This window comes from Rutilus rutilus (assembly GCF_951802725.1).
Source record: "Rutilus rutilus genome assembly, chromosome: 16".
Taxonomy (NCBI): Eukaryota; Metazoa; Chordata; class Actinopteri; order Cypriniformes; family Leuciscidae; genus Rutilus; species Rutilus rutilus.
Window position 1 is genome coordinate 29,768,871 of NC_140224.1, and position 125,349 is coordinate 29,894,219.

At 38.1% G+C, this 125,349-nt stretch overlaps 2 protein-coding genes across 15 annotated transcripts; one reads left to right on the forward strand and one right to left on the reverse strand.

Annotated features, from left to right (window-relative positions):
- Positions 1–4,269: 4,269 nt before the first annotated feature.
- Positions 4,270–56,577, forward strand: baiap2b (BAR/IMD domain containing adaptor protein 2b). 13 transcript variants are annotated; one of them, XR_014630079.1, is made up of 16 exons: positions 4,437–4,727; positions 17,660–17,735; positions 22,035–22,121; positions 33,910–33,971; positions 34,504–34,575; positions 36,604–36,741; positions 43,086–43,238; positions 46,510–46,740; positions 47,127–47,322; positions 48,235–48,436; positions 48,588–48,656; positions 49,193–49,355; positions 50,200–50,237; positions 50,446–50,497; positions 55,452–55,479; positions 56,045–56,576. XR_014630079.1 is itself a non-coding variant. In XM_084433718.1 (15 exons), exons 1-14 carry the CDS (start codon positions 4,656–4,658, stop codon positions 50,462–50,464), a joined length of 1,578 nt encoding a protein of 525 aa, XP_084289844.1. In that variant the 5' UTR covers positions 4,437–4,655; the 3' UTR covers positions 50,465–50,497; positions 56,045–56,577. The 13 variants fall into 13 exon arrangements, 10 of the variants coding, with proteins under 10 accessions (XP_084289845.1, XP_084289847.1, XP_084289844.1 ...); XM_084433718.1 differs by lacking the exon at positions 55,452–55,479 and having other exon boundaries at positions 56,045–56,577; XM_084433716.1 differs by lacking the exon at positions 50,446–50,497 and having other exon boundaries at positions 56,045–56,577.
- A 2,649-nt stretch (positions 56,578–59,226) lies between these two features.
- On the reverse strand, positions 59,227–110,705 carry aatkb (apoptosis-associated tyrosine kinase b). Of its 2 annotated transcripts, XM_084435054.1 has the most exons (14): positions 110,202–110,705; positions 85,454–85,587; positions 80,172–80,313; positions 75,578–75,657; positions 74,728–74,846; positions 72,498–72,585; positions 71,554–71,687; positions 70,864–70,948; positions 70,585–70,706; positions 70,170–70,319; positions 65,822–69,338; positions 65,574–65,718; positions 65,280–65,486; positions 59,227–61,506 (listed from the first exon to the last, which is right to left on the reverse strand). In XM_084435054.1, the coding sequence occupies exons 1-13, from the start codon at positions 110,281–110,283 to the stop codon at positions 65,281–65,283; spliced, it is 5,004 nt and encodes a 1,667-aa protein (XP_084291180.1). In that variant the 5' UTR covers positions 110,284–110,705; the 3' UTR covers positions 59,227–61,506; position 65,280. The 2 variants fall into 2 exon arrangements, with proteins under 2 accessions (XP_084291180.1, XP_084291181.1); XM_084435055.1 differs by lacking the exons at positions 85,454–85,587; positions 110,202–110,705 and adding an exon at positions 82,496–82,629.
- Positions 110,706–125,349: the final 14,644 nt, after the last annotated feature.

Consider the following 125,349-nt stretch of genomic DNA (forward strand, 5'->3'; position numbering starts at 1 on the left):
TCTAACAAGGAGGCTAAAGACTGCAGCCTCTAGCGTCTGTCGCTAGAGCGCCTATATTGAGATCAGAGGAGTGAGGTTTACTCGCACAGCAACTACCAGCTGGCCTCCGTTACAGATGCATGCAGTTAGTTTATCCGAGGCAGCAGTTGTGCAAGTTTGTTTGTTCTCGGCATTTCGATGACAAATGTTTTATAAACAAGGCCCAGTTCAACGTTGGATTTGCAGATCGTTTAAAACTGAAAAATGGAGCGTTCCAGGCTAAAATATCCCGGTTATGAGTCGGAATTGCAGGCGGTAAGTAACATCAAATGTCTGTGTTTTGTTGACAATCTGCGCGTAAGTGCATATAATGTAAACAACACGATCGTTTAGTGAATCAGAAGTTATCCAGGGAAATTACGATGATGTATGTGCGTGACTCTTTAGCTCCGCCCACGTCACGCCTCCAGGAGTTCGGCTGTATTCGGAAAGAATCGGTACAGTATCTGTCTTTTATAAATCTGATGAAACTGTAAACTCTTCGGAGATATGAAGGATGCATTACTAGGTACTCAAGAAGATTAACATGAGATTGGCAGAAACTGTGTGTGTTATGTCCCCTTTAATAAAGTAAGATTAAATACATAAAGTAGATTTGTGTTAACATATTTAAATATTGCAGGTTTGCATAATCTGTGTTTTCATTCAATACTGAATCTGGGAGATGAGTAACTGCATGCTGCTCATATTTAGTCTAGAACTACAATAAGCATCATGTTTACACAGCGCACACAACACCTCTGCACTTCTGATTTCTCTCAAGGAAAGGTTCCAGTCAGGAAAACAAAGTAACTTGCATTACTAATAATATATTTTGTTGTAAATTTAAAAGTAATGCATTACTGTTTTCTGAATTTGTAACTTGCGTTACTTGTAATGCGTTCCCCCCCAACACTGGCAGCAATACATGCTATACAAAGTTCAGAAAGGAGCTTGCACACGTAATAGTAGAACATTTCACACACACACACACACACACACAAAAAAAACTTTATTTACAGGCCAAAACATTTTTTTTATAATATAATACATTTTCTACTATGTGTGCAAGCTCCTTTCCTTGTTGAACGTTGATATGTTTTTGAGCTTATGCATCAAAGTATTTTTTAATTATGCTTACGTTTTACAACTTTTTGGCTGTTATTCTGGTTATTTTTGACAGCAAAATAACAACCAATTAATTATTATTCATGTCTTTATTGATAACATAATGCAATCAATTGCAAAATCTACACTATGATACTTGTTTAAAAGTTTAGAAAGAAAGAAAAATGTAAAGAAAAGTAAAGAAAAATACCACCTTTCGCTTGCTCTACAAAATGTATTTTTTTAATTGCCTGACTTTTTTAAACATTATTTTTTTAAAATTTATGAATAAATGTTAATTTACAGTGGATATTTCGAACATGTTTACATGACCCAACATTAAAAATTATTATAGCCACATAACAGTTGTTTTATTTGGATTAACATAACCCAAAATATTGGCTTAATCTACCAATCATCTTAATGTCTATTGCCAGGCTTATACACAATTAATATTCAGAAAATATTATCGGATGAGAAAACTTGAACTGAATTGAGCTGAATAATGACCCAATTGTCTTCTGTATAAAGCTGCTTAAAGGAGAACTCCGGTCAATTTTAACATTGAGCTCATTTTTTTGTACATTTGGAGTGCTGTCAGTACAGAGAACAACGACAAAAATCGGTGTTGCCTACACCGTGTTATCCTCTTTTTAAAATGTGCACCCTGTTGACTTCAATGGGGCAAGTTTTAAACCTGCTTTTAGCCTCTTAACATCCTTGATGTGTCATTACAAGTGCACAGGTCATGTGAGTGACAGTCTGTCCTGTTTTCGGTCGAAGTCCACAGTAATCGATTGTCGAGTTCACGCGCATAGGTTTAGTACATATGATCACGCGCGTGAACTCGACAATCGACTACTGTGGACTTCAACCGAAAACAGGATGTAAATACAGGTATGTGCGCTGGCTGAATAAACATCATTTTTATTCATATCTTATCTTTCACATCTACTGCAGTCAGATTCACCCGTGTTCACTCCAAAGGAATCACTCACATGACCTGTGCACTTGTAATGACACATCAAGGATGTTAAGAGGCTAAAAGCAGGTTTAAAACTTGCCCCATTGAAGTCAACAGGGTGCAAATTTTAAAACGAGGATAACACGTTGTAGGCAACACCGATTTTTGTCGTTGTTCTCTGTACTGACAGCACTCCAAATGTACAAAAAAATGAGCTCAATGTTAAAGTTGACCGGAGTTCTCCTTTAATAGTTGAAAGTCAAGTTGATACATAATTGATAACCTTTTCAACTTTTTTTGTTCTATTACTGTGAAGTTGCTTTGAAAACAAAAAATAAAGCACTAAATAAATAAAATGTGTTTTGACTTAAAAAAAAAAAAAGCCAAATTTTGATTTAAATAGAAATATTCTTTATTCTTTTAAGAGTCTTAAATTATCTCATCAGGTGCCCTAAATCCTGAATATGAGGTTTTATTCTTGGTTTGTGTAGTTGTAGTTTTCTATTATAAGATAGCAGAGAGAGAGAGAGAGAGTACACAGGGAAAAGCTGTGTGTTGGTGGTGTGGGTAGAAGCTGCTGAGATGCAAAAGGAATCCCAGCCTACATCACACGCACAGACCCACGCATGGATTGCGCATTGCCCACTACTGTACTCATCTCATCTGATCCTCCTCCAGTCCTTGGGTGATAGTTGTACTATGAGTGATGTAGTCATGACGCCTGATTCTGGGAATATAGGCTAAAGCAAATGTTTCTCAAAACAGAAAAAATCCTCATCTAACCTCAAATTTAGAGATGGATTTCTAATTTTGACACAAAAATCCATGATTAAATGACTCCAATAGCTTGTTCAAAAAATAATAAGAAATCTGACGTTTTTTAACTGACAATGTCAAATTTCATTTTAACATTGTCTCGTCATAATCTCATTTCAAATTAAATTTATTTGTAGGCCTATGACGTTTTTCACAATACGATACATATTGTTCTAGAGATAATTTTTTTAAAACTTTTGTGTGATAATGAATCTTTTAAGTGAACAAATTGTTTGAACTCTTTTTTTGTTTGTTTACTAAATCAAAAGTTGTGTTCGACTTGAAGTAGCGCTGCGGCTGCGAAGACCGAATAGGCTACCATGAGAGCGAGTACTTTTATGTCATATACTGATCGGTATAGTAGCGGCGCTTCAAGTAGAACACAATTTTTGCTAAAAATGAATGATGCAATGACTTGCGCATTTCACACGCTTACATGTCGCCACAATAAAGGGTCAGTGTCTTTTTAGGAGGTTTCAAAGATTCAGCTCATTAAAATGAATTAAAAATGTCTGAAATCACTATTTGAGGGGACAGTCATTTGTAGTGGTGTCCAAAACCATAGTGGACAGTCTCGAGTGCACTTTCAATCCCATGATGCACCGCAATAACTCGCAAAACCAATGGACACTCAATGGCTAGAGAATACCCATAATGCACTGTGACTGTCGGGTCACTATTTTTTACAGTCCATGGTCCGAAATCGCATTCTCTCGAGGAACTTGTTTTTAATAAGTACTTCACGTTCTATATAGTATGAATTTGTGTAGTATGAATATATCTGGACGTACATGTTGTCATTATCATGTCCATCGTATGCACACATCAGAATCTCGCCGGAAGTAAGGCAAGTAGGCTAAGTCTTTTGTGAGTGAATTCGGGCATACTTCCTTTGTCACATACTGCTTTTCGCCTACTATATAGTAGGGAAGTATGCGATTTCGGATGCAGCCCATGTTTATATGCTAACATCATATAGGTATAATTAATTTCCTTATTAATTGATTATTAAATTGTTTAATTGGTTTATACTCTAGTTTCCATGACAGAGTTCAATATAGATCTTCATTACTACTTTAGCTGCCAATTTGCTAAGTTTCAAATGATTATTAAACGGCAAGCACAAACGATGCAAAAGTGGCATCCCTTCCGGCGCAATCGTTTTCATTCATTCCCTAAAGGGATGGCCTATAATGAAATAGGTTATAGGAGAATGAGGATTTAGGGGGCGATTTTGAGCATATGGTAGTCTATCCATATCCAAAGGACAGACTGTTCCTGACACCCCTCTACACAGCGTAACGACGCGCAATGAACGCTGCAATTATGATAACAGTCTCTTTGCAAGCACGCGACGTAATGTTGTAATAAATGGTCTCACATCTGACTGCAGCTCTTTCACTGCCCGCGTTATGTATTAACGCGAACGCTTCTGTTATAACCAAGAAAGAAAGCTCTTTTGTCGCGTCGCGCCGCATTCGCAGGGTAGAAGGTGAAGAGGAGAGGCGGAGTCCTTTGGAATATCAAGCGCAGTTCCAGTGACGAGGATGAACGCGTACGGTGGATTCCCGCCACTCCGGCGGCTGCGCGTGGGCATCAGTGAGAGAGTTCCATATAAAAGCTCCCGCATCCTCCTCAGCCTCTGACACTCTCTGTTTGAACGATACAGTGTCTCCTCTTCTTCTTCCTCCTCCTCCTCGCGTGTTTTCTCGGAAACATTTTCCTGCAGTAGAAATTAAAATTCTCGTCTATGGTTCTGACTCAAGCTTCCAAAATGTCCCGGACCGATGAGGTGCACCGTATAACGGAGAATGTCTATAAGGTGAGTTTCACTGTTATTATTGTATAGGCAGATTTATATAGTTTAGTAATTACACTGCATTGGTTGTATTTGATGTATTCTCTGTTAGATTTATTTGTTCATATTGTAAACCTAATATAAAAATGTAAATGCAAAGGTTTTCTCTTTTAAAGTTACTTGCTGATTAATAACTTGCTTAAAGGGACAGTTCACCCAAAAATGAACATTCTGTCATCATTTACCCTCATGCTGTTCCAAACCTGTCACTTTCAATTCTGGGACCCAAATAGAGATCGTGAGGGACTGACAGCCTCAGTCACTATTCACTTACATAGCATATCTTTTACAATGAAAATGAATAGTGACTGAGACTAGATTATGACAGAAATCATATTAGTGAACTATTCCTTTAAATGATGCAGAGTAGAGGCTCATGTACGTAAAGGCAGAAATATCTGGTTTCAGTGTAGAACCAGTTTAGCCAAATACTTGAACCTGTCAACTCACTGGGAGACAAGTGAGTTTCGGGCACTTGTATGTGAAGAGCTATGTTTCAAGAGTTTACTTTTGTGGATTTTCCTCTAGTGTTGTTGTTTTTTTCATGTTTGGAATTTGTGAAAAGCTTAATATGTAAATGTTTGCCCTGTTTGTAACTTAGGGTTTGTTTAGCTCTAAATGAGTTCTCGGTTTGTAATGTGGTATGAAGCTGATTGTGTAAAACAGATGGAGCATATCTGAGTCCCAACTGGAAAGAGCGACTAACACACTTCCATGGATCCCCACTGCACACGCATACGATTATGAACGTACATTTACTTCTTTTCTCTGCCAGCTTTTCCCTGGTGGAGCTCACGTCTGTTGTAGCGTAGGCTACCTCTTTGAAACCACCTGACTCACCAAACTAAACCTTGGTGGCTGCTGAGGCTGACCCAGTGAAGCGTGTTAGTCCAATCCTGCAGACATCTGTTAAGGGACTTTAATGTTTAGGCTGTTAATTCCAACCCGTGGAGCTAATATCCTTGGCTAGAGAAGGAAGGGACATTATTATTACTTGGGCAGGGATGGCATTTTTCCGAACTTTTAACTTTTCTGTGGGTTCAGAGGAAAACTGTGCAGAATATTGCAACTTATATTACTTACTTTGTTGCAAGTGCACCTTTTTTAATGCCAATATTTTAATGTGCTATGTGAAAATAAGGCGTCACGGGTATACAAAAGCATTCACAATAGCAAGGTTTTCTTCTTTTTAAATCATTAAAAACATTTTTTTACAGGTAAATAGTCCTGCAGTGTGACATTAATTTTGAAATTAACAAATTTTAAATAATATGAGGTCATAAAATGTTTATGTGTGGTAATTATATAAAAATTAGGAAAATATATATTGGATAATATTAGTTGAGCAAAGCTTGTAAACAAACATCAATAGTAAATAGGTTTAGATTAACTTATGTATGTCACACTACATGTTATGTATTTTTTCATATTAGATCAAATATAGTAATATATACACAATGTGTACAAAATGCATTTTTAGCGCTCTCTTGGATGTCAGTCATCTCTAATAGTAGATGACTTTTTTGCAGAGCTGACTTGTTAATATTAGGATTCTTGTTTCCTCTGGTTGGATATGTATGGTAGTTTTAATTGCAGGCTTTGGAAAAAACATGATTAGTCACATGTACATGTGTGCTTATGAGGAAATGAGAACCTGCAGCAAAAACAGTATGTGAACAAACAGGAAAGCTGCTCTAACTTGGTCAAAATGAGGTCATGATAATATCTCGGGTCCTAAAGGAGGTAGTTATTTCTCTTCTACTGTAAGTCTTACTAATGGAGATACATTTTTCATGAGCTTGGAGAAGTTGTGTAACCGGCCAAAAGAAAAGCTTTAGTTTAATAACTGGACGTTTCTTGACCACGTAATCCTCCTTCAGGATTATTTTGCATGCATTAGTGTTATCTTCTTGTCGATGGCAGAAGTTTCAGAGTATTTACAGTGAAACCATCTCCAATGTTTTTATTATGACCCTTGATGAAAATTTCAAAAAAAAAAAAAAAAAAAAAATTCTGCTGGATTGTACTTGATTGATTGTTTCAGGATTAACTAAAGACATCAAGCTTACGCATTACCAATGTTCTCATAGATAGGATGATTTTAAGCAGGATGAAGTCATAATTTATAAAATTGACTACTTCAAAAAGACATTTTAGAAAGTAATTATCTCCAAGAATAATGACTTTATTAAACCTCATTATATCATTAATTCGATATCCTGTAGCGTATGTTGTATTAAGTGTATGAGGGTTGAGAAGTGGGAACTCAAGTCACCTTTAGATTTGAGAAGTGAGGTTGTTTTGCCCTTTCAGACTATAAGTGGGAGAATATTCATTCCTCATTGGGTCTCTTGGCTTCTTTAGTCTCTGTGATTTCTATAATTATGGGTATTGTGAGGCCGCAGTGGGGTTCTCTATTATAAGAAATAAAGAGACAGCGGATGCAGTGGAGCAGTAAACAGCACTCACAGATAGAAGAACAAAGTAGTGGGCCATTTGACATCATCAGGCATCATCTTTCACTTCAGTGATTCTCAACTGAGGGGTCGTGATCCAGAATTAGGTCGCAGGTCTGTTTTATGACAGACAGCACGGCAAAACCTTGTTAAATTCAAAAAGATGCAATGCAACGTTATCTTATGTATCTTTTGTTGTTGGATACATAAACTCTACAGTATTTTGTAGTGATGCACTGAAATTTTGGCAACTTAAAATATTTGGCAGAAAGAGCACACAAAAAAAAAGAAAAATAAGTTATTTTTCCGTTTTTTGCCAAACAGTTTGGAAGGACTGAAACCATTGACCGAAACTATGATGTTTAATTAGTGCTTCCCCGATGACGCATTTTCCGTGTCAGTGTCTATACTGTGCACACAAAGTGGATAAGGTAAACATAAGGTACAACAGGTAAACATATCAATGTGTGGACGCTCTTCACCGTGACTGAAAAGGATGATAGAATAGCAACAGTAAGAATTGTTTGGCTGAAATATAGAGAGTATGCTAATTGCCGAAGAACTTTAATACAACTTCTTTAATTTATCACCTGAGAACATGACACCCTGAACAGAATACCAAGTTCAATTACCCAATTAACCAAATTGAATTACCCAAAAATCATTTTTTAAAATATATATATATTTAGTAAAACATTTATTTTGGTGATTAGCATTTTGCTACAGGTTAATTTAACGCAAATAAGACAGATGCCAACATGTACAGGTTACTTCCTTTATCCTCGATTCCTCAAACCATGAACAAACTTTTCTAAAATTCTAGTCCAAGTGAACCTTCTTTTTAATGGTTCACTTGTCTTGAACTAGAATACTAGAATAGACATGGTTCGTGCTGACTTCAGTGTGTTCGGTTTACATTGAAATATTGGACATTTTCAATTGTCCCATTCAGCATATGCCATGTTTATAATTTTGCAAGTTGTTAACAATAAACAATTTTGCTAATGTGTCGGGTTGCTACTTAATGTCCAAAGTAAAATCTGGGTTCTGAAGCAAATCTAGTTGAGAAACACTGTTTTAGATTCACGAGACTGCATAGCTGTCTTTTTAATGCCTTTTTTTAACTTTGTGCATTTTTCTACACTGATTTTGGGGGAGAAATCTATGAAATTTATTTAAATTTGCTAAAAAAATGATGTACTACACTATTATTTGTAAAATATGACCAAACTGTTTAATCAACACAGAAGGCACAAAGCTTGGTGAATGAAAAGCCTGCCAATTTTTTTGGAAATTTGCAAATCTTTCAATGGAGTTCCATGTAACATATCTCATGTAAAACTGGATCTGATGGCAATTTCTTTTGTCCAACTTCATGTGTGATTTTGGGAGCATGTCGATGTATGTTTGTGTGTACGCCAGGCAGCTGCTTAGTAATCTCACAGGACCCTGGGAGCTCGAATCCACCCGTCTGCACTTACGAGTGACTCAGCTTGCATCTGCCAGTGTGTGTGGGCAGTGTCTCACGGGCCAATGGATTATGTGTGTCAGTATGTGCATGTGCCTCTGTGTGTGTGTGTGTGTGTGTGTGTGTGTGGGTAGTGTCTCGCAGACCAACGGTCTGATTGTGCGAATGTGCCTCTGCCAAAGGCGTAGGGTTTGTGTGTGAGTTCAACTTTGTGTGTGCCCACGGTGAGTAGGACAGTCAGACCTCAGAGATATTGTCATCTGTTGGAGGCTGTTTCTTTCGTACCACGCTGCACTGCCCACAACCTGACCACATGTCCACGCTTGAACGTGGATCCTTCTTTGATGTATAGATATCAGGGTGAATTATGCTCTTGCGTTGTTTGTTTTTAAGAGGTATGTTGTACTTCCAAACAAGAGTTATGGGAAGTTAAGTCTGTTAGAATTCTGTTCAATTTTGTCATAATTTAAACCACATGTGTCAAACTGTCCAAAACACCTGCCTGGAAGTTTCTAGTAATCCTGTAGACCTTGATTAGCTGGTTCAGATAAACTCTGCAGGACAGTGGCCCTCAGGACCTGAGTTTGACACCCCTGATTTAAACTCACTGTCCCATTGGGGTCATGCCATTAACGAAAGTGGTGCTGAATAGGCGAGAGTCCAACTGGTAAAACTATCAAAAGATCACATTTAAAATGTGTTTGTAAACACAACGAAACAGTGCTTATATCCACCCAAAGCTCCTTTGTTTGATGGATCTCTACCTCGTTCCAAAATCAACATTATCTGTGTGTGTGTGTGTGTGTGTGTGTGTTTGTTTTGTGTTTAGCTGTGGGTTATCAATGAAATGAAGTGGATTTTCAGGGCGGAGCAGGGATTTCTTTATAGGCTTGCTATGAGTTTTGGGTGAGGTCAGTTGGGTTTTCTCTCTGTTTTGATTACCCATTTCATATGCATAGCAATTAGAGTGGCACAGTATGCATCCCTTTGGCTTTATATAACAAGTCCTAGTTTCAACTTTTCCTTTTATCTTACTCCAAGTCATCTAGAGAGCCTTAAAAGAATATAGATGTCATTAAAAATCTGTCCTAAATTTAGTTTTTGTTTGTTTTTGTGCTGTAAGCTGTCAGATAGAAGACAGATGGTAGCTTAACAGCATGTTGGACGAAAGCTGTTGGACTGTGTGTTTGCGTTTGTGTTTTTTGACTGTCTGTGCCTCTGGTACCTCTGAAGGGAATGGGATTCTTAGTTGAGACAAGTAGATCACAAAAGCTTCTGAAAAGGGCAAAGCTTATGTCTTTATACAAAAACCTGGTATTTACAGATGGCCACGTACTCATAAGATGGCCACGTACTTACATCATAATGTTTTAATGATTAATTTATGTCCTGCTTTCTTGACTCTTAGCTAAAGCCGAACACCACAGTGACCTGTGTTGTTGCTTTTCTACATTGAAAATATGTTTTCACAGTAGATTGGCTGTGAATGTATTGGTTTTCTTCTAAATATAGCTAGTAATAGACGCATATATGTCTTATGGTTAAGGCTAAGGTAAGATTAAATCGTTTTATGTGTGCATCCAGATGGAGAGAGAGAGACTGCACTGTTGTCTCTGTGTGATTTGTAGGTGAGAGGCTGGCCAGCTGCTTGAATGTCAGTGATGATGAAAGAGTGAATGAGAAAAAGAGGAGGAAAAGATTTTATTTTGCCAGCAGCGCATCATCAGATTATCATGTTCTCATAGGCACAAAATGTTTTTGTACTTCAAACAAATCACACAGATATACTCCTGGAGCGCTAAACAGAGACATCTGTGTGCTCTAATGAATTCTTTTATAATTGTTTGTATCTCAGCAGATCTGCAAAGTAACTATATTAGCATAACTAGACTTAAAATTTCCGAAAGAAAATTTGCGGTGGTCTGTGCAAACTGTTTCTTACTGAAAGAGCCCACTCCCACGTCTATGATATTGATATTTTGGTCCTTAGATACAGTATGTATGAACACATCTCTTTTGACATTTAAACACAAGGCTGTGATATCTTTGTCTCAAACCCAAAGGTGATCTGCTTATGTGACAATATTTTGGCTCCGTCCCCCTCATTCCACTCCATGGGCTAATGTGGTCCTTTGGCTGCCATGATGGATATTGTAAAGAGGAGTCTGTTTCTGTCATGCCTGTTATGAATAGACAGCAGGGCAAATATACTACTGGCATTCCTGCCAGGCAGAGTGGTTTAAGGATGGTGGATGGAATTGGCAAGGAATGAGAGAAACCTATTAAAATATCCTTGATGCACAAATGTGTAGGTTACAGTGAAGATATTCTATATTTGTCTTGATCATCCAAAAAAAAAAAAAATGCAAATCTGCACTGGAAGTGATGTGGTAGCAGTCTAACAGAGTGAATGTAAATTGTCAAGGAATGTCTGGGAATATTCATTTTATATTTCACCCATAAAAATAAAAATAAATATATTTCGCATACCATTACTTCCAATTCTAGGTAGCCTATTGTAGTGCAAATTTTTTTTTTGTGAACATTTTAAAATACTGAAAAAAAAAATTTATTAAATAAAGATAAATTATTATTAAATCTCAACCTAAAATTTGCTTTCTTTTATTCATTGCAAAATATAATTTCTTTTGATTATTGTGTCTTTAACAGTCAGAGGAAAAGAGGAGGACAAACAATAGAATGAGAGACATTGATTGAAGGTGAATGGAAGAGGAATGATTTGACGCATATGTGTGTGTTTGAGACAGGAGGAGATCATTTGGAAATGCTGGAATCTTTTGCAGTGACATTTCATCCGAGATCTCACGGGAGGGTACATCAGCAGTAAGACAAAACCGTGTCCGTGTGCTTGAACCCGCCCACACACAGCCCCCGTTATATACATTTATTATACATAGGCACATGTACCAGCACATGCATCTCAGTCGTATTCATCATTGTCTCATTGCACTGAAATTGAAATTGCGATTCACTAATTTCTCATTGTCGATTCTGTGAATGAATTAAGGTGATGGAACGAAGGGGGACACAGTGTTCCATCAGTCAAAGGTAATGAGCTCTAGCTGCACAAACTCCCCCTCCTGCTGCGATCAGATGGTATGATCCAAACGTGCAGGGAATAGGAATACACTGTAGCAGAGAGTAATGCGGGGGAATTCCGACACAACCATATATGGGCAAGGAAGTCATTCTCTCTCTACCTCACCTCTCCAAGCTCACTCTGAAGTGGGATGCACACGCAGTGCTGATGTTCACGGTGAACTCGCACAGGCACACATACACCCACGCACGTACACAGACAGCGGCTCATCTGAAATGGAAATTGGTAAGATGAGCACCAGGGCGGCTTGTAGGAGTGAGACAGCTGTAACTAAATGACATGCAGCATCCGCAGTGGACACGGAAAGATCTTTGTCCATGTGGGAAGCTGGAGGGAAGATATCCCACATCAGGGCAGAATACTCTTGCTGTTAGTGTCGTAGTGTAACAAAATGGTAAAACTGATCTGGAGTCAGTGTTGTCTTGAAGCTAGGATTGTGTGTGTGTGTGTGTGTGTGTGTGTGTGGAGCCACAGAGTCTTATAGTTTTTAGGAAGTAAATTGTTAAATTCCAATCCTTCAAAGTCATGATGAAATGGAAGTAACACCAGATCTTTTATTCAGTACTGTGACATACATTTGAAAGAAATCTAAAAAGAACAAATGTAGGGGCCGGACTAGGTTCTTTACATCTATTGTTGATTGGATGGAGAATCGGTTGAGAGAAGTCTGTTGTTTCACCGGAAGATCGAGTTGTGATATTATGATTAAGAATTATGTTTAAAAAAAAGAATGAAAATAAATATGATTTTAGTTACAATAAAATCATTAACATGCTTTTTAAAAATACATAGGGTGAATTATAATTTATTTCTGACTTTAAATACACTCACCTAAAGGATTATTAGGAACACCTGTTCAATTTCTCATTAATGCAATTATCTAATCAACCAATCACATGGCAGTTGCTTCAATGCATTTAGGGGTGTGGTCCTGGTCAAGACAATCTTCTGAACTCCAAACTGAATGTCAGAATGGGAAAGAAAGGTGATTTAAGCAATTTTGAGCGTGGCATGGTTGTTGGTGCCAGACGGGCCGGTCTGAGTATTTCACAATCTGCTCAGTTACTGGGATTTTCACGCACAACCATGTCTAGGGTTTACAAAGAATGGTGTGAAAAGGGAAAAACATCCAGTATGCGGCAGTCCTGTGGGCGAAAATGCCTTGTTGATGCTAGAGGTCAGAGGAGAATGGGCCGACTGATTCAAGCTGATAGAAGAGCAACTTTGACTGAAATAACCACTCGTTACAACCGAGGTATGCAGCAAAGCATTTGTGAAGCCACAACACGCACAACCTTGAGGCGGATGGGCTACAACAGCAGAAGACCCCACCGGGTACCACTCATCTCCACTACAAATAGGAAAAAGAGGCTACAATTTGCACGAGCTCACCAAAATTGGACAGTTGAAGACTGGAAAAATGTTGCCTGGTCTGATGAGTCTCGATTTCTGTTGAGACATTCAGATGGTAGAGTCAGAATTTGACATAAACAGAATGAGAACATGGATCCATCATGCCTTGTTACCACTGTGCAGGCTGGTGGTGGTGGTGTAATGGTGTGGGGGATGTTTTCTTGGCACACTTTAGGCCCCTTAGTGCCAATTGGGCATCGTTTAAATGCCACGGCCTACCTGAGCATTGTTTCTGACCATGTCCATCCCTTTATGACCACCATGTACCCATCCTCTGATGGCTACTTCCAGCAGGATAATGCACCATGTCACAAAGCTCGAATCATTTCAAATTGGTTTCTTGAACATGACAATGAGTTCACTGTACTAAAATGGCCCCCACAGTCACCAGATCTCAACCCAATAGAGCATCTTTGGGATGTGGTGGAACGGGAGCTTCGTGCCCTGGATGTGCATCCCACAAATCTCCATCAACTGCAAGATGCTATCCTATCAATATGGGCCAACATTTCTAAAGAATGCTTTCAGCACCTATTTGAATCAATGCCACGTAGAATTAAGGCAGTTCTTAAGGCGAAAGGGGGTCAAACACAGTATTAGTATGAGGTTCCTAATAATCCTTTAGGTGAGTGTATATTGGAACAGAACAACATATGTAAGTATATGATAGATAAATAGATGGGTAGATACGTAGATGAGTAGAAACGTAGATGGGTAGATATAGAACATTATGTATGTATATGGTAAGGAATCATTTTGCGTGATAAACAAGGGTTTATGTGGTTTAAATACACACATGTAATATGTACAAACATCACACATGAAGGAGGTGCGTGAATTGCCTATTGTTTTTACATCTTTTAGAAAAAGTGTCTTGAGTTTGTGACAAAGCTGAAATGTTTTGTTTAGGTAATCTTACAATATGTAAATGACAGTGTTTCAGGGTGCAAGCGGTCTTTCTGAACAAGCGAAAATGTCTCCAGTTGGAAAAATGCAAGCCTGGGTCACCTTAAGCTTAGTTATTTAGCGAGTGAATCTTCCCTGCCCACGTTTAGTTCGTTGTTCTCTATATACTTGCAGAATATTGGCATAAAGTTGCAAATTTGTCAATTTGGATTTATAGTGGCCCCAATAGTTTTAAGCCACATTTAAAAATGTATGAAAGTCATGCAGTGACATTTATACAGTGTGACGTAAGTGTACAAATACTTTTTGAGGCCAACTGTGTATCATTCTAATAAGTTGAATCATTTTAGAATTTATTTTTTAGTTTATTTCCAGCACAGAATAATATAATTAATGGACAGTGTAATGCAATGCTTTGAACAGAAGGTTAGCCGTTTAAAATCAACCCCTGACATTTGGGTTCAAAAACCTGTTCAGACTCACTGATTAATATACATCATCATTATCCATTTCGCTACTCAGTTGTCCTGAGGCCGTAGGACTCAAGAGCATTACATAATGCTGAACAGCAGGAAGCTTTCGCCAGACTGCAATTCTGCAACTCACATCAGTGGCCGGCCACACGGCTGTTTTAACTATGTTTTGCTGTGTATGTTGATGACATAAAGATGAAAACGGGCACTTGTGCACCCACCTGACACTGAAGCATAGATTGTTATAGGACACACACACACACATGCACACACTGACATAAGAGTTGATTAAATTCATCAATCTGCTCCAAGCTGTCTGAGACTGCAGCAATAGATTTCAGATCACAGGCTTGTGTTGTAGCAGGTATATACAGGTTTGATGATATAAGGGTGTGTTTGTGGTAAATAAGGCAAGTTTACAACCTTGCTTGTTCAACAAATACTAACCATTCTCAACGTATTACCACGACAAAGCCTCAGAAAATCTGAGGAAGGGACTCATTCATATTCTCAAAGGGACCTTATGCTTTAGTTGGTTTATCAAGGCATTCTCAGGGTAAAGTTAAATAAAAGTGGAAACAGAATTGATGCACTGAACATTTTTGCCACAAATGCTGTACTTTTCTGCTGATGTGGTTGGATAGGCTATCTGTTAATGGACTGTGGAAATGGTGCTTCATTTGATCCTCTGCGCTATTTTATAAAAAAGGGAAAATTATACACTCTCTTCTTCGGTGAGGATTTGTATTATCTAACGAAACCATGCATATCTAGTTCTGTACTTTATACTGTAATGTATGCACACCTTCATTTCAGCGGGGAGCATAAAATTCCCCTCAGCAGTTTTTGAACTGGCAGTCCAGCCGATTGAATATGCATCAACATAAAATCTTGCTCATTAGTTAAGACTATTAATTACATCCTAATGAACATGTCTGTAATGAAGTGCTGGGAAATTCACATGGTAATCTGTGTTTAGTGTCTGGCAGAGACACCCTTATCGTGGGTTTGGTTGCTCTCGTTCATGCTTGTTAAACCTAGATTGATTGCTGTGGGACTAATCAAGGAAAGAAAGTTTTCCCAGCGGTGTGTTTTTAATGCTTTTAATGATTAAATGTTGGGTGGACATCAGCTTGGCACTGGTTCATGTATAATACGGATTTCTTTAGGACGGAGCTTTGTGGGAAATGTTGAGGAGAGGAAAAGCAGTTTGGTTAAATTTATTGGCTTGGTCCACATAGAAAAGATGAGATTTTAAGGTTTGCAATGCATTCTGGACATATATTATACTGATCATAAATGGGTTTTAAAATGTGCAGAAATCACTTCACCATTGTTTTTCACCAAAACTTGACATGCAAAAGCTTCACTGGTCCTTGCATGAATACCAGTCGCACATTTCACTTCAGTCATATGATCATGCACTCTCATCTCTTAGGCATGTGGTGCAGTGAGATCCATCAAACTATGATTGTGTAATTCCTTCCTTGATGAAAACACGCCAGCTGGGCTTGCTTTGCATCCAACCAGGAATTTCTCCTGTGCCTTTATTTGATCTCATCTCTTTTGTTGGTGTTTATTTGCTGGTCTGTGTTTCCTTTTTCCTTTTTAAAGACTTAATAATGAAGATTACTACCCCTGGACAGACTCTGCTGTATGATTGCATGCAGCAGATGATGAATTACATAAGAAATAATTGTGAGTTGAGATGTTGTGTTAGATAAGACGTGACAGTTTATGGAGGTTTATGAATGATTCACTTGGAGCTGATTTAGTTGCCTTGTCTCTTTCTTACTCATCTTCCTCATTGTTTAGCTGTTTGTGCAAGTTTGGCAAAGATTGAAATGAAACATTTATTTGAAAGAATATTTACACAATAAATTTACAGACAAATATTGAAAAATGGCTAATCTGCAATTCTGTTAATTGGCCTAGTGGGCGTAGAGATTTGCCAATGCCTGTTATCTAAAGAGCCAAAGCATCTGATAAACTAGCGTAGTTAGATATATTGTCCTTTTACTAGTTCGCTATAAATGTTATTAATTGCATGCTCTTTGAGGTATTTTTTTTATTAAATTTTTTTGACAGTCCATTCCTCAAGGCCTCTGAATCACAAAAAAATACATTCTGCCTTTGTCCTCATTTTCACTGGAAACCTGCTTTCATTGAAACTGGAGCATTGGGTGGCGGGGATTTTGTATATTCCCAAGAAATCAGTTTACCGTCGACCTTAATTAATCACATAAACAACTTCTCTCTTCTACTCCAATTCTGTAAAACCCAAAGTGGAGACTTTCATTCACATAGCTTCATTCTCTCTCCATAGCTGCCACAGTGTTTGTGTTGTACAGTGCTTTATTGCTGGTTGTTTTTTTTGTACATCCTCTGCTCTTCTTGGCTTTCCTATTCTGTCTCCTGGTATACTATTTTGAACCCTTTTTCTGTCTCTTTATATGTCGCCCTACAATTTTGGAAGCTGTGATAAAGCCTTTAAAAACAGGAACGACAGGACATTGGGGCAAACTTGCTCAGAAAAAAATTCGTCAAGTTGAGAGATTTTACTTTGAATGGAGCAGCGAAGCTCTTTTAAAAAGAGGATGAGGTCAATAAAGAGTTTCAATAGAAAATGAATAGATTTTAAAGGGCAACTCTTAATGTTGGATTAGGTGAGTCAGGCTGTGGGTAGATCTCCACATATTCCCACAATTCTGTGCTCACAGCAACAATGGAACGGCAAATCCCAGCTGGCATGATGCCTTCCAAGTCCCACTAATGAGAGTGTTCTGAAAAGTGGGGGCGTGAGAGCTCTGGCTCCCTCTCTCTCTATATCCATCTTTCTCGGTATCTGCACATGCACTGCATCAACAGACAGAAATTTGATTGTAATATGGAGTTGAGACTTAGAATTAGAAGTTCACCTGTCGATTATCTGCATCCTTAAAGATGTGACCTCCCATTAAACTTTTTGTGTTTGTCCCACTGATGTTCTTGCCATTGGTGAGTATGCCTGTTAAACTGCTGCTGTTGTGCTGACTAAAGCTGTGCTATTTCTATTTCAGTCCATCATGGAGCAGTTCAACCCTTGCTTGAGGAACTTTGTTGCCATGGGGAAGACTTATGAGAAGGCCCTCTCCAGTGAGTACATCAGCGGCTTGTTCATTATCACTCTTGCAGGCAATGAGCCAGCTATTCAAGCTCTTGTTTCATTGGTCTGCTTTAATTTATGAGAAGAAATTGCTTGAAATCCATGCTTTATGGGGAGCTCCGCTCCTTGACACTCCTTGGTTGCATACACATTCACGACTAATATAAAAACTCCAATCAAATTCTTTTATAGAAATCTAGTAGAATGTCGTTTAAATGTTTGTTAAATGTTTGTTAAGAATTTATGTTTATGTTTGTGGGGCGGAAGGCTTTCTGTTCCTTCGTACTAACGATGTCATAGAATGTTACATGTCTAAATCCATATGCACCCTGAAACCCCCTAAACTTCCATCTGGTTCATGCATGTAGCATCTTCAGAGCTGTCACATACATGTAACACATACATGACACCCGATGATGTACGGACCTCTGTGTGTGTTTTCAAGATGTTGACTGGGCGAGGACAAGTACGTAGGCATTTCAGAGCAAAAAAATATGCACTGGGAGGAAGGGAGAGTAAAATGGAACAGAGAACAGGCGTAAATAGGCCAGAGAGAGCTCTGGGAGCAGACACAGTCCCGCAAAGAAAGCGAAAAGGGAACAGGGAAGATGTATATTCAGGACAAGAATGGTGTGTCACTGTAAGGAGGACGAAGTATGGCAAAAACGACAATAGGTAGCACAGTTATTTGGTGTTCAATGCAACACTTAAATGCCCTTTACTGCATCGCTTCTTTCACAATGCTTTATTCTGAGAATAATAATTGCTAACATTGTCTCATTTATAACTTCGATCACTCTTGAAAAACTCTTGACAAACCCTAACCAGGTGCGACACAACAAGATGACAAGCAGTTTGTCTATCCATACTAAAGATGAAAATCAAACAAGTGACCTAATCGATCACAAAACAGCCAATTACAACAGTTTCAGCCATTTGTGCACTCTCTTGCTCTCACAGCACAATTAAGCATAACAATAAGAACACAAACCATTTTCATGCTTTTTCAGTTTGTTATTTAATATCCAAAATAATATCCGATTCTCAGTCTCTTCAGTGTCTCCTCATCCATGTTTGATGTTTAATATGTATGAGGAGTAGTATTTCAGTCCAGGGAGATTTCGTGTGTGTGTGTGAGGCTACATGGCGCGCTGCAGTAAAGAAAAACAACAACAACTAGCAGGCAAAATCTGGTGTCACTCATCGCGATCGTGGCTGGTTAGAAACATTTTTGAAAGAGAAAGAGATAACTTTTAAATTACTTGTACTTTTAAAACATTGCTTCTGGTTAGATTACATTGTTAGGGAGATTTACAGTTTTAAACAGATGCTAAACTCATAGGATTTGCATTATAATCAGGTAAATAATGGTGCAACATTGTCTGATCTCAGGGTATGATGTGTACTGTGTTCAGTTTAGGCCCACGGACCGGGCAGAAGTTTCAGGACAAATCCCTGTAGAGTTTTAGCACTGTGCCAAGAACTGCAGAGAACCAATAATTTCCCTCATCGTTCCAGAGTCCATCTAATATTTTATGAGGCAGAAAATACAAGAAAAAGACCAACGCTCTGGAGGATAGACCATGAAGAGTGTGTGTATGTGTGCGAGAGTGTGAAGTCTGAGAGATAAAGTTAAAAATAGACCCAACTAGTGTGAGATTTGTGCTCCCATCCTTGTAGATCTATGGAGGTTTGCAGAATCCCTCATGGGGATTTGCTGGAGTTGTAAATATGCCAGGTCTTGCAGGCAGCAGAGTGGAAACCCTCCACCAGTACCCACTAATGATACAAATGGTGGCCACTGGGCATTAGCAAGTTTTTGGGTTGCTTGGCAAATGCAAGTAACCAATAGTACAACTAATAGATTGTTTGAAGATAATGAAATATCTTAGTACAAAAAAGAAACATTGGCTGCAAATGTTCAACAGTGGCTTGCAGATTTGGAGGCCCATTTGCATGCCCTAAAGTAGATGATTATGTTGAGATGTGCATAAGCAGCTGTTAAGCCTAAAGTATCTCCCCCTTTGCCTGTTTTTTGGAAATGTTGGATTCTTAGAAATAAAGGATTGAAAGTGTCAGGAAGTTAAAAAGTTCATTAGAATAAGAATAATTAGTGGCCAAAGACCTTAACATCTGTATTCAATGGAGACTTCTATATGCATTAAGCAGGAGAATATCACATATAGACAACGTGATAACAGGGTATAGATTGGGCTTTTCTGTGGTTTTTAACTTTAGATTGTCTCTTGTGGCCGATCAGTGTTTCCTCAGAGATGGTTGGAGAGACTTTCTGTCCTATTTTTCAGACCTCTATAATCCTCTTTCCTTCTGCTGCCTCTCTCGTTTCTTTACCCCTCACCACTCAGCCTAACCGCTGGAGCACCAAAGCCCCCAGATTTCCCCCTCTAATCCCTCACAACCAGGACGCACCTTATCCTGAGCATGGGATTTGTGTGGACACTAGCAAATAAGTCTGTACGTTCATATGTGACTGGGCTACCATTGGTGTAGCCTAACCACCTCCACCCAAACACTCCTTCTGCATTGAATTGGGATGGCCATACAGCATATTTAATTTGAGGTGAGTGTCAACAAGTCTGTTAGGGACAGAAGTATGGTCTGTTTAAAATGTCAGAGAACAGAAACAGATCTTAGATCTTACAACACAAGTACATGTGGCAATGCTGAGAAAGCAATGCTTGTGTACTTTCACTGTGTAATGAATAAGATGCATTTTCATTTAATGGCTGATAACTGATAAATGGCTCAAATGGCTACACTATTTTGTTCTAAATAAATTAAAAGTAAAACACTAAATAAAAATGTTTTTTTTTTTTTATTTGCTAAAGATTACAATGTTTTACAGTGCTATTAATTTTTTAGTGTTTTAATGATTAATGCCAAAGATGGTGACAAAGCTCATATTAAAATGTAAAAATGATGAACATTCACAGTAGGCTTGCTGCGGTATTCAGTGTTTCCGGTGTTACACGGTGCTTGGCCATACACGATTACATTATTTGCCCACCACAACACCGCAAATACAATTAAAACCATTTAGTTTAGTTGGACCAAGGATATTACAATTACTGAAAGCGTCTGCTCTGCTCCATACAGCAGAAGCTGCAGAGTCGCAGCAGGAGTCTGCTTTAATTTGAGAGAAATTGAGAAACTTTAATTTGAGAAATTGCTTGAGATGATTGACAGGATAGCGGAGGATATGGTGCTCAACAGATCCTGAGCGTCATTAACAAATATCATAAAGTGTAAATGTGCGGTCAGATACTGCCGAAACTGTACTACACGAAAGTGAAAAGTCTGTAAAAACATTTCACTATGACATCCCTATTGCACAATTCAATTTCCAGTACTGGAACACATACATTGTGCATCCCTAGAATTGCAGGATTTAGAGACGCAACAATGAACAAAATAAACGTGCATTGTGACAAATGTCTGTGTTCGCATATTTAGTATATGTTTCAGGCAATATAGTTAAATGTACCATGGTGTTGATTGTTCTTCTAATGAAAACTGAAAGTCTTTACACAACATTTCCAATGGACAAAAAGCCCTCAAAAACATGCAGTGAAAATTAGCTGTGAACAATGATCCTTCAACATATTGGATGTACTTCTATCTCTCACAGCCTTTTATATTTGCATCAAATTAAATATGCTGTGTCGGTCTGTATGATTCTTACTTGATTTTAAAATGATGAAGTCTGTCAAATGAAGTCAAGGCAGAACTTGGCTTATTCTACTCTGCTACACATGCTAACCTTCGCTAACCACTTGCTCAGTACCTTCTGGTTCTAAATTTCCCTGTACTCCAAGATACTTTGTGCTTCTTGGCACTCTCCCGCCTCGCTAAACTGCCATGATCCTCTGGCTCCGAGAGAGCCTGTTTCAGAGCCAGCCCTTCTCTTCCATGGTGATGCAGAAGAGGCACAGCTGTCCCTGTGGTGGGACCTCACACAGAATGAGTGATTGCTCTCAGTAATGCGCTATCTGATGTGAATGTTAAGTTTTGGAGGGTATCAAACTTTTTTTTATTATTATTATTATTTTAAAGTGATAGTACTTTTGCTATTCATTGCTCACCAATCACAAGCTCCACCCCCACCTCCCCAGTTCTCTGGCCGAGACATCATAGAACATAGAGCTTAAAGCTTTCCCATCCACCACTCCTGTTTTCATAGATGCTGCACCTTTGGGTTGAGGGAAGCTTCGGGTCAGCAAGTTAGCACAACCCCGATTCTTATGTCCCCAATGCTTCCATGTTTCCAGGTGTGACATTTGCAGCAAAAGGCTACTTCGACGCACTGGTGCGGATGGGAGAGCTGGCCAGCGAGAGTCACGGCTCTAAGGATCTTGGTGAGTTATAGACTGTAGCTGCAGTGGCCCCTGTGGTTGGGAGGGGGATTGCAAAAGAGAATAACTTATGGTTTCAGTGTGAATGGCTTTGGATGTATGAGTACATAGTACAGCATATCTAAGACTGTGTCTTTGGACATAACACACATGTACAAATGTACACACTCTGCAGATTCATTAATTTGCTCATTGGTGACTGGTTTGCACTATGTTCATTCTATGCTGTTGTCTTATTTCCTTGTCTCTCAATGAATAATCATCCAAATGTAACAATTAGGATTTAGATTTGGGGTGTCATGATGAGATTATAAAACCATTCTTGACGCATCTCAACTTTTTACGAACAGTCTAAGTGTGCATTTCTTTTGCAGTAAAATGTGAAAATCTAGTTACCTGCTCTGCCCTTTCATGACTTTAAACTTTGCCATTCGGCTGTGCATGAGAACAAACAATGCATTAATAGTTCCTGAAACCATATGAAAAGGTTTGTGTAATTTTTTTCTTCTTAGCATGCCACTTCAGATGGCATCTGTCCCATCTTTGCTAGGTAAAGTCATATTCTTTAAATATTTCAGTTTAGTGGAAGTATTTGCACATCACGACACCTTTTATCATCTATAACATTTTGCCTTGCATATGTTTTTTTAATCAATTAAAAATGAATGTAAATTTTGAATACACTATGAAGTTTTGTGCTTTTAGTAGGACATCTGTGAATCATTTGTTTTCGCTCCAGCAGCCCTTGTATGAATTATGCCCTGATGAAAAATTTAATGTGAACCCTTTTTGAGATGACATTCAGAGAACATATCTGAAGTCACAGTGCAAGTATGTTTTTCTTTCCTCAGTAATGTTGCTGCCCATTCATTATTTACAAGTGACTGTGCCTTGTAGCTAGCAGTGACTAACTGTGCAGTAAACACTATAGCAACCAATGGATGCAATTGGCATTTACCTTTCCAGGAAGTGTTGTTCTGTTCTGTTGGTATCTTGCTGAAAAGAGCATTTTAGACCTGTAAGTCTGAATATCATTTGATTTAAATCAGGTTAGTCTTAGATTTCTTGATCTCCACAGGGAAATTTATTGATCAGACTGTGGGTTCGAACCTCAGTGCTCAACTTCAAACAAACAATCCTTGTCCAATTGTGTGTCCAGTGCATCACTCTGGGTAGAGTTGGAGTCTGATTAGATGGACTTCAGTGGAATGTGAGACTCTTGATAGAACTGGCTGTTGAATCTATTGCATAATCTGTCATTCTTCAAGATGATGCTAAAAGCACATCAGTGTCGCAGCAGCAAATTTGAATAGACGTTTTAGCTTAGAAGAGGACTGGAGGGGAGAGGCTGGTTATACTTCCATTATTTATCTCAGAATCATTTTTCTGAGCATTCACCTTCTCATTTCACTGCTGGTGTCTCATTGAATACATGTTCAATGGAGAGCACGATACCAGCTTTAATTTGATGATTAAAAGGCTATTATTTGAATGAATTCAGCTTCATCTCATCTTTACAACATTCTCAATATCCAAACAGTACAGCCGAGCTGGAGACCTTATGAGATTATATTTTGGGCTGCAGGAGAGCTATTTCTCTGCTGCTGTCTCAGCATTGTAAAAAGCAGCAATATCTCTGTATGAAAAAGTTTAATGAGAATTTAAGTCTCTTAGCCTTTTCACTAGAGACTTTCATCACTAGACAAATTACAGCACGTCTATGTTTGTTTTATGCCTTAATGTCATATGCATGTGTGGCATTATGATTATGCACATAATATCTTTTAATGTTGAAAAGTGCTTATCAATAGAGATTTTATAAAATACAGAAAATACAGAAGTGGATGTGTCCCAAACAAGTAGTTGTGCATGTGTTTACTAATATTTTTGTTATTATTTGCTAATATATTGTTTTTTAAACTGTTTTGCAGACTAAATCAGCATACTCCCCTCTCCCATATGTATTAACTATCTTATGCTTATAGTTATTCCAGTAATGCTCATGTCATTTGTCTGTGCCTGTTCTTTTCAATGAATGACAACCAGGCACTAACGTTTTGTACATCACCATTACCATGTGGCTTTTATTAGGGATGCACAGTATATTGACACAATATTGGCCCAATATCTGCAAAAATGTTCAATTATTATTATTATAGTAGCAGTAAATAATTATTTTGAATTATTTATCATTTGGCAATCCCAGAAGTCCCTTCTCATTTTCTATTAGCATAGAAATATTATGTACGCCAAAACATATTTAACAAAAATGCTGTATACATATTTTATAAGTATCTAATCAACAGTGCTTCCCACTTTTGTTGCATGTGTCTGTTATTTTCTGTCTCGTTCTTGTCTTACATTTCTTCACGCTAATAAAAGGTTCACATGGTATTCCAGAGCATACCAGATGCATGGCATAACCACAAAACATACCTGTTGCTTTGTCTGGTTGTTGTCTGAGTGAGTACTATGATTGATTTCCATGAGCAAGACAAAGAAGTGTGTGTTCCTCTTTGAGTGACAGGTTTTGTTAAGATCAGGCCTGTTCTGTAAGTATATGTTGAATGTCAGTGTTAGTTAGGGGCCATAGGCTTTGAAAGATCTTGCAAGAGAACATCGGCATGAAGTGGAAACTTTTATCCAATTTGGCCACAGGGAGAATGAGTCTGTGTTATGAATTTATACTCATGCAGACATGTGCGTGGGTGAGGGTGCGTGCATTTAAGCACGTGGGAACCATAGCATCAGCCATGTGGACCCAACTGATTGCTGCGTGCCTAAATAAATCTCTTAAGTGAGGTCTTAGCCCAGCGTTATTAATTGATGCAGACTTATTTTTGGCTTTAGTATAATTGTATGCAATAAGGAAGGCAGCTCTGAAGATGGGAGGATTCACTGGCCTTAGATCATCATGATGGCCATGAAACCTTACAATCAGTCACACAATCTCAGTGAAGCACTTTTGCCCACCACAGTCAGCTTCAAGATGTTCCTGTCTTCATGGACTTGTTAGCATGTCTCTGAGATGGACTGGAGGGTTTTTAAAGGATGTGCACCACAGCGGCCGCATTAATAATGTAAGACCTAAAGCATAATGGGTAGCACAGTTCACATGCCTGAGGTGTGTGTGCACTTGTTGTCCAGCATGTTACACTATTTCTTATGGATGTCGACTAGTCATCCAACAAACTAGTTGATTAGTGCAGTTGACTAATTTATGTATGTAGAACAGGCCTGTGTTATGATTTGTATTTGTATTTGTATTTATATTACATATATTTATTTTGTATTTATTTTCATATTACATTTTTTTTATTTAAAAAAAATATTTATCCTCTACGAAAAGTTGTCTTTAAATGAAGCAACACTGCATCACATCTAACTCCCACCATGAAACACTGTGATGTTCAAAATGTTATTTTGAATGCAAACATGCGTCTTACACTGTAAAAAATGCAATCAGGATCAGATGAACTTTAAAACCAGCCCAATTATACAGAATTTCCTTAAAAGGAGACGTAACCCAAAAAAGAAAATTCTGTAATTTTCTAGCCCTTGCGTCATTTTTGGGCATGTGACTAAAAGCACAAATCTCATTGGTTGGCTAGTGTGCAGTTTGAAGAAAACTGGAACGACTTGAGGGTGAGTAAATGAGATTGGAATTTTATTTTTGAGGGAAATATTCCTTTAAGAACGATAAATCAACTATAGTCAGTCATGCAACCCACGCACTAGTTGATTTACAAAATATCTATAATGATGTCAGGCTTAAATCATATCAGTCTAGATATAAAATTAAATGAGCGGAAGTAATAAAAATTTATGAAATTCCTTTATATCATTGCAAGAGCTTCTTTCTCGGGGCAGTGGATCATGGTGAGATTTCATTAAGTGCTGTTATCTTCCTCTTCATCGCATCCTCAACTCTGAATAACTTGCGATCTCTCACTGTGAAGAGAGATGCACAGTGATTCTTCAATGCAGCACTTGTGCGTATCGCATCACCCAACGCCCGCAGTCAGCCCACGCACTGATGCAGGAACGCAGCCGGCCTGAGGAGAGAGAGGGAGCCGTGAGCTAAAAATAGATGAAGCACTTGCCTTAACAGGAGAAGTTCCGCTAGAGAGAGAACGAGAGAGCAAGAGTAATGTGAATGCGGCCCGTGCTGTGGATTTAGAGTCCCAGAATGCCTCCTTGGTGATGTCATGTGTTTCCAAAAACAGCTTCCCCTGTCTGCCTTTTCAATGCTGCACGAGTGTGAGGAATAATAAACAGCTTCCTGTTCCTCCTGCCCAAATAGGGGTATCAGTCGTCATAGATGTGAGATACCAGTAGGTCGTTGTCTTCTCACGTTTGTAGTTTAAGCTTTGGGAGTTTTCCATCAAATTACAACTGTTTGTGCTGATAATTAGTCTAAATCCTGGATATTCTCGCTCAAGCACAAATGTTTGCAGGAAGGCAACTGTGTTCTCTGAATAAACACGATTAATTGCGTCTGCAAGCATCTTGCTCTGGCTGTAGTCACAAAATAACTCTGGGGTGTTTGAATAATTAATGCTGGTAAATCTTGGTGCAAACTGAAATGCTCCAGCAACACATCCGGTCTCATTTTTGATAAGCTATTTAAATAAATCCTTAAAAATATGCTTCACAGATCGGATTTCCTGTCCAAAAATTTAGCATTTGAATCTTTGGTTTCTTTGCTACTGTGGCACACCACAATGAATGTTATTTTTCATCTATGGAGAATGGCCCGAAGGCTAAATCACCCATTAAATGAATTTAGAGTGAAGAAAAATTGGACACATCTGCAAAACCATTAGCCTTTTCTGACCAGACTGAATGAAGTAATAAAATAATTTTAGCCGAAGGAATAAAAACACTTCTTTAACACGTTTAAGCGATTGATTTATGTATATATTACAAAAAAGTTACAATTTTAAATTTCGATTTTTTCTTTTTCTAAATTAAAATAAAATAATATTAATGCTTTTTATTCAGCAAGGATGCATTAAATGAATCAAAAGTAAAGAGTAGACTTTTACACTGTTATATTGTTGCAAAAAAATATTAAAAAAAGAATGCTGTACTTTTGAACTTTCTATTCATGGAATCCTGAAAACATCTATCATGGTTTCCACAAAAATATTAAGCAGCAACTGTTTTTCTACACTGATAATAATAAGAAATGTTTCTTGAGCACCAAATCAGCATATTAGAATGATTTCTGAATGATCATGTGACACTGAAGACTGGAGTAATCCTCACAGGAATAAATTACAATAATTTAAAATATATTAACCTAGTTATTTTAAAATAGCAATATTATTTCACAATGTTAAACAATGTTAAATGTTCATAATGTTCACAATTAAATTGTTAATTGAGTTTTTTGGTTTACATAATTGTTAAGATGGTCAGATGTTTAGTGCTGAAAATACAATAAAACATGTAATAGAATACAATAAACTGAAAAACAAAGAAAAAAAAGGAAATAAACATTCAACGAGACATTTAAGAACCGTGGAAATATTTTTCTGTATAGATATGTACAGCTGTCTCTCTCTCTCGCAGTTCTCAAACCTTCAATTCCTGCTCACCACAGGAACAGTTGAAATAGCACTTTATTATGTGATTGACTCTATTCTGATGTTGGGAGCGCAGCAGCAGGTTGGCATAGACAAAGTTCGGGGCAGTCGTGGCCTAATGGTTAGAGAGTCTGGTTCTCAATACCGGCAGGAAATGACTGAGGTGCCCAATTGCTTCCCAGGCGCCACAGCAAAAATGGCTGCCCACTGTGTGTGTGTCCACGGTTTGCAGTGTGTGTGTTGTTCTCTACTCACTACTCCTAATGTGTGTGCACTAACTTATGGGTTCAATGCAGAGGACAAATTCCAAGTATGGGTTGTCTTACTCTCACCTTTTAAGTTTCATTTTCAGTCCAATTAGGTGGGATTTGTAGTGTTATAACATGGTTTGAGTATTCCCTCACCACACTGAAAGGCATTGCCTCACCCCCTGGGTATCTCTCCCTCCACACACAAACAAGCACACATACAAAAAAAAAGACAAATGGCTCAAACACCTCTGAGGAATGAATCACAGAGCTGATAATTGCTGCTACAGATGCCATTGCGAACAGAGTCGTCGCTTGGCGATGGATCCACTGCTGTGACTTTCATTTTAAGAACATTCTTTTAAGAGCATTTCATCTTCTCACAGGTAGACAAATTAATGAGTCATGCTATAGAGAAAAATTTGCTCATGAACATTAATACATTTATGTTATTGTAACTTGTAAGCCTTCCAAACCCTAGTGAGCTACCTACTTAGACAGCATTTTAAGGCATCATGTAGGCACTTGCCTTCTAAAATATCCTAGAATGAAATTTGAAAACAAATTTGAATAAAATAAAGTAATAATAATAGTAAAATGGCAGATGAGTGTTGATTTGTAAAGTGAATATTGCAAAGTATAAATTTGCTATTTTACTCAAAATATGGTTGTGCTCTGAATTTTAACTCTCAACATTCTAATGCCCAACTCCATTGGAATTAGTCACTGCCGATGTAGGGCATTCTAAATCAGTTGCTTATGAGGTTAAATTTTACTTTGAAGGTAGACATCTATGTAGGTATAGATAATAAGGCAGCTCACTAGTAGGTTTGGAAATGGAGATGTTTTATAATTAATACTCATATGCTATTGCTTCAAATTATTCATTATTTAGCCACCTATTGGTCTAAATAAAGTTCAATAGTCATGGATAATGATAATAATGTTACTTCGATTTTTGATAAAAATGAATTTGGCTGCCCAGCACATCCAACCCACAACACCCCTCCCTGAATCTGTTCTGCTGCAGTAATCAATCTCCATTACGACCTCATCAGCTGCTCTCTAATAGTCATGTATACAGTCCTCTGCCACCAAGTAATGTCCGCAAAATAATTATTTAGGAGTTTCAAGCTCAATGAGGCATCAACGCATTTCGTTTTGGGTCAGTGAGTTTTACAGATTCAAATACGGCTGGATTATTATATTGAAGCATACGGATGCCTATAGATATACAACCACATGTGAGCTTAGTGGAAAGAAAGAGCTGTGCACTAGGTTTATGTCATTTTTAATGATAAAAGTTCTGCTGCAAAGCGTCTTCCAGTGTATTGGAGAATTCAGCTGAGGAGTCTTTGGTCCAAAGGCACTAAAGTTTATCACATCCATCTGTGTGCTGTATAATAAACCCAATATTGGTGTTTATTTCTTCTACCAAGGTCACAGTAAGAGTAAAATAATTTAAGAACAACAAGAGATGGAGAGGGAGAATTAAGTTAGTTTAATAAGAGACCGGACAACAGAGGATTGGACAAAGAAAGAAGAAAAAGATGAGGAAAAAGAAGGTTTTCTAGCACTCTCTCACTTGCTTTCTGATGAGAGTACATTATGGGGTTCATCTTCCCTTGAAAATGTTAGGTTGAGACCCAGTGAGACTCTACGGTGTCATACAGCGATGCTGCTGTAGTGCTTCGCCAACCATGGTATAAAAAGGCCACTTCTCAATCACAATCCACTCTCGAATATCCTGTTTTACTTTATAAGGTATGGAGCCCCACACATGACTTGTGGAAGTAAAAAAAGAAAGAGTGAGCGCAAATTAAGAATTCGTTCCCATGACTTATTAATTTGTGTCCACAAATGATTTGTTTCCTTGTTTTAGTTAAATCATGGTCACGTTGTGTTAAATCATGGTCACGCTGTACTAATTTGTTCCCTCGCTTTAGTTAAATTATGGCCAACAAGGAAACAAATTAAGTTGTGGGAACAAATTCTTAATTCGTGGCCATGATATTTTGACCTCCACTTCGCATGCCATGTGCGTGGGTCCGTTGAAAAGTATCATTTTACAAAAATAAAATGGGTTTCATGTTGACTTGTGCACAGCAAATCAAAAATCATTCTCATTTTAAGCTCTTTATCTTTTTGTATTTATTCCTTACTAAGTCCTCAGTGCTTTATTTAAATAATGTACTGATGATTGATGTTTTTGTCAAACAAGCCAACATTTTTTTAGTCGTTCGTTTTTTTTAGGGTGCTGACTATGCCCCAGTTTTTCTTCAGACTGTACCTTAATTGATTCGGCCCTTTTAGAGCGGACAACAATATGTTTAAGTCTTTCAAAGCTGCAGATGTTGTGATCCGTGCTGATTACTGGTAAGCGGCTTAGAGCCCTGCCGAGCACGGCTGAATTGCAGCAGAGAGATTCGGGGGTGTGAAGGATGAGGACGGGGAGTGGTGTCAGACCATTGTGCTGACTTAGACAGGAAATGAGAGTGTGTCGACCTACAGACGAGATCTGGACTGGGGACAACTGGGTGAGGCTAGGGCATGGTCAGCAGCAGCGGGTCTCCAGTCACTCATACACTTTTATATGAACCTGATATAGTATGCCCATAGGAAGAAAAATCACAGATGATTTTTAATATCTTAGTTGTTTCTCCTAGAACGCCTTTCAGAAGACATCTCAACAGTGTCACAAATTGTGCTCAGATGTGATTGCAGACTTAGCAGTTAGACATTTCTCAAAGGCCAGATTATCTAAGCTATCCAGTATATCACTATACTTTTACTGTATTTAGACTATTGCCTTGTTTATTTCTCGTAAAGATTTTTTGAGGAAACATCTGTGATACTTGAAGAATAACTCAGATCCCCATTACATCTTCAGAGCTATGAAAGAGAAACCACAATTTTTTTGTTTTGAATGTTGTCACTTGAGTATTATCACTTGAGGATTGTCACTTGAATGTTGTCAAATTAATCACTTGCCCAAAATATCTAATGTAGTTCTTTCTGAATATTTAATTGAGTTCCTATTAGAAAACAATGGCTATTCTTGTCTGGTACCTTAGAAAGTGTCCCATTCGTGCCTGCTTCCCCTTTCATGCTAATTTTTTCTTCATTCTACCACAACAAAAATTATGGACTGAATTTGGATACAGCAAGATAAGCATATGTGTAATATGTGTTTGCATGTCCACCCTTATTAATCTCTCTGTTTCGTTGGACGTTACTGGTTGGATGCAGTCTGCTGACCTTGAACTCAAACAACTGTATAAAACGGACTGTCCCTCTATTTCTCAGAAGGCAGGGCTTAAAGGGAAGGCTTGATTAGATATGTACTGCAGGCTGGTTTAGTTGTCCCGGGTCCAGCTTGACGGATTCAAAGACAGGCAGGGTCATGCTTTATGAAACGCAGTAGTGTGTGGCTCAGTAGCTCAGAGGGATGTGCATGGATTTCAAAAGTAAATAAATGTGTGCATTGATATTGAAGGTATTTAATATCTAGTGATATGGAAAATAACAGGCAGCTCAATTTGAGTTATCATTCACGTCCATACATAGCACAAACAATGACGGGATGAGGGATGAGTTGCCTCCACATATACAGCCCTATGAAGACTTGCATCCATTACCAGTTCAGGAGGTAGAGAGATGTCATGCGAGTGCATGAACGTGAACGTCTGTCATTGTTCTTTTACAGCTGATTTGTGTGTAAATGCCTTGTCTTTTCAAAGTGTCTGCGGCTGATGCTGCCCTCTATGTTGCATACTGTGTGTGTGTTTTTTGTTATTTTATTTCATTATTTTATCAAGCCAGTTCAAACCTGGTTAATGCAGAGTTAGACAACAGTTTGATGGATGGATGGATGGATGGAAGGAAGATGTCTCAGCAGTACTCTACAATCATTTATGTCCCTGTGGAAGTGTGTATTACTAATGTAATGAATGGAAGCTTTGTTTTAGGGCTGCTTTGATTGAGTAATATGATTTGAGGCTTTATAAGCACACCTACAAAGACGCCACCAGCCAGTTTGAGCCTTCAAAGCCTTTAAAAACACTTGCATACTTTGATGGCCCTTGTGGCTTAATGCTGTATTTTTTAACTGTGGTGTTATGGATTCAGCAGCACATAGCGGTGTAGGAAACACTGCTTTGATATTATGCCCATGAGACTTGGGCAGCCCTCTGGCCTGTGTTATTTATGCATTTAGTGTTTGGGGAGGTTTTACTCATTCACTCTTTCTTACTGTCTTAAGGTCTTCTGTACATTTGTTCCTGCTCAAACTAGGTCTTTTGTTCCTTTTTTTACAATGCATTGCCTAATCAGAAGAGGCAGCATGTAGGTACCCCGACACTGCACAACACAACACACACGCCTCAAATGGCTGCATGATTCACCTCTTTTCTCTTTATTTGTGCTTTTCTTTCGATTTTCTTCTTTTTTTTCCCCTCTCTCTCTTGTACCACAGAATGATACGTTGATATGAGAAAACTGTGTGCTAACAACATGATCTTTTTGACATCTTTTCTATCATTTTTTTTTGTTCAGTCGTATTTGTTTCTCATGTTTATTAAACATGCACTTGCAATATGCTTTTACTGTTTCCCATGAATGTTTTATTTTGTTTTGCATCTTCATGGAAGAATATTTCAGACTAATATTACTTTTTCAGTGTGATCTCTCATTTGTTTTATTTAGTGTTTTTTTTAATGAAACAATATGGTTTAACACTTTGTGGTGTTTTTTTTTTTTTTTTTTTTTTTTGAGTTCTCATGTTTGTCAGATTCTTTCTTGCACCTATAGCTTGACTGTTGGCAGGGCCAGCGCCAAGGGGTGGCATTCGTGAGCCGTGCCCCTCCCCTCCCCCGCCCCCCACATGAGTTAATGTGCCTTCTCTCCCCGCTGCACATGATCGAATTCGAAAACAAAAGTAAAAACGAACACGCAACCGAAAGCTAGTGTTGTCACGATACCAAAATTATTGTTTCGATACCGATACCAAGTCAAGAATTGCGATTCCGATACTTTTTCGATACTTTTCCTGAAAAGGGAGAAACACTCTCAAATATCATTGCTGTGCTTTATTTTAAAACCGGGACAACATTCTAATCATAATACACACTAATAAATGAACATATGAACAGCAGATTAAACATTTGAACAAAATATGAAATATCAAAATATTAAAAATAAATTAGAATAATGACTTTCAAGGTAAAAAAAAAAAAAAAAAAAATCTCAGTTATCATAAGAAACATAAGAGTTACCGGTAATAACTTTATCTTGATTCTGAACTTTGAATAAAAATATGAAAAGCGATTATATTAAACAATGTTTAATATTGTTAACATATGATAAGCCTCATTGGTGATAGCCTATATTTGACATATGGGGAGAGAGTTGTGGAAGGCCTATACTTCATGTTAAACATAAATATATAGCACGTGTCACGCAGGCAGTGTGCTAGCTCTTAACATGGGAGCCGAAATAAAAACCGACACTCCACGCAGCCAGTATGTCGCCGGCCTTACAAATCTTGAACGCGGTCATTCTTAGAAGTATCGATACTAATAAATTTAGGAATCGTGACGTTTTTAATTTCCGAGAATCGCGATACTTTTGAAGTATCGGTGCATCGTGCAACACTACCGAAAGCGATTACAAATGTGTGATTTCGCCTGCCGCTGACCCCCCCTTAGATATATATAGCCCCCCCACCCCCTAATCTATGTGCCCTGGCGCCAGCTCTGACTGTCAGCTCACCTTGTTCATAATTTGTTCATAATTTTTCTCTCTACCTCCTTTTTTTGTCTTCCCTGCACCCTTGTCTGACTGCATGATGTTCTGATATCAGATGCTAGAGTATTATAATGACAATTTCATCTATTTCTTTTGTCTATCTCTCTCTCCTTCTCTCTCTCTCTCTCTCTCTCTCTCTCTCTCAAGGGGATGTGCTTTTTCAGATGGCGGAGGTTCACAGACAGATCCAAATGCAGCTAGAGGACATGGTAAGTATCATTAATGTGATGAAGATCATATTGCCTCATAGGCTCACATTTTCTCATTACATTTTCTCGCAACATGACTGAGACAATCAGGTTGTATCTAAGAGGCCACATTAGCCTCCAGGATAAGGAAATGGAAGGGAGTGGCGTCTCAAAATGTCACATCGACTCAAGACGCTTCCGTATATACATGGAGGACAATAGCCCGTGGTCACATGCGTAAACACACCAACTTAGACAGAACACAGACTTTCCTGTCCTGTGTGACCCAGCTGCAGATGTTAAACAAATCATATCTAAGTCCTTCTGAAAATGATAACAGGGCAGAAAAAGGAGTAAACAAAGGAGTATTATGGATGGGACATCAGTTTTGGTTCTGTAAGGCTACTTTGTCTAGTGTTAATGACTGAGTTTGGTGTGAAATGTGTAATCAAATACAGAATCAATGTTTGTCATATGAGAGGAAAATTGCTGGTCTGTTGAACTGTAGTGTGTGTGTGTAATATAATTTGTATTTGTCTACTGTAATTTTCAGCTGAAATCATTCCACAATGAACTACTCACAGAACTGGAGAAAAAAGTGGAATTGGATGTTCGCTACTTAAATGTAAGTATATAAGCACACACAGACACTTTCTTAAAACCTATTTTCTCAATTTACAAACAGACAATAAAAATGATGGACCGGAAACCTATGAGATGGCATCATTGTGATGTTTTGAGAAAGCATCAGCTTTTGGGCTTTGACAGTTTTATTGTTTTTAATTATATTAAATTGGTTTATAAATGTTTAAATAATCATGTCTCACTATTGTTTTCTAAATTAGTAAGTAGGCGTCAAAGCTCTCACAGGGCGAACACACGAGCCACTGTCAGAGGTGACTGCCTAGTCCCAAAGTGCAAGACCTCTTTTGGTCAGTCTGCGTTCTCTGTAAAGGGGCCAAAACTCTGGAATGCTTTACCCACTAATTTAAAACTAGAGACTGATGGCAATGCTTTTAACAGAGGACTGAAACAATGGCTAAAAACTAAACAACAGTGCTCGCATGTATAACCTACAACTAAGATACTCTCTGATTCTGATGCTTTTTTTTCTTTTTTTTTCTTCTTTTTTTTCTTCTCTCTCTCTCTCTCTCTCTCTCTCTCTCTCTCTCTCTCTCTCTCTCTCTCTCTCTCTCTCTCTCTCTCTCTCTCTCTCTCTCTCTCTCTCTTTCTTCCATATTAATCATATGGTATATATATATATATATTTTTTTTTGGTATTGGTGTTATCATTTTTGTTATTAGTCTTGTTATTGTATTTTCTTTCTAAAAGCCTCCTGTGGACAGGTGTTGAAAATTAGCATGCATGCTATATCACTAAAACCAATGCATATGGTTCATCCAATGTAATTGTATGTCCATGTCAAATAAAGAGATAATAATAAGGAACGGTCACATTTGTAAAATGATGCTGAAATTTTGTCGACAAAAAAGGTTGTCAATAGTGTAGCGACGCATAAAGCACTTCCAGCTTTCTATTGGTCAATGTGGCGAATCCGCATTGAACAGTTGTGAAATCTGTGTTTAACTTTCACCCTCACATGAAATACCTGATCGCAATGACTGTATTTCACTCACAAAAATGTATTTCTCTCAAGATTCTCTTTTACCTAACTCAGTAAAGTTAAAGGCTGTCTCGTTTCTTCATTTAATTGTTTTAAAACATGTATAGTCGCTTCAAATAACATAACTAGATTTATTCTCCTAATTGGCTTTATTTTCCACCCCAAATACCGTCTCTTTTAATTGCAATTTACTGCTTGTAATGAAAGTGAGAGTATATCCACCATTAACACTAACATTTTCTAAAAGGCTAGTCTTCTCGTCTGTGTTAGGAAAAGTGATCTTTTTGTTCTACTTGAGAGAAGTCTGTTTATATGCATGAAAGATCAGCGGAGCATCTGAAACGAGGCTTTCAGCAACACAGTTTGTGAAGTCTTCTTACTGAGTCTCTAACAGGCTTGTTTGTAAATGCATTAGATTGACCCTCAGCTTATTTGCACAAAAAAAAAAATCAAAGGCCTATTTTTTTTCGGTCACTCATTTCCAGCATTGACAAACATAATTAACTATGCTCCCATGCTTTTTTGTTCCACACATAGTAAGGATGCAAAATAAAACTGCTCAGTCAAATGAAGCAGAAGGCTTTGGCAGTGAAGACTAGGGGAAACAAAGAGGCTTGGTCTGAAACACAATGAATCCATGAAGCAGGGAGCTCTGGGAAGACACTTGGAGGACAATGAAAGACCTTATTGGGCCAACTCAGCCAAGTTCCCATTAGTAAAGAACACATGACGACCTTCAGGTCTTTTCGATTCTGGATTCAGTTCAGTTAAGCATTGTTAAGAAACAATTGACTCACGATGGGCACTCTAAACATTTATTTGAACCTTAAAACCTCAGGATGTCCTGAGAATAAAGTTGTCAAGAATACTGCCGCATCTTATTCCGTTCTAGTTGGCATTCATCCACTCTTCTGGAATAGATGCTTGATATAGATATTTGAAATACGACCATTCATTTCCTCGTCTTGTCCATTTAGAATTTTCTTAGCTGCTGATTGTGATGAGAGCTGTGTTATTTCGTCTGGCAGGCAGCTCTGAAGAAATATCAGACGGAACACAAAAGTAAAGGAGAGAGTCTGGAGAAGTGCCAGGCCGAACTGAAGAAACTGCGCAGGAAGAGTCAGGGCAGCAAGAACCCCTCCAAATATGGAGACAAGGAGATGCAGGTGAGTCAGCTCTTCTCTTCAAATTTCAACAAAGATAATTACTTTTAAGTAGTCACTTTTTGGTGGACTAATTACAGCCAAAAGTAAAAATTCTGTCAATATTCACCCTCATGTCATTCCCATATTGACCTTCTTTTGTGTAATACAAATGAAGATGTTTTGAAGAATGTCGTTTCAAAGACCCAAACGATTTTAATTTTAGTTTCTCGTCCAAAGCTCTTTAATATGACTATGTCTTGACAGAAGACCTGAAATATAACAAATGAGTTGTATGAAGTTTATGATACTTTTATGGTGCGTTGCATCCTTTCTGAAGTTTGAAAGCTCCAGTCCCCATTTCTTATGGAAAAGAGTTTCCAGTACATTCTTCATGTTTTCTCCTTTTTGTTCCATGGAACAACATGAGGTTGAGTAAATGATGAGAGAATTTATTTTTGGATGAAGTATTTCTTTAAAATGAGTTAGCATAAATCAATTAAATCTTTAAAAATGTATGTCCCTACTTCTCAGAGTTTGGCTGTAGATTGGAATGTTCCAGAACTTAGGCATTGAATTTGTTTGTGATGTGTGTGCAACTGCAATCCATGATATGAGTCTTCCTGCTGGGATTGAATATCATGGGAATTCTATAAATTTCTATAAATAATCTCCATAAATCCACCCTTTTCTCCCTTCACAGTTTAAATATACATCTTTGAACACACTTGAGAGGATATGAGAAATGAAACATGCACATGATCACATTTTTACATTGGCAATTCATGCTATTTTGTCCAACATATTTTTGTTTTGTTACAATTATAATACTATTTATAACAAAACAAATATTAATCAGTTGGATCGAAAGATTCATTAAAAATAACCATGTCGGCAGCGAGTTTTGCACAGGCATTTTTCAGAATCTATTTCAGAATTTTGTGAGTTATGGATCTACAGGGGTTATAAATGTTTAAAAGTGTATTTTTCCTTTATGATATGCTGTTGCTCTTTTCATGCTCCTGCTTTGCACTGAATCAGACAAGAAGCTGTGAAAACAGAGAAAACATTCCAGTTTTAGTCTCTTTGGCTTTTTAGGTGCTAAAGAAAATCTCACTCTGTTTGGCTGAAGCCCTTCCATGCAATATTCTACTTGTTTTGTGTGGGTTTCATTGTGTGTGGTGTCCTTGTGCTTTTGTTCACCGAGGCCTCATTGTACGGGGGTTGAATTGTCGGGGCTGCTGTTTGTTTTGAACGTACGCCTCTCACTACCGTCGTCACCAGGTGTGAGGTCAGGGGGAAGTGGGAGTGTTACGATGTGGACTGACCTGGGGTCAGTTCATGCCATTAGCTGTAGGTGTGCTCCTCATAGTGGTGTGGGAACACGCTGTTGCGTAAAACGCTGTGGGCTCTGCTTGCATTTTAAACACACTCCACAGGTGTGTATAAGAGAAAACACAGAAAGGAAGAAGATGAGTGGGTTGTTTAAATGAATTAAGTGAACACAGTGAAGGCAACTTCCTGTTTCTGTTTTGAAGTCTAACGAAAGCTCCAGGAGGCCTCCATAGACCTCAACAGATTCAGTTCCAAGCAGAAACAGAGGCTCTGATGTACTTATTTTCTTGACCAATGATCAAAGGCCTAAAGCTCTGAAGCAAGAAGTGCATTTAGAAAACAGATGGAAATTACATTCTGATTGTTAGTTTAGCTTGTGCCTCGATATTTGAAGCTGCAAGTCAAAATGTCTCTGGCCCCAGCCCATAAACCCCAGGATTTTTTAGTTTTTGTTTGTTTTTTGTGAAAGCTGAGAAAACACTGTGTATGTGTAAACCCTTCCCATGGTTCCCTACATGTGGCATCTCTCTCAAGAGATTTCTTAAGTGTCAAATGAATGTGATTTTCTTCTTCTTTCTGTAATGGCTTTTGTCAATTATTTATAGGTGTGTGAGTGTGTTCATTCCACTTAGCAGCTCAGTATGAGCCATGGATGAATTTTACATGTGGGGCTCATGGTCCCTGCTGTGCATCCTGCTGTGGAGTGAGCAGAACACTGCAAAACACACTACACCAAGCCTTAGGGAATATCTTACAAAGACAGTTATTTGCTGATATTAGAGTTTTATTTTTATAGATTATAATTAGATTTTTTTTTTGCCTATGTTGGATATTTAATTGCGCATGATTGTTACCCCATTTTTCATTTAGATTTAGTGAGCATTAGATGTCAGAAAAGGTCAAAGTTAATCTTTAAAAATAATAATAATTTTGAAATGTAATCTTTGTAATCTCAAATCAATATCCATTTTCAAACTCTACACTGTAATATTGTGATGCTTAAATTCACTTGTAAAATGACAAATTCTTTATTTATTTAGACAAAATCTAATTTTAACATCAACCTTTTAAAAAAATCTAAATTTGCCCCAAAAATGCCAATATACTAGTTAATATTTTCTGGAAAAATTCTATTTATTCTGTAAATCAGCTGTTGTTATTACAATTTGAAGTTTGTCATTTTTCACAGTTGTTAAAACATAATATAGGTTTTGTTTTATATAAGAAACAATTCAATTTCCGTTTCAGTTTCCTCCCTGATTACTAAAGAGAAACGTTCCAGTGCTCCCACAGAACTGCTGCCAATATTAATACCGTGACTAATTTAATATACTCATTTCTCTCTTTTTGTTTCCTTGAGGAATTATAATGCACAGAAATGATGGCGCACTGCAATCTTATCCTGCATTCATATTCAGCACGTGTTAAAATGAGGCCACACGGAGGGCAGGCAGATTGATTTCAACTGGAGTGTCGCTTATGATTTCAGACTGCAGTAGTGTAGGATATGGACCCACGTTACATCATCTTTGTGCGTGTATATGCGTGTACATTTGTATTCCCCTTGGGTATCAAACTAAAGGCACATAGTGCAGGAATTTTGATCTGAATATGATTTCTGAACCCATTTACCCCGACTCCACCACAATGAGCTGGGCTTACTGCCCAGCATACAAACACACTATGACAGTGCAGTAGTACAATACCTGTTTACCAACTCTAGTGTGTAAACCTGTTGAATGCAGTGTTTTTATCCTGACAGCTATTTAAAGAGTGTTTACTGTTGCTTGGTTGAGGATGATCATTTTAGCTACTTCACAAGTAGCACTTAACTCCTATGCTTTTAATGTCTGATGGTGAAAATATAGTTTAGTTGTTTAAATAAATTTTTTGGGGGTTTCTGGGGGTGGTTCGGTTCTGATTAATTCGGTTCGGGAGTATAGATAAAAGCCTGCCCGCACTGACAATTGATTGGTTGGGTCCTTACATGCGCTTCGTGAGGAACACACGCACACTAGCACACACACGCAAGGTCTCTCGCTCCCTCTCTCTGCTACGCATGCGCGCTCTTGCTCGCTCGCTCTAGATTCCGGGAGATTTTAACTAATTTGCGGGCATGCGGGAGACTCCCGGAACTTCCGGGAGACTTGGGATGTCTGCTATTGCCTCAGGCTGTATTGCAGTAAACATCTATCAAAGCTGACATAAATAAAACACTAGTTTTCATACATTTTACTTAACCACTAAATAAAATAAAGCGAATTACTGCCAGCATTGCTACTGAAACTCTTGTGCGTGTAAACTAACTAGTGCAGGGGGCAGTTTGGTTACTGTAAGATGCAGAAATATGATGCATCTGAGCTTTGCCTGGTGACAACATATTTTTGTACTTGTATCTGGCAACGGACTTTCACTGGTTCTACGTCTGCAGTTGTGTAAGTGTACTTGCTGAACTTCAAGGTTTAATCTGGGTGTGCAGCTTGTACATGAACTGTACATGTAAATGTACTCTTCATGACTCAGACACTGAAAGAATATTTAATAGGAGCAGAAAAGGGGTCTTGACCATGGGTCATTAAATTCAATGAAGATCCTGCTGTATAGTGCTGTCATTATCCAGAGAGAAAAAGACAGACTGTCATATCTGATCCATTAGTGCATAAACGTATGCAGTCTACATGCAGATATGGGACATGGGAAGATACGACATGTTCGAATTCCAAAATAGAGATGCAATCATCTTAAATTACAAAAACAGCTATGTTAGTAGCTTACATAAGTAAAGGTTTGTAGTTGTTAAGATTTTGTTTAATTTTATACAATTGTTTTATTACAGTTTAAAACAACTGGTTTCTATTTTAATATATTTTAAAATGCAATTTATTTCTGTGATTGCAAGGCTGAATTTTCATCATTACACCAGTCTGACCCTTCAGAAATCATTATAACATGCTGATTTGGTGCTCAAGAATTATTTTATTTATTTTGTTATCAGGTAACAGTTGTGGTGCTTAATATTTTTGTGAAAAGCGAAAAAGAAATTTAAGGATTCTTTGCGAGTCCAAATGAACATTTATTTAAAATAGAAATCGCTTTAAACTTTTGAATGGTAGCGTATATGTCAGGTTTGGTGAAGGAAGAGAGGACCCAAATGCAGAGAAGCACTTCAGCAATCTTTATTTAGATAGAAAATAAAACAAAAAGCAAACCAAAAGTACCCTGTCTCACAGTCCACACAAAACATGACAACGTGAAAGCACACGGCCAATATTAAACACAAGCCTCATGCTACACAGAACGCGAGGACACAAGAGCGCCTGGCCAATGAACATGTAGACCAGGCGCTCAACAAAAACAAGAGTGCACAATGAGTGAATGAACACTCGTGCGCTCACAACAGGAGACTAAACATGGAGCATGAGTGTCCGAACCCTGACACTGGACTGAAACCAAACTTGGCAAAAGTGCCGGAATCCGAACACCGTATACTCCGCACATACAATGTCACGGTCGGACGAAAGAGCGTAAGGCTCGCCCACACAATGTGTCAGGGCTTTGTCACCAAACTAAGAATAAACCAGACCAAAGTGACAGAACCTTGACAGTATATGCTAGTTTGTCTTCAAAAAAAATGTTTATTCTGAGTTTCTCTTTAAGGGTGTTTACACTGGAGAACCGAACTCCAAAGGGGAGGGAAATGCCTTCAAAATGTTTGCCAAGTATGTAGTTTCTATTTTGGTAAGAACCTAGAAAGAACAGAGGCTATTTGAGGAGAAGTGTAACCACTATGCTTTGCCCTCAGCATTTTCTTTTCAGTCTCCTGGAATATTTTTTTGCTGAGCAATTCACAGTTCACTTTAAATAAAGTTGTCAAGTGAAGAAGTCTTTCAAGCTTGATAATGTGATGTGACTGACACTTTGCGTTGATGCTGTGTGCAGAAAAATTCTGCGATCGGCTGTTTTTGTGTGCTGAGCATGTTACCTGTCAGCGGTGTGACCAAACTCCCACTCATGATCAGAGAGAATCCTGGAAATCCTGTTACATTTACATCTTGTGTTTTACCTACAGGCTGATTACATGTATACTAGCTGGACAACTCAGTATCTGCTTTTATATTTGACGCTACAACATCTGTTTTTATGTGTTTCTCTTTAGCTTTTCATTTTTTTTTCCGCTCTTTCACTTCTCACTTTCTTTCCCACATGAGTTTTATGCTAAAGCATTACAAGTCTATCTGATGTACATTTGATTTGCATCCGAGTAACTAAAAAAAGCTGTTTGGTGCTGGTTGGAATTACATATGAGGCATTGCTTTATTCATTTCTGTTGTGCAAGTCACTAAACTCATGACACGTCAAAGATTGAGAGTCTGTGTGAACATATTGTGCACATGCCTACATCACTATGAACCTGTGACACATTTCACATGACCTTTTCTAACTGAAAACTAATAATAGACTTGCAAACAGTGATTCCAGCCTTTTTCATTTACACTTGGTGGGAAAGAATCAGCACAACTCACTGTGATATCACGATGCCTACACAGGTTGAGGAACCTTATGAAAGGTGTCATCTGTGTGTGTGCGTTTGGATCACATCCAGTTCCTGCAAGGTGTATGTCCTTGTTAGATGATGTTTTGACTGTAGTGTGATCTCTACCGAGGCAGCAGCTTTGCTAATTTCTATGTTGTTATACAGGACTCTTGAGTTAATGTTATGATTATTTTAGTTATCCATTTTTATGGAATGCTAAATAATGTAACATGACCTTCTTTGCTACTTGGATTCTCTGATCAAACCAAATAGGTTGGCTAAATAAGCCCTCACTAGCTTTGTGTGCTATGGACCATTGAGCTTTAGCATTCCCATTTGCTATCATACAATGAGAGTAACAGCAAGCCTGTCATTTGAAATGTGCATGTCAATTTCTCCTAGCATGACGTTACATCAGTCATCAGTCTGAGTCAAACTTGGGCATTGTTTGCCTTTTTTTTTTTTTTGTCTGCTTCACACCACCTTCCCTGTCCCCCAGTACGTCGAGACCATCAGCAGCAAACAAAATGAGCTGGATAACTACATCTCTGAGAGCTACAAGAACGCCCTGTCTGAAGAGAGACGGAGGTATTGCTTCCTTGTTGACCGTCAATGTGCAGTGGCCAAAACGAGCAGCACCTACCACACCAAGGTGAGAATCCATGTCATGATGAAGAAAATTTGGGTGGCAGAAACACTGAAATTCAGTTCATTTAAGTAAAAATTGCACTAAGCATGCATTTTAGCCCTTATTTGCACATTTAAATGTTAAAGACAACATTGAGTGGCATTTACAACACATTTAACTTCCGCATTGTGACATTTTTTGAAATTAAGCTGAATAATCAGTAAGACTAATTTGATTTGATCCATATTTGGTTGGATCATTTGTTCAGTTAAATTGATATTTGTTAATATTATTGATAAAGCCTTGTTTATGTCAACTTGGCCTTTGTTTATATTAGCAGTTATATTCAGCAAATATTCTGGAAATTTTTTACATGACAAAAGACTTTTAAGAAAGTATATATGTTCAATTTTGATTTCATGTTGTCTTTAACCTTTCAGTCATGTAATGTAAGCATTAAAGGGATAGTTCACCCAAAAATGAACTATCTCTTTAAAGCAGATCATATACTATAAATTAAGTATCCATTTTGCCAAGTAAATAATATACTTGGACAACTCCACATTTTGTGTTCAGTTGTTTCTGCTCCCAATTCCCATTTATTCAGTCATTCATTGCATTTCATTGCTGATCATTCCACCATGCTTGCTAGAGAATGTGCTTGAATGTATATTGGGGAAAGATTCATTTGATTGCTTATCAATCGTATTAAGATTTAATCAAGGTTGTGCAGCCCATACATAAAACACAATTACGCAGTGAAGGATGATTATTCTTTTAGGACATTACGTTCACACTGATCAAAAATAGAGTAGAGATTCAGTGATCTGGTGGATTCACCAGCATGCAGAAGAACACCAGTCATTCCCAAGTAAGCGAGATTCACTCCTCAACTGTGACGCCCACTCTTCAGAGATGGTGATAGACAGAGCGTTGGGAGCAACGATGGCAAGAGAAGGAGAAGGAAAAGGGAGGGCCAGGCAGAGAGTGGCCCACTTTTACAAGAACAGACTGTTCAGACGATAATCACTGTTTTCATGTGTGTAGGAAGACTTTTTCTCTGCAGGCAAATGGAGAAATATTTTAGACAAAGTGGTGGTACTTCATTGGGTAAAATTGTATTGGGTCTATTCTACATAATACTGGCCAAATCTCACCTTCTTTATGATGTACTTTTGTGAAGTGATCATAAAGTGAAGTGAAGGAAGAACAAAGTGATGTGAACTAAATGACCATCTGCCAGAGTTCGTCACGGTTGGATCTTAACACCGTTACCCACGCCAGTCATGCAATAGCAGCAGTACTTGATACTTACTCACTCGTCTGCAACTGAGGGCAGAAGGAACAAAGAAAGTATAAGAATCTCTCTCACGCTCAGATGACTAAGAGATTTTACCACTGGGAAGAAAATGGAAAAGAGACCTCTTAAACATGTAATAAGATTTGTATGCTTGAAGGATTCATAGATTTCTTGGGAACTAATGGGTATTTAGTAGTGGTCTCTGAATTGCATCTGTGTGAAAAGGCAGCGAGATTTACCAGAATCTTTTATCCGAAGTGACTTACAGTACACTTATGCAGGGTAAGTCCCTTTGGAGCAACTTGGGATCAAGTGCCTAACTCTTTGAGGTATTTGAACTATATCAACATGTCATTTAGTAGCCCTGAGCTTTATAGCCAATACGCCAAAAGGAGGAGATGTTTTGCAGAATAATTTACTCTTTTTGTGCTTTTTTGGCCTTACAATACCTTTTTATGAAGAAGAGGCTAATGTTAAATGGTTATTAGCATACTGCATTCAAAATTCTCAAATCTTATTCACTCTCCCACGTTCTCAAACATGTTTTGTGCTGTGAACCAGTAGCATTTAGCAGCATTGATAAACCCTTAAATCTTATAATAAAGATTATATAGGCAAACAAACTTGTGAAAATACTGCTAAAAGTACTGTTAAATACTGTATTGAATGAAATTTTTCACCCAGTGCAATGTGTAGTACATTTATCACACTTATGTTAAAGCAGGGGTTCCTGGAGACCTGCAGAGTTTAGATTCAACCCTAATCCAACACTATAATAATCAAGTTCTTAAGTAGCTGGTTCAGTTGTGTTAGATCAGGGTTGGAGAAAAAAAAAAAAAAAAAAAAAAAAGTTAAAAAATTGCAATGAATTATGTTCCAAACACAAATTATATTGTTTCCTATAGTCTATAGAAAATAAGAATTTATCCATTTTTGTGCAGTTCTCAAATCTGATTCTCTATTTAAATTGCCACACACACACAAACCAAATTATACCTTTATTTGGATGTGAATGCAAATCAGATTTCAGAGCTTCTGTGGAGGGCAAGATTATCATTGAATACAGATATATTTAGTGCTGTGTTTAGCATATGACATACAATGGTTGATTTTAACCATGTCGTAGTCATCATCTGTCAGACACCTTAAAGATTCTTCATAAATTGTCCTCTACTGGTTTGGGACAACATGATGGTGTCAATATAGTATCAACCTATATGAAGGTAGGTTGTTTTATATTTGATTTAGGCATCTTGAGCAGAGCTCAAGAACTTCACAGTTCAAAGAAAAGTATACACAATTGAAAAATTAAATTCGTATTTAAGTAGTTATTTGTGTCCAAAACTGTTACATGTACATGAAGGCCCAAACTAGTACAACTATTTATAGTATCAAACCAAAATTTATACTGATTTGGAACAATAATTTTGATTTTGGGGTGAATATCCCTGAACTATACAAATGTCACAACACATGTGGGTCTTCAGAGTTTTAAATAAGCATCCATGTACTGCTCAAGCAGATGATCTGAATTACAGAAAAGAGTCCAAAGATAAAATCGCACTTCCTGTGCTCTACATTCGGAGGTCTCTAGGCGTTCATCTCTCTCTTTTACAGCTACTGGTCGTAGCGCTCAGCCAGGCTCACTGCCTGTGCATAGGGCAGAGTAATGAGGCTATTTCAGGCTTCAACCTACAGGGAGGGGAGGTTATCAGGATAGAGAGGGATGTCTCAGAGCTTCAGAGGAACGGGAGGTGAGGAGGGATCACTTTATCACACTTTATCGCATTCCCTCTATCAGTCCATCAGTTGAAGAGCTCACCCCTGAAACCTCAGCTGTGCAGGAACTGAAGTTTATTTTCACATAGAGAGTCTGTATTGGTCTATTCATGATTTACCCACATGGGTTTTCTAAATTGTTCTCTTGCAGGTATGTAAAGTTTGTCACTCCTGCTGGGTGCTAATACTTGTTGTGGCGTGGATTGTTTATTTTAGGGCAGAGACTTGCTAACGCATAAGGTCCCATTGTGGCAACAAGCATGTGCCGACCCAAATAAACTCCCGGAGCGGGCGATGCTTCTGGCTCAGCAGATGGGCTCAGGAGCAGTGGGGACGCTGGGACACCACCCCTCTAAATCTAACCTGACCATCTCAGACCCCATCCCTGGGGCCAAGCCACTTCCTGTGCCACCTGAGCTTGCAGCTCTCATGGGGAGCCAACAGACGGTGAGTTTGAAACCCAGTTTGACCTAAATAAAACAATGAGAGCCACAAAATGATACAATGTCTCAAGTGCAGCTAGAAAATTTGTAAATGGTTGCATTAATGATGTGTATAATTAGGTCCTGAGGGTGTTTGGGGGTGTGAGAACCACTCACGGCCAAATGAAAGAGAGAGATGGATGTAAAGTCATTAAAATGCTGTTTGATAATGACCACAATGCTGTGGAAAGAATAATCAGAAACCTGGGGGCACGTACAACTCTTGAGTTTACAGTTTATTATCACAGAGGCACAGCTGGAGCAAGGAGTTACCGTATAGTGGAAGTAAAGGGTTTGTTTTTACACATGAAAACTATGTGTCTTAATTGTTCCTAAAAAATCCTCTTGCAGAGGATGATGGGAGCAGAATGTCTACCCATAATGAATGGATCAGGGGCCCATGGAGGAGAAGATTACCAACGCTGGATGGAGACCAGAGCCGCACACGAGAAACCATCTCAGCAGTCTCACAGACACGGTGTAGAGACCTTCTCCAATACCCTGCCTGTCCGCAAGGTTGCTCCTGCAAAGCCCAAGAGCACTCTGGGTAAGTTAAGGATGCAACAAGCGAAACATCTCCCATTGCATCTAACTCTCTGATCACGACATATGAAAGTTTTCAGTGCTGTTTATTCGATACCCAGCTATATAATTTCATTTCGAACTGGCACATCTGCGCTTTATAGCTGTGTCAGGGTCTGTGCACCTGTGCGTTTCTCTCTCCTTGAGAAATCAGTGAGTATTCCTCTAGTGAGTGGACAATAACAGGGCAAACACTGCTGGAAATGAAAACAGGGCAGAGCAGCTGGGAATAGAGAGGACAGCTTTAAAAATGAATAGAAAATAGGTGAAGGTTATAGCTTCTCATTTGAGGGAAGTATTTTTAAGAAGCAGCAGAAACGAGCCCTCTTTGTGAGTGTTGTACACGACCTTTACGTGCAATTTTGGTAGCACTTTATTTTACAGTCCTGTTCCCCATGTACATACTATGTACTTACTATAATTTTTATAATAACTGGGTAATAACTAGGTACTAACCCTGAGCCTACCCCTAAACCTAACCATGTAGTTACCTTATATTAACCAGTACTTTCTTGGGTAAGTACACTGCAAGTACACGTACTGTAAGATAAAGTGCAACCAAATTTTAAATGTATTCCTAAACCTACTGAGCTGCCTTGTTGTTTACTGCCTACTTAGGCAGGATACTAACTGAAACTAAATCTCGGAAGTGACCGATTTGAGAGGAGAGACTCAAATAGTGCCTCTCACATGCAGCAAACAAGCATTTGACTGAACTGATTCCAATAGTTTGATGTTAGTATGTTAACAACACAAATATTTTAAACACAAAAACAATTTAATCTATAAGATATTCATTTATCTATACACTGACATTTCTCTTGCATGATCAATTATGAAAAATTGCTCATCATGAATTTCTAATCTCTGACCCCAGCAGAGACACAGACCCTGCCCAGGTCAAGCTCGATGGCAGCTGGGCTGGAGAGAAATGGCCGGACACGCGTTCAGGCCCTCTTCTCCCATGCCGCCGGGGACAACAGCACTCTCCTCAGCTTTATGGAAGGAGACATCATCACACTGTTGGTGCCTGAAGCCCGAGACGGCTGGCACTACGGTGAAAACGAGAAGAACCGAATGTAAGCATCTTATGCTTAACATCACAATAAAATTTGCTCATGTATAGGACGACTTTAGAGAAAAAGATTTTTGATGATGAAAATGTGTTTTAAAGCGAAATGATGAACCCGAAGATCTGCTTCAAATGCCATGTTGTATGTGTCTTATCAGGAGAGGCTGGTTCCCGTTCTCTTACACTCGTGTGATTCCTGAACCAGACAGCAACAAACTCCACGTCAGGTGAGTCTGTCGGAATATTAATGAGTTTACAAAAGCCTTTTCAATGTCTAAATGCCATTTAATATTGTGCTGGCTCAACCTATGAATGAAGTGCAATTAGAGAACTACGATCATCATGAGCTGAATAACACCATAAAACATGCAATTTAGACAAGTTTGATGCCTGTGCATAAAGATGTTAATGTTAACTTTGTTTACTTTATTCAGGCACATTCATAATATTATTGTGTTTGATGATCAGTGCATGTTATTCCAAGAAAAAAATGCCGTCCTTTATGTAATGTCTAGCTCAGTCTCGCTTTCCTTTTCACTGATGTCACTTGGATAATGTTATCCAATATCATAATGTTTAGACATTATTTGAGCAAATGTGAATTCAGTTTGGTTCCATTCTAGTATCCAACATCCAATCAATTCCTAATGGATTAAATTTCTCAATTCAATATCCAAAAATGTCACATTATAGACATATAAATGAGCTGCAGATGGCAAATCATGTTGACTTTAATGTTCTGTATGCATATATGTGTTTGTAGTTTGCACCATAACAGGAGCAGCAGCACAGGAAATCTTCTGGAGAGAGAGATGGCGTTGCCAACACCTGATTACGGCATGCCCACACGCTTCCTCGCCCAGCAGCAGAGCACAGCACACAGCCGACAGAGACCGTACAGCGTGGCTGTGCCAGGATTCTCACAAGTAAGCTATGCACACACACACACACACACACACACACACACACCCTGTCTATTCTCATTCTTACATCCAGTACACACAGATTAAACTTCACATATGTATGCAGATATTAGTAGTATTAATCACCTTTCGTAGACATTTATCAGACATGCTGAAATATAGCGGTGCGACAGTTCAAATAGAGCAGCCCAATCTCCAGCTAACCGCATAGAGGACGTTCCAGGACATTACCCTGAACCCTGAAGGAAGCTGGCATGTTGCATGTAAGAACAAACAAAATCTAGGGTTTGGCATTTAAAACCCAACCTTTATTTTTGAGAAATGTTTGCATGAAAAGTCTGTTTTTGTACTAAATTTTACTGAAATATATCCACTTGCAATGGCATTACAGACTTGTATGAATAAGCATACTTCTGGGGTAGCATCAATCTCATACACCAGAGGTATGGTGGAATGCTTTCAGTCACAGTTTCAGAAGTAGGGCTTTGTTATGTAATATATCTACATATATAATATATCCATATATGTAACAAAGCCAGCAAAGTGTACATATCCACACATGCAACAAAGCCAGCAAGAAACCCCAGGGTCCCCTCCTTAGTGCATTCAATATTGTCATGCTGGTGTTCCTCTGGACTGGAGACACTGCTCAATTGTCTCTTCCCATTGCTTCTGTTCAGGATGCACCCAATGACCTCCTTTTTTTATTCCCTGTTACAATAAGCAATGCTTTAGCTACAGCATCATCAATACTGCAGTTCATAAGTGTTCCGTGTTCTTCTACTGCCATCTACTGGAGATGTGAGGAAAAGTAAATTGCTTAAAGATATTCTCTCTTCCTTCACAGCAAGGGCTGGAGGAGTACGAGTCTCGATTCCAAACCAGGTAAGACCAAGTTCTCGCTTGCTCATTAGCCCTCTGAACAGTGACACAATATAAACAAAATGCGTTTTAGTTTGTCTATAAGTTCTTTCTTTGTTTCCTATATTATTTGAATTATTTCTCTCTGGTTTTGTTTGAATTAAAAATGTTACATAATCTAAATCCGTGGCGATTATGGCAAGCAAAAAAGTCTTGTTTGCTTGACCTGCAGCCGGAGCAGACGAACATAGCTGACGTTTCTGAAGGTCTAGCCCAAACATAAGGTGGGCGGGTGACCAAACAGGGCACCTAAACCCATATTGAACAAAGGAGAAACCTCTGATTGTTTAAATGGGTTTCATAAACCTCGCAATAATATAAGAAGTCATTTATGGTCATTTCCCATAGATGAGAAGCATACCTACTCTCAAACATGTTGTAGCCATACTTTACCAATTTGAGTTAACTTTTTCTTTTTCTTTTTTTATTGTTGAAAGCACCCTGTGTGACATCACTATAAATAAATAAATAACTCCTTGTGGGTCATCTATGGGGAAGCTGACCATTCCCAGCTTTTATTCCAAATTCCTTAGCATCCCAAAATCTGAAGTAGGCAGAGATTACATTTCTCAAATGGTTTAATTTTTCCATTTACGTTTCCATTCCATTCTTGCTTTTGCTGTCCATGTGTGTCTGTCTTAAATAAGTGTCTTTTGTTCCAACTTTTAGTTTCTGTTGGGAATTTCTCATGAGAAGTGATTTTAAATCTCTAGTTCACCTTGCTATACACACCATTTAGATTTGACTCCCATGATGCTTTTGAAACAATGGGCTCCATTTTCTCAATACAAGTGTATGAATCTGGAATTTTTGTCTGATTCTGATTAGAATGTTTGAATTGTTTTCATTTTACTTCTGAACCACACACACACACACACACACACACATGTCTTGCAGGAAATGAAGCCCATCACATGTTTGCAACCTGCTTTAATAGATATTAGTTTTAAATTAGTAACATTAAAGGGATAGTTCACCCAAAATTTTTAATTCTGTCATCATTTACTCACCCTCACATCATGGAGGACTTTCTTCCTTTCTTGGAACACAAGAAATAAATGGAGATTGGCGCTTTTCAGCTTCAATAAGCACCATAAACGTAGTCTAAATGACTAATTTCCTATATTAGCCATACAATAGCTTTGTATAAAGAACACACTAGAATTTAAATCATTATTATCTTGACATCGCCCCCTACCTCTCCTTTCATGAGAGAAGCACAAAAACGACTAATTCTTTTGATTACGATCTTTTCTGTGAATTGGTTGATCAAGTTCACAAAACCAGGTTGAATGATTAATTCACGAATCATACTTTCTTGAGTTCAAGTATAGCAAACAATTCATGTGGACTAATTTTCTGATTCTTTCATGGTGCTTTTGCCTGATAAGTTCATTGTAACTTTTGGTTTGGAAGATGTGAGTAAATGATGACAATTTTCATTTATGCGTGAACTATTCCTTGAACACGAGTGCTTTATGCTCTCTGTGCATCAATGTGTCCGTGTCCAAAGCCAGTCTGGCAGCATCTCCCTCTCTTTGTTCCACAGTGCCGAGGGCAAATTGATTTCGACAGTGTGAGAGGACAGACAGACACACAGACACCACCCTCCCCTCCGTCCACACTCACTTCCCTGTCTTCCTTTATCTCTCAACAATCCATTCCCCTTCACTCCACCCTCAGAGGAAGAGGATCTAGATCCACCCTTCCCTCCTTCTCTTTCCCTTATTTTATCCAAGTTGGAAGCAGCCTAATGGAACCGGAATGCTGAATATTCCATGTTGACCTTCCTCATCATACGTTCCTATCATGAGGATGTTGAACTTTTTTTCAATAAACATGTTAAATTGTCTATATGTATCTCTTGCCTGTCTTTCATGCATGTACATGTCAGCAATGTATAAACTAAGTGCATCACTTTTGCCATCGAGGGGTCCATGGATTTAGTTTTTACCAGAAAATGGAAATTCTTTCATCATTTGCGTAAGAAAACACAAAGAAGCTGATTTTTTTTCCTTAAAATGAAAGTGAATGGACCTGTCCAGCAAGATTTTCTTTTTCTGTCTGTTCCTCACACAAACCTATTGTATGGCTTCAAGTCATATGGACCACTTATATAGTGCTTTTTTATTATTATTTGGAGCTTGACAGCAACTGGTCCCAATCCACTTTCACTTTATTGAAGAGAGAAGCTCAGAAATCTAAATTGTGTTTGTGTTCCATGCAAGAAATAAAAGTTGTATGAGCTTGAAACGACATGAGGGCAAGTAAGTGAATTACATTTTTTGTTGAACAAAAAAAAAAAAGACAATGAAACCGGTGTGGCAATATGTTTGAATTTATTGTTTGTAACAATAACGCTGAGTTTATCCAAGTACAAACAAATGTTAATAATGAGCTGAGGATTTAAAAAAAATACATTTATATTCAGGTGTTTTTGAATTATTAATTTGCATTGTACAATTGAATGGATATTATGTAATTATTAAAGAGGTTTCAGTGTTTTTCCATCTCATTGCTTATATTGCTGATGTAAACGGCCTCCGTGATCTCATATCTCATCTGGAGTGCCTTCAATAAACGATCTGTTTTCTAAATGCGTCAAGTGTTGATTAGAGCAGGACGGTTGTGATGTGCAGCAAATACTTGACCCTTGCATTGTCTCAAGTGAAGATAGTTGTGTTCTGAAAGCCTTGAAGCTGGAACAAATTCTTTAAATATAAATGACAAATGTCAGTGAATTCCTGGTTCATGCATGAAAGAAAAGACAACTGGTACCTACATTTCCATGTCCCTTCACCAACCACAAGTGACTCAGTAAGCCGTGAGAAGCTGTATGTTAGTGATTTCACCACAGATAAGGGGTATAACCCGCTTAACATGGTAAATCACTGTAATGCATGGTATAGGCTCATTGCTCATATACATAAAAGCAGAAAGAATAAACAATATATAGGTTGCTTGCAAGCAACATTTCTTTATTAATGTAGATAAAGTTCAGCTAATCCAATACAGTCGGATTTTCCTCTCCGGTCGTTACAGCGATACATCCATATTAATGATGTGCCAAGTCTTAATATAATCCATGTGATCAGTGCCTTGTACATAGCACATCATATTTGTAAATATAACTTTAATCAAACACTGAATTGTAATCATGAATATTTCGAATTATTTTCTTTTGACATGGATGCATTTCTTTTATTTGGATCCACAAGATCCCTGTACAGCTTTTTAATGCAAAACATGTAAACACTAGCAATAATCAAATTTGATACCATCTTTGTTTTTTTGGGGTTTTTTTTTTTCAATAACAATTTACACAATCTTATATGCTTATAATACACTTACACACTACTTGTGTGAGTTTTATAGCCTTTTTCACAGGAGTGAAAGTTCCAGTGTTGTAATGAAACTGATTAAATGCTTAGAAATTGCCATTTTATAGAAACAAATTGATGATTAAAAGAAGCGATAGGGTTGATGTTTCTCTGATGTGATAGAAACACTACAGTGCTTGTCTATTAGTCAGCAAAACAGTTATTGTTCAAAGGTGCACTGCTTTACATTTTCTCTGTATTGTACTTGAAATGCAGATATATATCGCTGTACATGAAGGTGTTGCTCAATGAAATAAAAAGCACCTTCAGTAAAGTATGTGTGAAGATGTCCAGATTCCACATTCACTTTCCCTTAAAGGTTTTCTCCTGCATTGAAGATCCTGCCAGGTGCTTTGTGTCTGTCTATCCTAGTTTTACCTTCTGTTTGTCTATTTCTGTGTGACTAAACCAACGTCTTGCTGTAGCTCTGCCAACGCTCTCCATCTCTGTTTTGATGAATTTAGAGACAAAAGCAGTAAGGTGTCAAGGACTGGAAGCCATTGCCAGTGTTTCTTCTTTCTGCACTAAAGTAAAGCCATGGTACAGCCGCCACGCTCAAAGAGAGATCCACCTCTGTCATGTTATTTGTCGGTTTAATTCTCTTTCTTTTTTTGGAATGCCCACTATTGAATGTAAAAGGAGAGACAATAAAATAACTTTGCTGCAAAGTACATATACACTCCAATATGCATGTATTTTTGGGCGACACTAGAACAGTGTAATGTTGCTAAATGATCATGTGACTTTCTACTCTTGAGAAGATGAATAAACATTTCTTCAGATTTAAGCGGTGTAGATTTTCTTAATGCCCGTCTTGTCATAATTTGATTTCCTTCTTAAAGCAGTCGTGCCATGAGACCGATCAACAGAATATTAACAGAGATTGTCTAAATTTTAGTCCGTTTGTCTCTAAATTGATCTGAAATCGGCTTATGATATAGCTGATTAAGTGTTTCAATGTGCAGTTTGTGCTGATTGTCAGTTTCAGATTGATAACTGCAGACACTGTCAATCTGAAGTGTTTCTGTAATCTGCAACTCAGCTTTCACTGCTTATGCACTGTAAAAATGATATGATCAAAAAGTTGACAACATATATTTTTACATTGCTTTAACTCATCAAAATAAGTTAAGCAATTTTCCGCTTTTTTGTAAGTTATACAAGATTCAACTCATTTTTTTAAATTCAGTTTAATTTAATTTAAGTTGAAATGACTTAAACATCATATACATTGTATAATCAAAACTGATCATACTTAAAATTTTACTGTTTTTAGAAAAATAAATACTGCCAAATGAATTTTTTTTATTTATTTTTTATTAAAAGGTGTTTTAATGACTTTTCACATTAACAATAATTTCATTTCAGAGGTGAATTTAACTCTTTCTCCGCCATTGGCAGAATTTTCAAAGTTTTGTTAAAATGGTCAAAAAGGCTGACGCTGGCTCGCAACTTAAAACCTGGCGGGGAAATTGTTAATAACAAAGCAAAAAAAAAAAAAAAAAAAGATCAAAAAGCATTTTAAGAACTATTAGATGTGATGACTGTGACCATGTCTAATTCATAATGCTCTCGTTTGGTTTGTTCATCATTTTCTGAATGTTAAGCACATTATATAATACATCTGAAAGTTCCATGTTCTATTTTGTACACTTTTCAGTAAAAGTGCCTGTTGTATTTATTTTATATATATATATATATATATATATTTAAATAAATAAACATTAATAGTACAGTTTCTTTCGTTAAAGACATATAGTCAAATTCCTATATAGCCTGTTCTCGTTTTTTTCCCCAGTGTGGTTCCTGAATTTGAACGCTTTTGAGTGAGTAAACCATACAACTAAGATACATCTCCATGATCATTTATTTATATATTAAAAATGTAAAAGAAGATTGCATGGTTACGACACCACTGAATAATTAAGTGACCCCAAAAATGATCTGAACTTTTGGGGTCTCTATATTTATGTTTCCATCCACAGCATGTTGAAGGTTATGACTGGGCCTGATTTTACTTCAGCTTCAAGTTCTTTCCACCCCAGTCCATTTGATAAAGCTCCAGCTTTCTAAAGAATTCAATTTACACATACAATTTCATATTTGAATGCAAAATATGATGCGATCATTTCCTGAAATGACTTAATATGAATCTGAAATGAATCTTTTGAGCAGACACAAACGACTCAGGGAAGAGAGACTGAACTTGAATTATAATCAGTATGTCTGTTTTTATGGCATGCATAATCTCTCTTCCATTTTCACTCACTCAAATATAGAGCTTCAAACATCCTTTTTTATCTTTTTTGCTTGTTTTATTGACCCTTTTAAGCTTCCTTAGAAACAATGGTACGTCTGTCCTTTATATGATGCCATGTTTTTTTGTTTTAGAGTGACGGACCCTCTCCAATTCACCACATTTGCGCTCACATCTCGCCAAAGACAGAGCAATTCCATCAGCAAGCAGAAACCCAAACTCATCATAACTGAAGACCTTGGATCTCGACACCGTTATTAGGACACATTTTAGATACTGTACAGAACATTACCTTACACCCACGATCCACAGAACGCCATGCTCTGAGCTTCTCTTCATTCTACTATTGCCATTACAAGTTGAGCTTAATATGGATCATATAGGCCTAGATCCTCATGTTGAAGAAACCATCACTCGATATATGGAAATATACAAATGCAAATATATTTAGTAAGACCTTTCTACTTTTAGTCAATTTTACGTTCGGTCCATTGAAGAAATTGCTCAAATGACCATATAACATACATAGTATGATATTTTCTATGATGTATTTTTGTCTCATACAGCACAGTTTCTGCCCTCTTTCCACCGTACAACATATTTGTTGTGGTCACTTGCACTTTGAATGATTTAAAATAAGGTTCAGCCTCAATAAAGTGATTCAAGCAAAACATCTTGTTTTTAATTTGATCAGCAATGCACCTCTTCATTTAATATCATGCATTTTATGATGTATTCAGCATTGTAATATAAACGATTTCTCACAATGTTTCATTCATATCACAATCACGATTCCGGTGCTTGTTCATGCCAAACACAAAAGGAGCAGATTGTTTGGTGACATCAATCTGCAAAATGTTTTACTTGGAGTAAAACCTGGAGCATAGATCTCAAAGCTATTGTCATCTCTATTCATTTCTATCTCTATATAAATCTAGAGACTGCTCTCCAAGAATGGCCCACTCCCTCAACTTCGTCTTTAACATATCTTTAAAAAAAAAAACATTTTCTCAATAATCACACTTATTCAGTGTTGCCAACCATTTTCAATGGAAAGCAGCTAAATCCTGCTCAAAGTGTTTAAATGTCGCTAGATGGCGCCAACCATCGGCACTTTACATCTGTTTTGTTTCCACAAGACCGGCTGTATTTTCGTAATATATAGCCGAATGTCAAATAAAGCTGTTCTCATTTAGATACATATCTTATGGCTGACAGCGGAACTAATATGATATAGTGACAGACTAACCAGCAATCCAAAAAAATTGCTAGATCGCTAGACAGGCACAATCATTTATTATAGTAAACTCGTCATACCGTAGCTCAAGTTGGAAAAGAAAGACCCTTCATGCTTAGCAAAGGAAACAACACAATTTCACTCTGGTTAATGAGTCTTGTTATGCATTTCTTAAAGACCCAAGCCATATCAAGGGAACAGGACATCATATAGACTTCACGAAACCACTTAGCAGTAGGCTATTATATTGGTCTGAATGCCAATAGTTTTTACTTTAATAAAGGTATTATTCACAACTTTCTGTTGTGATGAAATCTTTGACGTTTTGTTCTACAACATAAATTACACACACCCATAGTGAAAATGTGAATTTTGAAGCAGTTATTAGGAGTTAGTTAAAGGAGCTGTATGTAAGAAATGTATTTCAATTAATCATAAAATGGCCCTGATATGTCACTAGACATTAAGAAATCATGTTCATTTCAAATACTTATATCACTGACAACAGTAGTCCGGCCAGGATATTGTCATTTAAAAAGTGAAGTTGCAGCCCTCAACTGATGCTGATGTTGTCATCCTGTGTTTTGGCCTGAAGCGCCACCCTCCACCTATCTACTAATCACTAATACTAATCTACTAATATACTTATCTGGCAACCTCGAGTCAGGGGGAGGGGGAGGGGATACACCGCTCTACAGTAATTTGAAAGTGATTGCAGTACCAGTTTTGGCCACAATCTTACATATGGCTCCTTTAAAACAGTTCTTTTTGAAAATGTAGTGATTGCATTGATTGATTGTATGTATTGATGCATTTTAAATAAATGTATAAATGCATTTTGAATAAATGTAGTGATTCTTTTCGAAAAAGTAGCGATTCTTTTTCAAAAAAAATAGCGATTCTTTTTGAAAAATGTTGCGATTCTATTTGAAAAATGTTGCGATTCTTTAAAAAAATCTAGCGATTCTTTTCGAAAGTGTAGTTATTGTATTGATTGATTGTATGGAAAAGGTAGAGGTTCTTTTTGAAAATGTAGCGATTCTTTTAGAAAAAGTAGCTATTCCTTTCGAAAATGTAGCGATTTTGAAAAAGTAGCGATTCTTTTTGAAAAAAGGAGTGATTCTTTTTGAAAATGTAGCAATTCTTTTTGAAAAAAGTAGCAATTCTTTTTGAAAAAAGTAGCGATTCTTTACGAAAAGTAGTGTTTTTTTTATAAGTGTAGTGATTGTATTGATTATAGGGATTGATGCATTTTGAATAAATGTAGCAATTCTTTTTGAAAAAATAGCGATTCTTTTAGAAAATGTAGCAATTCTTTTCAAAAGTGTAGTGATTGTATTGATTAATTTTGAATAAAAGTAGTGATTCTTTGTAAAAAAAAAGTAGCTATTCCTTTTGAAAATGTAGCGATTTTGAAAGAGTAGCAATTCTTTTCGAAAAATTTAGCGATTCTTTAAGGAAAAGTAGCGATTCTTTTTGGGAAAATTAAGCATTTCTTTTTGAAAAATGTAGCGATTCTTTTAGAAAAAGTAGCGATTCTCTTTGAAAGTGTAGTGATTGTATTGATTGTCTGTATTAATGCATTTTGAATAAATGTGTAAATGCATTTTTAATAAATGTAGCAATTCTTGGAAAAGTAGCGATTCTTTTGGAAAAAACATTTTCTAAAAGAATCGCTAATTTTTTTCAAAACACATTTACACATTTATTCAAAAACAATTGATACATTTATTCAAAACGCATCAATACATATAATCAATCAATAAATTTAGAAAAGAATCTTTCGTGAATTTTGTGAAATACATCAATACATTTGTCATGAGGACAAATGGAAGAGTAAATGTTCGCTTTGACGTGTCCTATTTAAACAGCTGATTTGCTCATTACAGGTTTTTTGGGTATAAAATCCGAGACGCTCACATCCGGTATAGGCAAATTTAATCAAAAGAAAATATGAATTAAAAGAAAATTCATAAATTAAAACTAAATCCATAAAGCGATGACATGACGAGAACCCCTATATTAAACCTTTTCTTCTAAAAGTGTATATATTAAGACAATAAAAAACTGCAAGAGAGAACCGTCAAACAGAATAGTTTTATTTTTTTCACTAAGTTTGACACATTTGAGGAACAGACTTACAACCACTCTCGCTTAACATTGTACTGCAATTCAAAACCATCGTACAGGCAAATTTTCTCAGGAAAAAAAAATCTGTGAATCTGCCGCTCTGGATCAGAATAACAGGGACACCAATCCGGCGTGTGCCATATCACGTGATACATTTCTTTGGCAGAAAACACATACTTTTCCTTTACCTCCTGAGTTCCCATTTGATCTTTCAATAGTTTAAAACTGTTGAATCAATTACAAAAATAGTACAGACTGTTGTCTAGTTCAATCTAAGCTAGACGGTTACATAGAATAAATGCCTTCACGGGCAAACAAACAGAACATATCGAGAGTAGCGTATGGAGATTTAACGCACAGAAGTGTGCAGGTAGCATCGAATCCCTCCGCGCTGTACACTGTTCTCAGTCACATCTGCAGGCTCGTCCTCCTTGATCACGTCCGATGTGTTGTTTCCCAACCATATGTGAAAAAAAGTCACAAGATCATGTCCATTTTGTTCAGCAGTGTAAATTGTTCCTATTGGTCAATGACATTCTGTTAAGCGTTGCAGCTTGCAATGCTAAAAAGCATTTATCTGTTCTTCAAAGTTCAAGGAAATATAAAACATGTGTTGGCTAATAAATAACACTCTTTATGTATATTATTAACACCCTGATCATAATACAACCCGGCTTCAATCCTCAAAAGATAGAAGGCATGTACAGCATCATTTTAACTGGGTGAATACAGGTAAAGTGCAACACTTTCTGGTCATTTGTAATCACCTTTGTTTTTTGTTTTTTTTATAATATGATTCAAATGGCTACATTAATGTTAATGATGATGATTTAGCTTAAGTGTCCCTCTTCACCAGTAGTCACTCTAAATACATCATTAAATACATGTAAGACCATTGAAATCCTCCATTACATAATATGTTGTCAATTATATTTTGTTTGATATTTATTTTTGAGTATTATGAAGATTTTCTACTCGCCTACTCTTAAAACTTCAATACTTTAAAAAGGTAATCATTTCAATTTTATATATTATTTCATGGATTTAGCTGCAGATATTCAAAGTCAAACTCATTGGAACATGATTTCTGCTATGAACAGCAAAAAATATCAAAGTAATTTGCCTCATGTGCAAACCCAGCAAGCAATAGCTGTCATTTCACCGTCTAGATTAACTATAGACCCGATATAGTCCGGCTATGAGTAACCCACTTTTAGCCAAAATAACCTTGAATTTGGTCACATGTCGTTTTGGCTAAAATAACTTGCGAGATGTATGATATTCCATCATGTAAGCAAAGTCAACAGTGATTACAAGGTGTTTGGTTTCATTTCTTTGACATGTTCTTATGCGTAGCCTGTGCTTCTATTCTTGGGCTATGGTTAGACGTCTATAAAATTTTCACTGACCGGCAAAATTTTGCCTAGTTTCAGCCTAAACGTCAGGTCTGTGTTTGGATGGCTATTAGACGTCTTTTAAACGCAAAATTGCTTGCTGGGAATTCATTTAATTTGAAGCACTGAGTAATAAGTAAATAAATAACAAACATGATCTAAAACACTAAGCAAATTATGAAGAAAGAGATTTGATAATAAAGTGTGATTATTAATAAAATCATAAAAGTAGTTTCAGAATGCCATGTCACCATAACACAATGCTACTCTCAGGCAGGTGACATACACAAGGCAGCTGTGTGTCGTGAACTTCATTTTAGTCATGAAAACACTTAAATACCCTCTTCCTTTTTAAACTCCTCCTTTACAAACAACACTGCATTGGTGTTTCACAGTAAAAATCAGTTCGGTTTAGTTTTGTTACATTTCGCTAAGATGGTCTCTTTCAATTTTTGATGCAGTGATACCTTTAGCGTCTTTTCAAACACTTTCCAAAAATACAGTATATGATGTTGTAAACAGTCACGGTCAGTTTTCAGTAGATCCATATGAACAAAGCAGATCCATCCAAATTCTCTTTCATTTATAATATGCTAAATTTTAGTTTGTGTTTGTTAATATGTTTAGTCATTTCCACATGTTTTTTTTCTTCTGGGCCCTTTTTAAAAGGGCTGCTTTGAAGTGTTTGCTGACATTAAGTGGCATTGTCTTTGAGGAAATCCAAAAACGGTTTCCAAAGAGATCCAAACCTTCTTCTTACTGAGGGGTCTGTCATTGCAGCTCACTGTTGGCATTAGTATGATGATTCACTCTCTTTCCCCGTCTTCACTGCTACCTTTAAATAGAGAAAAACACAACTTTACATTAGCTTTATATTTAATTAACTTATCCCATATTATCGCATAATAAATGTCTAAAGCTTTTGGAGAATAAAAAAAGATTTTACTGTAGAATAAATCTGTTCAAAGACAAAATATGTGAAACATATTCAAACTTAAAAAATCTAAACATTATGTACTTTAAACATGTTAATATAGTTTCCAATTTACAGTGGGTACGGAAAGTATTCAGACCCCCTTAAATGTTTCACTCTTTGTTATATTGCAGCCATTTGCTAAAATCATTTAAGTTCTTTTTTTCCCCTCATTATTGTACACACAGCACCCCATATTGACAGAAAAACACAGAATTGTTGACATTTTTGCACATTTATTAAAAAAGAAAAACTGAAATATCACATGGTCCTAAGTATTCAGACCCTTTGCTGTGACACTCATACAGTATATTTAACTCAGGTGCTGTCCATTTCTTCTGATCATCTTTGAGATGGTTCTACACCTTCATTTGAGTCCAGCTGTGTTTGATTATACTGATTGGACTTGATTAGGAAAGCCACACACCTGTCTATATAAGACCTTACAGCTCACAGTGCATGTCAGAGCAAATGAGAATCATGAGGTCAAAGGAACTGCCTGAAGAGCTCAGAGACAGAATTGTGGCAAGGCACAGATCTGGCCAAGGTTACAAAAAAAAATCTGCTGCACTTAAGGTTCCTAAGAGCACAGTGGCCTCCATAATCCTTAAATGGAAGACGTTTGGGACGACCAGAACCCTTCCTAGAGCTGGCCGTCTGGCCAAACTGAGCTATCGGGGGAGAAGAGCCTTGGTGAGAGAGGTAAAGAAGAACCCAAAGATCACTGTGGCTGAGCTCCAGAGATGCAGTCGGGAGATGGGAGAAAGTTGTAGTAAGTCAACCATCACTGCAGCCATCCACCAGTCGGGGCTTTATGGCAGAGTGGCCCGACGGAAGCCTCTCCTCAGTGCAAGACACATGAAAGCATACCTGAAGGACTCCAAGTAAGATTCTCTGGTCTGATGAGACCAAGATAGAACTTTTTGGCCTTAATTCTAAGCGGTATGTGTGGAGAAAACCAGGCACTGCTCATCACCTGTCCAATACAGTCTCAACAGTGAAGCATGGTGGTGGCAGCATCATGCTGTGGGGGTGTTTTTCAGCTGCAGGGACAGGACGACTGGTTGCAATCGAGGGAAAGATGCATGCGGCCAAGTACAGGGATATCCTGGACGAAAACCTTCTCCAGAGTGCTCTGGACCTCAGACTGGGCCAAAGGTTCACCTTCCAACAAGACAATGACCTAAGCACACAGCTAAAATAACGAAGGAGTGGCTTCACAACAACTCCGTGACTGTTCTTGAATGGCCCAGCCAGAGCCCTGACTTAAACCCAATTGAGCATCTCTGGAGAGACCTGAAAATGGCTGTCCACCAACGTTTACCATCCAACCTGACAGAACTGGAGAGGATCTGCAAGGAGGAATGGCAGAGGATACCCAAATCCAGGTGTGAAAAACTTGTTGCATCTTTCCCAAAAAGACTCATGGCTGTATTAGATCAAAAGGGTGCTTCTACTAAAAACTGAGCAAAGGGTCTGAATACTTAGGACCATGTGATATTTCAGTTTTTCTTTTTTAATAAATTCTGTCAATATGGGGTGCTGCGTGTACAATAATGAGGAAAAAAAATGAACTTAAATGATTTTAGCAAATGGCTGCAATATAACAAAGAGTGAAAAATTTAAGGGGGTCTGAATACTTTCCGTACCCACTGTATTATCTTAATAATAATAATAATAATGTATACGGTTTAAAGGGGTCCTATTATCTCCTTTCACAAAGTCAGTTTTGCAGCTCTTCTCTTCCTGGTCAGTCTCAAATGCACAGTTTAGTTCCTGTTTCGATGAAGCCCCTCCTTACAAAATATGAAATGTGCTCTGATTTGGTTAGATGGCCCAGTCTGTTGTGATTGGCGAACCACTTAAAGCGCGTTTTCCGGAAATGTCACTCCCCTTACTGTAACCGTGAGTTTCATCCGCTCAGGTGTAAATATTAACAATGCCGTCAATTTTGCCATACCAATTTCAGGCCGATTCAGACCCTAAGAATGTTTACGAACAAGAAGATCGCACAGAATCTTTGCAAGCACGGATTTTACAGGATGTTTCAGAGTGGTAGGTTCCTAAAGATCAGTGAACTGTCTTACAAAAGCAAGAGCCCCGTAACTAAACACTTCATCAACATTGTAATGTTAGCTAGCAGGCTAGCAGAGCCACAAATAATGAATCATACATGTTGTGATCCATAAACAACTGCTTGTACCGGCGAAGTTTGAGCTGCTCAGTCTTTCAGAAGAAGCTTTTGTGCGTAGCAGCCATTGTACTCTCTTAGGTTCTGGAAGCTGTCCTCCGTAAAATTTGAAGCACAGCGATAAACGTTGGGGTTATAATGTTCAGGAACAGTGTTAAATATTTATTTTAGCCACTGTTTTCTAAATTCATCCACCTTAGGAAGGCCAAACAAAGGGGTTTTGGAGCCGGAGTGAAAAAAAACAGCATCTCTTCAACATGGCAACAATACGCTACTAAAGCAGGTGGTCTTCTTCGTCTTCTCTAGCACAGTTCAACCATGCCTTTCCCCCTTTTTTGCATTATTCCGTGGGCGGGGATAATTTAAATGAGTGACATTGTGACTCCACAAGATTGGGAAAAAGCATGTTGTAGTCCCAACAGTTTGTTGTAGTTCTTGAAATCAGTTTTCTGCTGAAGAGAATAGCCGCTTTCCGACCGGAGGAACCTTTTCACAGTTCCTAGAACTATTGGCTAAAGTACCCGTATGTTCCTGTGGTGCGAACACGCCGACTAGGAACGACTTTAGTTCTAGGAACTCCATTTGGAGGAACTAATTTAGCTCCTACTTCAGAGTAGGGTCTAAACCAGCACTATAGAAACTACCCGTGATGTTAGTGTACGCTGATGACCGAACGCACGCAAAACACCAGCACCTGCCATTTTTAAAACAGCTATTTGTAAACACACAGATTATAGCCTATATATTTACTCCAGAAACTAGATACAAACATTGAAAACAGTGATAGATGGGCCTCTAAAACTTTATGCTGAAGAGAAAATCCAACGCAACTTTGAGGGGACCAAGTCAAACATGATTATGTATTTCTGCTCAGCTAGCAACACTGGACATCAACCACACGGCATAGGCTAATAACTTTTTTTTCATATACTGTGTACTTTCTATAACAATTCTATCTAATAACATGTTAAACAGTACTGTTAGACAGATCGCTAACTAATGAACACAGAGAATGCGAGCATTGTTCTCAGCGCCGTCAAAATAAAGGTCTGTCGCTCCGTCAAAATAAAAGTCGCCGTGCTTGCGTCACTCCCTTACCCCTCCTACCAGTTCCTATGGCCACTTGGCCAGAGCGAACACAAACAGCAAAACCGAGTTTGGGGGAGAGTAGTTCATAGAACTGTTTAGAAGTGGACAGTTCCTATAACTAAGTTCCTGTAACTACTTGGTCGGAAAGCGGCTTATATCTCCCTTTGGAGTGGACTTTGAGCTTTGTAACCTTGCAGATCTTTTTTCATGTTCAAACAGCAACATTATACACAAACTAAAGTTGAAAAAGTGAAAAAGCATAATAGGACCCCTTTAATTGTATATTGTATACAAATGTTTTAATGTTTTAGCTTCCGTTAATGATAAAAACACTGCTTCAAACGTGCTGTCTCACCTCATGCAGAATCCATATCTGAATCCGAGACATGTGTAATGGAGAAACGTGACACATTGGATGGAGAAATGGTAAAACGAGAGACTTGTGCAACAGGTTTAGTGATTCCGGTCGGTAGGCTCGGCTTTGCAGTGATGTCCGGAGACGCCTCGGAAGATGTGGGAAGGGGCAACAATGGGAAATCATCTTCCCATTCAAACCCTGCACCTAGGATTTAAGACAAAGAAGGATGGTAAATAGATAGTGTGAAAGATACTTAAATCTTTTGTGCAGCGAAAAAAAGAAGAAGCTTACTCTCTTCTGATATGTTTCCATCAGAAGAGTCATCGGAGGCATTGACTTTTTCCTGTTGGTTTTGCACTTTACTCTTTGCGCTCGATTTGCTTGTCTCTCCACTCAAGGGAAAACTGTGATCTGCCAACTCTCTGGTTGGACTTTCCTGGAGGCATTGACACAAAATGTTATGATTAAACTTCAAAAGTACTCAAATGTGATTTAATATGTCATCAAAAACCGTCTTGAAATATCTGGACAGTACAAACCTGGTCAAACAGAAAGACGGTGACATCATCGAAGAATGACACCACCTTCTTTTTGCTTTCCATTTCATCAGACAGTGAATCACTGAGCACCACTGGCATCTTAAGTAGACTTCTGAGTTTGTGTGCATCACTGCAATCACTCACAATAATAGGAACGGTCAAGATCTCATCCTCGCTTTCTTCGCTCTGCTCCTGGATGCTGTATGTGCGCAGCTCCTCATCGGATTCATCGCTGTCTTCAGAGTCACCATCTTCCTCATCTGCCTCCTCTCCATCTGTGGGAGATACCTGTCCTTCTAATGGATGGGGAGGGGGAGGAGAACCAGAACGTATGGAGCTTCTTTTACGTCCTCCTTCTTCACAGTCCTTCCTCCTGGATTCCAGCCCCTCATGTGTAGAGAAACTGTTACTTTCTGCTGTGTCCTTCTGAGACGCTAATTCCTCTTCAGACAAAATAGTACAGCCCACATCTTTGAATATGGCTGCTTCATTCTCATCAATGAGGACCTCTGAAATGCACTCAATTTTGGTGTTTACAACGTCGCCCTCAGAAGTTACTTGGTCAAGAGTCAGACTATCTTCAATGCCAACTTGTGTGAAAGAGTCCTCTTGCTTAACATCAGGACCAAGAAAAGTATTTGAATCAGATACTTCAGATTTTGGTGGTGCAAGTTCTGCAGAAAGATCTGAATCTATACCAAGATTTTCATCATCATCATCAAAATGATCTTTTATGGCAGACACTTCATTACCAGGAGGTGAGAGGGACACACTACAGATTGTGTCGCAAGCAGACACACCTTCATCTATCTTAGATGGAATGTTTGAGGTGGAATCATCAGCCTTTTCTGGAGTATTTTCATGGCCCCTTGTAGATGGCATACGATATTCTTCTCCCTCTGTCTCCTTCTGTAGAGGAAGTAGCTCCTCTTTATCTATTATTTCCTCCAGTCCATCTTTCTGATCATCAAGTTCATTGATGTCCTCTTCGCTTTCTTTATCTTTCCCGGCATCATAGTCAGAGAAGTAGGCCGAATCTCTGTATGGAGTTTTATCACTCAGTGCTTTCAGCTCTCCATCATTGCTCTCAGATGTTGTAAAGGCCATTACAGTATCAACATTGCCCTCTAGCTTCTCATCCTCTACCCTTTTAATCTCTTGTTCTTCGCTGACAAAGTTAGTCCCAGATGTTACCTTTCCCACTGGTTGGATAAAAGCCTTGGAATCTTGGAGCTCATGGGGTTCTTTTAGGACAAACTCTGGAGATTCATTGTTTTCGGTGTCATAACCACTGTCCACAGTCTTGGGAGAGCTTGATGGGTGGATGGAGGCAGGGCTGAGTGTCTCACTAGAACATGCTGTAGATGGTATGTCAATGGAGTCCATGGAATCAGGGGTACCAACCTGCTTTTGTAATGACTTGAATGTTGGATTGGCGTAGTCAACAATTTCTGCTTCTACTGTGAATTCACAAAAAATACCTGAGGTTACATCAGTGATGTCATCATCACTGCAGTCATCAATCTCTACCAGGCTGATACTAGAGCATTCACGGTCCACACCGCTGTCCGCTGTCTTACTCAACTCTGACTCTGGCTCTGATTTAGGTAACTCTGATAGGGAATTTTTTAACTGTGAAGGGATGGCAGTAATTTCAGTTTTAGGATCTGCTGGAGATGCATCTTGATACAAAGCTTTTTCTTGTTTTAAGTTGGTTTCCACAGCCGCAATATCCACATATTGCTCTGAAATGTCAAACTCTTTGGCTCCTTCCCTTGATGACTCTATTTTGGAGACTAAATGTCCAGCAGATAAAGGTGCTTGGCCTAGATGTTGGGTTTTTTGGGGTAATGTCATGGTTTTCCCTGGAATACAGTCGATCATGAAGCAGTTCCTCACAAGTGTTCCTGTTAGAGGGTCTACAAAATGTGAACTGCTCAAAGCTTGACAACATGGTACAGGATATACTTCAGCCTCTCTGGGTTCATGACACATATGGATATACGAGTTGCACTCGGGTGAAGGGTTTGAAGTTATGTGTCTTCCATGCACCAAGCAAGTGTTGCTTTTGACCGCTGTCTCTAAGTAGTCAACAGGTTTAGCCATATGGTACGGCAGGGTCTGCTCTTCTGGCCACGTATCCTCAATGTCTGTCATTGGCATAGTGTAGTGGAAGTCTGCATACGAATCCTGGAGACAAGACGCCTGCCTCTGATGCAAAGTCATCGTGTTTTTATTTGCTGGATTTCCGGTGGACCAGCTTCTTCCTCGTCTCTCCGCAAAAATGTCTTCCTCTTCATCAGAGTCGCTGTCATCTCGTCCTACAAATATAGCACCACCTGACGCCATGTCAATACAAACAGAGTGGCTACCTGGCATAGTTTTCCTCAAGGAGCCCATCATATCATAGTATCCACCTGTAACATTCTTTCCTATAATGGAGCCTTGGATGTTCTCCAAGTAAGGATCAGCATAGCCTTGTGGAGGACTTCCAAGTGATGGTGAGATGCCTAAAGGGTCCTCCAGTTCCCCAAGTGCCTGTCTCAGGCTTCGAGACCCCCAGCTCTCGTGTGGAGGCTGTGTTGGGTCTCGTATCAGGTAGTGCTCCATCACCTTAGGAGGTGATGGTTCATAGTAGTAACCTCCATCCCTGTCTTTGTATGAGACATAGTGACCAGACTCCCATGCCCTAAGGGGGCTACCATGTCCCAAAAGAGGCTCCATAGTTAAAGACATGGCAGGACTGGTATCAGAATCATAGGCACTACTTTTATGGACATCTGCTGACCAATAAATGTCTGGTTTAGCTTCAGGGGGACAAATTAGACACTCTCCAGAGTCTCCACTACCTGTTAGAAAGCTTCCATTGCTGCCCCCGAACTCTGGACTGTAAGCACACATGGTGAAGTTCATATCAATATTGCTTTGTATTGGTTCCTCAATGCGGATATAGTATTCATTACTCACTGCTGGACTATGGGCACTCAGGACTGGTACCACGACAGGGGTATGTAGTGGTTTGGGCTCATAATATGAAGGAGAAACCCCTAGGGCGAGTCCTTCAACAGAACAGCCCCCGACTATTCCGCCTGGAGGGTAGTAGACCTCCTGACAATGGGGATTGCTTTGACCCAAAGTGCCTGTGGTGGATGCGGAATGGTAGTGCTGTTCAGCCTGTGCCTGCTCCCACTTGTACTCAAAGTTGAGGCCATGGCTGGTTTCAGTAACTGTAAGGATGTCATCTCCAGATTCTGAATGGTAGCCGTCTCCAGTGGGGAACTGCTCCAGTAGGGGGAATGATGAAGTGGTGGATGAGAGGGGCATGTTGATTGCAAGTGCACCAGCTCCATGGAGATTAGCATGACTTGTGTTTGGTCTCATGGAGTTCCAGCGTCTCTCGAAGTCTTCCTCTGCCTCACTGGCTCCTTTGGCACATAGATAACTAAGCAGCAGATGAACTTCTTCTGCATTGGGCCTCTGGTCAGGCTGAAGCCAACAGAACTGCATTACTTCATACCTGGTAAAACAGAAACACAAACACATTTAAGGCAAACACTTTGAAAAATACACTGCAAAAATAACTTCTTAATGAGCTTATGATCTATTTTTCAGTAAAAAATAAATCAAAAAATTCTTAAAACAAGATACATTTACTTAAGAAGCAACACCGCATAAGATATTACATTTGTTAATAGTTTGCATTTTAAATATAATTGTATTTTTTAGTACGGCTTTTTTCACCTGTTTTTAATTTGTTTACATTTGTCAGGGGTGGCTGCTACATACAAGTGCACGAAGGCGATCCAATGGATACATAGGAGAATCACGGGGGAACACAACCACATAACTTAGACGTTACAACATTCTTTTTACAGTTTTTTTTACATTCCTTTTTCAGTTCTTTTTACAGTAGTTTTTTTTAAACAAAAATCTGAGACAATTCACTAAGACAAAATGTATTGTACATATTATTATTATTATTATATTCAAGATACAATCTATAAAAACAAGTCTTAATATCTAATGCAGTGTTGGTCCTCTAGTAAATGTATTTTATTTTAAGAATTTTTTGAGATTATAACTGGAAAATTAAAATATTAAATTAAATTTTAAAATATAGAGAACATTGTGTCACAGTGTTTTGCAGTGTACACTTGATCACATCTATGAAAGAAATTTGATCATGAATTTGATCTGAAAAGAGAGAATTAAAATAGTTTTAAGAGCAAGGACTCCAAAGACAAGGGTGAAAATTGAAAGGCTCTAGCGAAGTGAAAATTCAGGGCTCTAACTCTAATGGTTAATGAAATGAGTAAGAAGAGCAACATAAAGTCTATTAGACACCCACCAGCGGTCAGCAAGAGGGTACTTAAGAAGTGGCTTGGGCAGCTTCAATTGTTGGTCCTTCACAGCATAGCTGAGAACTTGACGGTCTGAATAATGGCGGTACGGCTGATTCCCCAACTCAAACAGCTCCCAGATGGTTACACCAAGTGACCTATGTACAGAGAGAAAGTACAACATATTCTGTTAACTAATAGCAATTAATGCATCAATCAATAATGACCTGTTATCTATCTAGCCATATAGACACTACAATAATGTAGGTTATTTAAGAGGTCGTGTGTTCTTCCTAAACAGCCTAACTGCAAAACAAAGGCCTAAAATCAACATTATATTTATGTTATAAAATTAGCTATTTTTGCTATATTTAAATTTGCAAACATTTGCTATTTGTTGTAGCATTGAGTAAAGGTACAGACCAGATGTTGCTTTCCTTGGTTTGGTCCACCACTAGCAAGTTACCATGAACCTCATCCACCAGTTCAGGGGCAATCCAGCGTAAAGGAATCCAGGTCTGGTCTGATGTCACAAAGTAGTCGTCCTGGGGATAAACAGATATAAAAAGTGAAAAAGCTAAAAACTAACTTTGAACAGTAAATGAATGTACTCTAAAACTCATGTTTATGAGTTTATTATATATATATATATATATAATAAACTGTATAGATACATTTTTTTATAGATTTAAATGTACATACCTTGTACTTGTTGTGCGATAGTCCATAATCTCCAATCTTGACATTTATGTCTGATGTTAGCAGGCAATTTCTTAAAGCCAGATCACTACAGAAAATCAGAGCAACATAAATAAATAAACATATGATAAACACCTTCTGTAAATAGAACATGGCCTGAATGTTTTCATACCACTAGCTAGCTCAAAAGATAACTGGATGTTATTTAATCAATTGGAACCATGCACAAAATGTACAAAGTAGGACAGATGCAGTGCCAGAAATAGCAATAATTTTACTTGCATTGTGATGTTACTTTCCAAAAATAATTCTCTTGTCTTCAGTAACCTGTTCAAAGTATCTTGGCAAGGACACGTTGAAGTTGCTTGAAGAAGTGTGGTGACCCCCGGCAACAAAATCACTGATGCTGGAGTGGAGTAAAGACACTCAGGCAGCACCAGGAGATTGTTGCAGGGAGAAACCATGAAACAGGAAGCAGGGAAAGCAGATATCCACACTCATTAGCTTCATACTCATACTTTAAATCTGATGGCAGTCGCCCAATAGTCTATTTGAAAATGATAATAAAGGTTGTGATGATAACTATTATACAGTACTTCCTAAAATTAAAGGATTCAAAGGTACCCTAAACAAGAATTTGCACATTAAAATAGAATTTTATACATTAAACTATGTATGAAAATGTTGGCTGACCTATGGGTGAAGTTGTTTTTGTGAAGGTGAAGCAGGCCTGAAGTGATCTCACACGCCATTCTCTGAAGCAGTAAGGGGTCAGGGGTCAAGGACTCTGCTGCCCGGCAGCTGCGCAGGTAACCTTTAACATCACCCTGTTATCATGGGAAAACAAATGCTAAAATACAAAGGTAAGGTGTATATTTAAATCAGTATCCATAATCATCAAAAGAGTGTGCTGTCAGACTGATTTGCCTCAGCTATCCACTGGGGGGAGTTATATAACAAGACATTATTAGGTCAGCAACATTTGATGTTGTTGCTAAGAGTTGATCTGTTGACTTAAATGATGTAGCACATGTGACCTAGCTAAGCAATACCAGGAGAAGAATGATATAAAATAAAGAAGCACACTATCATGTGTGGCTCTTGCATATAAAATAAAGCACAATTACATGCAAAACACAACAGGGTGTTGTGCATGGTTGCCACGGCATTGCTATATGGTTGCTATAGTATTATGAGGGGTTTCAGCACATTGCTATGTGGTTGCGAGGCAGTGCTCTAGGTAGAATGTTCTAGGTGGCTGCTATGTGGTTCCTTACCAGCCCAATTCAATAAAGACTACAGATATTCTGGTCTCTATGGACTATGAGATTTTTATCACCTGTTTTATCATCCACCAGATGAACGAAAATTCAACAAAGTAACTTGCGTTACTTATTTAAAAAAGTAATGCTTTACTGTACTTTTTACTTTAAAAAAGTAATCTGATTATGTAACTCACGTTACTTGTAATGCATCACCCTCAACACTGCTTACAAAAATACACTTATAATTCCCCTCAAATTCACTTGATTTGAGGTATGAATTGTGTTTATGAGATAAGCCAAAATTTAACACTTTAGGTTAGAGGTTTTAGAGAGGAAAAACACAAAACAGAAAAACAGAGTTATTAGACTAACCAGTGGGCAGAACTCCATGACCACTAAGTAGGGTGTGACCTCTGTGCACTGAGCGAGGCATTGCACTAAAGCCGGATGCTGGAGAGACCTGAAGAAAGAAAGTCATACAGGTTTTGAACAGCATAAAGGTGAGTAAATTGAGACAACTTAGGGTTCCAAAACAACACTGACCCCACTGACTTTTACTGTATGGAGAAATTAAAAAAAAGGAAACAAACAGAGACATTTTTCTAAATTGTTCTTTTGGGTTCTACTACAGAAAAATAAAAATAAATAAAAAAATAATACAGTATATTTTTAGAAGGACAATCAACCTAGGAGGGATTTGAACCTACAATTAAAGGGCACCTATTATGCAAAATTCACTTTTACATGGTGTTTGAACATAAATGTGTGTTGGCAGTGTGTGTACACAACCACCCTATAATGATAAAAATCCACCAAGTGCTTTTTTTTAAATCCCCATAAATCATAAGCACTGTCTCAGAACGAGCTGTTCTCAGATTCGGGGCAATGTGACGTCACTTTGCACAGGCCCCTCCCACGACTGTTGATTGACACTGCAGTTTGAGCATAGACCCGCCCTGAGTGAGCTGGACACAGTCCGCCATTGTTTCGACGCTGGAGCAACTGTAGACAAGAATGTCTCCTAAGCGATTGAGGTGTTTTGTTGTTGTAAGAATGAACTTAGCAGTCTTCATTTACTCTCGTTGTTACTCGAAGATGGATCTGTACTGTTCGTGATTCAGCTTACGGTCTCCGGAGCGACAGGCCTAACGTTACTGATCACGGCACAAATGAAAGTGAGAGCGCACGCTTTCTGACAGCTCATCTAGTCGTGGATATACAGTTTACCAGTTGATTAAGCACCCACTGAAAAGGTGTGTATATATTTGTTTACTGTTAGTTCTAACGAGTGTTTTGTGTATTTCGCTGTGTATGTTGTTGATAATGAAAGGGAGAGAGAGAGAGTTTATGGATAAGACTTTAATGCGCACTTATATACTGTTTTTATTCGGCTCTTACAGTGATTTTCTGGAGTAAAACTAACCCCTCTTTCACACCGCAAGCGTGAGCGGAGCGCGAGCGGCGCATCCGCGCAACTACATCATCACTGCAGCAGCAGACTCCCGCGAGTATTCACACTGGAAGCGTAGTACAGCGTCACAGCAGCGGCTGCAAACCGTGTTTGGCAGACAATAACCATTTCAAACAATGGGTCAGTTCTTTCAACATTTTTGTTTTTATAATAATACACCTTACTTTAACCCAAAATGAATAATTAAAAAGTTTAAATGGGTAAATACATATTTGTTATACTTAATTTTCTTTTCTGGCATAATTGTTAAAACACTAGACATTGGCATTGTTGTTAAAACTCTTGACATGCTTATTCTGTGCATTTTGAGCACGGTTTGTGTTAAATCACATTTATTTTGTCCATCAAAAGCATCAAAAGTGTTCTTTCACTTTAATTGAGCGTGAGCAGCACAGCAAAAAATAGACCGGACGCCGAAACCCCCGCTGCACTGCTGTTCACGCGACGCTCCTGCTTGACGCTCACGCGCTGCTCCTGCTCGCGGTGTGAATGCACTCATTGATTAACATGGACGCCGAAAAAAATACGCGCTGCTCATGCGCCGCTGACGCTTGCGGTGTGAAACCGGGGTAAGGCTTCATCTTTTGTGTGATGTACAATAAACTTAATTGAACTCATCAGTATATTTTGGTCATCATTCGGACGGGGTCTGCTACAGCAGGCTTGTATTAATAGTGGATAAAAGCAGATGACAAATAACCGTGATTAAACTAAACTATTCCTGTTTTATCTCTATACAGCATATATTCTCTGGCTATGTGGGCATTATTGTCCGACTCCGAGTCGAAATGAACACCACTACTGAGAGTTTCTGTTTTGATATTATCAGATGAGATTGTCCTGGCTCTTAGCGCGAGCTCGTGAGGCTCCGCCCCCTGGGCCGGCAGCAGTAGTTAATTTGCATTTAAAGGGATACACACTAAAACGGTGCGTTTTTCTGAACCCTAAAAAATGACAATTGAAACATGCTGTAAAAAATGATCTGTTGGGTATTTTGAGCTAAAACTTAACATACACACTCTGGGGACATCAGAGACTTATTTTACATCTTGTGAACACATCTGTGAACACATGCAAAATAAATTAAATAAAAGATATAAATGAAATGCATGCAATGCACGATTTGTTTACCGGTATGGCCGAGCCTCTTCCAGGAAATGCATCTGGTCCTGGACACTGGCACTGGCCTTTAGTTCCTTCACCACCGCCTGGGTACTGCTGAGACCAGAGTGAACCTCCCCCAACAATATCTGAGAACAACACCCCACAGACACACATATACACAAACACACAAGGGAAAGACAACAGAAACACACATACAGGTATGAACAGAGGGAAAATGGACAACACACACAATTATGGACAGGGTGACACAGATAGACACAAACAGATGTGCACAAGAAGGAAATGGGCATATAGGAAGGAAGGAAGGAAATCGAAGACAGAAAAACAAACCCAAAAAGATTTAAATCAAGTCCAGGAATCATGCGAAAAGTTGCTCAAAGGGAAATGCAGAAAGACGAAACAACACAAAACCAGATGAAACATCGGTAAACATGCAGCCACAGAGACACATACATACAGATGGACATACCCATTCAATGGAAAGTTGGGGTAGTGTGTGTGTGTGTGTTTATGTATGTGTGTTACAAAGACAAAGAAGTAGAGAGAAAGAAAAAAGAATGAGAATGAAAGAGGCACAAATTATTCCTATGAAATATTAAAGTGCTTCTGGAATTTACTGCAACACAGAAATTCTTGCAGGGAACAGTCAAGACACGAGTCCCACATCAAAGCCTGAGAATTACTGAGGCATGGCAAAGGTAACGCAGCATGGAACATATTTTTACATCCTTGGGTCTAAACTACAGAGCTAAACCGAGCTAAACCTTTGATCCGTAGCAGTACACGGGGGCATCGGTGTCTACGAAGTGGACATTCAAAACAAATATAAAATAAACAATAGACCAACTAGACTTACCTTGCCAAACCAGCCATGTCCAATCTCCTTTATATAAAGCAAACTATGGCGGCCAAGATCTGTGGATCTCAGGAGCTGGACTAAAGGATGATTATCAGACAGAGACAGAGCAAGATATTAATTGGCAACATGGACCAGTGGCACAATCTGCCATTCAAAAGCTAATGAAATAAAAATAAAAAATGAACAAAATTGAAAAATGACGTAACACGGATAAAATATACTTCTATTGTGCAGACGATCAGATCTTCTTGCTTCTATTCTATTGCTGGAGAAGATGATCATCAGGATGATCATATGCTGACAATATAATTTTTATTAAATAAAAAAAAGCAGCATTTTCAGCATTTGGACCCCTATTGCATCTAATACATATTAAATCCATTGCATCATCAAATAAGCAAATGTATAAAAACAAAACTGATAAAATACAGAAAATAGAAAAAATTCAACCTACGTAAAATGCAAAAAAACAACAACAAAAAAGCTCAATATGAATAAAGAGAAATTAGCATCATTAGTTAAACAATATTTGAACTGTTCCAACATAACACACCCTTAGTGCACAACAGCTTTGTAAGTGCATTACGTGAAGTCGCATCAAGATTTTCCTCCAGCAAAAAAAAATCATCCTCCAAATATCCTCTCCAAAAGGCAGTGAGCAATCTTCTGAGCAAGAGTGAGGTTAAACGGCACAAAATCAAATTCGAGAGTCTGTCTTAAGAGTTCTCGCTGTGATCTATCAAACTGCTTGAAAAACATTTTTCTGAAATGCAGAAATCAGAGAAGGCAGGGAATGGATGAAGACTGCCGCAGTAGGGGTAGATTTGACCAGTGATGTTCTGTATCGTTCAACCTCCCGTCTGACAGATCCTTGTATATCTCTATCATCTCAAAAAGCCATAACAGTCCCTTTCTCTCTTTCTCTCATCTCATCGAGCAAACACACAGACAGTTTATTGTAAGGGTGCATGACATACTGTCTCACTCCCTGTTCTCTTTTTATGCAGCAGCCATATTTTACGCCCATGTGGTGTTGTAGAGGCCGTTCATTCTGCCTGCCCCCTCAGAAAGCCCTCGCTGGGGAGAATTGGGCTCTTTGTCATGCCGGCGGTGCTGCTTGGTACCACTGACAGGATGGAAACACTAATGCTATTATTCCTGAGGTTTCTAGTCTAAGTCTGGGAAAGCAAATGGCCGATAAACAAATCAGAATGTTTGATGTGGGTGCGGGATTCGAAATATTATATTACAATAACTGTTGCACACAGCCATTTAGCATTTATGAAGAGACTGAAGATGTAGTTACAAATTGCATGGACTGCAGTTACGTGAAATTAATTTATGAATCACATCAATGTGTATATCCATCATTAGCAGCACAAAGCCAACAAGAAAGAAAGAAAGAAAACAATCAATACTTTTTGGTCATTGAAATACAGCTGAAATAAAATATAAATAAAAGATTAAAAATGAATCTTTAAAAAATGTTAAAGCAGGAATAAGAATCATCTTTAAAGGGTTAGTTCACCCAAAAATGAAAATTCTGTCAGTAATTACTCACCCTCATGTTGTTCCAACCCCGTAAGACCTTCATTCATCTTCGGAACACAAATTAAGATATTTTTTATTAAATCTGAGAGCGTAGCGCATCTGTGTTGCACGTCACCACGTAGGCTCACTATTGGGCGACGCTGGTCATGTGTGTGATACGTGGTGACGTGCAACACAGACGCGCTACGCTTAAACACTACGTGAAAAGACTCGAGGCCCAGAGAGAAGGAAATGAAAAGTGGAATAAAGTCATTGTTTTTGTTTGTTTTTGCGCACAAAAAGTATTCTCGTCGCTTTATAAACTTAAGATTGAGCCACTGGAGTCACTTGGACTATATTAACGATGTCTTTAATACATTTTCTGGGCCAGCAAGTTATAGTGTCTTAGAAGCCTATGGAGGAGTGAGACAGCTCTCAGATTTAATCAAAAATATCTTAATTTGTGTTCCGAAGATGAACGAAAGTCTTACGGGGTTGGGACAACATGAGGGTGAGTAATTACTGACAGAATTTTCATTTTTGGGTGAACTAACCCTTTAAGCTCGTGTTGGATTTTGGGAAATAGTGCATTCATCGGATGCATTGTGGGCATAAAGGAGTGAACGAATGTAGGGAATGAAGTCGTACACTCAGAATTTGGACACCACTATGAAATGTCCCACAACTGATATAGTTCACTATATAGGAGACAAGGAGCGGTTTCGGACACAGCTTTAGTTTAGTCAAAAAGACCAAATATGAACAAAATAGAGCTGAACAGGAAAACAATGAGGTCTGCCAACAGCATGTCAACAAAAATCACATCACGTATCAGGATTTGCTCGATGTGTATATGAATATACATGAATGACTACTCTGCTTGCTCATTACCACAGTGTTGGTAAGTGATAGTGACACGCTGGTCAGATGGCTGCTGGAAAATGCAGTCGTTGGGAAAATAATGGTGAGAAATCATTCCACTCTAACCAAATAGAATTATCATACATTATCAAATGTGTTTACTGCTGCTACGCACGTCTTGCTTTATTTGTCCCTCTAGTCTATTTTTCCTAGCAATGCAAATCAGTGTGATAAAGAGGGTGTGTGCGCATGTTATATATGAAATGATGTGATTTTTAAAGTATTCCCTTGCTCGGAGGTAGATGTGTGTGTGAGGGCGTGTTTACGAGCACAGCTGTGTTGGGGTGGATACTGCACACCAGAGTGCAATCCATGATCTGTTTGGCTGAAACCTCTCAAATCAGATGATAAACACTACAATTAGCTTCTTCTTCATGTCTAACTGACTTCTCATGTGAAGAAAGACACGTCTGATTACAGACAGATGCTATCTGTGTCACAGTGACAGAGACCTGCACTTCCTGGCAGGAGGATTGCATCTGACCTCAACCTCATCCTTAAGGAGTGACATCATCCCAGCCATGCCTGAAACCAGGCTGTTTATTACATTCTTTCAGATAGACTATAACATAAAATAAAACCTTTTATTTATTTTATCTGTCAGGTGGCAAAATACTGCGTCTATTATTCACTTAGCGCATAAATGAAATGCCATATCAGAGGGTTGTGTGAGAGTTCTGTGAGCTAAATATGGATAACCACAACCTCTTACCCTCTGACCTTTACTAATCGCACCACATAGCTGTTAGCATCACTGTCAGACTATAATAAATTGAGTTGTTGTAATGGGAAAGAGGGAGACAGATGGATCGGAATGTACACATCTTCTCTCAGATTCCTCAGATTCCAAGGCACATTTATGTAGGCTGGCTGAGGCGGCATTATGCAACAGGCAGATGTTTGTGTTGGTCAAGACTGAATAAGGGAGAGAAAGATGAAAAAATGCTCGAGTGAATAATTGTTTGGATTTTAAAACAATTTGCTAGTGGGGTAAGAAAAATAAACTTAATTAACACAATGTTCTATGTAAACAAGTCTTAATCTTTAAGAATGTTTTTTTTACTGAAAAACAAGACAGAAATGCAATTAATACTGAGAATTTGCACCAGTGGAGTACACGCGAATCAAAGAACTCTGACTCCAGTCTGTCTCTCTTCAATGTATTTGCTCCCGCCAGCCATGTGGTCTCGGGTCAATCCAAAGATTCCGGTCCAGAGATACAGACAAAGAAAGAAAACTGTTGAAGGCCATATGAGAACCAAAACTCATATTGTTCAGAGTTGTGCACTATTTGATTTGAAAATTCCAATTCAGTGTCTAATATGTCAGTATTGTATATATGTTTGAAATGCGACATACACTCTTAAAAATAAGGGTTTCAAAAAAGGGGTTATCGCAGCGATGCCATAGAAGAACCATTTATGATTCTCCAAAGAACCTTTTAGTGGAAAGTTCTTAAAAGAACCCTTTATTCCTGGTTTGAAAAACATTTTCAAATAACAACTTTTCCCAATATAAATAACCCTTTGTGTATTTGAAATGTTCCATGGATGTCAAAGATTCTTCATGGAACCATAGAGTGAATAGAATTTCATCATTCTTTTTAAATTAACTTAAATTGGTAAATTCCTCATCGCATCATTCCCATTCAAATTCCAATTCAGTTTCATGTAGGGTGAGGACAATTCAATTCAAATTCACACTCATAAATTGTAAGGTTAATAGTTTAATTTTTAATTTTGCACAGCCATGGCTATCAGCATGGAACAGCTGGCCTGGCTTCTGAGGGTCCAGAGCAAGGCAGGGTTGTGGGACAGTGTCCATCCCAGAAGGGAAGAGTGGAGGCAGCAGCAGGGCGTTGGTCTCTTCTGGATTTTACACTGGAGAACTTGTGGGTTGGAAGTGAAACCAAACACATTAACAAGATTCTCTGGAAAAAAATACAAATTCGGTCCAGTCCAGAGAATGTGAAACCCGTATGGGAGTTGCATAAGCGGGGTCAGAGCGGATTCAGGACTGGGAGGAAATCCTCAACAAGACCAATCCGCTTTGGGCTTTCTTAAGTGCTATCACATCTGGTCTTGCTCATATCAAAAGCTTCTTTTTAATAATCAAACTATGCGGTGTGACAAAGACCCACCTGACCGGCCAGGTTGTTTGGCGACGGGCAGCGAGACCTCGGTGAGAGGCAGGATGTAGACGTCGGGACCGGTGTGAGATGCAGGAGATGCCGGCGTGGACATGTCCGCTGGGTATTCCTCTCCCTCTGCATTCTCAAACTCCTACGGTAGCAATGAAAAACACAGAGGTCAGAGGTGAAGGTAGCAACTCTTGACCTGAGTGGGTAAATGTCATAAAGAAATGTCCGGGTTATTTTTCACCCCTAATTTTTAAATTATATTTTGCATAAAGAAAAATGAACCCAGTTTTTAGAACTGTTGAGATTTTTTCATGATAAGAACATTTTCCCTCCAAAATGAGTTTCTTCCTCATGTTTTGTCTTTAGAAGAGATCCATGTAGTAAAATGATGTTGCTCAGCTCAATTCCAGCTTTGTGGGACAGATTCAAGGACCCTTTGTTTGTTTGTTTGTTAGTGTGTGTGTGGTCCTGGTAAACTGTTAAGATGGCAATATCCAAAATCCTTGTCCTTGTGGGGACATTTTTCAGGCCCCATGAGGAAAACAGCTTATAATCATACTAAATTATGTTTTTTGACAATTTAAAAATGTAGAGTTTAGGTTTAGTACAGTTTGTACAGTATAAAAAATATTATGTCTATGGAATGTCCCCATAAAACATGAAAACCCAAAATCTCTCTCTCTCTCTGTCTATGTGTGTGTGTGTGTGTGTGTGTGTTAAGACATGATGTACAAGAATAAACAAGCAGTTTCTATAAACTGAGAACAAACATCAGTGGCTTTAATTGCAGAGCTTTTAACCTGATTATTTTAATGAAATTAATATAAAAAGACCATTTAATGCTTACTGGAACAAATGACAATTTATTAAACAGTCCATTAAAGAGCATGTCACTATAATCAGATCAAATAATGAGCCATCAGTTTAATCTGAAGAGCTTCAAACTTGTACGTTGTGTTCCAATGCGTTTTTCATCTCTTTATGGATGTGGTGGAACTACAAAGAGAGATGAGACAGTGCTAAGAAAAGACAAGAAAAAAACTTGGCAGGATCTGGAAATCGGAAATGCTCCTCCAGATGCAAGCAAATTTTCTGTGAACACGAGTGCAGAGATATAGGGTTGAAGAAATGGAAAACAGTGACCTGGGGGGGGGAGGGTCGCACACACTTAAAAGTACAAGCTAACAGACATATACACACAAACATTCAAGTTCCCCAATGGGCCCCATCGTCCACATCTTCACACGCCCCACACGGCTGCCATTTGACCCGGCTCCTGATCTGCCCAGCGCTAGGCAGCGCTACTGAACACTGTCTTGATACAGACGGTGCTGAGATTCCCAACAGGGCACGCTGTGATTCGAAAGGCCTGCACTAATGTGTCGTCTAAAACCACATTGCTAAGCTCAAGTCACAGGATAAACATTCCTGCCAGCTGAATCGCACTGCATTTTTTATCACATCAGGCTGATAATCAGAAACATCTTCTCTGCACTGTTATACGCTCTGTAGAAGAAGCATCTTATTTAAGCAAGTCCATTCTAAGTATTTAGGGATTTTTCAATACAAGCCAACACATCCATCCAAAAACAATGCATTCGGCAATCATCTCTGACTAAATATTTTTATGGAAATGGCTCAGTAAAAAAAAAAAAAAAAAAAAAAAATTATAACAAATATTTTGTCAAACAATATGGGGTAAATTGTCACAACGAGAACCTGTCATTAAACAGTCAATTAAAGGCTTTCAAGCGACATTTAAACAGTCCAACAATTATGAAACATAACTAGCTGCAGAAATGGCAGAAATGTGAAAGGTTACCTTTTCTGTTAGTCAAAAAAGTATAAAAAAACGTGATAACTTGCAGCAATTAAAATCCAAAATGACATATTTTTTATATTAAAAAAATTATGATATCGATTTATTTTTTTCTAAGGGAAAATTAAGAAATGATTCGAGATCCTTTTAACTAGATATTTGAAACCAACATTCAAAACCACTTGAAGGGCAAACCAGCATTTATGTAATTGGACATATGACACAAAGTGGCACCGTGTGGCAACTTCCCCGGTCTGCACATTCTATGTGCACCAACATCACTGAGCAATGTATGATTTCTATAATGGTACTGTACATAAAACATTTCAGATTTTCGGTTTCAGATCACTCAACCTTATCTACTATAAGCTACACTTTTACTTTTATAATTAAATAGCATTTATTTTTTAAATATAGTATAGCATAAACACCACTATTGAAATTAAAACAACCTTTGAAAGCTCTCTTCTAAAAGTGCAAAGATTTCATCAATTTCCCATCTTACCTGCCCTTAATGCACGTGTTAGATCTAACAGGTTGTGCTGAATCTTTAACTCTTCCCTTCCACCCCGTGAACCTGCAATGCTGGGCTCTTCACAGAGCACCTGTGAGGTGTCCACATGACCCCAGATGGATCCCTCACCGGACAGAGCATTAGGAACCAGCCCATGCTGCTGCGCAACCGAAGAGTCCAGGTCTTGAGAATACATCATGATAACTCTCCAGAAAACATACAAATAAAGAGCAAATAGATCCTCTACTTGAGAGAGAGAGAGAGAGAGAGAGAATGCAGGGAGGGGCAGTTCCTGTGTTCTTCCCCTGAGAGTGTGTGGACGACCAGAGATTAATAGTAGTGGAGACGCTTCCACAAAAATGTGAGGCTGAAAAAATAAAATAAAATCTAACAGGGAAAGGCTTTCACATTCTGTGCTCATGACATCACTCTTTTTTCTTCATCCTTCCTTCCTCACGCTCATTCTTTCTCACATGTGCATGACAGGCCCTTGCACAATGAGCATGCTCACATGTATGCCTGCATTTATCAACAAACACAGATATTAAAACAAGGGGAATATTCTAAACATTTTATATGTGCAATGTGCATCCATTTGCAAAGGTTAGATATTGCACATCTGCTTACTGTTTTAACCACACTGTCCTTTTGAGCTGAGTACATCCCCGTTCGAATGTTTGAGGTCAGTATTTTAATATACAGAAAGGACATATTAAATTGATCAAAAGTGACAGTAAAGACATATATGATGTTACAGATGATTTCACCAAATCAGCATAAAATAATGATTTCTGAAGGATCATGAGTAAAGATGCTGAAAATTTAGCTTTGCCATCACATAAAGAAAACTTAATGAAATAAAGAAAATTTAATATTCCTGTTTCTACTTCTTTCAAAAACGTACAGACTTTAAACTTTTGAATGGTAGCGTAGGTGCATTGTGCACAAATACACCTAATTTCAGGCTTTTATAACAGAATCAAATCAATTGAATTCAACACGAACCCTAGAATAGAAAATACAATATACCAAACCAAATAAAATGTAGTACAAATTGACATCAATGATAACTTGAATCTGCAGGTTAATACACAGGGTCGTAATGCATTGAATTCTGTTACATCAATAAAGATCATTCATAAAATTCCTTTTCAAGCACATAATGTTGCAGTACATGTTGAAGTTACTAGATAAGAGATGAATAACTCCAGTTTATTCGCCAACACTTGATGAGTTTTCAATATTGACCCTGCATTTACAACTCCCAACATATTAGCATAAAAACACACTTGCACTTTATGTAAGCACTGTATTACAGTCTCACCTCACCAAACAAACACGTTTTTTTTGCAGTGCTCACATATTGTGTAAGCGTGCGTGTGAAGCCTCGAGAATGCTAAAGGGGAATGAATCAATTACCTTCAGGCCTGTCAGACTTCCAACTTGTGTGTAAAATGGAAGCCCTTTAAGTAGAGACAGGAATTGTGTTAGGTAATAGATAGAGAGAGAGCTGGTGTTGAAGTGCTGAGATGTAGTTCCACTGAGGGATTGTAATTACAAATATTTGGCCTTTACTGGAGACCATGTGCTTAGAAGCATGAAAGAGCTATCCTCTTCTCTGTCACATACTTACACGGGTCTCATTTCTCCTGTGCCTTGACCCAGTTTAAAGTTGCTGCTGAAAAATGCACAGAGATCTATGGCCGTATGCCATTTGAAGGCATCCACTGCTCACTACAAAAACACGTCTACAGGGAAGTGATTGTGTCCCTGCGCTCTCTTTGCCTTGGCTCCTTTAACCTTTCGAGACAGGACTAAGTGGTTTGCTCTGCAGAAATGGCTTTTCTCTGAAACTCTTGGACTTCAATAGGGCAAGAGGACATGCAGCTGAACAGAATGCATGTGTGCATGCGCTGTGCCACTTTTCAAGTAGCTGATCAAAGCATTCCTACAGATCTGAAACAGGCTCAGAACTGATTCATGAATGATGCTTTTCAGACTTCACGATTTCATTCATAACTGCAGGACGGCAACAGGCCAAGAAGTCACAACAGAGAGAGATGTTTTTGTGTTAATTCACTGTTGAAAAGACTGATTGAAATCTCCCCCAGCCGAAAACCTTTCTATGACACAATCGTGATTAAATCTGAATAGATGTGGCATTTATATCAGTGACTTAACACTTGATTGCGATTGGTCAGTTGTAAAATTCTACAATACGTTTTTTGAATAATGACGGCTAAATTATAATAACTGATTCCATAGCTAGTTTCATAGCTCATGTTTCACTCCATGCTCTCTTTCTCCTTGCGTAATAATGTCAACTCAAATCAATATTTCATGCTCATTTATTTACTTATTTGGTAAATATAATAAATCTTTGCCTCCGGGTCTTCCGTCACATCATTAATGCACATTATGCATTACATATTCATAGACAGTAGCTTGAGAAAGCCAGAGCATTTACTGTACAATATTGTTATTGTTTTATCATTGTTGGTGCACTGCAGAAAATAATTTTCCTAATGAATAGTGTTTGTTTTAATTAAAAATTATAAAAAAAAAAATTAAAACAATACATTTAGTGGAGAATCTAATTAGAAAGCTAATTATTATTAAAATGCATCTTGAATTTAAGTATATATATATTGTGCTTTTTTACATTTTCACTAAACAATAAACATGAATGAATCTAGTATGATTTTTTTTTTATATATATAAAAAAGTCTGAACAAAATTGACAGGAAAACATGAGAAATATACTGTAGAGATTTGCATTGTGTGCTTATTTCATTGGCCTGAGACTAACATAGAGTATTTTATTATGAATATTCTGATTGGAACTGACATTTACTGAGTCGGCTTATTTCAACGACTGGGCCCTGTAAATCATGTTGGGATGTAAGAGCCATTGTTTCAAAAAGAGATTGAAATGAAAGAGGGTCTCACCTTAAAGCCAATGTCACCTCGTTTACAGCAGAGGCAAGCCAGCATGAGGAAGATGAAGGTAAAGAGTCCAGAGAAAGACACAGCCACCACAGCCAGAGAGGACGACCAGGACAGCTCACTCAGTGGAGCGCCATCTGCAGGACAGATACAAAAAAAAAATTCAACATCAAGAAATTTATATAATGCTATGCGTTTGTGTTTTTAGATGCTGTAACAGTAATACAATACAAAATGCAGTAATACAAATACAATATGACTGCTGATTAAACTAGTTTAAAATGGAATTTAGCATGTCACACTTTGAACTTTGTGGCCATTTTGTAACTTTAACGCTAACAATTAGCATTTTACCTCCCAGTAAAAATTATACATTTAATGATCACATTAAAGCTGTAATGTTTGTTTAAATAGTATCATATCAGTATACTGATGGTTATTCTCAGGATTGTCCTGGCTGCCTGTATGGTTGCGTTTAAGTCCATTTTTTATGCCCTTCCCTCGCTAACTTCCCTCCATCTCGTTCACTCGGATGTACGCCATTGCTTAAAGGGTTGGATCACCCAAAAATGTAATTTACTCACCCTCAAGCAATTCTAGGTGTATATGACTTTCTTCTTTCAGCCAAACACAATTGGAGTTCTGATATCCTGACTACCAAGCTTTATAATGGAAGTGAAAAGCTGAGATTTTGAAGCCCCAAAAAGCAGATCAATCTATCATAAAAGTAATCCATATAGCTCCAGGGGGTTAATAAATGCCTAAATGCGAAGCGATGCATTTCTGTAAGAAAAATATCCATATTTATATCCATCTCGCTGTTCAAACAAATAGGGCTAGGCTGCAAACTCAAGCTTTTCTGACGTTTCTCCTTAAAAATGATTGTTTTAGACTTCTAATTCGTCACCGTTGTTTTGTTTTACTCTATCCTCTGCGCTTTCCCTTTCGTCAATATGTCGGGTCAGAGGTCACTCTTCCCCCGGAACAAGACTTGCGTACGGCAGTTACCCGAAACTAGTGATTAGAGTTAACAAAAGTTAGAAATATTTAATACTCCTATTGAGTTTGGCTGAAAGTTGAAAGTCATATACACCTAGGATGGCTTGAGGGTGAGAAAACTATGGAATCATTTACATTTTTGGGTGAACTAACCCTTTTAGTTGCATGAGTGCCCACTACTGGAGTGCAGTGCCCTTGATCACTTGGAATCTTCAATGGAGCTGATTTATTATTTACAGTTTTTCCCCCTTATGAATTAGTTTTATGCACCATTCTATAGGTCTGTGTGTAGGCTTGGGCTGTTGGAGAAAATAAAAAAAATTACACAAACAAAAAATGCTAACAATACAATAAACTATAACAGTCAACTACAAGTAATTTGTGGTTAAATGTCAAAATAACTCCAATATCATATACTACAGTTGTGTGGAGGTGAGGGTAAATTAAGCGCGTTTGTGGTCTATGGATCTGCCTGAAGTGTACATATTGAGTAGACTCGCTCCCTCTGTCAAAATTAAGGGGTCAAGTGTCCGTCCAAATACACTTATCCCACCCACTTGACGAAGTTGAACTGGTGGCGGGGATTCCCCCAAAGGGAAGTGCTTAGGGAAGTTAGTAAGTATATGTCTAAATGTGGAGTTAAACACAGCCCTAGTACCTGGCTGGTACTGTGATTTCAACATAGCAGCCACTACTAGGGGTCAGGAACCTGGACTTGTTTGTAAGGTCGATATTAAGTCTAATTTGTGTCTTTTTCGATCTGGATTTTAGATTAATTAGTTGCAAGGACTTCATTAGCATCGAATGTCTGTTGCTGACTAATGGGATTAAATGGTTGTGCTGTGTTGTTCACCCATATGACATATGACCTCGGCGAGAGAAACGTTTGGCCTCACAAACTGAATTTAATCCACCATTGAGTTTCTTCTGTTTTCACTTTATTCGGAATAAGCAAAACAGCCAGGTAACAAATTAAAATGCTGAAGCCAAAAGGACCATGGGCTGAATGAATGTAATGTCACATTCAGCTGTTTTCTCTTACCTTTTAAACTGTCTGATCTAATATTGCGATATGCAGGCCAGGGTCGCATATATTATTAAAGAAGTGCTAGGGCAAGCACATAAAGTCATAAAGAGCATAATTAATTCATAATTTATACAAGGAATATGCAATCTAATTTATCACCTAGGACAAGAAAATAACAACCCTAAGAATGATTGTTACTGTCAGTGATGCCGTATTTGCGAGCTTTATTTATTTATTGGACTTGCAGGGTCTTATTTTCACTCCAAATTCAGCTTCAGTAGTTGCCATGGAAACTGCAATGGATAGGATGAGTGTAAAATCTGCAGTTGGCTGCAAAACGCTCTGTTTTTCCAACACATTCCCTCAATCCATGAATCCATGCTATCTATCACCATGCTACTCTATCTATCTATCTATCTATCTATCTATCTATCTATCTATCTATCTATCTATCTATCTATCTATCTATCTATCTATCTATCTATCTATCTATCTATCTATCTATCTATCAAGAAAAAAGTAGACCATGAAGATATGGATGAAGAGATGGTTTTATGTGAGTGCGTTTGTACTGGGCACATTTCATAAGAAATATGTTGTGAGGTCTCATGAAATGCATTCATCTATATTTGATTCTTTCTGGTGCTGAACAACTCACTGCAGCTGCATTACAATCAGATATAAATCATTAAGTTCAAATCAGCAGAGAGACACCAGAAATATGGCTAAACCATAGAGACACTGCACTAATGAGTGACAAATACCCTTTCAAGCACCCTTCAGGAAAAGGTTATTTGGAAGAAAAAATACAGTCACTGTTCCAGGGTGAGGGATACAATTACACACACTCATTAATAAAACTGTCAAATAGTAAGGACAACTCAATGTCCTTAAAATCAGTTTTTTTTTACCTTTCACTACATTTGTGACGATGTTTTCAAAAAAGTATTGTCAAACCTATACAACCTCATAGTCTTCACTGAGATCAATGGTATTGAGTCCAGTCTTAATTAAGACATTGAGAGGGCCCGAGAGCCTTCCACTCTTAATGAGAACAGATATCACTAACGGAAGGGCACACATACACTTCAAAACTAAAATGAGACTTTATTTTTACTTGCATTTATTCGTATCCCTCAAATAATTTGTACTAAACTCCTTTACTTAAACTATTGCAAGCAGAGTTGCAGCAACAAAAGTTTAAAATTTACATTATTTACATTTACATTTATTCATTTAGCAGAGCATTTATTCACAATAGAAGCAGTTAAACTAACAATAGGACAACAATATGCAAGTGCTATGACCCTTCTCAGTTTAATCTAACGCAGTACATGTAAAACAGAATAGTATAGTTATAAATAGAATAGAAGAGAAAGTGTTAGTATTACTGGATCAAGTGCTGCCGAAAAAAAGCACTTGGTGATGGCGCAAGACGACGTTCACTTGCAGAGCGCAAGTTTCTGGATGGCACATAAGTCTGAAGTAATGAGTTTAGGTAAAAGGGAGCAGAGCCAGTGGTTGTTCTGTAGGCAAACGTCAGTGACTTGAATGCGAGCAGCAACTGGCAACCAATGCAATTTAGTGAGGAGAGGAGTGACGTGTGCTCTCTTCGGCTCGTCAAAGACCACTCTTGCTGCAGCATTCTGGATAACTTGCAGAGGTTTGACAGAGCAAGCTGGAAGACCAGCCAGGAGAGCATTACAGTCCAGTCTGGATAGAACAAGCGCTTGGACAAGGAGTTGTGTAGCATGCTCTGATAGGAAGGGCCTGATCCTCCTCTGAAAGCAGAGAGACGGAGGGTAGAATGTGTGTGTTAGCTATAAGATGTGTGTGTCAGTTTGTGGATTGGTAAATTGGCCGCTGATGGTGGTTGTTTTATTTATAAAGATTCTTTGCAAAATCGTCAGCTGTTAGGGTTGATGAAGGAGGAGGAGGAGGAGGAGGAGGAGGGTTGAGAAGAGAGGAGAAGGTTTTGAAAAGCATGCGAGAGTCAGAAGAATTGTTCATTTTGTCGTGATAGTGAGTCATTTTAGCAGTAGAGATATTAGCAGAGAAGGAAGAGAGGAGGGATTGAAAAAAACCAAGGTCAGTAGGATCTTTCGATTTGCGCCACTTTTCCTCTCTGCACCCCTGAGTTTAGAACGATGCTCACGGAGAACATCAGATAACCAGGGGGCAGAGGGGGTGGCGTGGGCCGGCCTGGATGAAAGGGGGCAGAAGTTGTCCAAGCAGGATGTTAAAGTGGAGAAAAGAGTATCAGTTGCACTGTTAGTGTCTAGTATCTGCAATTCTGCATATTATACCAAACATTTTAAATTGTAATAATATTTCACATATTACATTTTTATTGTGTTTCGGATTAAATAAATGCAGCCTTGTTCACACATAAGAGATTTCTTACAAAAACATTTTAAAAATTTAAAAAGAACTTGAGAGGATGTGACTTCATTGATCCTCTAAAAATCCTCTTGCTACCACTTGGTTAAAAACAATAGCCAAACCTTGCCAGAGTGAAGTTAGTACTGAGAAAAGCTTTAGTATTTATTGCAGATTGCTGATATTATTATAATGATATTCATACAAATGTGATCCAAGCATCCAAATGCTTTTTGGGGCAATTGTATAAACAATATACTAACTGAAACGGGGAATAGCAAAGTGCTATCTAAATCTAAATAAATAATGTCTGGTTACATAAGTGCACAAATCTGTCATGAGCAGAACGCAGTACAAACCAGTGTACATTAATGTGACTAATGTGACAGAACAAAATTGCAGATACCAAGTGTCAATTGCTACACATAACCGTATATGTGAAGAAAAGTTAAGCATCAATAATGAATGATGCTTTAAATGAAAACTACAGACAATTCATTTATAATCTAGCAGATCTGATTTCAATGCTAATAGTCTAGAATCTAAAGACCTTTGCTGTAGCAATTACAATCAGAACTAATGATTCTGCCTCTCTTCTCAAGTGAGACTGTACAATGATTAGACGTGTGAACAATTGACAGTCACATTAGTCATGTAACACAAGCTATTTCTGAGACGGCTGTCTAGTTATCTTCATCTTAACACATTCTCTGAAACACATTTTCTGGATCCTGTGAGCTTAAATTCCAAAGTGAGACTGCTGCTGTGACTCATCGAGCCATCACAAGGCTTTCACATTCAGGTGCTCTCAAAATTTGTTGTCTTTGAGGTTTGATTTGGCCCAATCAAACTCTCAATTTGCAATCAAACTTTAGTCTAAAGTGTTTACTGGAACTGTCAGAAAATCCTCATCAAAGTGTTTTATAGCTTACAATCAACCCAGAGAGAATAAAAATCATGTAACAAATAATTATTTGTTTCCAATAAATCATTTTCTTTTGAATTTTCTATTCATCAAAGGCAAAAGATCACAGTTTTCACAGACATAAAAAATATTAGGCAGCTGTTTTCATCATTGATAGCAATAAGACATGTTTCTTGAGCACCATATTAGAATGATTTCTGAAGGATCATGTGACACTGAAGACTGGAGTAATGATGCTGAAAATTCAGCTTTGCCATCACAGGAATAATTTACATTTTAAAAAAAGTTATTGTTATATTTTACAATATTACTGTTTTTACTGTGTTTTTGATCAAATAATTTCAGCCTTCTTTCAAAAATATGAACACAAATCTTAACAACCCCAAACTTAACTTTTGAACAATAGTGTACAGTATACATTCCATTATATTTAATAAAACATTCACCATGATAGAATGAATGCCCAGGGTGTTTCCCTCCCTATGGCCTGTGACGCTGAGATGGACACAGTGACCCTAAGACAAGTGGTTTGGAAAATGCATGGATGGATGATAGAAGGACACTTAATATCCCATGATACTGTAATTTACCCCAAACTCTTTATAATGGTGCTACAAACATGATGGAGCTCAACGTTCCAGGTCGTCTCCCCAGCCTGGCCTCTTGCTGTCATTCCATGGGATCCAATTCCATTTAAATTCCATCTCACAAACTGAAAAGGAACCCTTTCTTAAATTTTGCACAACCCTGCTTCCCAGCACCCCATGCTTTAACATCTAAAAAATAAGATAGGTTGAGCAACTGCTGTTCTAGAAAAATCCGAGCATGAATACAAAGGAGATATGCATGTCCGATAGTCTCCAGACATTGTTATAAAAAAAGAAACAGGAACAGAACAATGTTTTAAGAGCAGTTTTTTTTAAAAGCAGTGAACATCTAGTGTTACAAAAAAAAGAAAAAAAAAAGTTCTGACTGCTGTTTGCTCTTTCCTCTCTTTCTCCTCCAGAGGAGCTTCGGGGTTGGTACCCATTTTCAGTCAGCTCAGGAAGAGAGCAGAAGCAGCTCTAATGACTAAATGATGAGGGATGGGTGGGGGTGAACCAGAGCAAAGCCATGAGAGCTGGAAGAAACGTGTACTCTGTTCCTGGTGGGAAGCCAAAAGAGCCTCAAGCAGAACCTTTAATTTACAGCAGTCAAGAACAACAGCATTCAAGCAAGCAGATTCATTAACATAAACTAAGCCCAAGCTGCTAACCAATCATAAGGCTGGGTATTGTTTCCATGGAGATGACTGGCAGGTGATTTAAACGGAACAGTCTGGTGCTTAGACAGGTCATTCACTTTCACTTATTTCTAAAATGCCAGAAAAGGAAATAATAGGCCTTTAGACATGTCAGCACACATACACACACACACACACACACACACACACACAGAGTGACAGGTCTGTTTGGCAAAATCAGACAGCGTGAACTGACATATACACATTTCAATTGCTGGACTGAAATAAGTAGGCAAAGCTCCAACCTGGTCTCACAGGAAAATTCGTATGAATTTGTACGATGTGAATTTTCAGAAGAAAGCATGGTCCAGCTCTAAACATAACCGCCACTGTGGCATACAGTAAGCAGATTGCACCAAAAAAATATGATAGTACAAATTCATACAAATTATTCATCAATTCACCAAAAGGTAAAAGAGTTGCTCCATGAGATTGTGTTGAAAGTTGAATTTGTTTTTGTTTTTGTTGTTGTTGTTTTGGTTAAGTGTGTAATTTCACTATTTTGGTATATATATATATGGAACCCGGAACATGGTTTAAACTGAGGGGGACCCCTGATGCCCCAACCAACCCCCCTAAACCTGCAACCAACTCCCTGGGAATCAAATCCATGACCTTGGTGTTTTCATCACCATGCTGTACTGTTTGAGCTACAGCAGTGGTTCCCAATCCGGGTCCTGGAGTACCCTCAACAATGATCTGAGTTGAATCAGGTTAGAGCTGCACTATTCTGGATAAATTTAGAATTACATTTTTTTTTTTTTAAACAGAGATCACAATTTTCTCACAATTCTGAACAGACAACTAAACAAAATAACGTCATTTACTAGAGGTTCTGACAAAATGATAATTGCTGCAGTCTATTTAAAACGTTTAATGAATCTGAATGAATTATTTAACAATATTGGTTTGAATGAATGATTCAATGACTCTGGCAATTCACTAGGTGCGTTCGACTTCCACTGCGGTTGGGTGTAACCAGAGCCCGTCTACGGAGAGCCTGCCCACTCCCTATTAAGTCCAATTGTACCGAATTTTGGTTGTAGTTCCACCAGAGTTCCACTGGGGGCGATCGCCATGAGTGCAGAATGAATGGGAGTCTATGGGGCTAGACGGCTAAATTAGTCTCTTTCACCCGATTGCCGTTGAGAAATCTCAGATTCGATAGTAGGTTTTGCAAGTTCAACATGGGTTATAGGTCGAAAGTTGAATGAATTAGTACTTATGTCCTTTCGATTTCTTACAGGTTGAGTTGTTGTTGCCCATAACACGCTAGCATTCTGCTAATGAACGCTGATTGGTCAGTGAAGGACTGATTACGACCAGAGATACCGCTTGATGGCATCGTGGCATCCGAAGCAGGACCAGAAACAAACAAAACAAAAACTCGTCTAGCACGTGTATTTACCTGTGTCAGCTGTGTTGTCGATGCCTCGAGAGAAAAGAGAGTGCAGAGCGCGAAAGCACCAAAGTGACTGAAGGATTGCCGTAAAGCAGTATCTCTGGTCGTACGATGTGCATGACGTCATTGACACTTTAAAACATTTTTTTAAGCAAATAAGTGACTCTAAAAAATCTAACACCCAGCAATGTGTAATTTCTTTGCATCTCCTTTCGAATACAACATTCAAATTACTAGACAAAAAATTATATCCTGAGAAAAGTGGATTTTGATGGGTATACTGCCATAGACCTCCATTCATTCTGCACTCGTCCTGTGAGCGCCCTCATATGGAATCAGAGTGGAACTGCAACCAGTTCAGAAGCCGGAAGTGTACTGAGAGTGAAACTTCTCGCCTTATTAGACATTCTCTGGTGTAACCGATCGATCGGCGAGAGTTGCCATGTACAGTCGGCGAGGAGCTGTGTCCGAAATCACCCCCTACCTATACCCTTAAGTAGAGCACTATTTGAGGGGACAGCCATTTGTAGTAGTGTCCGAAACCATAGTGGAAGTTATCGAGTGCACTCGTTCAATCCCAACCGAACGGCGCACTCGGTGTACGAATTCGCTCACTCGTTTTCATTCATTCCCTCAAGTAAACTATATTAGTGAACTATTTTGGACACAGCCCAGGACCAGGATTGGGAACCACTGAGCTAAAGGAAGCAATTCAAATCTATTGCAGAAACAATGCTGTAAAGACAGTACATCAGCTTAAACATTGTGCTGAGAGAACTCTCTAGATGACACATACTTATCCTTACGCTGCTACTCAGGTAGTTTTAATGTGCTGGCATTACTCACATCCCTCACTCGACTATCTCCAACAGCTTTGCGCAGTCAGCACGAAAGCAGACAAAAAGCGAGAGATGAAAGATTAAAACTGAGGGATAGTAGAAGCTGAATGCCAAACATGCTCAGAGAAAAGAGAGCGAGACAGTCTGTTCAAACATGATCAAATGTTTAATCTAATAAGCTGAAGCCTAATATTGATGAAGAGGCAGAATGTAAGAACAGAAGGCGAATCAGGGGACGGGTGGAGGGGTGGAGAGGTGGAGCTGGACCACGGCCCATGACAGACAAGCTGAAAATGGACATAGACATAATGCACATATGGCCAAAGAGCTGCTCACTCTGCCAGACTGACCCCAAATACAGCCTGAGGACATGAGAAACACAGCACCCTAGAGACATCAACACATCAGAGCAAACAAACTGGCTCCATCGGGGACGAGATTCAGTTTGCAAATCGGCGGCCATATTTGTGACGCCCCAAGCAGATCGTTTGCAGGGGTATATGGTGCCCATATATAATGCATCCCTACCTAAGATGAAAATGTTAATGTTTGTGAATGTTCCATATGTTATAATGGTAGATCACCATGTGCATATCTCATTGTATGTCCTTTATGTTTCGCAATCCTTGAATGTGCAGTCAAAGGATTTTATATATAAAAGCGGTGTACAAATAAGCTGATTTTATGCTGACTCTTTCTTTATAGGCAAATATGTGTCATTCACTGCAGTGAAGAGTGAAATAGTGAACAAGCAAACAATAGTGTATATGCATGAATTCATACATTCTTTTGCATAATATTTGCATACATTTCTGAGTTTAACACTGAGCTGAGTCTGCTGACATGCTATCTTGGACAAGCAAAGACAAAATTTCCAGTTTTCTATTATCTATTATCTTTAACAACTACGTTTCAAATAAGGATTTAACGAGGGAATTATTCAAGTTTCTGTTTTTAAGAAGTGCATGGATCTATTAAATCACACACACACACACACACACACACACACACACACACACACACACACACACACACACACACACACACACACACACACACACACACACACACACACACACACACACACACACACACACACACACACACACACACACACACACACACACACACACACACACTTAAGCATGGCTGTTAGCATCTGTGTAGCTTCTTGGTACAAGAAGTTAAGTTCTTGGAACCGTGCTGGGCTCACAAATGTGGGGATTATGTAACTCCCAGTAGTTGTAATTGAAAGTCAATCCTTTTAGATACCTTACTTCACCACCGCTTTGAAATTGTAATGTACACCTGCATGCTTAAAGCATGCAATCAAAATGTCATCATGAAATCAAAATTGACCCTATTTACTTTGTTAGCACACATAGCTGTCTTGTGGTGAACACTTAATCCGTGCAAGTTAATACACAGAATTTTTTTTTTGTCGTGGTAATCTTTAATCAAAATCTGAATATTTGCTGAATATTAAATGGCATTCCTTTTCTGATTACTTCATTTTGATAGCTTGGGTTGAATATCCTTAACCACTCCACTCACACAACCATCAGTCTGCTTTGAGCGAGGGATGGAGAGGAGGTGCACGAAAGTAAAACCCTGCCCTCTATTCAATATTCCATTTCACTTGGAAATACGTCACGACACTGAAGTAAAGTCGGTTGCAACTTCCGGTCCACTTGGACTTGAACTCCCTCTCAATCAGCAATAGGATCAATCTTTTACCTTTAAGTCCGTAAAAAATGCAAAAGATTTCATGATTCCTTTTATAGAAGATTACAAACTTGTACAACAAAAAAATTATAATTTGTTTCTAAAATATATTTGTGAGATATATAGTTGTAAACGAGTGAAAATGCAACTATGACCAAATTATTATTTTTATTTTTTTAAATACAGTTCATTAATATAAATCTACATCTAACTTACAGTCATACCGGTGCTTGAGTTTGCTTTCATTTCAACAAAGAAATCTGCCATACTGCAACTGAATAGCTAAGGATAAATGATGATACATGTTACCCATTTGTTTTCCAGGTTTACAAGTATCAGAGAATATCAGAGGCATTCTAAACCAATACACAAATAAAACAGATTGAATATTCATTTATGATAGAGAATAGAAAGTCAAAGTCATTTATCCTACTTTGCAGAGACTCTGACCCAAATACTTATGGCCTTCTTTTTGTACAGTCACCACTAGTTAGTTTTTACATTTTTACAGCAGGTACACAGATTTGCTTACTTCAGCACTACTGTGCAGGAAGGCCGGATACACAGCAGAGAAGTGTGTGTGTATTTGTCAGAAACACTTTTTTGGGGTTTACTGGTGCTTATGTTATGCTAAATCAACAACTCAATGACCCGCCAGTCCATCCTTCCCATTCCCTTGATACCTACTTAAAATACAGTTCATTTATTTCAGTAGTTGGCACTTTGCCATCTGCATGATGGAAAGAAGGAGAGAGAGAAAAAAATATAGCAAGTTTTTCCCACTGTGCTCTTTGAGCTGAATCTCATTTTCTTAACTTTCTAATTATGACTTGAGCCTCTTTCCATGCCTAATGTTTACTTTTTATAGGCCTCATTTAAAGTATGCGTTCTTTCAAAAACTACGGCACATCCTGAATTTACATGGATCCAAGAAACTATTGATCGGGGCTCAGAAAGGCAAACTAATATCAAAGATTTGAATTGTGGGATGGTTTATATGGATCAAAGACCCATTATTCTCCCTCAATCCAGATCAATAAGACTAGCGATATAATTCCTGAGCAAACAAGGAAACATTGGCAAGGCAAATAAAATCTTTATGTAGTATATCTCTATGATACGTGATTCATGGACCTGTCTGATCTATCAAATGCTGTTCATTTAGTTGGAACAGTTTGAAACCAACAGAACCATGCCAAGAATGACTGAAGAGAAAACAGAAGAAATGATCTAGACAGACTTTGAAAACAGAATTTATGCCCGTCTGCAAGTGATAAGTACAGATTATTTTACAGACATACTCAGAAAACAAAGAGGTGCCTCAAATAAAAGTCAGTATCTTTCAAATGTGATGCCACTACAGGTAAACTTTATCTAATCCAGTGATTTGTTGTTCCTCAAAGGTGCTCATTGCATAAACCTTGTTTCTAGGCGGAATTCTACACCCGACTCCCAGAAGTTGCTCAGAGCCAGCCAATCAGATTGCAATCGCCGTTTTCCGCTAGTTCTGCCAATTTTGTATGCAATTTTGCTCAGTGAATGGACTGTGGGGGGGTCGTGGGTGTTCCATCTAAGGCAGAGACCTGTCAAGCCTCCTCCCTCAAACACTTTAAACAGTATTAGCATTTTAACAGACTTTTTAGAACTTTCTTTTATCTCAAAATGTATCTTACAGCGTCAGAATATTGCCATACAGGGTATGATGGTGAAAAAGATGACTTGGACTTCCTGTTCAGTCATAGCACAGGAATGCGTGCTCAATGAAAACGCACACCCATGAATACTGCATTCCTATGTGCACAGTAAGAAGCCTGTCTAATCAATAACACCCCCCCTTAAGTCAGCGGGTCTACATAATGCTTGTGAGAGGAAAAGCATCTCTGTGTGCTCTCTAAGCTCACCTGCAGTGAGGACACATCGTACGGCCACTAAAAGAGTCAGTGATGGATAGAGAAATGCAAAATCAATAGATAAACCTAACATATGGATCAATCACCTTGCTCTGTCTTTTCCTCCTCCAGTCACTTCATTGATTTGTTCCAAAATCTAGTGAGCTGTCTTTAAACTAGTCTTTAAACGCAGTTTCCTGCTAAGAGAGCATCTCAACTGCAATGAGTGACTGATTTGGAACATTCTACGCATGCAGAAACAACATAAACATAAAAAATAAAAACTGCAGGAAACTTGACTTACAAATATTAAAAAAATACAAATATTGGGTAAAATCTATATTTTTTGTGTGTGTAAAAAAAGAAATTGATCAAAATGTATATATAAATGTAAAGAAATTTATAATGTTACAAAATATTTCTATGTCAAATAATTGCTGTTTTTTTTATTACTTTCTATTCATTAAAGAATCCTGAAGAAAATGTATTATAGTTTCCACAAAAAAACAAGCAATAATAATAGCAAATGATTTTGAGCCCCAAATAAGCACATTAGAATGATTTCTGAAGGATCCTGTGACACTGAAGACTGGAGTAATGATGCTGAAAATTCAGCTTTATCATCACAAGAATAAATTACATTTTAAATTAATATATATAAAAAAATAAAAAAGAAACTGTTATTTAGAATTTTTATAATATTTTACAACAAAGCTGTTTTTGATGTATTTTTGATCAAGTAAATGCAGCCTGGTTGAGCAAAAGAGGCTTTTAAAAAAATCACTTCACAGCTGCACAGGACATGGTAAAAACTCAAGAAAATGTATAATCAACATTTCTCTCACTTGTCTGTTCTATTGGATAGATTTTTCCAGTACATGATGGGATTGCCTCCATCATGAAGGATACACGCAATCCTGCCTTAGAATTTGACCAAAATATATCTTGTAAGGAAAAAAATACTGCCTAACTTCTGGAACAGCCCTCGTGTCAGGAGTTACTTAAAATGCTGCATATGTAGGCTGCTCACCAGAGTCCAAGTTTTATCTCTCATCCATCAACCTCACTGTCATTCAGCATTGACACTCTCTCCCTCTGATCTTTTCCGTCTCTGTAGTGGGAACCAGCTGCTGGGCCCTGGAATCTAAAATGCCTTATTTCTGTTCTGATCCTGCTAGACACCCACCACATCATCTCCTCTCAGAGATGCAGATCTCTGCATGGTTACGTGCCACTCAAGTTACGTAACTTTCACTAAAAACAAATGTTGCTAGGCCTGTTTTTGATGTCTTTCCACGCACTCCTATCTGGTTTAGGACAGGATGCTCATATCCGTAGAGAATACTCAAACTCTGAGAACGAGAACATGACATAAAATTTTAAACACACACATGGAGTGAAGTAGGAGATAATGGTGCCGTGTAACGAGGTTCCCGAGAGCTGCTGCAGCATCAGGCAGCTTGATAAAAGAATGATGAAGGAATATAAAAAAAGACAATGTACTACAGAATAAAATGAGGACAAAGAATATTTGACTCTGTGTTAGAGTTTAATTGAATCTTTTCCCTGGCTTTCTTCATATTAGGAGCTGAAATGTATGCAGATCTGCTATCTCTGTTTTCAGCCTCTAACCATTTCTCTTATTCAAATATTTGTATTATAAACACAGGCTAAGAGTTATTTGTGTCTGACTAAAAGTTAGTTACAGATTTTTAATAAATTGCAATGCATCAATATCTCTTGGGAAATTAACCACTCTCGAAGTGTTTGGCATGGTAATGGAAATGACAATGTGAATATGTTTGGTCTTGGTGTAATAGATCTGCTGCTGCTGCTGTTGATTATTGCTGCTGCTGCAGAGCTAGTACGGGACTTGCGACTGTCAATACACACGCGACACGCTGCTGTGAGCAAGTAAGACATGCTGCTGCTGTAAAATATAGCATACATGAATAACCAGTAGCAGATCTATACAGGTGGAGCTGGGGAAGGTGGAGGGTTTCTGAAAGCGCATAACTGCCACAGCAGACACTGACAAAGTATTTAAAAGTTGAGATTCTGGGTTGACATTTTCAGTTTGTACAGTGCTGTTTATAATAGACAACTAGCTCCTGACTGTCTCTTTGCGATATTGGGCTGCTCCAACGATTCTTTGGCTCTACCTTCTGCTTTACAACAAGCCCTCATGTTTGGTATGACCATCGCAAAACGGGTTATCCTAAAGGAGTGGAAGTCAGCTTCCCCTCCTTGTTTCAAGTGGTGGCTTAATGATATGGTTTCCTGTTTATACCTTGAAGAAATACGGTTTTCTATGTCTAACTCTCGAGATAAATTCAAGAAGATCTGGGGCCCTTTCATAGATTACATCAGGAAGAAGAGCCCACAAACTGGGACCTAATTTTTTCATTTTTATATATATATATATATATTTTTTATCCTTACTGGGACCCTCACTCCCCTCAGGTCCAGGCTTCTTTGACTTAATCTGTGGACGGTTTAGGGCATCTGCTCAGTGAATGGACACGTATATGTATACTTTTTCCTTTTTATATATTGTGCGATTGCTGGCTGTTTGTGTTTGTTTGTTTTTGTTTTTGTTCTGTTTGTATTATGTATGTAAAAAATCTGCATAAAAAAAAAAAAAAGTTGAGCACCCATTAATAACGTGCACCCATTAATTTTTCACAATAAGACCTGGACTATGTACACATTTCAATGCAGATCGTTTTTTCAGGCTTTGCAAAGAAGCTGTTATTAAAGAATGGAACAGTAAAAACTATACAAAAAGCTTCAGAAAGTGCTGTTTCTCTTTTCAAATGTAAAGAGGCCCTTTACATAGTAGTCTGAAAGCAAATGGTCAGGAAAAGGATAATTGAATAAATATAAATTCATGAAGAAGGCGCAAAAGTGCATGTTTTTGGTGCAAGAAACCTTAACTAAGACTCTAAATTGACAGTTACCAAGGAGCAAACAAACCACAAAGCAAAAATGTCCAATACTAGTTACCAACACATCTAATCAGCCAGTACAAGTACACCAAACGATAATATCAGAATGGCGACTATACAACATGAAAGGTACAGTATTTGAACTACCAGGTGGAGAATAACAATTCAATTCAAGCAAAATGAGGATTTTCCCTTCTCCTCTGAATAATGGACCTAAAAGAACAGAATTCAGGCAGTGCCTCTAATTCCTTGAAAGCCTCTATTGGTTTTCCTGCTGTTGCCGTGGTTATAGATGGCCACGGTGTGATTACACACGGAGAACCGAAAGCTTAAGTGTGCTCACACTGTGCCATGGATGCTGAAGAGGGGTTGCCATGGAGACAGGGAGGCTACATATGTTTCATTAATTTCAATGCATATCACATGATGTGGGTTTTGAAGGTCAGGGCTCAATTATCCATAAATAGCAGGTTTGGTTCTAGCAACAGTAAAAACAGATCTAGAATCTTCCAGCCTGGGTGATTGGAACAGCAGCTTTACGTAACTATTCTTTCAGTTTACCAGAACATGTGCAACACAAACAGCGCAGTCTAAATCTGAGACCACCAGTAAAACGGCTTCTATTTTTTCTCCTTTAAAGTGCCCTATTATGCTGTAGTAATAGCTGTTTGTAAATGTAAAAGGTCTGCAAGGTTTCAAAGATCAAAGTCCACAACAGTTATTGTGTCCCAAAATAAATATTCGATTCTGAACTGCCAGAAATGTTCGTTACAAATTTGTATAATGCTCGCCTATGGTCTTCATTAACTACCAGCAAACAACATCTTCTTTTCCCCTCAAACACTGTAGTTGTAGCTGAGGCCTGGAAGTTTTTGGTTTGTGTTGTCGACATGCGTGGCGAAAGCAAATCCACTTTGCATGCACTTCCAAAGGATGAGGACTCATGCTCAAATTAATATGGTAGAACAGACGCCATCATTACTGTTCTTATCACTGTGTATGAGGGAGCCTCCAGAGTTGATTCAGATATGGAAATCAGGATTTTGTTTCCGACACACCTTGTAAGCGGTAGACCAATCACAACAGACTGGGCCATCTGAGAGCAGATTAGGCTCTCGGAAAGAAGGATCCTTGATTAAACGAAGATGATTGAAGAGGAGATGCAGCAATGTATATTATCAGGCAAATAACGTTTTTGTTGTTTTACTTTTTTAGACTGGATGCATGTGAACCTACTGTAGGAGACCTCCAAAACAATTATGAACCTTTAAAATAGCATAATAGAGGCACTTTAAGAATGTTTAATGTTTAACAACATGTTTAACAATGTTTAACAATAAAAGTTTCATTGGATAATTAAATTATTATCATAATCTCTTAATTAGAGTTTAAATGTTCAAAATCCTAAAACTTATTTCCAGGTTTAAATGGAAACAAACAATAATTAGATTTTCAGTGTAATCTAAGATTTTCTTTTTTATTATATATATATATATATATTGGATCCCACTGTATATATAAACTGTATGCACACATTTGTGGGATAATCCTAACAAAATTATTTAAATTCCAATTATATAGAACTCAACTTTGTTTTTGTACATAAGTCTACATTCTGTTTATTTTCATTTCTGTACTTTGGGTGGATGATATTACTAGAAAAACTGGAAAAAGTGGAAAGATGAAGGAATCTCATGATTGCCATGTACTGTACATTCCTGCTCTCTTCGTTTTTTTCTACCACTCTCATGCACAGATATACAGATACACATCTCTTATCTTTAAAGGGACAATATATCTCATGCAGCCAAATTGTTGACTAAAAATGCCTATTAGAAAGGAAAAGACACTGCCATTTGCGGTGGGTTTATCTGATTTAGATTATACTGGAACAGACTGGCGGTGGAAACATGGCTGTGTAAAACTAAATTCAACTGGTATAAGTATCCTTGACCACTTATACCTGACCCTTGACTTCAGTGAAGAAATAAAACGTCAAGGAAGTGTATAATATATGGCTACTTTAAGTAGCTACCAGCACCAACATCATCACTTGACCTCCTCATAAACTAAAGATCATAATTTGCCCAGGGTGACAGAGGTGATTCAGCATCCGGTGAATGAATGCTCCCGGCTAAGCCAATCAGAGTTAGATTAATGAGACCGAAATGATGGCATGGTGTGACATCTGTGTCACAAGTTGCTATGGAAATAGATAAAAAAGCATGTGCTGTGTAAACTCATCAGCGACGCTTCTGTCTTACACTCCATCACACACACAAATGCTGTGAGACAGAGCAATACTAATGGACACTTACATGTGCTTTCATTACAAATACACTCACACACATTAATCGCATGCAGCACATTAATGCTGGGTTTTTCCAAGCATTCTACCAAACACCTCTATGGCAAGCTTTCATAATCATAGAAATCATTACACTGGCTTCCAGGATGTAAAATGGCAGTTAGTAGACACATTTTTTAAGCATTAGATGTGTTTGATAAATTGTTGTAATATACAATTACCAAGCAGAAAAAGTAAGTGGTTTAAGGGTGCGTTCACAGGTGTGGTTCGATTAAAATGATCTCTGGTGCGATTGCCCTGTTAGTGTGATTCATTAGTGTAAACCTCCTCTTCCAAACGAACAGAATGGTGCAGTTTGACTGAAATATGAACACAACATGGACCAAAGACATCTAAACAAATCCAAAAACAGGATGTGATGTCACAAGATGCGACCCTGTGGCGACGGGACGTAACATCTCCCTTCCCTCCTTCAGAAAACGAGGGTTACATGTGTAACCAAGACATTCCATATCAGTCAGTCACGTTTGACGTTACGTCAGACATGATCTGACGAATTGGGATCCCTACCAAAGCGCCACTATTGCTGCCCCTTGCAGCGCTCCACGTAAGCCACCTGATTCCCCGCACCTACTGGGGCGGAAGATGGGACAGGGCTTTACGCCCGGAGAAAGTTGATCCGCATGACCCATACAATGAGATTATTGGATAACACTGGGAAAGCATGCCTTTCCCTTCTGGTAGCCTCCATAACAGACAAAGAGCTGGTCTGAGGTCCTGAAGCTCTGCGTTCGGTCCATGTACAGGCGTAAAGCGCGGACAGAACAGAGCAAAGCTGGGTCTGCCTCCTCCAGGGGAAGCACCTGCAGTTTCACCACCTGGTCCCTGAAAGGAGTGGTGGGAACCTTGGGCAGGTATCCAGGCTGGGGTCTTAGGATAACGTGAGAGTTGGCCGGTCTGAATTCCAGGCACGATTTGTTGACCGAAAAAGCTTGCAGGTCCCCCACCCTCTTGATAGAAGCCAGCGCAGTCAGGAGCATTGTCTTCATTGACAGAATTCTCAGCTCAATTGGCTGCAGCGGTTCGAATGGGGCTCTCTGTAATGCCGTAAGAACCAATGAGCAGATTATGCATTAAGGGTTTTCCTGTATCTCATTCAATATCTGTCTGTATTCTACAAGATCCTTTGAGAATGCCAGCAAAAGGAGAGAGAGCGAAGGATCGTAATGGATTTTATACTGAGTTTGCATATTAGCCTTGCTGCACTTCAACATGAAATGGGAGCAACGTAATGGCCTTTGTTTTTCTCCCCAGAGCTCTCCATGGTGCTGATACAGAAGTAAAGGGCATTAAAAGTCTGCTACATAGTTTAATACACAAGGTATAGAGCACCACGGTACCATCTCGACTCGAACCAAGATTTAAAACAAGCCAATTCTTTGTCATTTTTTACATGCTACTCCTACAGTCAAATGCCTCATCTCAACAGTATGCCCTTTCAGCATTTTGTTCTATTGAGTGAGTGATTTTGCTGTGCAATCCATCTGTATTTTCTGGGTCACTGCAGCCTGCAGTGAGTGTGACGGCGAGCAACTTCTCTCAACCAGACACTGAGGGCCATCAGCCCTTTACTGCTGCGATGTCAGGAGGTGGTTACAGGGGGTCATGACCCATCTAGAGGGATTCGTTTAATATGTTTGCAAAACAGCTGCCAGTTTCATCACTGAAGTATATAAGTTGTAGCATCATCTGCCTTAAACATAGATAACAGAAATAATCCCCTTAAATACATAAGGGATTTGCAAAGCCCTTTTAATGTTCTGTGCATAAAAATGGCATTCAAAATTGTTTAGTGGGATGCCGCCTGCACATACATACAGTAGTTATTTATTTATTTGTGTATATATTAATTATATAGTTTTTTCCTGCTATGATTATACTGCATCTCATCAAGAAAAAAAAAAAAAAAAAAAACCTTGGGTACTTCAGTGCTGTTCTAGGTCACCATCCTCCTTTTCTCTTACACTGAATAGCTCCACTCGGGGCATTATTGCAGGTCCCTGAAATAGTCTTACACTTGGCCTTGTTTTCTCAAAGATTTGATAATATAGTTTGATAGTGCAGGAAAAGCATTCAAATTTACAGGCAACACACACACGCAGACACACGCAAAGATTAGAAAACTCTTCATTGAGTCCGAGTCAAGGCAAACATATACCTCTTATTTTTAATTACCGTTTGAAATATAGTGTTGCACTGGACTGGCATAGACTGTCAACTGTTGGGTGCAATCATATCAATTATGATGATTCTTAATCAATAAAGAGTTCAATATAAAGAGCAAGAAAATAGTATCATTCAGACTCCATGCAGGAGTGGCATCCATTAATGGATGCCATTTTTCGGGGGGAGGGAGCCCTTTTCTAACTGCTCTAGCCTCTTGCTTTCAATCAGGATCGATTATCTTCCTCCATCTCCTGCACTGCAAAATACTCCTATTTCCTCGCTCCAAAAACACACGCAGACACACGAGTTCACATGCTCAAAGTAGTTCTGCAGCATTGCCACAGGCCATTAGCAACAATCATGAGAGCTTGTTTGTAACTGAACCTGAAGGAACAAATGACTGAGCTTGGAGCCAACGAGTAGGTGTGGAGAGCTGTATTTAAAATAGAACTGATGAGAGCAAATGAAAGCTTGGTAAAGCATGTGGACACCCCCTTATAATTAACAGCGTTGGCTTTTTCAGCTACATGCATAACTAACAGGCACATAAAATCAAGCAAACAGCCATGCAATATCCTTAAACCAACATTTTGAGAAAAATGAGGCATACATCTAGTGTTTCAGCAACACAACACACTTCTGCACAAAACCCAGACCTGAATTCTGAACACCCGAGGGTGAATTTTATTCAGCAAGAATGCATTAAATTGATTTTAAAAACATTTTCAAATAAATGCTGTTCTTTTGAACTTTTTAGTCAAAGAATCCTCGGTTTCCACAAAAATAGTAAGCAGCAGAACTGTTTTCAACACTGATAATAATAATAAGAAATGTTTCTTGAGCAGCAAATCAGCATATTAAAATCATGTGACACTGAAGACTGGAGTAATGATGCTGAAAATTCAGCTTTGCCATCACAAGAATAATTGAAAACATATTAAATAAGACCAAAGTTATTTTTAATCGTACTAATATTTCATAATATTACCATTTTTACCATATTCTTGATCAAATAAATGCAGCCTTGTACGGCATAAGAGTCTTCTTTCAAGAACATTCTGTACCAAATAATTAAGTCAACCTGAAATACATCAAAACTGCATTTACAGTAAAGCAAAGCGCCACGCACCACCCACTGACCTATCCCAACTTGTTTACATTACACCCGAAGCCATTTCACCGTCACTTGAGCATCCTACATCTTTCATAAGCACAATTGAGCACGAATAAGCCTCTCTTCTCAATCTCAGCCACATTCTAAACACTCTTTCGGACGGTTTGAGGAATTTGTCGATGTTCACAAAATCTCATTATGGTCAATGTCAAATTTCACCTTTTTCCTTTTCTCCACTAGCATATATCAACTTGCATATATAATCCATTGTAACGTTTTCTTACCGATCCTTCTGTCTCTGGTCGGGGTAATAAACACAGGCAGGGAATAAACAGCAATTGGTCTTTCAGGAAGAGCCCAGTGCTACAGGACAGTCTGATTGTCTGGCGGTCAGGAAACATGAGCTCTGGAGGCTGGCATGGGATGGCCGCCAACATCACCAGCAATTACCCAACAAACACTGCTTCCAGAAAGATGATGTCATCATTACAATAGCCAAGCCTCTCCATCGTTTCATTTTTTATATTACTGATAAGTCGTAGTAAATCTCAACATACTCTCAGGAACAACTGTCCAACTAGAGCCATGCTGTTTTATTTTTTAAATCATGGTAGCATTCTTAACAGCCACTTATTTTAGAATCCATTAAGATGATCAAGCAGTAATGATGCTCGGTGCTGCATCATCATGATTCATGGTCAAAACTGTTGACTTACTTAGTCATTGTGAGTCATTCACCTTCATGTAAAACAATTAAAATGCCAATGATGAGGTGAAAGAAGACTTCTTCCCAGACTTTGTCCTTAAATTTCAGACTGCAGTGTGACAGCATATACATTTTTAACCCTCTGGTGTTAAAATACATTTTAACCCCTTTTCGGTCATTTTTTATATATTTTTATTTTATTTACTTCATAATAATGGTACAAAACTTGGTAAAGGTTTTGGCACTTGCTATGTGAACACAAATTAAATATCCTGTACATGATTCAAAAAGGTTAAGTGGTCCTGAAAAAAAAGTCACATTTGTACTGTTTACATTGGAAACGAATGGGAAGCTAAATTCATCTAGTGGAAATGTTTGGTACTGCGCCCAAACTAAATCTTACCGAAAGTTCACTTTTTAAAAATTGTGGCTTTGATTTTCCAACAGTTTTAGAGTAAGACTTCTTTTGGAAAATATACATTTTTAAATAACATTTAACCCGAACTCAAACTTCTATGACTCTTTTAGTTTCATTTTTTAAACTTTCAATTCAGCCATAATCTGCCAAGTTTCTTCTTTAAAAATAGACCAAACTTTAGTCTGTGATCCAAATCATTCAAGATTTACAATGTTTAAGTTAAGGAAATTTAATTTTCAGGTCTATATTCAAAAAGTGATTAACAGGTAATACATGGATCATAACGATTCCATAAATATAATTTACTACCATGAAATACCCTAAAAATACAAAATATTAAATAAAAAACATTATCGGACTAAAATATAGTACATTCATTTAATTGTAATAAAAAAAACATTTGGTCATTTTTTGACCGCCACGCGAGGAGCACCAGAGGCTTAACACAAAAAAGCATTGCATTTATTGTAAAGACAGATAGTCTACAAGTATGTCGCAAAGATTCAATACGAATGAATCAATTTGAATCAGGCTTCAGTACCCTGGTCTAAAATAAGCCCAGCAGGACTACGGGAGCAGATTTTTTTCCTTTATCTCCCTCTAATCATATAGCCTCTCCAGAATGAGTCCTGCTTCCATTCATCACTTTGACAGATAGAGCTTGTTCCCCTCTTCATCACCATTGACGGACATAATTAAATGCGGAGGAGGGGAAGAGGTCTGCGACTCCAAATGTAAAATGTAAAATTGTAAAACATGGAAATTCCAATTTGTGAAAGTTAATGGAGACTTTGAAGAATACTGGAAAAGGGGTTTGATAGAGTTAAGAATAGGACATCTCATAAAAGGTACTGTAAAAATTAAAAAAAGAGAAATGGAATCACTCCGGATCTGCAGACCATTTTGGTAACCATAGGAACCATGTGAGGAGGCAACAAACCTAGTCCTAATATAGAAGGGAGGGAATACCATTCACCATTGGCAACAACCCACATGATGGCTCATTTTCACACAATAGGGAGGCTTTAAAGAGGTAGCTCACCCCAAAATTGCATCATTTACACGACCTCATGTTGTTCCAAACACATATGCTGTTGGTTTTTGATCCAGTGAAATAGCTTTGTGTGGAGAACAAATATGGTGCCTTTAGATGCGTCAGATTGGACGTCAATGACATCAAATGTCTCGGGACCGAACAACATTGATGTCCAGCCTTATCCTATGCCTCTACAGACAGTAATTGATTTGACAGCAAATGGAGGGCAAGATTTTCAGCAATAAAAAAATAAATAATAATTTAGGTTTGTTTCTCACAAAACTATTGAATGGTTTCAGGAGAATTGGATTATAATGCAACTCTCCTATGATGCTTTTTGTTTCATGGACAACTTCTTTTTCCGAAGATTCTTCATAAATAAATCAAATAAATAAAGGTTTGGGACAACATCAGGGTTTGTAGAGGAGCTTCAATGAGTGCCAGCTAAGAATTTATTTACAGATATTATTATTATGTATTTTATTTCAATTAAAAAAGCAGTGTGAAGTGCGTAATTGTTAAAGCGGGACACTTAAGGATGATTAGCATTTACCATCATCTGCTCTGTATATCTGCACTGTATATTTTTCCAATACAATTAAGCAATAACTTAATATGAACTTTCTCATCTGAAGCAACCAAAGCGTGTAAATAAAAAAATAACAGAGTGTTTGGCATGGTAATGGAAATTGGACAATGTTAATATGGTTTGGTCTTGGTGTAATAGATCAGCTGCTGCTGCAGAGCTAGTACTTGCTGCCAATATACAGTATAAATGACATGCTGCTGTAATATAGCCTAAATTATGAATAACCCATAGCAGATATATATGTGGAGCTGCATGGGGAAGGGGGAGGGTTTCTGAAAGTGTGCTGCAACTGCTACAGAAAAAGCTGACCAGTGCCCTGCAGAGATGCTTCATGCACATCTTTAATTGTATGTAAGTGTAATTTTAAATATGATTCTACATCAGTGTGTAGGCTACTTGTCTAAAACAACTCATTAATTCCATTATCTGACCTTGTCATGACACAAAGATTACTCTTCCCCATTATCAGTCATCATATTCTTAATTTCACTCACTACACACACACACACACACACACACACCTTCCTTGAGGTTGACAGTGTCCTGCTTGTTCAATCAGAATTGGCTACCTGTGCATCAATCTCCCAGTCTTACACCTCCACCTCTGGCATGTGAATCAGTGGACGTGCTGGGAGACAGATTGAGTCATTTTGTTTGCCTTTGCCTATATGGCTTATGCTCTGAAATAAGTATACAATATCAGTATACAAAACGATCATTAAAAATCAATGACATTCTCAGATTACGAGTTTTCCGTGTACAACTGCAATAAACATTCATTCAAAACGCTTCTTTTAGAAGATCTCATTCCAGCAGCCCTTCATGTGCTGCTGAGACGAGCATTTTGCGCATCTCCACAGAAACGGTTTTTACAGAATGCAATGTGGCACAAGTACAAAACGTAGTTACAGTAATACAACAAACATGAAAAAAGCCTACCTGAGTCAAAATGAGAGCTCAGCGCAAAACTAGGGTTGAAAAACGACGCAGACATGATCAGCAGTGTTACAGTGCCTAACATGCTGAAGATAACGTGAAGTCCAGCAACGATGTCTCTGATGTTAAAATAAAGAGTTTATTTTCTGGTCAAACAGGTCATTCCCTCGCTCCTCCATGTTATAGAGCTAGAATAGGGGAATAGCCGGACAAATCCACTAGTTATGCAGTCCATTATGGATGTGTTTTTTCATCGCAAGCCATTGCCGTGTTCATTTGAATCTTCTCTGGTCATTTTCAAGGAGAGGGTCTCTGCGGTTGCTTCTTCTGCTTCTCTGCACCAAACAACGCGCGCGCCCTGTGGAGCATTCCTTTATGTGTCCGACTGGAGAAGAAAACCCGAGACAAATTCTGCCATTCGTTTCCTTCGAATGTTTTGAGCCCAATTGAGCTGTTTGTTAATAAGCCTGATGGGAGCTGTTCAGTGCTGAAAGACACAGCGCCATCTTGCTAATAGCGATTCCTGACTGATTCTGCGGGAATCCGCGGAGGGGAGGAGATTGCGCACAGTTGTGACTGACGCTAATACTTAACGTACACGATCAAAATTGACTAGACTTGAGTGTCGAAATATATATATAGCCTATATATTTTGGTAGGCTACATTACAATTCGCGGAACTGTTTTATGGTTCACAACTTTTATGTTGCTGAGAGTGGAAACAGCTGGATTCTTGCATCATTGCTTATTATAAAACGTAGGCAATATCTTCGACTTAGAGCACTGACTGGATGAACTACTTTAAAAGATGAATAGAAATGTGCCCTTGAAAAGCACAATAGAGATCTATGAAAGAGCAAAGGCACAGGGTCTTGAACTAAGTATAGCACAAGATAAAATGCTTTCTCATCAAAGTAAATATACTTCAGCAGTCCAGTAGGATTTGCCTTCAAAAGAACAGTTCCCAAATCTAAAGACTAATGAACACATTATACTTTGTTTCGTTGTCCTAAATGGAAGCTGGTTCAGAGGCTAGAGTCATAATGTCAAGCATTCTGTTTGTCTGAGACAACATGCACTGTCAGGGTTGCCATGGAAACACTGTGAATGGCGAGCGTGTTCATATAGCGCTGAGATGAATGTTAAAAGCACCTTTTTTCTCTTCTCTCAGTCTCACACTTTTCTCTAACTCAGACGCCCTGCTGAAATATGCCTCTGCCTGCAGGTGAAAAACAGAAACTTTTATATTTGTTGGTTGCTTTTCCTTCACCAGCAAATTCCATTAGAAACAGAAAGAAGGAAAAAGGGGGCTTTCAATTAATAATACATACATATAAGTCCATTAAAAGTTTGGAGTTAGTAAGATGAATGATAGTTTTATTCAGTAAGGATGCATTCAATTGTTTAGACAGATTTCCATTTCAAATAAATAGGCTACTGTTATTTTAAACTTAATAAAAAATCCTGAAAAAAATGTATCACTGTTTTACACAAAAATATTGTGCAGCATAACAATTTTTATCATTGATAATAGTAAACATGTTTCTTGAGGAGCAAATCATCATATTAGAATGATTTCCGAAGAATCATGTGACACTAAAGACTGGATATGATGTAATGGTGCTGAAAATTTAGCTTTGCCATCACAGGAATACAATAGGGTGAATACTGGCAAAGTAGGACAATGGGTAAAGTGGGACAGTTAAGCTTCTTAATTTCTATCTTTACATGTAAATGATTCCATTACAAAAAATCACCACTGAGCTCATCATAAGCAAGTATGTAATAAAAAAATATAGATTCTGTGGCTATGACGTCACTTCCGGGGGTGTGGCACACCATATTCAACAACCTTACAGTGAACTGTGATGGTAAAGTAAAATGACATAGCATTCTGAGGTGAATAATGTTAAGATTATAAAAACTAAAACACTCATGGATCATTTGTAATTGTTATATATTTTGTTATAGGATGTAATGGTGAATCAGAATTTGTACAAATCACATTCATATGAATCTTTTTTTTTTTTTTTTTTTTTTTATGTGATTTTGACACTGTCCCAGTTTGCCAATAGCGTATTGTTAAACTGGGACAGGGTATTACTGGCAAACTGGGACAGCCATTTATGTCATTCTAATGGGGGAATTGAGTTCCCTTTTTGTATGCCCCTCAATTTAGTTAGCTATCTAGATATTTCAACAAAGATTGTAAACTGATTTTAAAAAACAATGCCAATGCCAATTCCAAAAAAAAAAAAAAAACCAAGAAAGATGGAGGGTACAAGCTTGGATGGCTGGGACATTTGCAATATTTGCAAAAAAAAAAATTCAACAAAAAGAAATGAAACTTAGCCTGTGTGGAATAAAATTAGCCTATAAGAAGAAATGTGTATGAAGATTTCTGTTTTTTAAATTTATATGAAATAAGCTAAACCCAATACAAAATATTGTGGACAGGCGAGGGAGGGAGGGAGGGGTGGAAAGAAACTGCACCCCTCCTTAAAAAAAGTGATTTTTATTATTTTTGTTGTTGTTGTTTATATTGTTATTGTTTATTTAATTCATTGGGCCTACATTTGAATAACAATTTAATGTGTTTGAAGTGTCCCAGTTTGCCAATAAAGGTGTCCCAGTTTGACAGTAGCGCCTGGAAAAAATGTGGTTTGGGGTCCATGTGTGTTTGAGGAAGAGTCATCCATCCTGTGTTTAATGTTTCTTCCTTTTTTATTCTGTATAGAGTAGAGCACTTAAGCTATTTAGAATAGTATCATATGAGGGGCTAAGACATTTGGGTCATAATAAAACATTATGCAGAACGTAAATTATCAGAAAGTGTCCCACTTTACCAGTATTCACCCTACATTTAAAAAAATATATTAAAATAAGAACCAGATATATCAAATTGTAATATTATTTCATGATATTACTGTTTTTACTGTATTTTTGATCAAATAAATGCAGCCTTGGTGAGCATAAGAGACTTCTTTACTAAACAGAAAAAAATCTTGCTGACCCCAAACTTTTAAACAATAGTGTACAAACACATTTGAAAAAAATAATTTCAAGCATCTGGGCATTTAGATCAAAAAGTTTTAAGATCATGAAAGCTGATGATGTACAAATGCATAGTACACACATTTAGTAATCATTCTGGCTAATCAATGGCTATTCTGAATCCATCATTCAGTTGGATCTGAAACTCAACCTCTTAAAGGCTGCTCAGACAGGAGACTTTAGCTCCAAAATTAGATTAGTTACTGGCTAGACACATTTAAGTGAGACATTTGGAGTGTATAAGTGGGACAGGGACTGAAGGCAAGAGGATGTAGTTCATCCACAACAGATTTATCAGGTATAAAACAAAAAGCATTAGACTACATTGAATCAGGAACATTTTAGCTCTACTTACATGACTCCTGGGTCTTGGATCAGAATTACATGTAAATAATGTCAAACAGGGGGAATAGAACAGATGTTTCTTAATTGATCTGAGAGTCCAGCATGGTCTTAAATATCCAGAGTAGACTAAATAGCCTCAACCAACAACAAATACCCTCAGAAGTTAAGCCTCCACCAGGGAGCCATAATCCCAGAATAACGTTAATATCAAATAATTAGACTTGAGCTCAAATAATTAAACACAAAATTACCCTCCTCTGAACCATCCACACAAATGGAAGGGCTTGACCTTAAAGGGATAGTTCACCCAAAATGACATTTTTTTAATTTCTGAGTTTATTTCTTTGGTTGAACGCAAAATAAGATATTTTAAAGAATGTTGGTAACCAGACGGCACCCATTGATTTCCATAAGAAAACCAAATACTATGGAAGTCAATGGGTGCCGTCAACTGTCTGGTTACCAACATTCTTCAAAATATCTTATTTTGCATTCAACAGAAGAAAGATACTCATACAGGTTTGGAACAACATGAAGGTGAGTAAATGATGACTATCCCTTTAACACAAAGCTTAACATATGACTTTTATTAACACAGCAGTCAAATACATTTGCACACCAACTTGAGCGTATAGTGTCCTTCACTAACACTGGCAGGCTTGGTAAATATTAGAAAAAAAATCTCTATCACCTTGGTGTTTTATTTAATACTATGGTACTTTGATATAGCCAATGCTGTATGATATCATTGGATTTCCACAGTACTCTAAGATACTTTAAAGAAGTACCAACAAATTATAATTTCCAAAAAGCATGACACTGCCATGGTTCATACCTAGGAAAACAAGGGCATTTCCACTGTCCCCCTTCTTTTTCTATTTTCTAGTTAGTATAAAAGTAGTGGTTTAGAATACTAACTACATGACATATACAAAAATATATTTACAGAAAATGATAAAGATTCAACATTCATAATCCTAAACAGACCGAGTTTCCTCGAAAATAGGACTCGATTTTAGAGGCTTGTGGTGATTAGAATAGTATTAAGAAAAAGTGATTTTATTTATTTAGTGCTGTTATTACTGTAGAAGAAAGTCTGAAAGGGAAGGACTGATTTGCCTTGAGTACTGCCAAACTTGTAATAATTGACTCTCACAAACATCTGTCCATTATGTGTGACTAGTGCATTATCTGACATTTGAAAGGAAAGAAGGACACGAATTGGTACTTAAAGACATCATTATTGCAAAATTGCAAGAGCGCATGCAATAATTTCTATACAGAACCCAATATGTGGTGATATTTTCTATCAAAAGAGCTCTCAAGATGTATATCATTCAAGGCATTTGAAATTCTGTACTGCTGGAGTTCTCAGATATGAATTATGAGTTGCTCATGAGGTTTGAAAGCATCTCTGAGAATCTCTGTGCTCAAGACCATCTGAGCAAAGCTGAATTTGATCTGTGATCTTCAGCAAAGAGAATATCAGCAGGAGGAAAATCATTACATGACCTTCAATGAACACACACATGCAATAAAAAGAGGACCTATTATGCTTTTCAACTTTCTTTAGTGTGTAATGTTGCTGTTTGAGCATGAAAAAGGTCTGCAAATTTGCAAAGCACAATTAAGTCCAATCCAAAGGAAGTTATTCTCTAAATCACTAAGCACTGTTTCTAAACTCCCTGAAACAACTCAATTGTAGTTTGTAGAATTTTTTTTTTTTTTTTTTTGGGAACATACCCGTACACAGTATTCATCATATAAATAATTCCTGCCGAAGGCATACTCAAAAGAAAGGGACGAGGTCTGGTTAGTGTCTTGAAACTTGCGGTTATGGTAAGGGGAATGACATTTTCGAAACACGTTCGAAGTGGCTGACCAATCACAACACACTACTAGTTCAGCCGGCCAATCAGAACATATTGTGCTTTTCAGAAGGAGTGGCTTCACAGTAGTTTTTGTGGTTAAAAAGGACAACGTTTTTTTAATTTATTATTATTATAAGAAGAATATTATATTATAAAATTCTTTAAATTCTACCAATCAGAGAGTCGAAACCAGCAAAAAGCATCATACAAGCTCTTTAGCTCTGCCCACTCCCACGAAGCAACGCAAATGACGTAATCGACACGGTCTCCTTACGCTCTCAAAATACTTACATATTTGCATTCATATGCATATTTTGCAATAAATGTAACAATATTTACTGTATATATCCCAAAGCTTCTTCTAGAATTGTAGTTCTTTCTATCACTTAAGTCGTTAAGTTAAGTAAGTACACAGTCTTGTTTGTGTTTTTTTGTATACAGTGCACTATTTAGGGTGTCGGCCATTTTGTAGTGGTGTCTGTTTTCTGAGTGAACGACATCATTCCCTACATTCTTCACTACTTTTACCCACAATCCTCTCTGAATTCGACCTCACAGTCTTTTTTTGCTTCAAATTAAAGTTTGTAATGTTATGATTTACCTCTGGTTGGCATGGTTCATGAATTATTACGCTTTAAATGTACACTGTGTAGTATTTTAAGTATTTTGTTAGCTAAAATCAATGTCTTTATTCATAAATATGTCCTCATTGGTGTAAAATTACCTCTGACTTATGATCTGACGAAGAATTTCTTATCTTTATTTACATGGGACGGGTAAGTCCATGGAGGCTTCCATGTCGTTCCGCCATCTTGAAAAACTATAATAGCAGAGAGGGACAAAAAGCACTAGAGAAGGAAGTCCACAGGAGAAGGAATCCTCATCGCCAAAAAAGCTAAAAATGTAATTTAAAAGGAAACGTGACCGGCGTATAAAAAAACCGAGGGTAAATATGGGAATAGCTTTTCCCAGGTGGACAGAGCTAATGAAGAAGAAAGACTTTGAAAGGGACGCTTTCTTCTTGACAGGTAATTCATGTTACGGTCCAAGCTTTTTTTCATTGCTTGGTAGTGTAATTCATTATATAGGCAGCATAACAGTAGAACATGTATCATTAAACTCAAAGTGCTATTGGAAGACATGTTTTCATAGCTTCTTGGTACAAAACGGCTACCGTAGTTGCAACACGCATTTGAAAAAGCGAGGCGCTGGAGAGCACTATTCGTTTGAATGCAAAATACAATTTCACCGCTAGATGGGAGAAATTCCTACACAGTGTAACTTTAACAAATACTTATTTTTTTTTATATTTTTTTATCCCTATGGGAGAAATTATTATGGAAAGAATACTTCCGGGACCAACACCGCTGAAAAAGTGGGTGGGCACTGTTGCACTCTAGCCCGAAACTAAACAGAGCGTTTCTTACAGACAGGGAAGGGAGGTGCAGCAACAATGTAAAATATATAAAAAAACGATGTGCTTTTTAAACATTCAAGAATGAAAACCTGTTCTAGTAGACCCCAAAAACAAAATAAAGACTTTGTAAAAGTGCATAATATGGCCTCTTTAAAATCAGTTTTGATGGTACCACATTATGACAGCTATGAAAAATGCTGTGTTTTTTCATTATGAGGCATAAATACATTTCTAAAAGGAGAAATTTCATTTCTTTCAGGAAGCATCTTCGTGCTGTGAATCATAACAGCTTACATAATAAATTGCCATGTCTTAGGATGCTTAATTTAAACCAGAAAGCCCCCCCTCCCCCCGAGTCTTCTTTAGCCTTTTCCCCCATTTGTCATCTTCCCTCTTCTGCTCTGATCCACTTGGCTGTGTGGCAAACAGCCATCTAACTCAATTATATGCTTCTTCCTTAACAGACTGCAACAGCCAACCAAAAGCTGGACACACAGTAAAGCGATTATACACAGGTTCATAACCTCACGGTGTGTGTGTGTGTGTGTGTGTGTGTGTGTGTGTGTGTGTGTGTGTGTGTGTGTGTGAACACTGAACAGCTATCATAGTTGTCATTTCTGAAGTCTAGAGCTGTAGGCGAAACGTGAGAGAGCAAAACACATCCACAAAATCAGCTCGATTTGTGTTTGCACAGCCAGTTCTTGTGCTCTGCCATGTCAATTCTATTAAGAGACTGAGATAATTCAACTTCTGAATGTGAGGGGGAAGCAATAGGAATCATCTGAAGGCTAATATATGCATGTTACAGCTTATGGTTCTATTATGTAATTCACATTGCACAACACCACAAATATGACAAAGAATAAGGTTCTTCATTCTTCATAACAGGCTATAAATAGCTGGTGAAATAATTTACTGCTTATTTTAGGCCTATTTCCTTTACAAATAACAGCTGCCATCATATTAACTTCAGGCCAAAAATAGAGGAGTGCTGGTGATGTACAATTAAGATACAGAAAGGAGATAAATGATGACAGATGATCAAAGTACAGTCTGTAATTGCAGGTTGTTGGTGGTGAAACAAGAACAATAATGCTGTTTCTATCATGTTTCCAAACAGGTTTCTTAAGGTCACAATTTTGCTTCATTCGCATAAGTTACATTGCCAGTTCATGGCTTTAGGGAAGTAAGATGGTGCCTCTCTGAAGGGCCATAGACACAAGAATTCATTCCCCTCATTAGTCAAATGGTGAGAGCTAATGGTCATTACAAGTATTAAAATATCCTGCACCAGTCCTGCCAGCACTCATTTATACATGATAACATCTTCCCCTCAGTCATTATTACTGAGGGTTTTATGCTTACACAAAGCATGTAGAGAGGGTTACTGGAGCTAAAGTGTTGTTTTACAGACACTTCCAAATGATTTCCAGCTGACACTATAGCAGATTACTTTGGACTGCAGATGAAGTCGCTCTGGGTGTGATGGTGAATCTGAGTGAAAAAGACATTGATCAAATTCAACATTTTTTTCCAACATTTCTAAACGAGACTCTCTATTTTTAGTTGACTCCTTGCATGCTTAGGAATACAGGAGACTTTGGAGACTTTTCCTCCTTCATCAGAAAATTACAGTAGGCTTCTGGAGTTCATGACAGAGTTTAAAGTCACCATAAATCAAAATGGACCATTCTTTTTTTTTTATGGAACATTGCAGGTATTGTTTTCTTTTTTTTTCTTCTTTTTTTATTATCATGTTCCCACATAATATTTATTCCCTAGTTTTTTTTTTAATAACATTTTTAATTGAAATTACTTCCCCTCCCAATTGTAAGAACATCTTCTCTGATTACGTGTTTATTGGCGCGTGGGCGGGACAACAAAATCAAGTCCCACTCCCGCCCTTTTTCCTGTTCGAAAAGCAGATTCACCGCCACAACAGGGAAGAAAAGAGACTATCGCACTTTCCGTTTCATGCCAACTTTAAAATGCGCAAAGACAACAGTGAACAGTGAGTGTAAAGAATGCAGATAAACACTTCACCCACACGCTGTAATATTGTGAAATTCATCACATAACTGTAATTTCATAACTGCATTCACATCCCACCTTTACATCGTCAGTCTACTTGTAGCACTGTAGCATCAAGTCCTCATCTCTGGCTGAATAACAACTTTCTCAGGTATTTCTTGTCCATGCTCTCAGCCCCACAGGCACCCCTGTCAGGTGAAGGCACAGGCCATTTTGGAGACAGCAAACAGTGGGATAGAGATCAACGTCTAAAAATAAGAGGTAAACCAACGTAAAAAAGTATTTGACCTCGATCAATAATTACACAGCTAGCACACTAAACAGATCTGAACACATTATTCAATATGGCTGCAATTGAAAAAATCAACACTAGATGGCAGAAGAGTGTATGCAAATGCAACGTTTGTTAGCAAAGCTTGCAATAGGCTAGACTTTAGCATAAGATTTGTTCATCGTTAAAATTGTTTCTCTTTTATTGGTATCAAAAGCACACAACACACCAGTTCTTGAACACTGGGGCAAAGCAGACTTCAGATGCCTCTTTCAGTTTTCTGATTCTACTTAGTAGCTATAGTCTCCCTCCCTGTGAATCTCCTGTGGATAGGCCTATGTTAAACAAATCAAGTTATGAACTATTCTAAAGACTGTATCCTGTTTGCCCAGAGTTCCTTCACACTTTGGATAAAGCTCCCACACCTGTGTTCATACCATTTCATATCATATTCATCTTTTTTTTTACAATCTATGGTTCATACCTAATCTCTCTAGTATCATTACAATAGGATGGTTTGTTTTAACGTCATATACTTTAACTCACCATCACACATGACATGCAGGGATCGTTTTGTTTTTTAATACATATATACATTATTAAAGATAATTTCTAGTTATTAATAGGATTGAAAACACTTTACAATAAGGTCCCATTTAGTTAAAATTAGTAAATCATTAAATAAAATTAACTGTGAGCAATACATTACAGTATTTATTACTCATTGTTAACATTATTCAACTGTTCATTGTTACTTCATGTATATCTCAGGTCCATTAAAATATTAACAGATACAACTTTTTATTTTAATAAGTAGACTTTTAAATGAACATTAACTTAGATTAAGAAATGTTTCATAAGTATTTTTCATTGTTAGTTTATGTTTAAAAAGTGGTGAACTAATGTTGACAAATAAAACCTTATTGTAAAGCGTTAGTATTGTCTTATTGTAAACCTATATACAATGGGGGAAAAAATCCAGAAAGCATCAAATAGACATTACAAACATTACCATAGAAATCTGGTCATATATAGTTGGTACAGGTCTACCTGTTGTTTACCAATGATTTTTCCACAGGTTTTCACAATCTTCCCCAATTTATTCCTATGGGTGATTTTTGAATGTCCGTACCAGCATACAATACAGTAGGAGAGAATACTCTCAATAAAAGAGTTTTGTTGTCAATATTAAAATAATTAAGTTTTCTAAGAAAATACAAACGTTGTTGGCCCTTTTTAAAAACGGCATCAGCACACTGATCCCTGGATAGTTTATGGTCAGTGATATTTGTACTCCGTCACCATCTCTATCTCCTCTCCTTTTATCACAGTCGGAGTAGATGAGGGAGCCCCATGACTAAAATCAAGGACCAACTCTTTGGTCTTGGACGTATTCAAATGCAACTGGGAGGCTTCACACCAGTCAGCAAATTCACGCAACACTGGACCGTGTTCAGTTTCATCTCGCTCCAATAAACTAATTACAGCAGTATCATCTGTAAATTTAATTATATAACGTCCAGGGTAACTATTGCGACAACAGTGTACAGTGTACAATATATACAGTAGTGGTGACAAGACGCTACCTTGTGGTGTCCCAATTGAAGTAAAGCGGACCCCAGATAATGTATTCCCCACCCTTACTCTTTGTGGCCGCCCACTCAGGAAGTCCAAGACCCATTTAATTAGTGATGAGTTTAGCTGGAAGTTATCTCTAAGTCTGTTTGCTAAAATTTGTCGGTGGATTGTATTAAAGGCTGATGAAAAGTCTGCAAATAAAACGCAAGCATGTGTTTTACACCCCTTCAGGTGTGTATACAGATAATTTAAAAGCACTACAATGGCATCATCCGTCCCCTTCCCAAATCTGTCGGCAAACTGTTGAGGATCAAGGGCATGTCTACAAGAATTCATGATGTGTGTTTTAATGATCCGCTCAAGTGATTTAACTAAAAGAGAGGTGAGGGCGAGGGGCCTATAATCCCTGGATTATACTGTGCCACTGTGCAGCGGCCTGATGTGGACGTCGAAGATCTCAAAAATGAAGTTTATTACAGCATAGCAGTGGCAAGGTACACAAAGCACCTTGGGTTCACCGGCGTTAGAATGAACCCAGAACATCCAAATCTTAAACTTTTTATCCTGTTCTTAATGTAAATTAAGTTGCTCTTGTTGCAACAACTGTGGTCTGTATGTTAAAGAAGTTGTGACACCCCATTGTCTGAGAAGGTTCTCTGTGTCCAACACCCAGTCCCATTCTACAATTGACTACCATTTGTTCAGGATGTGATCAACCCAAATGGTGAAGAAACAATATAGCTTGACTTTCTTTCATCTCTATGATAATTAAGCCATTTTGGGGATGAGCTCATTCTAAAATACATTTTGGAGTGGAATCTGGGTTCAGACTACAATTTCTTACAGTCCCCTCTCTGATTTTCTTGGCCCAAAAGAAGCATCACATCCACTCCCTTCTCACAGATTACACCTCCCTTCTCTATCGGGCAGGTGCCCAGTGGTGGTGAAGCCCTGCCTTAGGTCGTCCCCCTCTGGCCACCGGAGAATCTTACCCGTTTTTTTGGGTCGACACCTCATGCACACTGGTTACAGCTCCCATCCAATTGGGCAGAATTATCAAAGAGACTCTTCTAAAATTTGGCAATATGATATACAAACATTTTCAAGGGTGTGGATGAGAAGACATTCAAGAACCATCACAGCCAGTAGGAGTGTCCTAAAGCGATCCTTAAGTTATCTGCAATTCGACGTTTAAACATAGAACACATAACATAATGCATTGGCAAATAATAAGAAAGATACATACAGCCGTTTAAAGGTCACATTCCAAATTAAACCAGAAAATCTTGTCTTTCTTCAAGGCTTTGTATCAGTGATGTTAGCATATTGTTTGGTTTTGATAACTCAAACAATCAACAATCAATAGACAATATAATGTGTGTGTGTGTGTGTGTGTGTGTGGTTTTTCATTTTTTCATGTGTTTTGTGTCCTTTTGTGTGGACATCCTTTATCCACTTGTTTTCCCTCTGTGGAAAGACTGCTGTCCGTAGTCTCTGAAATGGTTTGTTTCTGAAATCTCCTGTTTTTCTCTTCTCATTGTCCATTCTTTTCCACTTGGACCATAAGTCCTTCTAGAAGAAGCAGTCACTGGTGTTGTTCGAGTCTGTGCCTCTTCATTAGTTCCATCCATCCCATGGTGGGTCTCAGTGTTAAGTCTTTTAGGCCTGGAGTTCTGGATCTTGCAGGTCTGGAAATCTCTGTATTCTGTTATTTTTCTTGAGAAAATCCCCTGGCTCCACTGGTTCTACTTCCTTCTCGTCCTTCAAACGACCAGATCATCTTTCTCCAGGAGGTTACACATTTCAGACAAACATTTTGATGCTTCTATCTGAAACAATAATCAGAAAGAAGTTGCCCCTCTTTTCCCCACAAGAATCTTTTCACATTCAAAATATTAAAGTCACAGGTATAATCAAATGAACATCAAACATCAGTAATGTCTTAAAAATTCATTTTAAAATTAATGTCATTAAAACATTTATTATAATTTATTATAAACATATCTATCTATCTATCTATCTATCTATCTATCTATCTATCTATCTATCTATCTATCTATCTATCTATCTATCTATCTATCTATCTATCTATCTATCTATCTATCTATCTATCTATCGTGTGAAAAGTGACACTGTCTTGCCTTGTGCCCCATCATTCCACAAGCAAAACAAACAACTTCCTGATCTTCCTTTCTTTTCTCCAAACAGTGCCTTGCAATGTAACCATCCTTTCCACATGCATGACAGACAAAACTTTGAAGAGGTCTCTCGTTGTCTTGACAATGTCGAGCAATGTGACCAGCTTTTCCACATGCATAGCAAAGAATAACACCTTCTGAATTTATTCTTGCAAATCTCCTTGGTCTATGATGGAAACCATTAGACAATGTAGTAGAACATTCTCTCCCGCCAAAGGCAGCAACTGGATGTCTAGATTTGGCAGCTTTCATTTTACTATTTGCATTAGCTTTATTGTTGTAAAACATTTCATTTTAGCAATTATGTCATTATATGCAGACCGAGGTGCCACTAGCATTGTCACAGCAGAACGGGTGAATGGGTCACATTTGCTAATCAAAGCAGTTTTGAAACTGATATCATTCTGAGTAATATCAGGATTGCCACTGAAAGTCTTAAATGTCTCCAATAATCGTTCTGAGAATGTTGCTGGGTGCTCCCCTTTTCTCATTTGCATCTCAGATATTTTATCCCAATTAACTGATATCACACCTAAGACATCAAGCAGTGCCTGTTTCCTCTCTGCATTTCTGTTCTTTACTTTCTGAGTTAAGGCTCCAGACAAAGTGTCAGGCAGGCACATTCTTAACAAAACGCATGTATCACCATCTGTAAAATTGTAAACTTCAGCATATTCCTCCAAGTTTTTCAGAAAATCTAATGGGTCTTATTTGGCAGGATTAAATCTCCCATTATTCTTGATCACAGCTTCGAATTAATTTGGATTAAAGCCTCGGACTATGGTAGAGGTCATTGGTTCTTCCCCTTCTTCACTAGCATGCATAGTCGTAGTAGCATGGCCTGGTGCCATTGGAAATCTAACTGTACAGTCATAGTATTGGGTACTGATAGGGCTGGGCGATTTAAATCGTGAGATTGTTATGCGCATCTCGTCAGTAAAGCCGGTTCCTTGATTAGTAGTAAATCGCCATCACCTGCTTTCAGATGGAGTGGCATTTACTACAAAGAGCCGTAGTTAACTGACAAGCTGAGCCATATCGCATTAATAATCGCTGGCGATACGTCCGCGATTTTAATGCGATATGGCTCAGCTTGTCAGTTAACTACGGCTCTTTGTAGTAAATGCCACTCCATCTGAAAGCAGGTGATGGCGATTTACTACTAATCAAGGAACCGGCTTTACTGACGAGATGCGCATAACAATCTCACGATTTAAATCGCCCAGCCCTAGGTACTGAATGACTGAGAATCTTGTTCCCAACCCTCAGGGCCATCTTCCTGCACAACTGGCATTTCTGGAACTGGATTACACGAAGTGACACCTAACAATGTCTTGTATTTTTCTGAGTTGTGCCATTCTTTATCATGAACTGACAAGCCGTCTTCACTTCCTCTAAATCATTGAGCAATGTTTCCACAGAAGATTTAGATCTTAATACTATTATTAATAGTATTAATAATAGCATACTATTGTTAGTTCTAAGAAGTGCAATCTCATTCTGCATCCTGACCTTTTCTTCTTGCCATATCGTTTCACTAGCCTGGTCATTTATTTTTTATATTACCCCGACACTGAGTCGCTCATTTTCAGCCTCTAACTCATCTACTCTCCTCCTAGTTACTTTGTATGAAGCAAAAACAGCTTGAAGCGCATTTGCATTTTCAACTACTTTAGAATTTCCTCAGAATTATTACAACTTCACAATCGGTTTCAAGTATGTTAGAAACATACAGATTTGTTTCAGTTACTTTAGAAACAACCAATCTAATATAACTCTGCCACCACACTACTTCGGGTTGATTTTACTTTATTACTTTAGAATCTTAAAGGGGTGGTATAATGCCCTTGTCACAAGATGTAAAATAAGTCTCTGATGTCCCCAGAGTGTGTATGTAAAGTTTTAGCTCAAAATACCCCACAGATATTTTTATATAGCATGTTAAAATTGTCACTTTTTGAGGGTGAGCAAAAACGCAGTTTTTGTGTCTGTCCCTTTAAATGTAAATGAGCTGCTGCTCCCGGTACAGGGGGCGGAGCTACAAGAGCTTGTGTCCTTTCACCTCACACAGACATCCACTGAAAATGTCAATGTTTACGTTCAAACCGGAGTCAGACAATAATGGAGAGACTCAAGAAGAAGTGACAACATGTAGAAAGCAACAGGACATTTCTGTATGATTATTTGATGAATATATGTAGCTTATGTGTAGTTATCTTCTAGTCATTGATTAGCATATTCTGTCTTGATAATCTATAAATCGCGTTCCTGGGGGAGGGGTTAATGTAAATTTTAGGGTTGGTGATGTCACTAACCCGGGAGGAATGTCGTGGAGTCCCTACCAGCCATTTGTTGTAGTCCTTAAAAAATGATTTCTTTAAAAGCA

Coding starts and splice junctions, on each gene's coding strand:
- baiap2b (XM_084433712.1), top strand. CDS start 4,656: ATGGTTCTGACTCAAGCTTCCAAAATGTCCCGGACCGATGAGGTGCAC. Junction 43,239..46,509: donor GCAGCACCTACCACACCAAG/GTGAGAATCCAT, acceptor TGTTTATTTTAG/GGCAGAGACTTGCTAACGCA. Junction 49,356..50,199: donor CTGTGCCAGGATTCTCACAA/GTAAGCTATGCA, acceptor CTTCCTTCACAG/CAAGGGCTGGAGGAGTACGA.
- aatkb (XM_084435054.1), bottom strand. CDS start 110,283: ATGTTAGGCACTGTAACACTGCTGATCATGTCTGCGTCGTTTTTCAAC. Junction 71,688..72,497: donor TCATGGAGTTCTGCCCACTG/GTTAGTCTAATA, acceptor CCATGATAACAG/GGTGATGTTAAAGGTTACCT. Junction 69,339..70,169: donor TACCCTCTTGCTGACCGCTG/GTGGGTGTCTAA, acceptor CTGTTTTACCAG/GTATGAAGTAATGCAGTTCT.